The 144179-nt window shown below is 42.5% G+C and overlaps 1 protein-coding gene and 1 pseudogene across 1 annotated transcript; both read left to right on the top strand.

Moving 5' to 3' along the window:
* Positions 1 to 42786: 42786 nt before the first annotated feature.
* Positions 42787 to 141837, top strand: LOC148026753 (signal recognition particle 19 kDa protein, putative / SRP19). Its single transcript, XM_087691248.1, has 3 exons — positions 42787 to 43135; positions 59927 to 60029; positions 141565 to 141837. Exons 1-3 carry the CDS (start codon positions 42959 to 42961, stop codon positions 141699 to 141701), a joined length of 417 nt encoding a protein of 138 aa, XP_087547374.1. The 5' UTR covers positions 42787 to 42958; the 3' UTR covers positions 141702 to 141837.
* LOC148026754 (small ribosomal subunit protein uS10z/uS10x pseudogene) lies at positions 126347 to 126849 on the top strand (annotated as a pseudogene).
* Positions 141838 to 144179: the final 2342 nt, after the last annotated feature.

Genomic DNA, 144179 nt, shown 5'->3' with positions numbered 1-144179 from the left:
CTTTCTTCAACCTGCAAACAAACTCAGGATGAACAGCATGCACATAACCTGGTGGCTGCTCCATATAGACCTCTTCTTGCAAATCACCATGCAAGAATGCATTCTTTACATCGATCTGATGTAAAGACCATCCCTTTGATGCAGCCATAGCAATGACTGCTCTTACGGTTGCCATCCTTGCAACCGGACTGAATGTTTCTTCATAGTCAATGCCATATGTTTGTGCATACCCCTTGACTACTAATCTTGCCTTGTATCTATTCACAGAACCATCTGCATTGTGCTTCACCTTATAAACCCACTTACAGCCAATTGTATTTTTACCTTTAGGCAAAGGTACCAATTCCCATGTAGCATTTGCTTCCAAGGCATCCATTTCTTCATCCATGGCTTTCTCCCATTTTTCTTTTCCCATGGCTTCCTCAAAAGAAGTGGTTTCTGGTTCCTGTATCACTTTAACCATATATGCATAGTGAATGGCTGTAAATCCATCATATTTCAGCCTATCCATAGGATACCTGCGCAAAGTAGGTTCACTCCCAGGTGCTCTCAAAACATCCCTGGTCTTCCTTACTCCAGGTGTAACAATAGAAGGAATACCCAACTCATCATCAATGCTCTGTTCTGAGCCACTGGATTCACCATCCACATAAGAGTAACATGCATTCACATCAAACATGGGCTGATCAACCTTCTCTTTTCCTTTTCGTGATACCTGCATACCACTATCTGCATTACTTTGAGAAGATTCTCCTGATCTCAATCTGCCTGTCCATGGCGAAGAATGTGAACCACTACTAGAGGATGCTCCAGGTCCACTATTTTGTGACTGCTGCTGTGAATTTTGTGCAGCATTACCATTTTGTGTATCTACATCATCAATCACATTTACTAGTTTATACCAGCTACTCATCTCATCAAAAACAACATCTCTGCTCATTGTAAACTTACGAGTAAAAGGGTTATAGCATCTATACCCTTTTTGCTGCAGAGAGTAACCAATAAAGATACACTTCTCAGCTTTTGGATCCAACTTGGATCTCAACTCATCTGGCACATGTACATAGGCAATGCAACCAAAAATTTTCAAATGAGAAATATCTGGTTTCCTACCAGTATACCTCTCCTCTGAAGTCATTCCATGTATTGTTGCAGTGGGAGTCCTGTTCATTATGTAGACTGCTGTAGTAACTGCTTCAGCCCAATAAAGATCTGGCAAGTCTTTTTCATTGAGCATGGCACGAGATACCTCTCCAATATGCTTGTTTTTTCTTTCTGCAATTCCATTTTGTTGTGGGGTATGACTGCATGAATATTGCTGCTTTATGCCATGCTCCTGCAGGAACCTTGCAAACTCATTTGAGAGGTACTCTCCCCCTCCATCTGACCTTAGGCATTTTATCTGCAAGCATGTTTCTTTTTCAACCATAGCTTTAAGAGTTTTGAAATGCCCAAAAACTTCACTTTTCTTTTTCATAAAATACACCCAAACTTTTCTGCTATAGTCATCAATAAAACTGACAAAATAATGACAGCCTCCAAGAGATGCAGTTTTAGTTGTCCACACATCAGAGTGGATTAATTCCAATGGCTTCTTACTCTCTTGAACATGTCTAGGAAATGGTTTCCTTGCCTGTTTTCCAAACTGACAGGCTTCACATACCTTATGCATTTCTGCAACCTTGAATTTCGGCAAACCTGCAACAATATTTTGGGCTTGAATTGATTTAAGTCGCTGTACATTAACATGACCAATGCGTTTATGCCAGATATCAATATCTGCAACTACACCGGTCCCATGTGCAAACATTGCTGCACTCAATTCAGACATGTCTGCATCCAAGGTAAACATTCTGCCCTTCTTCTTTCCTTTTGCTATCAAGCGACCTTTATTTTTCATATCCTCAACAAAGCATCCATGAGGATTAAATCTGACCTGCAAGCCCTGCTCAACCATTTGACCAATAGAAACCAGATTCTTGGTGATATTCGGGACATGAAATACATCGGACAGGTATTTCTTTTTCCCATCCTGCATAGACAAAGGAATTTTTCCAATCTGCACAATAGGATGTGCAGTATCATCACCAGTCTCCACAAATCCTGGTTTTTCCATTTTCCTTGCATCCTCCATCCATTCTGCATGACCTGTCATATGGTTTGATGCACCTGAGTCAGCATACCATACATCATTGCTTTCTTCTGCACTTGTCACAGAATTGTTCATGTGCTGCACCATAAACAGATGCTCATTTCTGTCATCACTCTGTCTACTAGAGGATGCATAATTTCCTTGTTGCAGTTTTCCATTCATGATGTCATTCTACTTTTTATAGCAGTCTTTAGCCATATGACCCATTTTACCACAATAGTAGCATTCAACATTACTGTTTGCATTTTGGCCTCTTTGCCATCCACCACGACCTCTTTGGCTCCCCCTGCCTCTAGAGTTACCACGTCCTCCTCCATAGGACTGGTTTTCTTGAGTTTGCTGCATATTCTGATTTCTACCACGGCCTCCATATCGGCCTCCTCTACCCCTGCCTCTACCTCTTCCAGCATTTGAGTAGAAGACAGCTTCTTTTGAAGTTTCTCCTGAAGAAGATGCACCACCATTTCTTTGCTCCTCAGAAATTAGAAGAGCAATTAGCTCCTCAAAATCAGGAAATCTTTCACGAACTGAAATGGATGTCCGAAACTGTGCATAATCCTTTCCTAGACCATTCAAGGTCACAGAAACTAAATCATCATCTTCCACTGGTGACCCAATGGAAGCAAGTGCATCTACAATCTTCTTCACCTTCATGTGGTAGTCGTTGATGCTCATATTTTCTCTTTGCACATTGTGCAACTCTTGCTTGAGCTGCATTTTCTTGGCTTGCGTATTTGTGCTATACATTTTTGAAAAAGTATCCCATGCCTCCTTTGGCGTACTTGCATCCTGAATATGCACAATCATAGAGTCTGAAATGCTGATAGACAGCCAATACATAACTTTCCTGGCTCTCTCATGCCATGCTTTAAATGCCTGCATTTGCTGTTGATTAGGAACATCAGGAAGAACTGGTTCTTCTTCATTTCCTATAACAAATTCCCAATATCCTTTTCCCATAAGGAAATTTGTCATTCTAAACTTCCATGCTTGGAAGTTGTTCTTGTCAAGCTTTTCAGTGACAATCTGTGAAAGAGAATCAGATGCCATTACAGAAGACTGCCAAAAATTCTGTCACTGCAAAAACCACAGCTTCACCCTCACAAGGGAAAATCTGCAAAACTGGCGAAAGTGGTATTTGACCACACAATCACTTCCTAGTGACGATTTTGCATCAACAGGCAACAAGGATGATTCTGTAACTCCCAATGTCTCTGCGCACAAGCATACAATGCAATTTTTACAGTAACTATTCACCGACCTGTAGAACAGTGGCTGCACAGCATAAAACTGGGCCTTTTCTTGAGTATGTGCAGAAAACTTCCGCCTCCAAAACAGGCCCCGAAATGGCCTCAAAACAAAAAAACAAGGTCGCCCTCTTGCTTCACCGCGAAGGGCGTCTCAACCTGAGACAATGCACTCCTGCACTTTCCGGCTGTGCTACCTGCAGAGATCTGCTCCCAAAACAGAAAATGAAAGCAACACTGCTCCTCTTACCAGAACACCGCGAGCTTGGCTTGCTTTCTTGAGCTCCTTACCACGAACAAGGCTCTGATACCATGTCAAGATTGTGGGAGAGAAGGAAGGAGTCTCGCTTGAAGCTTTCTTGCTTGCACAATGGGGAAAGACACACAAGGGTGGAGGCTGAAAACAGTTTTCCTCTTCTTAGTTGTGTAAGTCAAAAAGAACTCTAGTACAAAGAAATAGAAGAACCCTATATATGGGTCTCAAACCAAACTCAACTAACTAAGGTGGCATACTAACTGAGCCATGAACTAGAGTAGATAAGGATAGCTATCATGTAGCTATTATTCATGGGCGGTGTACCAACCGCGTCTGCAACTGACAAGTTGGTGACATAAATACACAACGGTCACCTTGGCGTATCACGAGTGGAGCTCGATATCTCAACAGAGACAGGGCCAAGGACGGGCTTTGAACTTATAAATATCGTAGAAGACCCCAAAGAGGCCCAAGCCTTATAGACACAGGCATCAATGGAGGGTCAGCACAACGCCGTGATGGATATCCAAAGCGTTGCTATGGGCTCAAGGGTATTACGCAGGTAACCGATGGATTTAGGTACCAAAATCCCCTGCTAAACCACCTCTATCAGCTGAAGGACAAGTTGCATTAGAAGCAACGAAGCACAGGAGGAAATCTAAGATAAACTCTAGGTCTCGAGGCAAGAAACCAGACATGAGTGTTCGAAAGAAAGAGCCTCAGCCTAGCATGCTTAATAAGCAGATGTCATATGTAGCCATTGAGCGTGCACAAAAGCCATTAGTGCCCAAAGAGCCGTTGATTTTCCAAGAGGATAACAAGCATCATAGGCACAACATTGCTCATGGAAAGGCTGATTGCTCAACAAAGCAAATGGCGCAATTGTCTAATAGCCTCGAGCAAATCATTCAGCCAGTGCCAAGTCCACCTAAGAGTCCTAGATCTCCTACACCCTCTTTTTCCAAACGGACACAGGAAGCACAGCAGCGGTCATCAAGAGTGGCTGCTTCCAAATGTCCAAGAGGTGGGACATGACACTAGCCGTAGCTCTCGGCCCAAGGATATGCCTGTCCAACCTAATGTAACTAGATCATGCTTGATCTTGATCTACACAAGTGAATGCTCAAAGGGCAACAAAAGACACGACCACTTCTGATCGCCCTAGAGACTTGACATTGCAATCTACTAGCAGTAGCCAGTCCATTGAAATAGCTGCTACTACTTCCAATCACGGATCACAGCAGTCGCAGCCCTTGGCCGTGACAATGCCCCTTGCGGAATGTGTCCTTTTTAGCAGTTTACCTGTGGAGGAGGTGCCGCAACCAGCATCCTTGACAAGTCCAACACTTGCAAAGTGCTTAAAGCCTAAACTGGAGGAGTTAAACAAAAGGGAATTGGCTGAAGAGCTAGACTCTCCAAAAAGAGAGGCAGTTGTACCCTCATAATCTAGCGAGGCTATTTAGCAGACCACGGCTATGTCCCATAAGGACACACTAGAGAAAGAGAATGCTGAGGCCCAACCAAGCACATCAACGGTTGACCTAGTCCAGGGTCCTGATTCGCTGAGAGATGCACCTTCACTGACCAAGAAAAAGAGGAGAAAACAGCGAAAATAACAGTAGTTATAGGTGGTTGTGGACCCCAAGAACATTGATACCAAGAGCGCTGGAGAGCTAAGAAATAAAACATCGAGTCCATCCACCAATGACCCCATTGATGCCTCTCCTAATGGCTGTGAAACCTCAGACACATCCATGTGCTCTGAAAAATCAAAGCAGTTGTTACCATCAACAGTTGCTTACAACACTCAATCCACTGATAAGAACTTGCATTGACCAATCAAGAGTGGATACAACACTGTCACAACAGGGTGACAAATCTATACTAGTCATGTCCAAGGAGAACCATGACGCAATAACGAAGCCTCAGGAGAAACATGGAAACCCCGAGAGCATAAGAAATCCTAGCGTTGGCCAAACCTGCTCGTCTAGGCCTGAGCCCCCAGCTATGCTAAAGCCCAAGCAAACTCTTAGAACCTTGCATGAGATAGCAACCGAGCAAGCCCTCGTTAAACATAGAAGTGTCACAAAATTCTTAATCGAGTTGGATGTTAAGCTCAAAGTGTTCGCACGTGTCTATGTCTTGGCAGACATGGGCGCATTCCCTAAAGAGCAGCTTGAAGAATACTTGCCATTTCCCTTATCCTAGGAAGAGCAAGAACATCTTGACGAGCACTATAACAGGCTCCTGTATGAATGCATGCGACTCATCTTAGACGAGGAAGCCGACAAACTATGCTTAACTGTCACATTCAATGATGTGCTCTGCCAACCAAACCTCTTAGAGATAGAGCAACTAAAGCGACTATCAGAGGATCGAAGTCAATTTGATGTTGGTGTGAAAACCGTGTTGCAATGGCCGAACTAGGAGCCCAAATCATGACAGTCTCAGAGGAGCGATTGGTCAAATGGCGGTCTCAATGAGACCCAACCTATGTGGCACCAACTTCCTTTCGAGTGCTGACTACCATTCGGGGTACGGACTTCGCTGAACCTAGCCAAGAGAACTCTCTGTTTGATAAGGTTCTCACTGAGGAGGAGTTACATGTTGCCAGTAGACTCAGACAAGGTTCCATGCTACTCAATGTGGCAAAATATCTATCGGTATTGAGTAAGCTGCCACGAGTGCTAGATGCGTGTGCAACACTCCAGTACAATCCGGAGTTCTATAATTGGCTTTTATCCTCGTGATGTGACAAGGATTCGTAAATATGTACAAAAATAGACAATGAATTTTGTGACCCTATATAGACAATATCAACACACACAAGCAATGATAGTCAAGCGCAGGGAGAAGAGTTGGGTTCAACAAGCTAAGCTCCTCAGGTCCTCCTCTCACCACACATTTAGAAGTTGTGTGACCGTTCCCACCTCCAGGTGGAGGGCATGCAACCCTCATTACCACCATAGGAAGCCTTGACCAACATCTCTGAGGGTGTAGACAGGGTCTTGTCCCTTTCTATACACCTTTCCCCCTTTCCGGTCTATCCTTCCGAGGATAAGCCCTGCCCCACTCCATGACAACCAATCCACACAACTTAGCATAAGCCAAGATCTGCTAATGGCTGGAGGCAAAATGAACATCATCATGGGGGGCCATCCCTCTACAACAAACACTGCATGCCTCATCTCTCCCCTCCTCGTCATATGCACTTCATAACCCACACTATAATCCCCTCCATGCGAATGGTTTTATCATGTATCAAGGCCTAATCCTTGGATCGCATTTTGCAGGTCTCCCTACGTGGAAGACATGGAGCACCCAAGGCAGCTGGCTTGCAAAGACACTCTCTACTGTCAAAGGGAACATGCAGCACAAGCTCCTCTGCCGGTGCGCTATGTGCCTAGCCTCAAAAGGTATGCAAAAAAACGAGGTCCCAAGTGACACCGCCCCGGACGTAGGCCGAAAAATCCCCAGGCCAGGGGAATAGAAGCTCAAAGAAGCACACAAGGCATGGCAACACCGGTTGCACGAGCCCCCAACAGACACTCGAGCACCAGGTGCTCAAAGGTAGAAAGGGCAGCTCGAGACAAGGAAGAATTCGATGCATTGTTCAAAAGCATTTTGGAAACGGTGTCAGCCAGAGACTACACCATTTAGGTCCCAGCCGACATCTTCCCTGCCTAACCTCACAGGAGCCCCTCACCAGCAGAGCCTCAATCATCGGACCACCGGGACTCACCCCGCCTCATGCAAATCAAGTAGCCCCTATAATATATAAGCAACTTAACAAAGGCCATGCTGCCATAAATTTTTGACTTTAAATGATTAAAGAGGCAATGGTTAAAGGGGCAGGCTCCCCACTTGTACACACTTTCCTCACCTACTACTAATATGTGCCAAGTCTTTAATAAGCACCGGAATAGGCATCGCAATCAACATCATAGGATTTTGAAAAAGTAATATCTTGACATGATTGCATTTGTTCATTGTACTTGACGCATGCAACTTGCATATACTCTCATGAAGTGACAAGTGGATGTAGAATGACACAGGTCTTCGTGTGAACGTGTTCAATGCCCAAGTCATCGCAAGACCACCAACCTCACAAAGAACCGTGACAAAACCACGCTATCGAATGCGAAGAATCACCCTTATGAGTGCCCACATCGCATTACCCAAAGCATAGTCATGGGCTACGCTCTCTTTCTGGGTCAAGCTCTACAGTTGGCTCACGACAGTTGTTACCTCAATTATACCGACATCGCGTGTCACAAAGAGGTTTGCAATATCTCAAGTGTATCTCCCCATCTCAACAATTGCTTCTCTAACAACGAGGCTAGGACACAATCATCACTGTAATATCCATTTCATGAGCCTTCGAAGCTTGACATTTCCCAACCCATTGAAAGTCTGATAGCGTCAACATATTGTAATGGTTGTACTCAAGCAAGTCAAAAAAAAAAAAGAAAAAAGCATAAGAAAAAGAAACAAAAAAAAGAAAACATAAAAGGAAAAAAGAAAAGGAAAAAAAACAAAACAAAAAAAGAGAGAAAAAAAAAGAAGAGAGAACGAAAAGATAACAAGCACCTACAATCACAGCACAGCACCTAGGGGTCCTCAAATTAGGTGCGTCCAGTGACCTTGGTCGGCTGGCTCCGTCCCTAGTCCCCTAGCCCCTTAGCATCACCCACACTTGTTTAGGGCACACCAAGGGTAGGACATACCTAGGAAGCTTGTCTCGCCTATGATTAGACCTATCACCCTAACCCATTCACACGATTCCCTCTTGCACTCTGCCTTAATACCATTGCAATCAATTGTGGTAAGCACCGCACGAATGGCCATTTGAAGTACACTATCCTTATCACACAGGTCCAATAGCTACCAGCTACCGATTGTGCAGTATCCCTATGTTCAATTATGTTACGTCGTGCAGTCACATTGCTAAGGATATCGCAGACACCTTCACGTGTACTTCTCAACATGGACAACTTTGCTTCATCCACACATCGTTATGAGAAACCAGCCCACGGTCTTCTACCTACGTAATATCTAAGTATGCACGAGCACTCACATAATATATGCACGGAAGTATATACATAGTTTGGGTCCTCAGGTGCTAGACAATACTCTCAGCTTACTTAGACTTCGACCTGTCTCCCAAACTAATTAAACTATGTCTTGTGCACGATAGAGAAGACTAGCACTACCCCTAGGGAGAGACCACCTATGAGAGGTTTTCAATTGCAGGTATTGAAGACTCCAACGAAGGTGTCGTTTGCTCTTCATCAACACTCAACTCTGAATTCCTATCCTTTACCATCTTGCAAGCCCGCCAAGAATCATCGTGTGCAGAATCCCCAACAAACCGCCACTTGTACTCCATCAGTGCAATCCCCGCAAAGAACAGCCCTACCACCAACTCCAATAGCCCTACCACCAACCACCTAAACCACCAACGTGCCTCCAACGACCTTCCTCCCCACCGCTACCAACACTCCTCCATGGCAACTACAGACGTCCTTGCCACCCACGTCTTCGATGCATGCTAAAGCCTGCTATCTACACCGGTGAGTGCCATGGGATGGCACTCGTCTAGGAGGGGGTTAATGTTAACTCTCAAATGAACGAAGGTGGAAAATCCGGAAAAGCTAAAGCAAAAGACAAAGGCCAAGGCAAAGTGAAACGAAAGACAAAGACGCACAAGGAGAAAAGTCCTAAATAAGGGAGAAAGGCGTGCAAAAAAAAGCGCAAGTCAATACTTTTGTAAAAGAGCACAAGTGCATCATGGTTTAATTCAAGGAGCGTCGGGCTCTCACCCATGCAATTTGTAAATGTAGACGGGTGGTGGAAAGGAAGCTAGGAAGATAGAAGGACAATGGGAAAAAGAGCCAAGGCCACGGCTGGCCATGTAAAAAAGGGGATAAGGGGATGACCACCCAAAAGGAATTTAGGGTTTTGTGTATAAAGTTGAAAAGTGAATGAGAAGCTCATTCTTGTGTGTAGCCAAAAGTGGCTCTCCTCTTCTTCTTCTTCTTCTTCTTCTTCTTCTTCTTCTTCTTCTTGCTTGCTTGAGCTTGTGCTTGAGAGAGGGAGTGCGTGTGTGAGGGTGAGGGACCGGGGAGGAAAAGCTCTCAATCTTCTCCTCTCTTCTTTTCTTCTCTTCTCTTCTCTTATCTTGCTCGTGGTGATGGAGCTTGGAGCGTGGAGCTTGAGGATGGAGCTTGCTTGAAGCTTGCACTTGAATCGTGGAGCTACCGAAGTGCGCGGGAGAGGAGGTAACTTGATCGGCATGGAGGTAAGCTCACTACACCTGTAGATATGGATGGCCCATCGGCTATGTGAGAGGTAGCCATTAGTGCTCAGCTTGGAACGCTTGAAACAATAAGCGGTCCATGGGTCTTGGCGGTTGAGCGAAAGCTCCCACACATAGATACTCTAGATTGGCATTAGCCTCTTCCAAAAAGTTAGCACATGAAGGGGAAAAAGATTGTTGGTACTCACAAATGACAACATGGATGAACTTACATGGGCTAGATATCAATTGACTCCCCCTATTTGATTATAGTTTGGATTGCCTTAAACTCCCTCTTACCCAACTTGAGCTAAATTCAATCGTTAGAGCTGACATTTTGAGAGTGGAAACAAGGAGGACTTGGATCCAACCACCTCCCCCTCTAGGATCCAAGATGGAGCATTGTCAGGATCATTTTCTACATCTCTTAGAGGATGGATTCATTGTTCGACCACAAAACATGGACACACACCTCTCCCATGGTATATGAGATGCTATTGGACAAATACGCACATCCTCCCACTAGCTGCAATTAAAGACATGCATATGGATGGATATGTATGGTTCTTGGATTCTACTTGGATCCTAAATATGAGCTATCTATCCATTTTCCTATTTGGGTTATCTTTTTATTTTGTAAGGTTTCTTAAAAGTTATCTCTTACACAAGTTTCTATCATGTATTTGACCTTTAGGCCCTTCTTGATCATTCTATTGTTAAAAGTATTAGTTTTCAACCAAAATTCATCAATTCCAACTATAGAAACAAAGATAGCATTTTTTCAAACCATAGATAGGATTTGGATCATATTTCCCAATGAGTTAAGCTTAATCTAGTAAGAGACTTGATGATTGTTAAGTATAAAGAATTTAAGGGCTTGCCTCCCTTTGAGCTATCTTCAATTGGATGGACCCTTTTAGGAACTCTAGCTCTTATTTGATATTTAGAACCTTGTTAACTAAATGCTAGATAACTTGTTTAAACCCTTCAATATATACCACAACTTTGCTACAAAACATAGGAAAGTAATAAGGCGAGTTTAGGACATTAGAAGTATACATCATTTAACAAATGAAATTTCAACCCTTCTATACTCTTTTAAAAATGAAGTTTCCTACCACAGGACTTGTTGCTTTTGAAGAGGCATATAGCAAGCTAGACCTTGTGATCAATTTTGGGGAAGATCACCATGGTTGTTGAAATAATGTGGTTTTCTATGCTAAGACTAGTTTTGCTCTAAACTAATGAGCTCTTCAAGTCTAAAAACATCCACCACTTTTTCAAGAGTGCAATCAATTTGATTCTTATTATTCTTGGTTAATAAGCCAAGTTGTAACATCAATTGCCCAATCCAAATATAGAAACAGAGAAAGAAGGGCACAACAAACTAAGTAGAAATGGCTTTATTCCTATCAAACTAGAGTACTAGTTATTAGTGTGTTTGAAAAAAGAAAGGTGAATACATCCAATTTTCTGTCTAAAAGGCATGATTTATATCAACATCATTGCCAAATAGTCTAAAATTTATCAAATACACAAGGTCGAGGGACAACTTTACAATTCCACATCTCAATCAATAAAATATTTTCCAAATGATATATGGTACATTATATTTGCATTCATATTAGAATCCTCATGTCTTATGAATCAACAAGTTAGCTTATCAATTGATAAATAATACAAACAATACACGTGGAAAAAATTGGAAACAAAACATCTAGTATACTAGATGCTTCGTGGCAACTTCTTGCTAGCTGCATTGCTTCCCTACTTATTCAACTTTGGGATCTTAGGATTCTCCCTCTTCTTCTATTCTCTCTCTCTCTCTCTCTCTCTCTCTCTCTCTCTCTCTCTCTCTCTCTCTCTCTCTCTCTCTCTCTCTCTCTCTCTCTCTCTCTCTCTCTCTCTCTCTCTCTCTCTCTCTCTCTCTCTCTCTCTCTCTCTCTCTCTCTCTCTCTCCTTTTTTCTCCCCTCCCCCTCTCTCTAACTTTCTTAATCTTATTTTTTCTATTCCCTCTCTTCTTTTTTCTTTTTCTTTCTCATCTCTCTTCTTTTTTCTCTACCCTCTCTCCATCTCTCTCTTCTGTTTTGTCTTTGATCATTCCTCTCTCTCTCTCTCTCTCTCTCTCTCTCTCTCTCTCTCTCTCTCTCTCTCTCTCTCTCTCTCTCTCTCTCTCTCTCTCTCTCTCTCTCTCTCTCTCCTTTTTTCTCCCCTCCCCCTCTCTCTAACTTTCTTAATCTTATTTTTTCTATTCCCTCTCTTCTTTTTTCTTTTTCTTTCTCATCTCTCTTCTTTTTTCTCTACCCTCTCTCCATCTCTCTCTTCTGTTTTGTCTTTGATCATTCCTCTCTCTCTCTCTCTCTCTCTCTCTCTTTAACCTTCTTAAGAAGATGCTCATTTTACTCCAAGCAGTTATTATTCACAAATGCATTGGGCTTGTGCTACAACAGAGACAATTGTTAAAGTTTCTCTCTCTTTTTTCTCTATCCTCTCTCTTTGTTCTCCTTCTCCTTCTCTCTCTTCTTTTTCTCTTTGATCTCTCTCTCTCTTCCCCCCGACTTTCTCTAGTGTCTCTTCCCTTTTTCTCATACTTCTCTCTCTTCTTATCCCCCTTCTCTCTCTTTCATCACTCCCTCTCTCTCTCTCCTATTTTATTTTTGATCACTCTCCTTTTTTTTGCTATCCTCTCTCCTCCTCCTCCTCCTCCTCCTCGCTTGCTCTCCTCCCCCCTCTCTCTGGTCTCTGACCATATTTGTCCGCTACCTTGTCGCCTACTGTCTTATGCTGAGAGAGGTGTTGTGTGTGTGTGTGTGTGTGTGTGTGTGTGTGTGTGTGTGTGTGTGTGTGTGTGTGTGTGTGTGTGTGTGTGTGTGTGTGTGTGTGTGTGTGTGTGTGTGTGTGTGTGTGTGTGTGTGTGTGTGTGTGTGTGTGTGTGTGTGTGTGTGTGTGTGTGATTTCTTGTGCAAATACATGCTTTGGTAGTGGTGGGACAACTTAAGGGCTTAACATTATTTAAGTTACAAACCTTTGCATTTTTTTGTTGACATTTCTTGGTTGCTCCTATGTTGCTAATAGAGGTTGAGAGCCAATGATGTGCTTGGCATATCTAATATGAGCAAAATCTAAGGAACTAAGTCTTGTGTTATGTCAACAATTACTACATTCCAAGTGCACTGAATTTGGCATGCACATCTATACTTAGTTATAATATGATGGATTCCAATATACAACATGGAAGCTTCAAAGGGCATCCAACTGTTGTTTTTCAAGGAAACCTTCTAACTTTCACCATGAAAACCTTCTAGCTTTTATTTCTACTTCCTCATGTGGATACTTAGCATGCTAATCTTGGATGCTTAGCATGCCAATCTAGTTCCTATGTTGGATATTTAGCATGCTAATCTAATTCCCAATGGTGGATGCTTAGCATCCCAATCTTCCTTGCACCTTGCTAGTTATCCTCATCTTCAAAAAGGAATACATCATGAAAAAGGGCATTGAAAGTTGCCTTGTTTGCCTCAACCTCCACATTTGTTGTGGCTTCAAAATTGCAACATTAAGGGTTCTTGCCTCCACATCTTTCCCTCCTTCATCAATGTCCTCAACTTCCACATCTTAATCACCTTTGCCACCATAACACCTTTTTTCCCTATATAGATTACCTCTATTTTGTTTGTGGGTTTTGTAGCTATCATTGATATATTCTACCAAAACATGTATGATTATCCAAAGGTTGGTGAGGGTTTTGGGGTTGTGGATGGCCCCTTTGCCAATGTTATGGCTTTTGAGGACTTTGGTACATGCCTATGAGGTGTAGGAGAATGAGGTGCTTGGCCATGTGCCACATAGGGGAAAAGGATAGTCTTTCCCAACTTGAGGACCTCCCTATCTCGCTAATCTAACAAGTGTTTCCATGATTTATTTCCTCAAACACAAAACCAACATCACTGAGTCACAAGATGATCATGTCTTTCTTTGCCAATAGTGATCCCTCCCTTCTCTCTCTCTCTCTCTCTCTCTCTCTCTCTCTCTCTCTCTCTCTCTCTCTCTCTCTCTCTCTCTATGATCATGTCTTTCTTTGCCAATAGTGATCCCTCCCTTCTCTCTCTCTCTCTCTCTCTCTCTCTCTCTCTCTCTCTCTCTCTCTCTCTCTCTCCCTCCCTCCCTCCCTCCCTCCCTCCCTCCCTCCCTCCCTCCCTCCCTCCCTCCCTCTCTCTCTCTCTCTCTCTCTCTCTCTCTCCACACACACACGTGTGTGCATGTACGAATGTTCATTCTAATTCCAATAGTTTATTGCTAACAAAAATATTGGGTCTTGAACCATGGGTCTTGAACCATGGGTCTTGAACCACAATTCTCTACCTACAACATTTGCTCCTCTCTCCTTAATCAAGACTATGAATCTTTAATATTTATTATTTGGAGGTCTGTTGAGGGTCTACTTATGTGACTCCTCTCGGAGCAAGGAGAAAGTCCTCAAGCCTATGTGGCATAAGGAAGAGAGGTTTAGGAATTTGGTGAGTTGTAATACATACATGCATGCATGCATATATGTATGTATGTATGTATGTATATACACATATATATATACACACATATATACATACATACATACATACATACATACATACATACATACATGCATATATATATATATATATATATATATATATATATATATATATATATATATATATATATATTATGTATATATCTTTGTGAACATTATTTCTAATTCCTATAGTTTCTTCCTAATGAAATCTTGGGCCTTGAACCACTTTTCTCTACCTACAACATCTGCTCCTCTCTCCTAGATCAAGTCTATGAAAGATTTGATATGTCTCACATCTTGCATGCCTCATCTCCTATAGTTTGTGTGTGTGTGTGTGTGTGTGTGTGTGTGTGTGTGTGTGTGTGTGTGTGTGTGTGTGTGTGTGTGTGTGTGTGTGTGTGTGTGTGTGTGTGTGTGTGTGTGTGTGTGTGTGTGTGTGTGTGTGTGTGTGTGTGTGTGTGTGTGTGTGTGTGTGTGTGTGTGTGTGTGTGTGTGTGTGTGTGTGTGTGTGTGTGTGTGTGTGTGTGTGTGTGTGTGTGTGTGTGTAGCCTGAATTCTCATTACAATCAAGGCTCTTATAAGCTTTCACACTTTCCTAAATTCTTTGTTCATATCTACTTTAGGAACTAAGAAATTTTCCAACTTACAACATTGTGTGAACCAAGTTTCTTTATCATTTTTCTATCAATTTATTCTAGAGTAACTTTATCTCCCTACAACCGTTTAGCATGTAGAATATCATCCTCCTCTCTTTGCAAAGACACAAAAAAGAGAGAGAGATCTAAAATTGATCAACAAAACTTTTGTGATCAATTTGCAACCACCCTCCAAAGTAGGACATTAAGTTTAAATGACTAGGTATCTTGAATTGTTCCTTGAGACACAAAGTGTTATAATTGTTACTAAAACTAGTACAAAGCACCTGTAGAATCTAGGTGTGGAGTGCCTTGTATATATATAAAAAAGATGCATCTTTTGTCTAAAATCATCACTAAGTTGGTGTGGCTATGTTTTGCTTTTGGAGTATCATTTTATTGGCCCTTGTATCTTAGGCAACCAAAAACCTATATGTTAGAGTAAGGTCCTATAGATGTCTATAGACTTCTACTATGAACTATCATAATTTGAAGAATTCATGACTTGTGTAGGTAGATGTACTTGTGGATCCCACAATGTGTGTGTGTAGAAGCAATGTGGAGAGAGAAAGATACTAGAGAAAAAAGAGTCCAACATTGATAAACCACACATGGACACCTATTATGAACCTCATCTGGTAAATAAAGTACCCTACTCTATCTATTCCACCCAATCCCATGATTCTTGTGGCACAAGTTAATGAACAACAGGCATGTCAACTAATAGAATTAGGATGAATGGCATTAGTAAAATGTATTTATGTGTGTTGTCACCCTCGAAAACATGCTCCCACAATAAGAATCAACTCTACAATAACCCCATTAATTGGAGAGACCATGTTTTGGATGAAGCTACTTAGAGTAAGACATCTTACCTTTTACACGTGCAGCTAATGAGGATTTTTTTCTCTCTTTTTTGCATTTTTTGGATTATTGAAATTTGAGGACATTATTTATCTTTTTTGTTTGGATTATTTTCTTTTTGGTAGACACCTAGAGCTTTTGAGAGCAGTGTAGCATCATATTGTGCACATATCATGAGAGCAGAAGCAATCAAGCTAGTGGACTAGTAGGGCATCATAGAGCATTGTGCACACACTTGGTCCAATCATCAGACATATATGTCCCCATCACCTTCAATTATTTGTCTTTTGCTGCATTGATTTTTGCCTTGAAGCATCGTATTGGAGCTTACTCTCATAACAACATCTCATCATCATAGTAATAACTAGACTCAATTAGGGTTTTAGGGTTTCTTGGATACCCCATGCACATAGTTTTGTACAATTCACATGCATAGCAGAGTGGTGGCATTGCAATTATCATGGACTATGATCATTAGGCCACACGAGTCATACTTGTTGACAGCAATTCATAACAAGCACTCATAATAACTTCTTGAGTGGAAGCAAACACAATCAAGTTGATTGCTATCAATGCAAAATTAGGATCATAATAGGCAATTGGCATTGCAAAGGGGTTGATTGGCATCAAAAGTAGGCAACCATAACCACCAAAAAGTCAATCCGTATCATGGTATACTTATCACCATTGTAAAATACACTATTTCCATCATAGCAAGTTGAATGGCATCATAGCTAGCACATGTTCTCATGATGAGCTAATTGCCATCATAAAAAACAATCACCATCATGAAGAACTAGTCGTTATCATACACATCATCGAAAAACCAATCACCATCATAAAAATTTAATTAAAAGCATAAAAGCTACATGCTATCTTAATCATCATTATATGTGAGCCAATTGCAATTGATATAGTACCTTAGATCATGTACACCTTGCAATCTAAAGATTCCATTGACTTGCAAATGAGTAGGTCTTCCTAATTGCAATGATTACTACACTCATCATCATTGTGAGCATTCATAATCATTGTCCTTTTCACAACTCGAAAACATCCCATCTCTTAGCTCAATAAGAGATGAGATAGACAAGAGAGAGAGGACAAGAGACAAGAAGAGATAGAGAGGGACAAGAAGTTGTCATGTCTAGCACTACAAGATATAGGCCTTATACCGATGTTTAAAGCGACGAAAATACAAACAACAAAATTTGCCCCCATCATTGCAAAAAGCGTCATTATTAACGACGCCATAGAAACGTAAGTATTTGCATCGCTATTAGCGTCGATATTGGCGTTGCTATCAGCGTCGCATTTGCGATGCCAATAGCGATGTTTTGCGACATGCATAGCGACGTGCATAGCGACATGAGCAGTAAAAATTTGCGACACTAATAGCAACGGTAACAAGGATAAAAAAAAATTTGTGGCAGGGCAGTATATAGCACTATGTGCTGTATGAGAGCCATACAAAATAGTTTCTGCACTACTGTGTACAAAGCGCTTGCAAACAAAAAGAATGTATACTAAAATCATAAAACTAATACATGAAATAAATACATGATCGCATAAAAAGCGATTGGTACAATCATGACATGATATCACTAATACATAGAAAATGTCTACATAGATCAAGCGACTCAAATATAAAGGTGTGTGAGCTCCAGGGATCCAAGGGCAAGCTACAAATCCTCGTCCCCCGAAAGCTCGTCCCGCCGCAAAGGAGCATCGAACGGACTCTGCAGAAAAAGAAACAACACATCAATCCACCATACAATAATGCATTTAAATATCTCATGGTAACTACGGACAAGAAAGATGAGTGACTTACAGGGCAACCGCATCTATACAATCGGTCGATCAATGCATTGAGACTGTGCCTCTCTGTATATCGAGCCTCAAGGCCGATCGGATTGCAATTTGTAATGGAGTGCTACAAAGAAAACAAAATGCTAACTGTGAGAAAGATGATTGTCAGTACAAAGAATATTTCAAAAAAACAAACAAGCAAAACAAAAGAAAAACTTACAAAGTCCTCCAAATATGTCCTGTGGCCGCCACTCCCAAGATGATGGACTACTCCGACCTCGAGTCGTGCCCTCGCCGCCTCACGCGGCTGACTCCAACGTCTTGGAGAATCTGTAGCCTCCTCCCTCAGTCGGCGCTAGTCGTCTGCATCTAACCACTCGGGCTTTGCAGTCCCACTCTTGATTGCCTTGCGTGCGTCGGATCGTCTATGTGACATGTATGCATGTATGAAATCCATCATCCAGCCCGTAGAGAATCTATCTACTGCAGCTGGCACCGGAAACTCCTCGTGCAAGGATGCTACTATGTAGTCCTTGCTCCACTCCGGTATGTTCTTCCAATTATCCAAGACATTGTGCCGAAAAACTTATTGGCACAACTCTCTCATGCGAGCCATCACCCTCCTCCCCTCATCATTTATGATGATGGCTCCTGACCTACTATCGACCAGATATCCATAACCCCTAGAAGTCTGCCTAAGATGAGTCCTCTCCCATCTGCATCCACGCTTCTGGGCATATCCAGGAGACCCCTCTACATTCGGTGTACCAATGAGGGTAATCTCTCTCGGAGTGGCACCCAAAGGGGTGCCACGACTACACAAAAGCCGAAGTAACTGGAGTAGACATCCCCACGTGTGACAAATCCTGGAGGTAGCGCAGCTCCAACTGAACGACGAGATGGAGACACCACATCCGTGTCTCCACAGCAGCATCCCCCTGATCTCGATGCACTACCTCCCTCTAGCCCAAGTCGTGAGCATCGAGATCATCTGCTCGAAGCCGAAGCATCCGATCGCACTGAAGCAGATCTAGCAGAGTGCCCTAACAAAGAATGAGACAGCTCCTGGTCTACCATCTCTCTGAATCTTGTGAGCTAGTTTGGAGACATGTGTGCGAAGATGTCCTGCAACTCCTCATCGCTCATCCCTCGACTCATCCTGAAAATGTCACCTGCACAGATAAAAAATGATGTTAGAATAATCAATTTAAATTATACAAAGCACAGTAATATAAATCATTTTTTAAAAATCCCTCTTAAAATGCATATCTTATGTATCTTTATAAGAGATTGGTCAACGAAATGAGTAAGTGGATGCTCCAAGTATGAAGTATCCTATGGTCTCATGTTAATCTCCTGACACAACTCCGCATACACTGGAAGGTCGATAGACATGTCACCACAAAAGAATGAGTCTGCCTCGTTCTCAAAAAATTCTTGGACTCCTATATTTCCATCATTGTTAGCCGATGCTGGCTCCAAGCTTTCAACGGCCTCCACCCCTTGCAATATCGACCCCTCTATTTGCATATTATCTTCATCTATGTTCGGAACATCGCTTTGATCATATACTCTCGCACTTCGGGGAGTTGCAAGTAATACATACAACCATCGAGGTTCTCGGGGGTTTGGATAAAAGATTACCTGTTCACAAACACGTACAAGAGAGTTCAAACCATTGTGACATAAACCATGTCATAATACAATTAGCAAGCAAATGACTCCATGCACCTGTTCACAATGGGATGGCAACACAAAGTTGTCGCACAAATCCGTCCATTTTTTTTTGGAATCTATTTCGAGAAATGCAGATGGACCTCATCGAACTGTTGCTCCAACTCCTCCAAGTACCACTTTGAACCAGTGCACATCGAATAGTATCATGGAGAAGCTACGGTAATCCACCTTAATAATACTTTGCAAGTTTCCAAAATACTCCATCTCATCCACAACCGTGTTTGGATCCATTGCTTGTTGCCGGCTCTCTTGCTCAAACCTTGCCATGATACCACAGTCCATTGTGGAGCGCATTTTGTCAATACGCTACACGCAAAAATGCCGTTCGCATGACCACGCTGCACTATATATTTTGTACTGTACATTTAAACACTCAAATTAGATGTCGCATATAAAATTTAGATACGACAGATTCTAAAACCCTCATCACCTTTGGACTACATCCACTCGAGAATTCCCACTCCTCCATTGAGACCTCTGTCCCTTCGCGAGATGTTGCAGTCAAGGCTCCATGCAACCATCGCATTGACATAAACCGCGGCATCTCCTCCATGCCTTCGAGATATCAAATCGATCGATGACGCGTACTGCATCAGAATTCAGCTCGCGCTTCCTCTCGATCTTGCCTTGCAATCTGGTACTCGACGAGCCACGTCTCCATGGAGGCATAGTGCAACATACAAAAGCGGTTCACCTTCTCTTCCATTGAGGCATCCATTCTTTTCTCTAACCCATTTCCAACCACCACATCTCCAGTCAGTCTATCATCGTCCTTCAGCGACCATAACATTTCATTGCCTGGTTCCACCGTTGGTAGCCATTGTGAAATATGCACTAATGCCTCTGACACCAACCAACCTTCGGTCATGCTACCTTCTGGCCGAGCTCGTTGTCACACAAAGCCTTTCAGGGTTTTCATGAAGCGCTCCAGGAAGAACATCCATTGTGTATGGACAGGTCCAGCAATCTCCACTTCGTCCACAAGATGCACAAGAAGGTGGATTTGTATCGTGAGTATGCTAGTGGGCAGGTATTTCTCAAAGAGACAGACCGTCTCCACTGCTCCCCGCCTCGCAGATTCAATAGAGGATGTCTTAATCTCTTTCTATGAGATCCACTGTACCAAAGTCGACAACTTGTACATGGCCCCGCGAATTTCTGGAGTAAGCATCCTACGATCGCTATCAGTAGTACAAACTTCCACAAATGAGAAAGCATTATGAATAATAGCCACATTCCAAATAGCAAAATGCCCACACTAATTACAATCCATTCGTAGCACAAACCTGACATATCTTATGCCAATCATGGGATTTTAGCCCCGACAATTGGTCGTCTTTAGAAAATGTGGACGTAAGACAATGCATCATACCCGTCGGAGTGCGGATAGACTTGATTACTTGCTTCACAATGCGCTCTTCTTTAGTGGACAAAACCCAAGGAGCGCGAGGAAGCTGCACGTGACCATCAGCACTCGACTGCGGCCAAAGCGCCTCCATCTTACCTACCTCCTTCAAATCCACTCGTGCCCCTATAGTGTCTCTCTTTCCTATGATGTGGTCCCATAGCAAGCTGCCCACATTCTTGAAAATATGCATGGGATCCAACAAGTGATTGACCTGTAAGTGGGTCCAATATGGCAACTCGTAGAAAACTGAGAACCATCGCATTCCATTTGGATGTGATTCCACGTGGACCATTTTCAGCTCGTACCAGCTTGTGGCGTTCATATGTGTTGGAGGTCATCCAAGGAAACCTTCCCTGAGTTCATGATCCTCCGGCAAGAAAGCAGCGCGTCCTTGATATACCATCTTCTTCATGGTTCGTGACCTGTGGCCTACACAATGGACATGCATGATAACTTGAGGTAACCAGACCTGTTCCAACACCATGACCTAGTGAATACTTGATTGAATGAGATAAAATATAGATATTACCAGCGAGAACGAAGGCCAGTGCACTTGAGCACTCTCCCAATCCCGGAAAGTCATGCATCATCCACATGAGAATGGCTCGAATATTGGCTGACCAACAACCATTGCGCCTGCTCATATCTTGCACAGTGACCCCCTCCTTCCACAAAATCTTAAGCTCATCGACTAATGGACGAAGATACACGTCTATATTTTTTACTTTCTAGCGGTCTGGAACGAGCAAGCTAAGGATGAGATGTCCTTTCTTCGTAGAAAGCCATGGAGGAATGTTGTAGTTGACAAGGACTATAGGCTACACACTGTAAGAAGTTGAGCGCAGACCGAATGGGTTCACGCCATCCATTGCGAGACTCAGCCGAAGATTCCTTGGCTCTCGCGCAAAGCCTGGGAAGGTAGAGTCAATGTGGCTCCAGGCGCACGAATCCACTGATATTCATTGAACTCCATCCGTGGACCTATTCTGCACATGCCACGTTGTCAAGCTTGCCATGCCGGACGTACGAAACATGTGATTTATGCGGGGGATGAGCGGAAAGTGTCTGAGAACTTTTTGAGCGATGGTTTGCCCTTGCAAGTCCTGTCGACTCCTGTGAGCACCACACTTTGGACATGTCTCCATAGTCTCGTATTCTTCTTGAAACAGTATGCAATCATTGATACATGCATGGATGTTATTGTAGTCCATGCCAAGCTTCCGTAAAACATGTCGTACATCATCACAAGACTCAGGCATGGTATTTGCAGGTGATAATATATGATATTTCAATAACCTGAAAAAAATCATAAAACACCTTGAAAAAGCATAAATGTTTATAATAATAGTGTTTTTTAAAAAAAATCAATGAAGCCTATGCGCAAGGTACCTGAATAGCTCGGTCACACTCGTATCGCTCCACCTGTATTTTGCCTGCACACTTAAGAGTGCAAGCAGTGTCTTCAACCGAGATACTCAGCACCCATCATATAATGGTATGGATGATTCCTCTCTAAGCAGATCAGAAGTCTCGACATCCATGGGAATCAATGCATCGATCATTGCCTCCATCCCGGGCTCCAAGATTGTAGGTAAGTCTGGAAGGTTTCTGTCTCCTCTGGCATTTACGGTATAAATTGACCTTGCGATGGTGGATTGGCTCCTGCACTCCATCCATCGCACGCCCACGAACTCTTCTAATTGGCCGCAAAGGTTCCACTCTCCCTTGGGATGAGACATCACCTCCCTGGATAGAAAATTTGCCAACGAGACCCAATCTTATTGTATATGGTGTTCAATTAGCTTGCGAGTACAATGCATGATTGATATTAACTTCAATTTGCTGTTTGTTGAAAATCCGCAATCGCCTGATCAATGATCTCAGATTGAAACTCGCCAAATCGTCGTATGTGTTCTATAGACAATCGGCGTTTTCGTCAGATTGCCAACTTGCATTAAGAGCAAGGACATGGGACACGCTGATTAAGATACGCCTTGCGATCTTGAACAACAAGACCTTCTTCGTTTTCCATCTTATCTACATTACAACAAACAATTTAATGACTTGTAATACAATTTGGAAAAACGAGGCTCAAATGGATAGCTTTATGGAGATGTATGTCAAGTTGCAAGTTGTCCATAAGCTCTTACTTGAGAGGTTTTAGCCTCTGCAAGAGCTTGAGAAGCAAATTTTGAAAAACATTGAGGTTGATATTGATGCATCCATAGTGTTGAAATCTAAACTTCAAGATATAAGAAATGCTTTACTGATTGATGTAAAAAATGCATGGGACATAGTAGATGAGAGATTTATTGATGTTATATCTCGGCCATATACCATGCTCAAGGATTTGTTTGTCCCGGTAGATAATTATTCATTATTGTAAGAAAAAAAATCATTGGTTCATAAGGTTCATGTGTCGAAGACTAAATGTTTGGACTTAACTAAAAGATTGGATAATGCCTTAGATGCTAAAAGAAAAAGTGATAAATATGTTACTTCATCATTGCAACAAAAAGATTAGTAACAAGGATGCTATGATTAATGAAGTTCTTCACGAGATGAATATAAAGTTGAAGGGGATGGAGCATGATTCTTCTTTGGGATTTAATGGTGATCAGTCAATTATTGAGGTGTCTTCTTGTACAACCATTATACCTTATATACCTAGCTATGGTCTCTAGGTTATGTACTTTGAGTATCTTAGAGGGGCTCTACTAGGATTACTTATACAACTGCACTAGAGGGCTTTGAGTATAAGTAATCCATTTATGAGCATCATTGAGGATCTCTTAGTCTAATAATAAATCAGTCTCAACAAAAAGCATCTTAGTAATGTGGTTTTTTTGTCCTAGGTCCATGTATAAAAATTAATGCCATCTATGAAATTTATCAACTATAGTTATAAAATTTGTTTCAATCAATTATACTCATAGTCATAACATTTGAAGAAAATATCCTATGCTCAATTTAAGGGATTCTTCTTCTATGGCAATACTTTTGGGTTCATTTTGATGAAGTACCATAATGACCATTAGCTAGGGTATCATTTTCTTTTAGTCCTTCCATTGACTAGTTGGCATGATTACTAATTTGTTATGCCTATAAAGTTAATACAAAAACAAGGAATTATGCATATCACAATTAGATCCCCTACTTGGACATTATGAAGGATATGACCAATTTTAAGCCATCTTAAAGAGTCACCAATGTACGTGGCCCATGATAAAGCACATTGCATACCATTATCGATAAGTCTATTATCGTGCATCTTAAATCTCCTAATTAGACTTTATAAAGTGTATGACCAATTTTTAGCCCTCTTAAGGAGTCGATGTAATGGTACCCATAAAAAAAGCAAAGTGCATACCATTACCATAATCATGGATATGTTATCGTTCCAATATATACATACACAGGTGGACTACATCTTAAGTAGACAAAAGCTATCCATTTGAGTAGACATACATCTCCATAAAGCTATCCATTTGAGTATACATCTCTTTCTCTTTCTCTCCCTCTCCCGTTTCCTCCCCCTCTCTCTCCCTCTCCCTCTCTTTCTCTCTCATTTCCTCTCCCTCTCACAATATATCCTAACACTCTCCAAAAGCAAAAGGGAGAGGGAGAGAGAGAATGCACTCTCCCTCCCTCTCCCTCTCCCTCTCCCTCTCTTTCTCTTTCTCTTTCTCTCCCTCTCTCATTTCCTCCCCCTCCCTCTCCCTCTCTTTCTCTTTCTCTTTCTCCCTCTCTCTCTCTCTTTCTCTCCCTCCCTCTCCCTCTCCCTCTCCCTCTCTTTCTCTCTCATTTCCTCTCCCTCTCACAATATATCCTAACACTCTCCAAAAGCAAAAGGGAGAGGGAGAGAGAGAATGCACTCTCCATCCCTCTCCCTATCTTTCTCTTTCTCTCCCTCTCTCATTTCCTCGCCCTCCCTCTCCCTCTCCCTCTCTTTCTCTTTCTCTTTCTCTTTCTCTTTCTCTTTCTCTTTCTCTTTCTCTTTCTCTTTTTCTCCCTCTCTCTCCCTCTCCCTCTCTTTCTCTCTCATTTCCTCTCCTAAACAAGCAAAAGAGAAAGTGATTTAAACCTTAAACAAGCAAAATAAGGAGAGAGGGAGACTCACCGATGAGATATGGCGACTATGGGGCGGCTCCTCTTCGCGATGAAGGCTCCTCCTCTCCTTCGCGAACAACAGCGGCGGCGGCGGCGGCGGTGGCAAGTCTTCTTCCTCTCCTTCTCTCACAACTGTCGCTCTCTCCCTCGTTCTCGCTCTTAAAACACAAAACACAAAAACGTGAAATAAAGCCGCGCTCGATTTCGGCCCTTTTTTTTCCCTGTGGAGCGTTGCTATTTGCATAGCGACGCCACTACCCGCCATCGCTACTCACCGTCGCTATAAGCTTAAATCCTTGTAGTGTAGGTTAGGTCGATTGATTTGTCCATGATCAATTGATTAATTATATTATTTTAGTTGTATGTGTCAATCTTAGTGAAGTAGATTAGTTGATTGATGAGATTTGATAAAGTTGATCAATTGATGCATTTACAATAGATTGATTGATTACTTAGATTTTAGTTATATTTGTCAATTTATTAGTGAAGTCGATTGATGAGATTTGATGAAGTCGATCATTGGATAAATTGGTTGTGTTGATTGTTTTTGTTTTGTTCATTATTGCAATGTCACATTTAGTCATCATGTTTAATTTGTTGTGTTTAGTTTGTTATTAGCAATTTGATTAGTCATCATGTTTAGTTTCTTGTTATAGATTTGTTAGTGATTTTGAGTAGTTTAGTTTGTTAGTCGTTAGTGATTTATTAGTGGTTAGATATTATAGTTTTAATATTAGTCATTAGTTGGTGGTTAGTGACTAGATTAATGTTAAACATTAGTGATTAGTATAGCTTTAATGTTAGCCTTTAGTGATTAGTTTAGTTAGTTTGTTAGCAATTAGCCTAATTTTTGGTGGGTAGAGAGAGAAAGGGGGGGGGGGAGGGAATGCAAGGAGCGAGTAGTTTATTAATTAGTGTAGGAAGGAGTCGTGATAATTAGTTGATTAATTAGTATAGTTGATTAAGAAGTCTGAAAGCATGCAAGATTAAATTTGGTAAGTCCTTCTAAATGAAAATTGAAAAATAATTTGGACATGAAATTAACAATTTGATTAGTGTGGAATGTATAGCATAAAAAACTAATTACTTAGAGAGTGTGTATATAGTTAGTGATACTTAGAGAGAGTGTGTATAGTTAGTGTACAATGTAGTGCATAGTGTGGTTTTTGTGTTTCATAATTAGTGACAACTATTGTTATAGTTAAAAAGTGTGTGTAGTTTGTGTATTGGGTGTTCTTAGTGTATAGTATAGTTAATGATTAGTGTTGTTAATTAGTTAATTTCTTAATTATTTGGTTTTTTATTAATAACTAAATTAGTTAGTTTAATTCGTTATTAATTGTTAATTAATTAGTTAATGTTGCTCTAATTAGTTATTCATTAGTTAGCTAGTTATATTAATTCATTTTAGTTAGTTAGGTTAGTTTCTTAACTAGTAAGTAGTTATCAATTAGCAGTTAGTTAGATAATTAGTAGTTAATTGATGTTGTTTATTTTGTTTTCAATTAGTTATTAGTTTTAATTAGTGATCAACATTAGCGATTAGTTATGCATGTAGATATTGATTGTTGTATATTAGTTAGCTTTAGAATTGTAGTTAATTTAGAATTAGAATAATTACACTACAAGATATAGACCTTATACTGACGTTTAAAGCGACGAAAATACAAACAACAACATTTACCCCCTATCGTTGCAAATAGCGTCGTTATTAACGACGCCATAGAAACGTCGCTATTGGCGTCACTATTAGTGTTGCAAATGCGACACTAATAGCGATGCCAATGGCATTGCGACGCTAATAGCGAGGCCAATAGCGACGCCAATAGCAATACAAGCAGTAAGTTTGCGATGTACATAGCAACGGCAATAGCAACGCGAGCAGTAAATTTGCGACGCTAATAGCGACCATAACAAGGATTAAAAAAAAATTTGTGGCATATAGTACTGTGTGCTGTATGAGAGCCATACAAAATAGTTTCTGCACTACTGTATACAAAGCGCTTGCAATAAAAAAGAATGTATACTAAAATCATAAAACTGATACATGAAATAAATACATGATCGCATAAAAAGCGATTGGTACAATCATGACAGGATATCACTAATACATAGAAAATGTCTACATAGATCAGGCGACTAAAAAATAAAGGTGTGTGAGCTCCAAGGATCCAAGGGCAAGCTACAAATCCTCGTCCCCCGAAAGCTTGTCCCACCGCAAAGGAGCATCGAACGGACTCTGCAGAAAAAGAAACAACACATCAATCCACCATACAATAATGCATTTAAATATCTCATGGTAACTACGGACAAGAAAGATGAGTGACTTACAGGGCAACCACATCTATATAATCGGTCGATCAATGCATTGAGACCGTGCCTCTCTGTATATCGAGTCTCAAGGCCGATAAGATGGCGATTTGTAATGGAGTGCTACAAAGAAAACAAAATGCTAACTGTGAGAAAGATGATTGTCAGTACAAAGAATATTTCAAAAAAACAAACAAGCAAAACAAAAGAAAAACTTACAAAGTCCTCCAAATATGTCCTGTGGCCGCCACTCCCAAGATGATGGACCACTCCGACCTTGAGTCGTGCCCTCACTGCCTCACGCGGCTGACTCCGACGTCCTGGAGAATCTGTAGCCTCCTCCCTCAGTCGGTGCTAGTCGTCTGCATCTAACCACTCGGGCTTTGCAGCCCCACTCTTGATTGCCTTGCGTGCGTCGGATCGTCTATGTGACATGTATGCATGCATGAAATCCATCATCCAGCCCGTAGAGAATCTATCTACTGCGGCTGGCACCGGAAACTCCTCGTGCAAGGATGCTACTATGTAGTCCTTGCTCCGCTCCGGTATGTTCTTCCAATGATCCAAGACGTTGTGCCGAAAAACTTGTTGGCACAACTCTCTCATGCGAGCCATCACCCTCCTCCCCTCATCATTCATGATGATGGCTCCTGACCTACTATCGACCAGATATCCATAACCCCTAGGAGTCTGCCTAAGATGGGTCCTCTCCCATCTGCGTCCATGCTCTTGGGCATATCCGGGAGACCCCTCTACATCCGATGTATCGACGGGGGTAACCTCTCTCGGAGTGGCACCCCTTTTCCTGACGGCTGCGCAAAAGCCGGAGTAAGTAAAGTAGACGTCCCCACAGGTAAGACAAATCCTGGAGGTGATGCATCTCTAGTTGAATGACGAGACGGAGACACCACATCCGTGTCTCCACAGCAGCATCCCCCTGATCTCAATGTAGTCCCTCCCTCTGGCCCAAGTCGTGAACGTCGAGATCGTCTACTCAAAGCCGAAGCATCCGATCGCGCTGAAGCAGATCTAGCAGAGTGCCCTAACGAAGAACGAGACAACTCGTGGTCTGCCATCTCTCTGAATCTCGCGAGCTGGTCTGGAGACATGCGTGCGAAGATGTCCTGCAACTCCTCATTGCTCATCCCTCGACTCATCCTGAAAATGTCACCTGCACAGATAAAAATGGTGTTAGAATAATCAATTTAAATTATACAAAGCACAGTAATATAAATCATTTTTTTAAAAATCCCTCTTAAAATGCATATCTTATGTACCTTTATAAGAGATTGGTCAACGAATTGAGTAAGTGGATGCTCCAAGTATGAAGTATCATATGGTTCCATGTTAATCTCCTGACACAACTCCGCATACACTGGAAGGTCAATAGACATGTCACCACAAAAAAATGAGTCTGCCTCGTTCTCAAAAAATTCTTGGACTCCTGTATTTCCATCATTGTTAGCCGATGCTAGCTCCAAGCTTTCAACGGCCTCCACGCCTTGTAATATCGACCCCTCTATTTGCATATTATCTTCATCTATGCTCGGAACATCACTTTGATCATATACTCTCGCACTTCGGGGAGTTGAAGGTATAACATACCACCATCGAGGTTGTCTGGGTTTTGGATAGAAGATTACTTGTTCACAAACACGTACAAAGCGAGTTCAAACCATTGTGACATAAACCATGTTGTATTACAATTAGCAAGCAAATGACTCCATGCACCTCTTCACAATGGGCCGGCAACACAAAGGTGTTGCACAAATCTGTCCATTTTTTTTCGGAATCTATTTCGAGAAATCCCGATGGACCTCGTCGAACTGTTGCTCCAGCTCCTCCAAGTACCACTTTGAACCACTGCACATCAAATAGTATCATGGAGAAGCTACGGTAATCCACCGTAATAATACTTTACAAGTTCCCAAAATACTCCATCTCATCCACAACTGTGTTTGGATCCGTTGCTTGTTGCTGGCTCTCTTGCTCGAACCTTGCCATGACACCACAGTCCATTGTGGAGCGCATTTTGTCAATATGCTCCACGCGAAAATGCCGTCCGCGTGACCACACTGCACTATATATTTTGTACTGTACATTTAAACACTCAAATTAGATGTCACATATAAAATTTAGGTACAACAGATTCTAAACCCCTCATCACCTTTGGACTACATCCCCTCGAGAATTCCCACTCCTCCATTGAGACCTCTGTCCCTTCCCTGGATGCTACAGTCAAGGCTCCATGCAACCATCGTGTTGACATAAACCACAGCATCTCCTCCATGCCTTTGGGATATCGAATCGGTCGATGACGCATACTACGTTGGAATTCAGCTCGCACTTCCTCTCGATCTTGCCTTGCAATCTGGTACTTGGCGAGCCACGTCTCCATGGAGGCATGGTGCAACATACAAAAGTGATTCACCTTCTCTTCCATTGAGGCATCCATTCTTTTTTCTACACCATTTCCAACCACCACATCTCCAGTCAGTCTATCATCGTCCTTCAGCGTCCATAACATTTCATTGTCTAATTCCACCATTGGTAGCCATTGTGAAATATGCACTAATGCCTCTGACACCAACCAACCTTCGGTCATGCTACCTTCTGGCCGAGCTCATTGTCGCACAAAGCCTTTTAGGGTTTTCATGAAGCACTCCAAGAAGAACATCCATCGTGTATGGACAGGTCCAGCAATCTCCACTTCGTCCACAAGATGCACAAGAAGGTGGATTTGTATCGTGAGCATGCTAGTGGGCAGGTATTTCTCAAAGAGACAGACCATCTCTATTGCTCCCCGCCTCGCGGATTCAATAGAGAACGTCTTAATCTCTTTCTGTGAGATCCATTCCACCAAAGTCGACAACTTGTAAATGGCCCCGCGAATTTCTGGAGTAAGGCATCCTGCGATCGCGATCGATAGGACAAACTACCACAAATGAGAAAGCATTATGAATAATGGCCACTTTCCAAATTGCAAAATGCCTACGCTAATTACAATCCATTCGTAACACAAACGTGACATATCTTATGCCAATCACGGGATTTTAGCCCCAACAATTGGTCGTCTTTAGAAAATGCGGACTTGAGAGAACGCATCATACCCGTCGGAGTGCGGATAGACTTGATTACTTGCTTCACAATGCGCCCTTCTTTAGTGGACAAAACCCAAGGAGCGCGAGGAAGCTGAACATGACCATCAGCACTCGACTGCGGCCAAAGCGCCTCCATCTTACCTACCTTCTTCAAATCCATTCGTGCCCCTATAGTGTCTCTCTTTCCTATGATGTGGTCCCATAGCAAGCTACCCACATTCTTGAAAATATGCATGGGATCCAACAAGTGGTTGACCTGTAAGTGGGTCCAATATGGCAACTCGTAGAAAACTGAGAACCGTCGCATTCCATTTGGATGTGATTCCGCGTTGACCATTTTCAGCTCGTATCAGCTTGCGGCGTTCATACGTGTTGGAGGTCGTCCAAGGAAACCTTCCCTGAGTTCATGATCCTCCGGCAAGAAAGCGGGGTGTCCTTGATATACCATCTTCTTCATGGTTCGTGACCTTTGGGCGTCTAACTGTGGCCCACAGAATGGACATGCATGATAACCTGAGGTAACCAGACTTGTTCCGACACCACGACCTAGTGAATACTTGATTGAATGAGATAAAATATAGATATTACCAGCGAGAACGGAGGCCTGCTCACCTGAGCACTCTCCCAATCCTGGAAAGTCATGCATCATCCACATGAGAATGGCTCAAATGTTGGCTGACCGCCGCCGACCATCGTGCCTACTCATATCTTGCACAGTAACCCCCTCCTCCCCACAAAATCTTAAGCTCATCGACTAATGGATGAAGATACACGTCCATATTTTTTACTTTGTAGTAGCCTGGGACGAGCAAGCTAAGGATGAGATGTCCTTTCTTCGTAGAAAGCCATGGAGGGATGTTGTAGTTGACAAGGACTATAGGCCACACAATGTAAGAAGTTGAGCGCAGACCGAATGGGTTCACACCATTCATTGTGAGACCGAGCCGAAGGTTCCTTGGCTCTCGTACAAAGCCTGGGAAGGTAGAGTCAATGTGGCTCCAGGCGCACGAATCCGCTGATATTCGTTGAACTCCATCCGTGGACCTATTCTGCACATGCCACGTTGTCAAGCTTGCCATGCCAGACGTACGCAACATGTGGTTTATGCGGGGATGAGCGAAAAGTGTCTGAGAACTTTTTGAGGGATGGTTTGCCCTTGCAAGTCCTGTCAATACCTATGAGCACCACACTTTGGACATGTCTCCATAGTCTCTATTCTTCTCGAAACAGTATGCAATCGTTGATACATGCATGGATGTTATTGTAGTCCATGCCAAGCTTCTGTAAAACATGTCACGCATCATCACGAGACTCAGGCATGGTATTTGCAGGTGGTAATATATGATATTTTAATAACCTGAAAAAAATCATAAAACACCTTGAAAAAGCACAAATGTTTGTAATAATAGTGTCAAAAAAAAAACAATGAAGCCTATGTGCAAGGTACCTGAATAACTCGGTCACACTTGTATCGCTCCACTCGTATTTTGCTTGCACACTTAAGAGTGCAAGCAATGTCTTCAACCGAGATACTCGGCACCCATCATATAATGGTATGGATGCTTCCTCTCTAAGTGGATTAGAAGTCTCGATATCCATGGGAATCAATGCATCGATCATTGCCTCCATCTCAGGCTCCAAGATTGTAGATAGGTCTGGAAGGTTTCTGTCTCCTCTGGCATTGACGGTATAGATTGGCCTTGCGAGTGGTGGATTGGCTTCTGCACTCCATCCATTGCACGCCCACGAACTCTTCTAATTGGCCGCAAAGGTTGCACTTCCCCTTGGGACGAGACATCACCTCCCTGGATAGAAAATTTGCCAACAAGACCCAATCTTATTGTGTATGGTTTTCAATTAACTTGCGAGTACAATGCATAATTAATATTAACTTCAAATTACCGTTTGCTGAAAATCTGCAATCGTCTGATCAATGATCTCAAATTGAAACTCGCCAAATCGTCGTACATGTTCTATAGACAATCGGCGTTTTCGTCTAATTGCCAACTTGCATTGAGAGCAAAGACATGGGACACGCTGATTAAGATACTCCTCGCAATCTTAAACAATAAGACCTTCTTCGTTTTCCATCTTATCTACATTACAACAAACGAGGCTCAAATGGATAGCTTTATGGAGATGTATGTCAAGTTGCAAGTTGACCATAAGCTCTTGCTTGAGAGGTTTTAGCCTCTGCAAGAGCTTGAGAAGCAAATTTTGTAAAACATTGAGGTTTATATTGATGCATCCATGGTGTTGAAATCTAAACTTCAAGATATAAGAAATGCTTTACTGATTGATGTAAAGAATGCATTGGACATAGTAGTTGAGAGATTTATTGATGTTATATCTTGGCCATATACCATGCTCAAGGATTTGTTTGTCCCGGTAGATAATTATTCATTATTGTAAAAAAAAAAAGCATTGGTTCATAAGGTTCATGTGTCGAAGACTAAATGTTTGGACTTGACTAAAAGATTGGATAATGCCTTAGATGCTAAAAGAAAAAGTGATAAATATGTTACTTCATCATTGCAACAAAAAGATTAGTAACAAGGATTTTATGATTAATGAAGTTCTTCACGAGGTGAATATAAAGTTGAAGGGGATGGAGCATGATTCTTCTTTGGGATTTAATGGTGATCAGTCAATTATTGAGGTGTCTTCTTGTACAACCATTATACCTTATATACCTAGCTATGGTCTCTAGGTTATGTACTTTGAGTATCTTAGAGGGGCTCTACTAGGATTACTTATACAACTGCACTAGAGGGCTTTGAGTATAAGTAATCCATTTATGAGCATCATTGAGGATCTCTTAGTCTAATAATAAATCAGTCTCAACAAAAAGCATCTTAGAAATGTGGTTTTTTTGTCCTAGGTACATGTATAAAAATTAATGCCATCTATGAAATTTATCAACTATAGTAATAAAATTTGTTTCAATCAATTCTACTCATAGTCATAACATTTGAAGAAAATATCCTATGCTCAATTTAAGGGATTCTTCTTCTATAGCAATACTTTTGGGTTCATTTTGATGAAGTACCATAATGACCATTAGCTAGGGTATCATTTTCTTTTAGTCCTTCCATTGACTAGTTGGCATGATTTCTAATTTGTTATGCCTATAAAGTTAATACAAAAACAATGAATTATGCATATCACAATTAGATCCCCTACTTGGACATTATGAAGGATATGACCAATTTTAAGCCATCTTAAAGAGTCACCAATGTACGTGGCCCATGGCAAAGCACATTGCATACCATTATCGATAAGTCTATTATCGTGCATCTTAAATCTCCTAATTAGACTTTATAAAGTGTATGACTAATTTTTAGCCCTCTTAAGGAGTCGATGTAATGGTACCCATAAAAAAAGCAAAGTGCATACCATTACCATAATCATGGATATGTTATCGTTCCAATATATACACATACACGTGGACTACATCTTGAGTAGACAAAAGCTATCCATTTGAGTAGACATACATCTCCATAAAGCTATCCATTTGAGTATACATCTCTTTCTCTTTCTCTCCCTCTCTCTCCCTCTCCCTCTGTTTCTCTCGCATTTCCTCTCCCTCTCACAATATATCCTAACACTCTCCAAAAGCAAAAGGGAGAGGAAGAGAGAGAATGCACTCTCCCTCCCTCTCCCTCTCTTTCTCTCCCTCTCTCATTTCCTCCCCCTCCCTCTCCCTCTCCCTCTCTTTCTCTCCCTCTCTCATTTCCTCCCCCTCCCTCTCCCTCTCCCTCTCTTTCTCTTTCTCTTTCTCTCCCTCTCCCTCTCCCTCTCTTTCTCTTTTTCTCTCTCATTTCCTCTCCTAAACAAGTAAAAAAGAAAGTGATTTAAACCTTAAACAAGCAAAAGGGAGAGGGAGAGAGAGAATGCACTCTCCCTCCCTCTCCCTCTCTCTCCCTCTCCCTCTCTCTCTCTCTCTCTTATTTCCTCTCCTAAACAAGTAAAAGAGAAAGTGATTTAAACCTTAAACAAGCAAAAGGGAGAGGGAGAGAGAGAATGCACTCTCCCTCTCTTTCTCTTTCTCTCCCTCTCTCATTTCCTCCCCCTTCCTCTCCCTCTCCCTCTCTTTCTCTTTCTCTCCCTCTCTCTCACTCTCCCTCTCTTTCTCTCTCATTTCCTCTCCTAAACAAGCAAAAGAGAAAGTGATTTAAACCTTAAACAAGCAAAAGAAGGAGAGAGAGAGACTCACCGATGAGATATGGTGAGTGTGGGGCGGCTCCTCTTTGCAATGAAGGCTCTTCCTCTCCTTCGCGAACAATGGCAACGGCTGCAGCAGCAAGTCTTCTTCCTCTCCTTCTCTCACGAAGGTCGCTCTCTCCCTCGCTCTCGCTCTCAAAACACAAAACGTGAAAACGCGAAATAAAGCCGCGCTCGGTTCCGGCCCGCTTTTTTCCTTGTGGACCGTCGCTATTTGCGTCACAAATAGCGATGCCGATACCTGCCGTCGCTACTAGCTCAAATCCTTGCAGTGATTAATTAGTGACACATGTTTGTGTTGTATGAAGTTCCTTGCAATAAAGCACTTGAATTGGGGCTAGGAAAACCTAATACCTCCCCCATGGTTAGATATTGATTGTTCTATATTAGTTAGCTTTAGAATTGTAGTTAATTTAGAATTAGAATAATTAATTAGTGACACATGTTTGTGTTGTATGAAGTTCCTTGCAATAAAGCACTTGAATTGGGGGTAGGAAAACCTAATACCTCCCCCATGGTTGCTAAGTTCAGGGTTTAGAAACCATGGGGCAAGATTGCCAAAGTCTACATAGTTTAGGTATGGTTAGTTGTGGTTTATAGTAATCAATACAAATCCAACAATTCATTAATTAGTTTTAAAGCTTAGCTATTATAAGCTTAAAAAATAGGTTTGTATTTCATTAATTATTTTGTAACTAAATCTAGAGACTAATTTCAATATGAAGCTAATAAAATTTGAACTTATAATACTTATAGAGTTATAAATATGATTATTAATTGTACTAAATAATTATTTCTCTCTATTTGTACAATATATAGATATGTAAATACTTAACTATTTATATGTTTATCATTACATAATTCATTATTAATTCTTATTATATTTGAGCATGGAACTAATAATTGTTGTACTTATACTAAATATAATTTTCTCATTTGATTCTATCATATCATTGATGCACGCTTCAATTCAGTAAAGTAAATTGCAATCTTCATTTGTATAATATTTTATAATGACATTTTCTCACACATAGTTAGAGTACTTATCATCATTGCCTTCATCAAAAGCAAGACATTATGTAGTGTTTCAAGTACGTAATTTGATTTAGTTACATAATTAATTTTATGTACATAGCTACTTATACACACATAGTCACATTTAATTAGTTAATTTAAAGTCAAACTACTAGTTTAGTTATTTATTATGTAATAATTCATAATTTATGGTTATTTTTAAATATGAAACTACTAAGAGTTAAACTTAGAATTAATGCAGTTTGCTCATTCGATTTTGTCTCATCATTGCAAGCTTCAACTTAGTAAGGGCAACCACAATCTCCACATATATAATCTTCTAGAATATTAGAATCTGCTTTTTTTCATTTCTCTCATGCTAAATAATAAAAGAAAGTAAAGAAAAACAAAGAATAATACATATATTTTTGAAAAATGAGGGAATGGCACCTTCCCCCATAATTATAAAATAATGAAGAGCCTCATGCCAACTCTTCGACATGTTGCTTGTATAGCATGTTTATCTTTTTCTTTTGTTACTACTATGCTTTTAAATACTTATATGACTTCACCAAAAGAATTAGTGAAATATGAATACCATCACATCTCAAACTTTGACTAATCAACTTTTTTCTTTTGGGTTTTATGTTTTGCAAGGTACTCTTCATCAACATGACATCTCAAGCTATATGACAAGTTTGTAGCAAAATTTGATTAGCTTCAAATATGAAGAACTAAACTTGAACAAGACATTCTAAAAAATCATGTAGCTCTTTTGAACATACTAATTAATATATAAGAGCATATTTATTCATAGAATAGTACTATGCATATTTAATCATAAAATGATACTATTGTCATGAATTAACATATGCTCATTTTATGATAATAAATTTTGCAATAGCAATGTACTCCATGAAAATGCCAAATTGCACCACGGTCTCATTAAGGCCTTATAGGAAAAGGAAAAAGTTTTTAGACATCCAAAAATTGAATATGTTGCCTTCATTTGGCTTTAACTATTTAATCAACCACTCACAATTTCACATGTTTAATCTTGAACTTCAAACAAGATAGAACAAGGACTAAGAAAATAAAAACACAATAACACTACTTGAACTTGGTTGCACATCTAGTTTTAAAAACTTTATTTAACAAAAAATGTCAATATATTTTTAAAAACTTTATGTAACACAAAATTTTAGGCTTGTTCAACAAGGATGAGAGGAAAAACCTTAATTGTGTCTTCCCCTCCGCTCATTCCCACCTCCCTCGTGCCCCAATCAATGCTCATGAAAAACATTCTTGGTAACAAATACAAAAACTCTTGACTCAAAGTTTTCGAAGGATTTGTAAATCAATTCATGTGTATTAATATTTTTATAACCCTCCCAATTAACCCCTCTATTTCCCCCCTTAAATCCACTAGATGAATAAGAATGTGATTGTTCAACCTCCATCCATGTCCATCAGACATCACCACGACCTCCATCAATCCCTTGCCCATATGTAAGGGAAAATGCCACCAGACCCTACACTTGGTTCTCCAAGAGCTCGAGAAGGTTTGAATGGCAAGTGATGATATTGCGATGACCATATTCTACATCCTATGCAAAACAAGTAAAGAAACCTACGTTTAATGCTAATGTAGTCCTTCAACCTATGGCTCACCACCTTAGGAATATATGTGAGGAGTGCAGAATCAAGATTGGGGAAGGTAAAAGAGTTCGCAAATCTATTGTGGCTCTTTCTATTGACCCCTTTGTTACAGGTACTATGATAATGCTATTGATGACATTTACATGTATTTTATGGGGACAATTCCAACAAAGGATGAATTCCCCAAGTGCTTCATGGGGACCTTTCAAGGGAGATGCAATATCATGCAATACCAATTTATTGGTAAAGGGTTTTTTCATGTGTTGCTTGGCTCTGCAAAAGAGAGGGAATGGGTGTTATCCTGTTCAGTTGGCTATGGGGGAGATCTTGTGCATTGTCTTCAATGGTCAAGTGGGTTCTCCTCGAAATGTATTTTACTTTCTGAATGCCCGGTCTGAGTATCGGTCTGAGTATCGTTCCTGATCTGCACTCATTGTTGGATAATGAGATAAAAAATATGCCATCAATTGTGGGCAAGGTTTTATATGTCCCTTCGCTTACCATTAATCCAAAAGGGGACAAGAAGGCATGCATTCTTTGGGATAAGGAGGGTGGAACTTCCTGAGGTTTTGCAATTGGTGGATGTTTTAGGCATTGAAATCATTTGCTAAATCAAATTCTCGCCCTTTCCAGATGCATGCTACATTTGCAAAGAGAATGGACATTTATGCAAGGAATTGCTTGAAGAAAACAAGTAAGCATTCGAGAAAGAAAGAGACTGACAATTAAAATCACAAAGCCTCTGAGAGTCTTAGTCCTTAGGTCACTTAGAGGTGGTAGTTCCTTTAGTTGGTGGGATCTCTAAGCAATCTGAGCCACTACCTCAAAACAAACCTTAGGGTAGGCAAAGTATTACAAGTGGAGAGGCTAATATGGGCAAATAACAGGAAAGTTGAGAGAATAAGGAGAATTATCCCCCCATTTCTTAAGAAGTTTCAAAGTCTAATTCTCCCAAATTTGCAGCTACTACTCATGTGGTCAAATCTTCTACTAGTGGCGGTGGCTCTCTTAAGAGACTTGCTTGGAAGGGACAATCCTTCACCAATGTCTATGCCCCCTTGGGCGATCTCGACCCTAACACATGAAGTTCTCGTGAATTGTCTTAACATTATATCTTGGAATTGGGTGCCCCCAGTAAGAAGCAGGCTATTTTAGACATGATCAAAGACAAAAAAGTGGATGTATTGGCACTTCATTAAGTCAAATGTGGGAGAATTTTTCCTATTGTGTTGAAGGAAATTTACACATTTCTAGATGCCCCTACATAGAGAAACATGAGGTATTGCTCTTTTCTACTGGAAATCACTCAATCCTTGGCTACTTTACTAGAATGGCAAAGGAAATATTGCGATTTGGATTTTAGTAGAGGGTCGAACAATAGACCTAGTTTCAATTTATGCCCCTAATAAATCCAATGATAGGGTGCAACTGTGGGAGAAACTTGCTCACTTGGAATTGGCCCTTGTGTCTTCTTGATGGGAGATTGGAATATGGTCCTTCTTCATCAAATAGATTGCATGCATTAGAAACGAGATTGTGGGAGGAGATTGACACATGCGATATGCTTAGTGGTAAATATGGGCTAGTGGATCTAGCTGTGAAGAACTTAAATCCTTTACCTGAAGGAACAAACATGCTGATCAATCTTGGAGAGTAACTAGGCTTGATAGGTTTTATGCCTCAAGTGGTGCATGGTGGTTACATTTGGCTTCCTCTTTTGGCATTTTTAAGGAATCATCTCTATCATATCACTTCCTAATTTGGTGTGCCTTGCGCTTGCTAAATACCCCCAATTGGAAGGCATGCCCTCCTCTTTCAAGCTAAATGCAATGTTTCTCAAGAGTCAGAATTTCAAGGAACAGATTAGCAAGGTTTGGAAGAAATCCTTTATTGGCCTTTGAACATTAGAGGTTTGGGACAAAAAGATTGAGCTATTTGTGGATGTTGCAAAAAAATATGGTAGAAAAAGGGCTTGTGATCTCAAAAATGTGGATGCTTTGGCTATGATTGCAAGGAGTAATCTTTTGGTAGTTGTTGGGGAATGCCCTAATAATGAGGCTATTAGAGCTTTTCTTAATTCAACTGAGAACTATTTGTAAAGTTGGGAGAGGGCAAAATTGAAAGGCGTTTGAGTGCAATATAGAATTCAATGGCTCCAATTTGGAGATTGTCCCTCCTCCTTCTTCTTTAAGTCATTAAGGCAAAAGAAATTGCAGGAACAAATAGCACAGGTGATTGATAGTGATGGGATGAAGCGCATCACTAATAAAGGTATCACTGAAACCTTTTGTAGTAAGTCCCTTTCTAGCATCATTGGAGAGCCACCTATTGTTGATGATTCTTATCATGAAAAGGCCATGAAGTTTTTAGAACCTATATCTCCTATTGTTTCAAGGGACAAAGATTAGGTGCTGGATTGTCCTTTCTCAATGGAAAAAATAGAAGAGATAGTGTTCAAGATGAAAAAAGAGAAGTCTCCATGGCTTGCCAATAGAAATTTTCCAAATGTTTTAGAATGAATGCAAGGCTTATTTATACAATTTACTAAATGAGGTTAGGAATAGAGTTGAACTCTTGCTAACTTGAATGAGGGGATTATTAAGTTGATCCCCCAAAATCCCAAGAGGTGCTCATGTAGGGATTGGAGACTAATCACACTCCTTAATGCCTCGTACAAGATATAGGTCAAAACCTTAGTCCAAAGAATAAATTTGTCCTAGTAGAAGGAATCCATGCCAGCCAATTCAGATTTGTACACAAGCATTATATTCATGAAGCCATTCTCAACTTGATCTTCTCTTTGGATTATGCATTGACGTGCAACAAGGACTTTGTAATGATAAATTTAGACTTGAACAAAGCATATGACAAGGTCAGGTGGGATTTTATTTTACTCACATTGGGGAAGATGTGTTTTGGTGGAATCTTCTGTAGGATGATTAGCTCTTTGTTCAAAAATGCCTCAGCCAAAATTAGTATCAATGGTTATCTCAAGGAGTCATTCTCATTGGTGAGGTCTGTTCATCAAGGATGCCCCTTGGCTCCACTTCTATTCATTGTGGTTTTTGACCTCCTTCTCCGCAATCTAGACTTACAATTGCTACTAAACATATCAAAGGACTTCCCTTGCCAAATGGAACCTTTGTTGTAGGTCAAATGTTTGTAGATAATAATGTGAATATTATAGAAGAAGATGGAGCAAGTATTAGAGGATTATTTAAGCTTTATGACTCATTTCCTGAAGTATCTGATTTGAGAGTTAGCAAGGAGAAGATGGAAGTGCCAAGGATGTCCTATAATGATGACCTTGGGATTTTGAAATCTTTAGGTTTGAAAGATATCAATTGGGGCAACATTACAGATATCTAAGTTGCCCCATTAGATTAGGAGTTTCATTGAGGCAACACTTTCTTTGGTTGCTACAAAAGATAGCTTAGAAGTTGACTTACTAGGAAATTTTGTTGCTTGCATTTTTTGGCAAGCTTGCGGTATTGAAGCATATTCTTTAGTCTTACACTATTTTTATAGCTATGGTTTTTCCATTTGTTCAATCAATTTGGGTTCAGTTGGAAAAAATATTCAAAACGTTTTTGTGGCAAACAATGGATCATCAAAGTTGGCACATTATCTCTTGGCAATAGCTTTCATCCAAAAAAGAAGATAGAGGTCTTGGGATTATGTCCCTTCATGAGAGAGTAGTAAAATTCAGTCTAAAATGGTTGCAGAAAATTCAAGCTTCATCTCAACCACGGGCAATGATTCTCCGTCATTGGATTGGATTAGCCCCAATTAGAAACAAGGCTTGGCTAGGTTTGCACTGTGGATACATAGACTATTGTTTGTGGAAAAGAAAATTAAAATCAGATACTCTGATATAGTGCGGTTGATCATGGAAGGTTGGAGAAAACCACTATCTCTTTTGAAGTAGTCCCCAAATGATTGTGGAGACTCCTCTCTTGGGATGTTAGTATGGTTTTTTCCTATTGCCACATCTGAGGGGAGATCCCTATTTTTCTTAAGTCCTCAAAAAGCTTTCTCCCTATATTGCAAAGGAATTGTCTCATGGGCTGATTTATGGAATAGCAGAACCATGGATTGGACCTCCCTTGATGAAGTGGCTTGCTGATTTTAGCTTTCTAAAAAAGAAACTAATTGGTTGGTCATTATATTTTCAAAAATAATTGGCCTTCGTCCCCTAGGAGAAAGGTCAAGTTCTGCTATGGTCTCACTTTAGCATCAATGAGGCCTCTATGTCCAAGATAAAATCATCTCCAGGTATAGCATTTGAAGATTGGACTTCCAAAGCTCACAATTATTGGTTGAAGCATCATTGGTCCCTTCCTTTGGGCAAATTTAAAGCACTGGTGAAAGCATCTTTGAAAGCCACACCATTCCAAAGGACTAATGTAGTTCTATGGAGGCTGTTAATGAATAAGTTTTCCACATGGGAGAAGATTGGCAGATGGAAAACACTGAATATACATTGCCCCTTTTGTAAGGGCTTTGAAGAGAATATCCTGCACATATTTTGGGCTTGCAAGTGCACTCATAAAATTTAGAAAAAGCTACAAGATTGGTTTTCCAAGGCCAAATACGATGTGGTGAACTTGAAGATGGCTCTACTTGGTCAAAAGGGTAAAATGCCACCTTTGGTTTTTGAAGCTTGGTAGTTAGTTAGGGGAGCTACTATTAGTAAAATTTGGGAGGGTAGGAATGCCTTGCTTTTTAGAAACAAGCCATGGATCCGGATTATTTCCTTGTTGAAGGTCAAAATCAAAGAACTCAGGTGGAAGATTGTCATTACTAAGCTCCAAAGCTCTATAAGAGCTTTGATCTTCCTAATGTAACAGTGCATTTATTATCATTAATAGAACCGTCCCAAAAAACCCCCCTCTATTTCCCCTCCCAAACTTCTTTAAAGGCAAAACATACTTACACCAGTGTTCATTTTTGAAGGGCTAGTCCGTATTTTCTCCTGAAGGTCTCTCTATGATCTTGCCCTTTCACTTGAAGGTCACTTTTTAAAATATGGCCTTCGAATTATGTGTGCAATAAATATTACCTTTCAAGATCCAAACCTTGTGCAAATAAGCTTTTTAATTAAAATCACTTAACAACGATAAAATTCTAATTCATATGTAAGATAACTTTTTCATTTAATTTATACTATATATATTTGATTTAATCAACTCTATTATGAATCATTGATATAGCCTTAATAACTAGGCATTGGGCAATTAGATTAATAAATTTATTTATAATACAATATACTAATTTTAAAAGAAAAAAGTGCCCTTCGAATGCAATGCTAGAAAATTTGGAGAAGGGCAAATTTTTTTATTTTGCCTTTCAAATGCATTGCTTGCAATATTTTGGGATTCTCCATCAAGTCAATAATGGCCCAGAAGGGGTGTGCAACCTTCAAAAATGAACCTTGACTTACACACTCAACCTGCCCCTCCGTGCTTCCTCCCCCATCTCTCTCTCTCTCTCTCTCTCTCTCTCTCTCTCTCAGTAGCGTCTACATATGCGCGATCGTTGAAGTGCGTTTTCTTAGCGCTGCTCGTGATTCGTGAGAATTATGGATGGCAGGCTGCCGGACATCTCGAGGTGGATCGTACTATACCCCATCTACATCAACTCCAAGAAGACTCTGGCAGAAGGTCGCCGGATCAGTGTCTCCCAGGCCTGCGAGAATCCCACCTGTGAGGTGATCGGAGAGTGCTGCAGATATCTCAACCTCCCCTGTGCCATCGAGGTGCGCCCGCCTCGGTCTCTCTCTCTCACAAAAGATTATGCCTCATTCAGCATCGTCTATCGGTTGTTTGCGTATCCTGTGTTGCAACGCTCACAGGAAACTCTCCTTGTTGGCATCCTTAAATATGGATTAGAATGTTTGATACCTCAGAAATAATGCCGCTATTTTGGAACACCTCAGTTTAAATCGGCATTTCCAACTTCTTTTGAACAGAGAAACGATTTTAGCAAGCAACCACTGCTGCGCTTGTGTGTGTTCACAAGAATATGGAAGAGAATTCATGGCCTGTGGTCGCTATGCAAAATTCATTATGGTTTTTAAAGAGAAGAGAACAGTTTATATAACATGCATCTCTGGCTTCGAATTGCTATGCAAAAAGTCCACCAATGTATAAAAGGAATATAGTGAAGAAGGTCTGTGTAACGCAAACACATGTTGTTCATGCTCGCATGGTCCAAAGCACTCCAATGAAGTAATGCCATCCCAAAGCTAGTCAACTAATCGAGGACTGGTTTGTCTAAATTCTTAGGTTGGGCAATTTGAGTTCGACTGTTATTGCCTAGTATGCTTAGCCTCCTAATTGACCACTATTAAAGCCATTGATAGATCCTTTGTAAGAAGTGATGAGTATCCTAGTTCTAGTGCGGCTTAGTTACAACCATTATCTAAGTTGACCATGACAACAAGTAGTACACTAAACAGTGAAAATCTACACTTTATCTCTTTGTCTAGTTTGGTGCTGATAAGATCAAAGGGAAATTGTACAATCCTATACAGCTTCCATCTATTTACTCACCACTATTATGCGTTAGGATTAGGGTTTATACACACAAATAATGCACAATTTGAAGCTTGTGGAAGCAATGGTGGAGCTATACTTACTCTATGCCAAGATAAGTGTCCTTTACAAAGATGGTGATGATCTTGCAATGAAAAGGGTAAGTACACGAGGAGGGATGCTGATGTTGAGGACAACGGTGCAATGTTGAAACCTATAGGTACCAAATGAAGGCTATAAATCCCCTCTCAATCATAGATGTTGATATCAAAGGAGGAAGAGGAACTTAACATCAATCTTTGTGTGGGGTTGAGAACCATGACGAAAGATGAAGATGTGTGATGAATCCACCATAGGTCCCTCTTGGGGTAGGGGTGACTTGCCCTGTGGAACATGCTTCATGAGGTATCACCCAGGTCCCACAAGCATGCGGAAGCATAACACAACATGACACAAGAAAACACCAAGTGATATGGGGGACTAAAACAAAGGGCTCCTCTTGAGGACCGAGATGTATTATAGTAGGCAAGAGAGCATTTACAAGAGAGCTGGAGGGCTAGAGGGACTTCGTTCACGGGTGAGGGTGATGGTATCAATATGTGACGCACTCGGCTCAACACCGTGGGGGTCAGGGATTGGCACTAGAGGTTCATATCCCTCATACACACCTCCCCTTGAAGAACTTGACGTCCTCGTCGAGCCCAAAGCCCATAACTCAAAGCCCAAGGGGTGCTTGTATGAGAGTGACTTCACAATTCGGAGGTCTTAACACGACTCACTATCAAGTCGGTCAGTGTGTACCTTCTAGACTCTTAAGTACAAAATTTCGGGGGTCTTTGCCGACTCGCTATCAAGTTGGCTAGGGTTTGTGGAGCATTTGGGGTCTAAAGTCTACCACGCGGGTAAGAGACAATAGCATGAAGGGAGATTTAGGGAGAACAATGGATGAAAGAGAAGAGGTGTGAAGAAATAGAAGATGTCGAAGAAAACAAATAGAGGTGAAATCTGTCAATTTATTTCAGCATCCTGTCATACTTGGAAGAGATCAGCTCATAATCATAGCTCATAACCGAATACATCCAAATAAGGGTGGGTCAAGGCCCAACATACACTGAGACAATAGCTCATCTCATACACAAATACTTAACATAATCCTTGATCATAATCCATGATCCATGCTGCTGCCATCCATTGATTGCTATAGGTATTCACCGCAAAATTACATGCCAACTCCAAACTAGTAGTGGTAGAAGCCACTACAACCAAGACACAAATCAAATGCTTATGTCAAATCCCTGTCAAAACTAAAGAAGCACTTCAACCCTGACAATAATTGTGTATTCCAGCCTTCAAATAAGGCTCCAAAATGCATACAAATCCAATCATAAGCTTCTCTAATGAATGCCCAAGGTTGCCCTGCTGTTTAGGGACCATATCCGATACATATATTCACTTAGATCACTTGCAAGCTCTCCCAAATTGAGTGGATTGTGGGCTGCCCTGTTTATGACAGTTTTGAACAGTCCAAAACAGCCCTTAGACCAAGAAAAATCACACCTTTGGCTGTTCCTAGTGGTACACTAGATCCTAGGAACAAGAATCAAGCTCTTTGCATCAAGAAAAGCCCCTAAGAATGAAGATGAAGCAAGAAGAGACGTTGCTGGTCATGGATTCCCTGCTCTTTCTTGTTCAGGACAGCACCATAGCTCTCTTCCTCTCTCACAAAAAATGCATGGCCAAGACACACTTTACCTTTCTCTCCTTAATCTTGACCATTCCCCTTGAGTTGAGCTTTAGTTGTATGCCTTGGAAGCTCCTCCTATGGTCCAGTTGTGCCAGCACTCTCCTTGCAGCCCACGCCCGTGATTTGTGGCGCATTTCACGCTGAAGGCCCTGCTCTTCACCTACATAACTCCTAAGTTTCATAAGGCGTACTTAAGTTACCTAAGTCATTAACAAAGGCATATACATTGTCTCGTGCTCAAACCAAGTGGACTTGTCAAATTGAGTGACATCCAGGCAAAATGAAATTAAAGAGTCATTGCTTTATATCTTGTAACTTGTCCTGAAGCTCCTGTAGACCAAGTATGCAAATCTACATGATCCACAACATCTTCATTTTTCACACTGTAAACATAAAATCCCTTGACACCGCTAGGTGCCATGCCCATTGACTCAATTACAAGTGTGGAACATGGTCTTTTCAGGCTACAATTAAGGTACCACCCACTAACTCAATTTACAACTGTGGAGTGGCCCAGGCATACTTGACTACATGACTTTATTGTGCACTTCAATCGTCCATCTACTGACCATATTTACAAGCATAGAGTGGAGGGTAACCTTGCTAAGACAAGTCATGTGTACTTGCCCTAACACATGGCCTAGCAGTATGAGTGTGTAGAAGTTGCCAGTGGACTTGGAGTCAAGGCAGGAAGTTCAACAGGGAGCATGCCATGCCGAGAAGGCAAGGGCCAAGAAGATGGTGCCTTGCGAGTGATGGCCTTGTTTGGCTAGATTTGTCAATTTGTGATCAAGGTAGGAGAGACCATTTGACCAGGCTGGAGTTGCCGTATCCCTCCACTTGCATGAGGCAGCATTTGACCACCGCGGGGTAGCCGCATGTCTCATTAGCCAAGAGGTGCGCCTTGAGTATGCACCTCCCCTCGAGAAGAGTTGGGCCTTAGTTGCCTAGATCTTTGCTTTGGCACGAGCTTGCTGTCCTCTGAAGAAGAGGCCATACTGCCGTCTTGCAAAGGTGGCATGTCTCCTTGCGTGGAAGGTGCGATCCCAACACTTTGAACCATTTGTCTTCTTTCTCTTGGACCTTTGAGGGATGGGAGCACCTAGAATAGGAATGCGTCAAGGAACACATGGTGTTGTTGCATGTCTCCGCGCGCGCCGGGTGAGATCCATTTCTCCCGCATGGAGCACCCTTCCTTGCATTGAAGCATACCTAGAAGTAGAAGATTGAGGGAGCCCATCCTATGTGGATTAGATAGGCAGAGCACGTGGACAAAGCATTGTTAGAGTGAAGTAGTGCGGAAGCGAATGTCCAAGACAGAGTGAAGAGAGAGAGAAGAGAGAGAGAGAGAGAGAGAGAAAGAGACATGAAACACAGAAAATGTGTAGTGAAGAATGCTGTATAAGGATGCAGATATACATATGGGTGCAGAGAGAATGTTTGCGTATGTCTCAACCTTGAAGATGTCACTCTTCATGAATCTCGAGGGCAGTGTCCATGGTCTACAGCCTGAAAATTGAGAGCACAATTGACAGAGAATGTGAAGATTGAGGCCAATAATAAAAGGCAAAAAATAATAGGTCGGTTGCATTAAATGTAGCCAATTGGACAGAAAAATTGTCCAACTATACAGTTTGCTGTCCGCTTGACACGTGTCGGTTGCCACATGGCGGCCTATTGTACCTGTTGCCGCATGCTGTACTTGCTTGTCGAGGGAATGTCCAGCTCTAACACCCCCTCTCAGATCTTGGACACGGCAGAAGGCTAAGGGAGTTGGAGTGTTGTCGAACTAAAGTCTAAGGAAGTGCCTTTGTAAACAAGTTTACAAGATTGTCCTTTGTCTTGCAATAGACCAGGAAAATAGTCTCATCCAGAATCTTCTCCCGAATGAAATGGTAGTGGATCTCAATTTGCTTTGTTTGAGCATGAAACACATGGTTCTTGGCCAAGGCAATGCAACTCTCATTGTTGCACTAAAGAATAGTAGGACCTCTCTACGGACAACCAAGCTCCTCTAAGAGCCTGCGAACCCACATTGTCTCACATGTAGTAGAAGACGCTGCCCGATACTTTGCTTTAGTTGAAGACATGGCAATTGTGGATTGCTTCTTGCTGCTCCATGAAACCGCATCAGTATCCAAGGTGTTGTGGACCTTTGGTGATCCATATCGCCAGCCCAATCTAAATCACTCCATCTTTGAAGGACCAAGTTTGTAGAACTTGTACCTCCTAGATAATAGATCCCAAGATTAGGAGTCCCACATAGGAATTGCAAAATCTGTTGAGCAGCTTGCCAATGCACCATCTTGGGTTCACCCATGAACTCGGCTAGCACACCTATATCATAACATAAGTGAACACAAGTATTAGGAAGCCAAATCAAGGAGCCAACCAACTGTCTGTAATAGGTAGCATCCGTCAAAGGAGAATTGGAATGAGCTATAGCCTTCCAATTCGGGTCCATAGGAGTTGTAAGTGACTTGCGGCCCTCCATCTCATATGTAGTCAAGAGCTCATGTACATACTTTTGTTGGGAAACAAGGATCCCCCTTGGAGTCTGATAGATCTCATGACCTAGAAAGAAGTGAAGAAGTCCCATATCCGTCATCTCAAACTTCACATGAAGTGTTGCCTTCGTTTGCTCCACCATTTGAGTATGGTCACCTGTCACAATCAAGTCGTCCACGTAACGGACAAATAACACATGACCTCCACTTGAGTTGTGAAGATAAAGTTGTGGGTCGGCTTTGGAATGCTGATGTTGGGTGTAAAGGCCCTTTACGCGCTCTCTCGTGTATATATTACTTCACACATGTGAACTCACCCTAGCGGGTCTCACACTCTCATTGTTCAGCATCCTCTAGATTGATGTGTATGCTCTCTTTGCTTCTACTTGTGCTCATCAAACTGGTATCAGAGCTCAACGGTCCAAGTTGGTAGATGTGACAGGCAACACTTGTAGTTGATAGGCATAGGCAACACTCAACAGTCGACAGATGCAGGAAACAGCAAGCACTCATAGTTGACAGGTGTGGACAATAGCCACAGTTACAGTCGTAGGAAGGAGTCGTCGCAGGTGAGGGGAAGTAGTCGCAGGTGACAGGCGATAGCTTCGCGATAGGTGCAGGCACAGCCGACAGGTGGCAAAGGCATATGACAGGTGAGTAGACAGTCGACAGGCGATTGCAACGCGAATGGAGACTGCTGCATGACGGGCGACTGCGGCATGCTGGGTGACTAGAGGAGGTGTGCATTAGACATGCACGTAGATGGGTGACAGGGTGTTGGGCTGCATGGACGATGGACTAGGTCACGCGGCCGCATGGAGGATGGGTAGGTCAACGGCCCTGTATTCTTTTCTCTTAAAATTAGAAATCTTTAGTTTGATTTATTTCTCCTTATCCGGGTGTTCATGTGAGCAAGCACAGAGCAGCACGAATTTGTGTCAATTTGCTCCATAAAAATTGGGGCTTTTCCGAGATTCGGTGCTAGACACGTGTCAGTGGCTCCTGATCCAAAAATTGTAGACATTGAGTGGACAGGTCTCAGAAAATTTGGGAATTTTTAGATGCAAGTGAATTTTTTGCTTGTTTGATCCAAATTCTTGGAAATTGTGCACTCTTGGACCCCGAAATTTGGGGTTTTTGCAGAAATCGTGAAATTTCTGCAACATTAGCCCGTACTTGATACTTGGAAAGATGTATTGATGCAATTGGAGCAGATTCACTGCAGAAATTTTGGGGCTTTTCACATTAGTGATGTATTTTGAGTTGTTTTGAGACTGGATAGTAAAATTTGCAGCAGATTCACTACTGAGTGGGAGTCTTTTGAGTTTTGGATGCTTCAAATGTTGAAAAAGGGCAGCTTCTCTTGGTACATGTATTGCTGAATACACACTATGCAGTGAAACAATGGTAAATACAACATTTGGGAATTTTGGTGATGTATTACTAAAGTGGGAGCTGTCTTTAATGCAAATGTATCAGCTTTGACTCATGTATATGATGTAATCAGTACTTGAGACTGAAATTGCAGCTAAACATCTACTTCTTGGACACCTTGGAAGTACAAGAGTGTGCACTTGCTATTACAATTTTGCAACCTTGCTATTGGCTGAAAGCATTTAGCCCTTTATTGCAGTTGTGTATTGCTGAAGATGGTTGGCAGTGCATCTACATTTGACACAAAGAATCTCTTTGAGATTCGTAAATTCGATGGCAATGGTTTTGATCTTTGGAAAGATCATATGCAGGGTATACTCTTTCTAAAGGATTGTGATGATGCTTTAGCAAAACATAAGCCAGTTGCTTTGTTAGATGAGGATTGGGCTAAAATGAATAAAAAGGCCATTACTTACATTAAAATGGCCGTCACAGATAATAACTTGGTTGATATAAAGGGGCTTGATATTGCCTATGTAGTTTGGGAGAAACTCAAGGCTACTTGCGAGAGTACAACTCCTGTCAAGTAGGTAGATTTCATGCGGAGGTTGGTCAACTTGAAGTTTGATGAGTCCAAGCTTGCCTCAGAGCATTTGAATGCTTTTACTGGTATTTTGAGTCAGTTTTACAGGATGCAGGTTTGCCAGCTTTTGATCCTAAATTGAGGGCTATCTTCTTGCTCATGACCTTGCCCGATTCATGGGAAGCATTGGTTGTGTCATTGAGCAATAACCCCAACTTGACATTTGATGATGTGCGTAGTTTTATTCTCAATGAAGAGATTAGACGCAAGGCAAGTGAGGAAAACAATGGATCAGCTTACAATGTAAGAGGAAGAATTGAAAAAAGATATAATGCTACAAATAAAAACAAAAATCGTAGCAAAAACAAGATAAAACAGCAAGATGTAACTTGTTATCAATGTGAGTGCAAAGGGTATAAAAATCACGATTGTAGGAACTTTAAAAAAGAACAAGAACACAAGAAGCAAGCTAATGCAAAAGGCAAAAAGAATGACAAGGATGGCAGCTCTACCCCTAAAAGGATAGAAAAAGCAAATGTGGTTTCTAGTATTATTATTGAGGAAATAGAAGATGATAAAGATGTTGATTTGCTGGTTGCATTTTCAGATTTGCTTGCTATGACAGTGGAGGATATGTATATCACTAAAACAGATGTGATAGATGCTTTGTTGTCAGCTCATGATGGTTTGTCACAATTGTGGATTGTTGACAACGGTGCTTCTTTTCATGTAACTCCATCTCTAGAGTGTTTTTTTACTTATGCAGAAGGTAATCTTGGAAAAGTCTACCTTGGCAAGAATCATGCATGTGATATTGAAGGAATGGGTATCATACACCTGGCTCTAGAAAATGGTCAAGAATTGATTCTTCATGATGTTAGGTATGTACTTGGCATCAAGAAGAGCTTGCTTTCTGACAACAAAGGTTACTTCACTACTTTTGGTGGTGGTATGTGGAAAATACAGAAAGGATCTATGCTAGTCACTAGAGGTGGTAAAAAGAGGACCTGTATTATCTCTATTGCAAGGCACTTCGTGGAAAGTTTGTTGTAGTTGCTGAAGTACAGTCACACATGGAGTTATGGCACAAGCGTCTTGGACACATGAGCCAAAAGGGTTTGCAGACACTCTCTTCACTTGGAAGAGTTGATGTGAAAAACTCAAAGCTTGGCTTTTGTGATGATTGTGTTCTTGGTAAATATGTAAAGATCCCATACTATCATGGAGCCTCTAGGAAGGCATGTATCTTGGATTTTGTCCATTCAGATATTTGCACCATGCTAATAAAAGCTCATAGTGGTTTCCGTTACTTTGTGTCTTTTATTGATGACCATTCTAGGAAGCTATGGGTCTACTTGCTTAAGCAGAAAAGTGAGGTATTGGATGCTTTTAAAATGTTTTATGCATTGGTTAATACTCAAAAGGGCTTAAAGTTAAAATGCATAAGAACAGATAATGGGGGAGAGTATGTATCTAAAGAATTCAATAAGTTTTGTGATGACAATGGGGTTAAATAAGAGCTTACATCTCCTTACAATCTATCATCTAATGGTGTGGCTGAGCGAATGAATTGTACGTTATGTGAGAAGATTCGGTGCATGTTGTCCACAACTAATCTCTCGCAATCGTTTTGGGGAGAGGTGCTTAAAACCGCAATGCATATTTGCAACCGATGTCCACCCTGTGCACTGGAAAGTGGCATCCCTGAAGAGGTTTGGTTTGGCAAAACTGCTTTATATGCCCACTTAAGGGTCTTTGGTTGCGAATGCTATGTACATGTACTTGTTGATAGCAGAACCAAACTTGACATGAAATCTCATAGGGGCATCTTCATGGGTTATAGAGATGAAGGTGAAATGGGCTATAGAGTTTGGGTTCCAAGCATGAAAAAGGTGCTACGTAGCCGGGATGTGGTATTTAATGAGTCAAAGCTGCTGAAAAATGTCACATCTAATGACTTAGACAAAAAGAAAGTTAAATTTCAGCATGATCAGTTACTTGAGCAGCCATCAACCACTGAAAATTCAGCTCCTTTTGATACTGATTATGACAATCAACGTATCATTATTGAGCCAGATGAAAATGGGCATCAAGGGGATGTTGAACATCAGCTTGAGCACCAAAATCAGCATGCTGAAAATGAATTACAGCAGCCTGAAATTGTATTACAGCAACCCGAATATGCAGTTCAGCAGCCAAACAATGAGGTCATTGACATTCCCTTGGATGTGGATCCATTATTTGATAACACAGATCATTGGGTAAGAAGGTCTACACGTGTCAGAAGACCTATATAAAGATTTGATGCTTCTTTGGATTGCATTTTGCTCATAGACGTATAAAGAGACCTTATCATGTGAATTAAAGAAAAAGTGAGAGCTAGCTATGTAGGAAGAAATGAAGTCATTGTATCAGAATGATACTTGGGATTTGGTTACATTGTCCAAGGATAGGAAAGCCATTCCTAACAAACGGGTCTATAAAATCAAATGTGTGGATGGCAAGCCCAAATACAAAGCTAGACTTGTGGCTAAGGGCTATACACAAAAGGAGGGCATCGATTTCAGGAAGTATTTTCTCCTGTTGTCAAAATGACCACTCTTCGAGTGTTATTTGCCATTGTAGCATCTATGGATCTTGAACTTGATTAGATGGATGTTAAATCTGCATTTCTACATGGCGATCTGGAAGAAGAGTTGTACATGAAACACCCCGATTGTTTTGTTATACAAGGAAAGGAGCATTTGGTATGTAAGCTTAAGAGAAGCTTGTATGGTTTGAAACAGGCTCCTATACAATGGTATAAAAAGTTTGATGCCTTCATGCTCTCACATGGATTTAAAAGGAGTAGTGCAGATCACTGCTTATATATTAAGAAGGCTAATGATGGAAGCCGTATTATACTTGTGCTTTATGTGGATGATATGCTTATTATTGGTAAGCATAAAAGCTAGATTAATGCATCAAAAAGACAGCTGAATTCAACCTTTTCCATGAAGGATTTGGGTACAGCTGAACATATTTTGGGCATGCATGTAACACGAGATAGAGAGCAACAGCTCTTATTTCTCTCACAAGAAAAGTACATCGAAAGTACTTGATTGTTTTTCTATGGCTAATGCTAAGCCTCCTGGTGTACCTTTTCCACCTTATCTTAAGCTTAGCAAAGCAGATTGTCCAAAAGATGATAAGGCAGCTAGTACTATGAAGGGTAGTCCTTATGCTTCAACTTGTGGTTCACTCATGTATGCTATGGTTGCTACTAGACCTGACATTGCTTATGCAGTGGGAGTTGTAAGGAGGTTCATGTCAAATCCTGGCAAAGCACATTGGAAAGCAGTGAAATGTATCTTACGGTACCTTAAGTGCACACAAAGAAAATGTATTTGCTATGGCAAGGGTACGTTAGATTTGCAGGGGTATTGTGATGCAGACATGGCAGGTGACTTGGATACTCGCAAGTCTCCTAGTGGGTACATCTTTACCTTGACTGGTGGGGCGGTTTCTTGGTGCTCTAGATTGCAAAAAATAGTAGCACTCTCTACCACTGAGGCTGAATATATTTCAGCCATTGAAGCTTCAAAAGAAGCAGTCTGGCTTGGTCGTTTGGTTAAGGATTTTGGGCTGCCCACCAAAACACTTGTACTTAGATGTGATAGCTAGAGCGTTGTATGCTTGGCTAAGAATGCCATGTTTCATGCACGTACCAAACAAATTGATGTTTGGTATCATTTTATCAAACAGGTTTTGGATGATGGTCTAGTCACGTTGACTAAGATCAAATCACAGGAGAACCGTATAGATATTCTCACTAAAAGTCTTGCAAAGGCTCTACATGAGCATTGCATCAGACTTGTGGGAGTTGGTTAAAGGTTCGCTTCAGACCTATAAGTGGGAGGTTGTTGGGTGTAAAGGTCCTTTACGCACTCTCCCGTGTATATATTACTTCACACATGTGAACTCACCCTAGCGGGTGTAAGTGTACCGTACCCTAAAGTATAAATACATTCTTTTATTCTTTGTGTGTACCACGTTGGTACACACCTATTGGTCGACTCTCACTCTCATACTCTTAATTCTTCAAAAAAGGCACACAAACACAGAATGGTATAGCACTCGATCATGTGTGGCAACTCTCCATTCAAGCATACTTAAATGCATTCAAGCACATGGTGCTATTGGCATCCGATCATGCACAATTAGCTCAAGGGAACTAGGGAACATTGACACATAGAATCAATTAAATTACTATAGCTAGGCGAATTGGATATGGATCCAGGCTCGATAAGTAGCTTTCAGACTTGATAAGCATGCACTTAGGGGTAAAAACCACCAAATCACTTGACATGTAAAAGCACTAGTGTATATTAATGCCTTAGGGCACATGTCTACATTTAGCACATTAGTGGTCATTGTAATCCTCACATGGCATTAACTCATCGTATGTTGTATTTGATTAGTTATACCTCCCTATAGCTAGCATAGTTATTATACCATTCGACTAGCATAGTCAATTATATACTATTTGACTTAGTAGCTCACCTTCCTTTACTTTTTAACTTATCAACACTTTGTGTTTATATTGTATAATGTAAGAAGTAACAACCAAAAACCATAAAGAAAACATTTTGTCCTTCATCTCTCTTCTTTGTTCTTGAGTGAGCCTCTCCTTGCATCTTTTGTTTCTATTTGGTGAAACAACCCAAGCAAGGCCTCTTCTTGTGTTCTTGAGTGAACCTCTCCTTGCATGTGTTGTTTGTGTTTGGTGTAACAACTCAAGCAAGGTCTCCCATCACACAATTTATGACACATTCAATTGTTACACTCCAACTCGACCAATCCAACTATACGAATATATTTCTCTACCCACTAACTGGTCCAAAATCTGATCAGTAAAGGGCAACAGACAGTAGTTCGTAACTGTCTGCTTATTCAACTCTCTAAAGGTCTACGAAAAGCCGGATTTGATTATTTTTCTTCTTCCTGATAACAACAAGTTAACACCATTTAGTATGCTAAATAGGGAAGATCAAATGGGCCTTGTGCTTGTCCAATGTGCCATAAGTGCGGTACTTGGTCTTGAAGATCCATTTGATTGGCTTCGGCACCCGATACCAAGTGCCATTTCTCTCAATCGACTCCAGCACCTGCTCCATCGCTTTTCGCAAATGATCATGTTGTAAAGCCTCCTTCACAGAGGTGGCCTCTCGATTCTACATGACAGGAGTCATCAAACAATAATTAGTGTAAACAAGTTCAGTTTGGTGTGCTTGGTTCCGCTGAGAAGGCCGTGGCGATCCCTCGGCTGCCACTCCTCAGGGACCCCCTTAATCCTTGCATCATGAAGTGTGTCACGAATCCAAGGAGGAGGAGGCCGCATCTTTCCTCGTCGCTTTCCATTTGCTAAAGTTTTTGGAAGGTACACCGATGGTGGCTGGGGTGCAATTGGTGGCTGAGAACTAAGCTCCTGATCTGAAAGAAGAGTCCTCAATAGGCACAGGCTCTAGAGGAATAGTTGTTGGTACCCAGCTATCACCAGGATCTCCAAGAACAGGGTGTTCCTCAACCCCCTCTGAGGTTGGAACTTCCACGAACTTAACATCACCGCTCCTATAGAAATCTTGCTTAACGGGATTATACAAATGGTAGCCTTGAGACTGCAAGCTATGACCCACAAACACTTGTCTTTTGGAAGCTACTTCAAATTTGTCAGAGTGTGTCTTCGAGATGTGAACATAGGCACCACACCCAAAAACCTTGAAATAAAAAACATCTGGCTTAGACCCAAAGTATGCCTCACAAGGGGACATATCAACAACAATGGAAGTAGGGGAACAATTAAGGATGTCAATGGTAGTAGCCACAACCTCAGCCCATAGAGATTGAGGTGTGTGTCAATGCTCCACCATGGTATGGACCATCTCTATCACACAGCCTCAGCCTATAGACACTGAGGTGTCTGTTGATGCTCCATCATGGTACGGGCCATCTCAATCACACTATGATTCTTCTGCTCCAATATGCTATTCTTTTGAGCGGTGTTTGTATTGGCAAACTCTTGATGAATACCGTGATTTGCACAAAAGCAAGCAAACTCATCAGAAACAAATTCTTTGCCCTTATCTGATCATAAGGTCTTCAGCTTTTGGCCCGATCGGTTCTCCTCAAAGAGCAACCAATCTTTAAAGTTGGAGAAAGGCTCTGACTTTAGCTTCAAGAAATAAGCCCATGTCATCCTGCTGTAATAATCCACAATTAGCATGAAATACAAGCTTCTGCGAAGGGACACCGTCCTCATTGGTCCACAGAGATTGGTAGAAACAAGCTCCAAGGGTGTTGAAGACCACCTCGAAGCCTTGCTGGGAACAACATCATGAGTGTGCTTCCCACGGATGTAGGATACACAAGGCTACTGGCTCACCACAATATCTGACAAACCTCGAACAAGCTGTTCCTTTGATGCCTTTTGAAGGTAATCATAGTTGAGGTGGCCAAATCGAGCATGCCAAGACTGAGTTTGAGAGGTAAGAAGAAGAGAAGTCAAGGTAGAAGAAGTTTGGGATTTATAGACTCCATTCTCCTCATAACATGAAGAAAGGACCTATCTCAATTCACGGTCAAGAATCCGAAAAGAATCCACATCAAATTCGACCAAAAGGTCAATGACCCATATCTTGTACACCGAAAGTAGATGATATCCCAAGGTTGGCACATAGAGCACCTCAGATGTATGGGCACCACCTCTCGCATCTGGAATAAGATGCATGTCACCCCGTCCCTGAATAGGAATAGACAAACTATCACCAATGAGAATCTAGCCATGCGAAGGCCTCAAATGAACAACACTTGTGCTGAAGGAGTCATGTGCCATGAAGCACCACTGTCAACAATCCACTCCTGAGTGTATGGGACTGTCAATGCAACATCAGAAGCTGTTAGGGTCGAATCTTCAACCACCTCCAGGTGGAGGAAAGTAGTTGATGAGGGAGTAGCTACTTCTTCAGAATCCTTTGAAGATTTCTCCTTCTTCTCCTTGTCGGAGCAATCCTTCTTCCAGTGACGTGTCTTGCCACATATGTGACAAGTGGATTCCTTTTCTTTGTTCTTCTTCCTTTGGTCCTTCACCTTCTTCTAAGAGGACTGGCCAACCAAGACCTCAAATTTAGAAGCGTTGGTTCCTTTCAACTGCTCCTCTTAGTCTAAGACCATAGGAACTAACTCTTCCCATTGAAGAGTCTCAGACCGCCCTGAAGCAATCAAGGCGGAATAAAAGCCATTGAAACGGGGCGGTAACTGTGAAAGAAGAGTTATTGCCATGTCTTCAGAAGTGATCACCTTCCCTGCGTTTTGTACCTGCATCTGAAGCTGCCTTAGCTTGTTAATGTGCTCCCGCATAGAAGATGACTTGTACTCATGGTCCTCATTTGCACTTCCAAAGAAACTCGTTTCATGACGGTCATACGATTGTATATTTGATCAAGCTCCGGCCATATCTCCTAGGCTGCCGTCAAATGCTCAATATGAGAGATAACAGTTGTGGTGCATGAGAGAAATAAAAACGAGCGGATACAAGCATTGAGTTTATCCCAATATCTCTTGGGCTACCATCAAATGCTCAATATGAGAGAGAACAGTTGTGGTACATGAGAAAAATAAATACGATTGTATATTTGATCAAGCTCCGGCCATATCTCTTGGGCTACCGTCAAATGCTCAATATGAGAGAGAACAGTTGTGGTGCATGAGAGAAATAAAAACGAGCGGATACGAGCATTGAGTTTATCCCAATGTGCTTGAACCTTTGCCAACTCCACCTTATCATTGGAAGAGAGTCTGGACTCGTCTCGTGAAGGAGGACGATGAATAGCCTCTGTAATAAGCTAATGTTGTAAGTTTGGCAGACTAATCACCCAAACTTTTAAGAGTCCTAAAAGGTGGGGGCAGAGGGGGTGGTCCATATGCCACAAGTCCAACGGTGCGCCACTGGGGTGAGTACCATAAGGAGCAGTAGTAGGTGGAGCAACTAGAGGAGGAGCCCCTCTTGACTATATAGGGGAAGTATCCTCCATAGATTCAATTGTAGCTTGTTGTGAAGTGTTAGGTTGGAGACCCTTGGACTTAGTACGACACTTCTCATTTATATGGCCCAAGTGCAGATAGTGTGTGTAAAACCTATTCGTTTTAAGGAGTTGCTGCTAAATGGGTTTAGTTTCTTCAGTTCCGTCTGTGGATGCAATTGCGGCTTGTTGTGAAGCTATAGGTTGGAGACCCTTGGTTTTGGTATGAGACTCCTCGTCTACATGGCCCTAGTGCTGGCAGTGAGTACTAAACCTATTCTTTTTAGGGAGTTGCTGCCAGATGGATTTAGTTTCTTTAGTTCCTCCATGGGACTCATACAAGTTCAGCATACGTGGCTCTCCTTGAAGCAACCAACCCATGACATGATCAAAAGTGACCTTGTCTTCTAATGATCCTTGTACAAACATTGTCAAAACTGTCACAAAGGGGCATACTTTGGAGCAATGTTGTCAAGTAGAGTATTTATGAGCGTCCTTGTGCCAACATCTTCAATAAGAGAAGCTAGTTGATCAATCAAGTCTCTAATCTTTGTAACATAATTGTTCATGGAGTCCTCATCAGCCATTTTGGTCCTTTTCATCAATTTATTCTTGAAATACAAAATCCGTATCTCATTTTTTACATAAAACATGCGGACCAACACATTCCATGCATCCTTGGCTATCTTACGTGACTTGAAATGTGTGATAACAGTCTTCTTACAACAAAGGGTAATGATGACCATTGCTTGACCATCTCTCTTATCCCACTTTCTCTGCTCCTTGCTAGCACTTGTAGGTCTTGAAACAGTGGCTGTAGTGGGTCTACAAGTGTACTTGAAGTGACTTTGGATTCGCTTGTACTTGGTCTTGGTTCATCTCCACAAACCCTTGCCAATAAGAATATGTTTCACCATATCAGAAATATGGTCATCTTATGCTTGAAAGTTGAGAGTGCATCCTTCATTAATGGAGGATCCATATTGGAATACACCAGGTGTCCGTGATGGCTCTTCAAGTCTTTGTCATTTGCACTCCTAGGTATTCAACCACACCCCAAGATGAGGGTACTAGATCTATGGTAATCTTGTGCTTGTGAGTGCATTCATTGTATCCTTAGTATGCCTTCGCATTCATGGTCACTTGTATCTATTCAGCTTGTTGACTGCTATGGTATTCATGCTCACTCATCTCATGCTTGTGACTGCATTCGTTTGTCAATGGTGGGTATTAGGTGTTTGTCTGTGTGCTCATGTCTTTTAGGTGTTTTGAATTTGACATCTATGCATTGATTCTATCTTTGCTGTGCCTTCACATTCACCATCACTTGTATCTATTCAGCTTGTTGAATGCCATTGCATTCATGCTCTTATGTCCTCTGCTTATTTTACAAACAGAACCAGATTGGTAGCAAGTATTCCTGTTGCTATGAGATACATGTAGAAAAGAGTAAAGAGGCAAGGTGCTGTTTGTGCTGGGAACCAAGCTTACATAGTGTAATACGTTCTGATGTCCGAAAATGTTCAAAGTCCTTTTGTAACTCAGTTTTGTTTTGGAAACGAGGGTGCTGTTTTTTAGGAAGACTTTTCTTTTCCTCTTTCTTTGCAACCTACTTCAAGTTGAGTATTTCACACATTTAAAAGGATGAACATTTTGTTTATAATTGTATAAATATGGAATGGTGGAGTCTTTAGAAAAACTCAAAGCTGTATTGTCCTCCCAATGTATTTGTGGTGTTTTGGTTACAGGCTGACAAGGCTTATTCAAGGGATCCCTTTACTCAAAGGGGACGAGTGAGAGTGCAACTAAAGCAGGAAGATGGGACTTATATCAACCCAGACATACCTTCTAGTATCTCTCTATGCTTTTCCCATATATTTGGAAATTCAGATGCTGCATAATTCCTTGTTTTCCATCTTGGTTCACGTGCAACAATGAGTATTAAAGTACATTTGATTTAGGAAGCATAGACAAGGTTATGCATTAGATAGTAGAGAAAAATACTTACTGTTTCTGTGCTTTTTATGTGTTACTGCTGATCTTCTTCTTCATGGAATTTGCTGAACTTGTCCATTACAAAAATAAGACATCTTCGTTGAAAATAATGCGTATGTCAGCTTTGACTGTACAACAAGAATCTTTGGGAGCACAATATGTTTATGATGCTCTTTTTGATGGTGTTCAATAGAGTTGTCATGGCGACTGGATTCTCCAGTATCACCTCAATTCAAAATTGCTCCTCCTAACATCTTGGCGCCACTCATGAGGTTTTCTGACACCGATGTCATTGTCTTTTACCCTGACAAAGTGCCTGCTGTTCAAGAAGTGGTGCAGTGCATTTAAAACTTTTGGGAGGTCCTTATATATAGAAGGCTAATCTTGCTTAGTATGGTTTTTTTGATGTGCTCATTTCATATGTGCATCATGAATTGTTTATGCTTGAGATTTTGCCTTTGATGTCTGGACATCAGTTAGTGCACATGCTTCAATTGCCACCTACTAGCTTACATGTTACAGATGTCTTGTTTGGCTGAACGTTCAAGACTTGCTTGACTATCTTCAAGGACATTGCCTGCTATTGCAGCTTTGCTTGGCGAGGTAATATCATTTGCTTTGGGATATAACAAGGAGACTATTCTATTATTGCTATAAAGATTCTGGATGACAGAGCATTGGTGAAAAGTATGTAAGCTTAAATGGGGATTTTGCACAGGCATGTTATGCTTGTCATAAATGTGGATATACATCCCAATAAATGCCCTATTGCACAGGGGTGAAACATGGAAAAAGTTTTATGGTTCAAAAGTTCCAGTTCGCACATGAAATGCCTAGCCATTTCACTCAAGAAATATGTATCACATGTGCACGCGCGCGTGCACACACACACACACACACACACACACACACACACACACATGTAGAGCATGTTGTCAGCCTAATCATTCAGCTGTCTCGCTTTGGACCTACCGAGGTGTGAAATGCCTTATGCTGAAATGAAATGTTTCACGGTCATCATTGAGTATAGTTGAAACCGGACTTCAGAAGTCTAATGAGCAGTAGAGCACATTTTAGCAAACACTTAATTCGGCAAGAAAAATCCACACACCACTAGAGCTAGAGTGCTCTTGCACCAGCCATGATCGTTATCAGCCCCAAAGCTTGGTTCCCCTTTCGGTATTTCTCTAGATTGTTGATATATGCTCAAAATTGGATACAAATAGCTATATATCAATGATTTCTCGTGACACCATTGATCCATGGGTGCACAATTACTTTGTCACCTTCAATGTTGGCTTCCGACCAATTGTAGAGTGTTTAAAAATTGCAAATGAACACTTCAGCTTGCTTAACCCTAAAAATTACAACCAACATTTGAACCCACTTTGTGGAGCATTCGCCTAGATAATTATCCTACATACTCCCCATGCAATCCCATGCTAATCCTCTCACAAATAGAGGGATTTCTTGCAACGGCATAGTGAGGATGTTGCTTTCTTTGCAAAAAGTTTCCCAGACAATGCAATAGACTTGAGATCTTAGAGGGGAAGAAAGTGTCTGAGTCTTTAGGGCTGTAATAACCTTTTTTTTTGGGATATTTGGTTCAAAGTAACACATGCATTGCTGTAAATGGAGTTACAAAGTTGCCAACAAAGGGGCTAGGAGGAGAAGATTGGTTGTTGCCCACACTCCATCCATGTTGTTAGCTCATATTCCATTGCTGAAACCTACAATTTTTGCAGCAAAGAAGATAAGAATGATTGTTCTAAACTTGGGCTGCTGAAAATGAGAGAGAAGGAGCTCCAAATAGTCAAGATAAGGTTTCCAAATGAGTAAGTAGATGCTTCTTAATTAGATCTTGTTTTTGATTAATGGTTGATTAATAACTTAGTCATCAATCATAAGTGAGCTGTTCAGTGGACCAAACTTTAGCTCAAGACTTGCTTTATAACTTAAGTGCCTTAAGTGGGCCATAGTTAGGGGTATTATAATTAAAGTTTCCTAAAAGCATTGTGAAGTTTAATTAAATCATTAAGTTCTTTTCTCATTTTGGTGACATATATTGCTCTTAAAATATTGCAAACGACCTCAATTGCATGCAATTAAGATCCAAGATGGAATACAAAATGGCCAATATATGTTTTTCATCAACCAAGCATATTGCCATTATTGTATTTATTATCAATGTACAATTATTATATATGTTTTCAAGTAACCAAGCAGGTTGTTGTTGTTACTCCATGTACTACCAATGTACAATTATCCATACACGTTTTCAAGTAACCAAGCATGTTGCTATTACTCCATGTTATAGCAATATACATTTTTCCAAGATGGTATACTAGGATACGACTAATCATAATTGTTCAACTCTGCAACTCTAAAAATGATTTCACTACACTAGTATAAAAAAAGTCACCATTAATCTCTTGAGCATCATGCAATGCTCCAAATGTATGCTTTGCTGAGCATGATTGAGCTCCAATTGAAAACATTGAAATAGCTCATGGATCTTTGGATGAAGGAAGGGACTAGTATGTTCGGGCATTTAAATGAATTTCATTCTATTTTCAGCTAGTTGACTTTGCAGGGCTTTGAGTTTAAGGATAATCTTTCTCCCTTGTTTTTGCTTGTGATACTACCTAAGTCATGGGGCACTTTCTATATTGCTATGTGTGCCAATATGCCTAAGGATAGTTTAAAACTCTAGGATATTGAGGGTGTCTTACTTGTAGAGGAGATAATTAGAAAGAATGTAGATGCAGCCTATACTTCTTATGCATTGATTGTTAGGGGTAGACATGATAATAGGAGCGGTAATGACCGTTGTGGTAGAGACTCGCAGATGTCTCAGTCTCGTGGGCAATTTCATAGTAAGTCCCGTGGTCATAAGGCCTCTCTTACATGTCATTATTGTGGAAAGAAGGGTCACATTTGGTCGCAATGCCATAAGATGCGCGATGATAATGCAAAGAAAAATGCAAGGGTAAAGTCCAAGAAAAGTTTGATGATCACATCATTGTTCCTATTAAGTCTAGTGTGAAAAATTGAGAAGATAAATGCCTTGGAGCTTGAGTCGAATGATGATTACGTCTTGGTAGCTTCTTTTCTTGATGCTAGTTAGTTGAGTGATGCCTCATTCACTGTTTCTTAGTATTGGCTGCTCGATTTGGGGGCTTCTTTCCATATTACCCTGCATAAGGATTGATTTTATTTGTATTGTAATATGACAAATTCTGTGAGACTTGAAAATGACTTGGCATTGGATATTATTTGCATTGGTGATATTAAACTACAATCAAATTCAGACAATACTTTTATTTTGCATGATGTACGCCATGTTTCGGCTTTGATTAAAAGTCTACTCTTTGCTAGACAGTTGGATAATGTAGGATATCATGTATTTTTTTGTGATTTCGTGTGGAAGATTACTTGTGAGAATCTAATCTTTGCTTGAGGTGCCAAGGTTGGTAGTATCTATCCCTTGCTTGAATTTGGGTCTATCAATCGTGTTTTGACTTTGGCATTGTCGCCTTGGGCACATGCCCTTAAAAGGAATGAAAATGCTTTTGCGTTTGTAGTATCTTCTGTCCCTTGACCACAAATGTTTTGATTCAAGTGATCATTGTCTTTATGGCTGATAGACACGTAGTTTTCATAAGAATTCTTGCATTATGTGCATGGATGAGCCTCTAGCTCTTGTTCATTCTGATATATGTGGTCCCATGCTTTGTCAATCACTAGGTGTCTTGAAGTACTTTGTGACTTTCATTGATGATTATTTGCATAATATTCCATAAAGCAAAATTCAGATGTATTGGTTAGCTTTCAGTGTTGGCTTTCTCTTGTTGAGAACTAGTCTGGGTATAGATTGAAATGCCTAGGGTCAAATAATGGGGGTAAACATGCCTCCAAAGCATTTGAGCAGCTTTGTGATGAGAGGGGTATTAAGTGTCAGTTGACTGCTCCTTATACTCCACCCCATAATGGTATTGCAAAGCGCATGAATAGGATGATTTAGGAAAGAGTTCGTAATGTGCTAAGCTAAGTAGACTTACCACAATATTTTTGGATTGAGGTAGTTACTATTGCTGTACACTTGATAAATAGATTTTCATGTATTGCTATTGATTGTCAGATTGTAGAAGAGATATGGTTTGGAAAACCTTCATCATATGCTCATTTGCATATCTTCGGATGTGAGGCCTTTTGCCATGCTCCCAAGGACAAGTGCAATAAGTTGGATCCTAAATTAGTGAAATGTATATTTCTTGGTTATTAGGATGTAGGTGAGATGGGCTATCATCTATGGGATCTGTAGGCTAGGAGGGTCATCTATAGCCATGATGTTGTTTTATGAGGAAAAGATGCATAAGTAACTTGAGAAGATAGTTGAGATACATTGGGTGATATTTTAGGAGCCTTCTATTACTGTACAACTAGTTAGACAGCTTGCAGTTGATGTTCCAGTGGCCAATGATCATGATGTTGAATAGGATGTATAGGCTCCGCAGTCTATTTTGAGATAATCTACTAGAGATAGACGTCACTCTGATTGGTTTGAGTCCTCCATGGACTATGTTATGGTGACAGATTTTGGTGAGCCCCTTACTTATGAGGAGGCTATACGTAGAGGTGATAGTCATGCTTGGGGGAGGGCCATGCAGTGAGAGTATGACTTATTGCAGAAAAACTGTATATGGAATTTGGTTCCTTTGCCCAATGGGAAACATGCATTACTGTGCAAGTGGGTATACAAGTTGAAGGGTATCCTTGGAAGCTCCAAGCTAGCATATAGGGCCAGATTAGTTGCTAAGGGTTTTATGTAGGAGCATGGTGTTGACTTTGATGAGGCATTTTCTCTTGTAGTCAAGATGACTACCTCTACGCTTAGTATTGGCCTTGGTTACTTAGTTAGATCTAGATCTCTATCAGATGGATATTAAGACAACTTTCTTTCATGGGGACTTGGATGATGAGATTTATATGCCGTAGCCTAAGGGATTTCAAGAAAAGGGTAGGGAACACCTAGTGTGCAAGTTGAGAAAGAGCATTTATAGTCTTAAGCAGGTACCTAGGAAATTGTATTCTAAGTTTGATGCATTTATGTGGTTACAATTTTACTTCCATAGTGATATGGATCCGTGTCCTTACTTGAAGAAGGCTCATGATGGCAGCCTTATTATCTGGTACTTTATGTGGATGACATGTTGATTGTTGGGAGAGCTCACGATGAGTTGGATACTTTGAAAACTCAGCTCAAGAAGAGCTTTGAGATGAAGGACATGGGACAAATCTCATATATTCTTGGGATATTCATCATATGTGATTACTCTCAAGGGTTCCTTTACTTGTCATCGAAGGAGTACATACAAAAGGTCCTTGAGTGTTTCCATATGCAAGATGTTAAGCCTATTGGTTGTTCTTTATCTTCTCATGTTAAGGTTAGTCAGACAGATTGTTCCTAATTAGATGAGCAGAAGGTCGAGATAATCAAGATCCCTTATGCATTTGTAGTGAGCAGTTTGATGTATGCCATGAGAGCCACTTGCCTTGACATAGCATTTGCAGTGGGACTTGTAGCATGCTATATGGCTACACTTGGCCGATGACATTGGGACATCATGAGGTACTTGAAAGGCACTATAAACATGAGCATTTGCTATGGTGGTCAGGATACTATAGTTGTGGGTTACATTGACTCCGACTATGCAGGACATGCAGATAGTAGGAAATCCACCTCCGGGTATATCTTCACTTTTGTTGGAGTTACTTATTCTTAGATGTCTAGGGTGCAAAAATGTAGGGCCTTATCTACTACTTAGGCAAAGTATATTGTAGCCATAGAGGCTTGTAAGGAGGCTTTATGGTTAGGCTGTCTAGTACCAGGCCTTGGTATTACTGTTACTCTTACACTGCATTCAAATTCTATGAGTATTATTGTAATAGAGGCGTGAAATTTTAAGATGCATTAATCTTGCCAATAATATTTGATTAAGTTATTAATCAAATGTGCAAGGTTGTTTAGCACATGTGATGCACATGGTAGTTATTTCATGGTAACAGGCCAAGGATCCCGAGGATGCAATGGGTGCCAAAGATAAAAGTTGTGATAAGTCATACTAGTTGGGTTTTGGAGTTAGTTGATATTGGTTTTGACCCTAGCATAGTTATTTGGCCAACAAATGTCAATGGTGACACTAGAGACTAGCATTAAGCAATTACTTAATGCCAGTCTAAGGGTCAATAGAGGTTGGGGATCACTTTTCAGAGTGAAGTAGTATAGAAGCATATGACCAAGAGTGAGAGTGAACATTGAGAGAAGAGAGATATTCAAACTTCTCCAAAATTAGTCGACTGCTGTCAAGGTCTCTAAATGGCTGATCTGCTCCAAATGGTGGTACAATTGTAATAAATGTAGTCCAATTGCATAGAAAAAATGGAAAAATGATGACAATCTCTCTTAGGCAGTCGTGGACCAAAAAGATAGTGGTAGGAGGTGTCAACCAACTGACAGACCATGGAAATGCACAATAAATGTGCCTAAAATAGAAGAAATGTACTCTAGAATGGTAGAGCTCCCATGTCTCTGTTAGACTCTGATAGGAGTTCACAACTAGGAGATGACAGACTGACATGAATAAAATAGACATCTAACAATTTCATGGTAATAGGCCAAGCATAGTTGTCAAGTACGAAAGGTACAATATGGTACGGTATAATAAAATACTGTACTAAATAGTATCTTATGATTTTATAAGGTATGGTATGATATTAGTACAAAAAAAAAATTTAAGATGATTTTTTAAATAACAAAAAACCATAAATCATTAAATGATAGATCATAGAATACATGTTTAAAGTGGAAATAGCCATTTCATTACAGTAGAAGATGAACATGAGGGTGACCATCGCGGTCGCACAGGCTGCGTAAAACTTACGATACAACTACAGTCTAGTATATTTAATACAAAAAAGAGAGAGACCTATGAATCTATGATGAGGTATCACTATCATCATCATCATCATCATCATCATTAGAACTATCTAAGTGTTCATCAAGAGAGTTTGAAGATGAATCGGCATCGGATGATGAGACACACTCATACTTATCCTCACTAATGAGATTACCATCATCATCAAATTATGGCCGCCCTAGGTGGCAACTGTGTAGGCAAATGGGGGATATTATCATGAGGTACATGATGTGAGCTATTAGAGCCCGTCTTACATATGTTTGCAAGCCACTCGAACCACCTCTCCTCGATGATGGAGAGCGTCGAATGACCATGCCCCTGCTACCACCTACTCGAACTCCTTGCCCACGGGCATGTTGGCTGCGAGTGTCACGAGTATTTGCTACTATAAGCTCTCTATAGAGCTCTGCAAAAATCATCTTCTTCTCCTCGTCCACCTCCTTATGTATACTCGGAAGAGTGTCACCCGTCAACTTGAATGTATCAACATTCACCTATATAATGCAGTGATGCATGTAAGATTGTAAATGCTAAAGTCTAAATTGTAAACTATACAACTCAAAGTTTAAAGTTTAAAACAACAAATTTTAAAATTTTATGGTTAAGTGTTTAAACCTTACCTTCTTCAACTACCCATGCTCATCATAGCTCTCATCATGTGTAAGTTAGTACAACAATAGACTAGCCGCTCTAACTGTCGTGTGTTGTCACTAAATTGATTGCTTATTACGCATTTTCTATTTAATAAATTCATGTCAATAAATTAATGACTCACTTTTCTTTCAGTGTTGATGATGATCTAGCATGGCCATGAGACCATTTAGAGACCAGTATTCCTAGTGCATCACTTAATGGGGTGATCAAAGCACTGTGACGGGGATATTTGGTACAAGGAGTACAAGTTATAAAGGGGGAAAGAAGTGTCTGCTAAGTGTAAGAGTGTATACAAGAACCAAGGAGTTACACATAAATGAAGATGAATTGAGTTCTAAGAAGAGGAAGTGGATTAGCATTGTATATATGTATTTATGTGTGCATCCAGGGACGCTTGGGAATGTTTTACTTGTGTGTAATGAGCATTACACTCATTTGGGGTCATCCTCTTCCCTACAAGTCAAGGTTTAAGGTCTTTTCTTTCATTAAGAAAGACAAGAGAGGGAATTCTCTCACTAAGAAAGATGAGAGACGTGATCCTCTGGAAGTGAGGAGAGAAGTGATTTTCTCTTTCTAAGGTCTAAAATGACACAAGCTTTTGTGTGGAATTCAATTTAAGGTTGAGGCCCAAGGCAATCTAATGAACTCTCCTTATCTATGACTCAAGGTGGTTGCATGGACCACAAGTTAAGAGTACAGTTTAAAAAGCTGTTTTTTGGAAAATCCATTTTTAAAATATATCGCAATAGAAAACGATCTCTAAAAACGGGCCGCGTGGGTTATCGAAAACAACGAGATCTACAACTTTCGTGTTGGACATTTTCTCATCCAATTGACGCACAAAGAGATATCTCGAAATTAGTGCTGCAGAGTGGAATAACCACATCTTGCATGAAGATCAACTCAACTCTCTCCAAGAAGAAAAGCTCTTGAAAGCCTAAAGAGGAGGCTCTCCTTGGGTGTAAGAGAGAGGTGAAGGAAGCATCACTTTGTATGTATCCAACAGGAGAAGAGAAGGTGCAAGTGCTGCGGAAGCCCTGCTGAAATCAAGTGCTGCGGAAGCTCTACTGAAATCAAGTTCCAAGAGGAGAAGAGAAGGTGCAAGTGTTGCGGAAGCTCTGCTGAAATCAAGCGCCAAGAGGAGAGCCCTACACAATATGTGTAGGAGAGAAGGAGACTTAAGAAGGATCAAAAGGTGCCAACTTCCAAGTTGTGCAAGTGTTGATTTTGTTTCCAAGATCTACAAGTAAGAACTGGCTTATGTGTAACGGAGGAGCTTGCTCCTTGTCAATAATATAAGGGGGGGGACTGGCCCATCTTCCAGTCCCGAGTGTGTTGCCAATTTCTCTACCTCTTTCTCGACATCTTTCTTTTCTCTCATCTATTCTCTCTCTGTGCCAACATAATATTCGCCATATATATTTTAAGTATATAAGAAAGTCGAGCATGTATCTCGGATTCTATAACAGTGGTATCAGAGCAGGTCTCTTTGCTTTTCTCAAAGTAAAGGTGATCCTTGCAAGAAGAAGATAAAGATGCAACTGATGAAGCCCCTACAAGTGAGGAATTATAGGCTAAATTGACAGAGTATTGTAGCTTGTTGGAGATTCCCGAAGTACGTCAATTGATTGATAGCTTAAGGGCAAGGAAAGAAGTTACTTATGAAGGACCGAATCCTCCAAAAGATGGTGATACTGGAGGAAACACCATTGCACCAATTGATGGTGAAGATGCAAAGTATCCAATTGTTGAGAAGTTTCCTAGAAGGAAAAAGGATTCTTGGGTCAAGAAGAGTAAAAAGACCTCACCTCGAGTGAGGCGGATAAGGAGGGAGTCATCTCCCTTAGCAACCAGCTACTCCCCTGATTACTCAAGTTCCTCCTCCTCCTCCTCTTCTAGTTTCTACTCTTTTGATTCTAAGTCTCATGCAATCCGCAAACGGACAAAGAGGGACCATAAGAGGAGCAAGCTTAAGAAGACTAAGACTTTCAAGTTTGGGGATAAGGACATAAAGTTTGACTCTTACATGTAAGAGAGATCCTACTAAGGCGTTAGCCTTTGTCAGGCAATTTGAAGTTGCTTTTTCTGATGGTAATTTCTCAGAAAAGTCCAAGCTAAGGCATGTAGGCATGCACTTGAAAGACACCGCTAGCAATTGGCGGTTGACTCTCATTTTGGAGGGAAGGAAACCTACAACTTGGGAAAAGTTTAAGAAGAAGTTTTATGCTCAGTTCTTGCCTCCTGATTTTGAGAAAGATGTCAAGGAGTGGGATTGGCTAGGCCAGAAAGAGCATGAAAAGGTCACTAGTTATGTGGAGGTCTACTCTTCTCAAGGTTACTCCTTTCATGGAGATCAGCGATGAAGAGAAGAAAAGGAAGTTTCAAGCTGGCCTACTCCCTCATTTACATAGAATCATGAATGTGTATCCATATGAAACCTTATCTCACATGATGGAGCTTTAATTTGGTCAAGCCCTAAATATCTTATGTGATGAAGTGGTCAAAAAACTAGTAAAGAAAATCAACGCTAAGCTCTGCTCAAGAGTTCTATCGAATCCTAGTAACTTCACTAAAAAAAGCTATCATACGATTTAACATTGCCATCATAGCTGAAAGTTTGCATATACCTGGTACATCTCGAAAGTTGGAGATGAGTTCTTATAGAGCTAGACAAGAGCAGCTCTATGATCAACCAAGAGACAGGACTAATCGAAGAAGACCTACCTTTACCCATGACCAATATTCAAAGCCAGAGGGTAATAAGAAGAAGCGCAAGTATCTTTCACCCTCTGAGATACAAAAGTACAAAGAGGAAGGAATGTGCTTTCTTTGTGGTGAGTTAGGGCATATGAAGCCTGATTGTCCTCACAAAAGGAAGGAAGCAAATGTGGTTAAAGATCCTCGTCCGCCATCCTCAAATTCTGTTTCGGATATGCAAGCTAATAGTCGTTCAAATGAGAAGAAAATACAACTCTTAAAGGGTTGGGGGACACTCAACAATCAACGAGTTTTAATACTCTTTGATCTAGGGTCCATAGATAATTTTGTGTCAGCAGATATTGTTGAAAGGCTACAAATTCCACGGGACCGATTGCGAACACCGATTGGATCAGGTTCGGCATTTGAAGGACTTACAACCAATTCTACTCCTATTCAAGGGAAGTTGAATCTTAGAATTGGGGATTACCGCGACTAAGAATATTTTCTACTTGCACCCATAGGTAACTGTGATGTTATCTTAGGCATGCCTTGGTATTACAAGATTAGACCTCTTCCCGATTTTGTTAAGAAGACCCTTGCATTTCAATTCAAGGGTCGGAACATAGTATGCATTGCTGATGCTGGAGATTGGCCTGTGCCAATGGTTAGTTATGTTAGCATTTCTAAAGAAATGAAGAAAGCTATTTCTACGTACATGATTTTTGTGAGAGAGTCAAAAGAAACTAATGATTCAAGGGCACTTAGTGCCTCTAATGAACACACAATACCAACTAATGCTTCTAAGTCTCAGACTTTAAAAAAACCCCTCTCTTTAATTGATCAAGCTAGACATGATTTTGTTAAACAATATGAAGATTGTTTTAGTGATTCACTCCCAGGAGAGTTACCTCCTAAGTGCCCGAAAGATCACACAATTGATCTTATCCTAGGTAGTTCACCACCTAACCAACTGCCTTATCGAGTAAGTGCAAGTCAGCAAGAGGAGATCCTAACACAAGTAAACGAATTGTTGGAAAAAGGGTTAGTTCAACCTAGCTCTTCTCCATAGTGCTCTCCAGTCTTACTCGTTAAAAAGAAAGACGGTCCTTTCCGTATGTGCATAGACTACAGATCTTTGAACAAGATCACAATCAAGAATCGTTTTCCGATCCCAAGGATAGATGATATTTTGGATAAGTTGCAAGGGGCTAGTATCTTTAGTCACATTGATCTCAAGAGTGGCTATCACTAGATACGAATAGCACGTGAAGATGTTCATAAGACAGCTTTTTGTACGACATTTGGACTATACAAGTTTTTAGTCATGTTTGGTTTGACTAATGCACCCGCTACATTCACCTACACAATCATCAATGCAGTGATGCACGTAAGATTGATCATGATTCATTGTAAATACTAAATGCTAAAGTCTAAATTGTAAAGTATAAAGTTTAAACTTCAAAGTTCAAAGTTTAAAAGTTAAAACAACAAATTTTAAATGTTATGGTTAAGTGTTTAAACTTTATTTGCTTCGGACTACCCATGCTCATCATAGCCCTCATCATGCGTAAGTTAGTGCGGCAATAGACTAACCGCTCTAACTGTCGTGTGCTAAGCCAATTGCGAATCTTTGTGTGAATGAGAGAATAGGCACTCCAGTTTCTCTCACATGCACTTGAAGAGCAATCTTGGGCAAGGACCCTCATGGTTAAGGGCTGAAGGGTCTCCAGTGCGTATCCAAAATTTTGCCACCAAAATAAAGGCTTCACAAGTGACTCTCTTCTCCAACAAGTGGGAGAAGCAAAAGCCACATGCCCTCTCTGATCTGCATAGCATCCTAGCTCCTCTAGCACTGCATTGTGGTCATCAACAGGGACCACACGAGTCAAATAAGCAAGCTGGTCTGAATGGAACTCTCTATCATCCATGACCGCCGGTGACTTGTAGGCTGGATGTACCAATGCAGCAAAACCATGGATGGGCTTATGCATCCATGCCCATCTCCTCTCTGCTATCTCTAAAACATGTGCACGCTATGTCTCTGTGATCAATGTATAAGCACGTGCCTCCGCCAATGCTGCTCCAAAGAAGTGAACGAGAAGGCCCATGGTGGACCCCTCGCAATCACTCATACGTAACACCCTGTAAAAGGGAGTCACAACAATGACAACGGCATGGACTTTTTGCCAAAACTGCTCATTAAGACACAAGCGGTGCATGGCTTTGGCCTCCTCTGTCTCATGCTCATCCCACTCATTCCATAGAGTAGATACCACTGTCTAACGCAAGGCGGACCGCACCTCATAAAGGAGCTCTAGCAATAACCACATGTAAGCAAAGCGAGTTGAAGAAGGCTTCTTCAACTCAAGTGTGCTATGCTTACGATACATTGCAAGCACCTTTACCTTTACCGTGAAGAATGTGACAATTGATGTAGCTTTGTGGACCACCCTCTTCATCCACTTGAGCTTCCCAATGTCCTCCATAAGCAAGTCTAAACAATGACTTGCACATGGAGTCCACACAATGGTAGGGAACTCGACCTCAAGTAAACGGCCCATGCGCTGACAATTCGATGCATTGTCGATAACAACTTGACTACATTTGAGGGGCCCACCTACAACCACAATTTACAAATTACAAGTTATGTATAAATCAAATTTCAATTATGAATCATGAATGATGATATTATGATTTATCATTATGAAAGAAAGTGAAACAAATTTAAAAGGCAAATTGCAATGTATATCTCAATGATAGCTTGTCGAATGTGGCAGTAGATGAATGCGCCCGTCGTTTTTCTCCCCCTCTTGCCGGTATCTACGGCCCGCAAAAAGTAAGTGCCGAGTAGACATGAGACAAGTATGTTGATGATGCCCCGTTTCTTATGATCACTCCATCTGTCAGTGAGAATGGAGCAACCATATTTTATCTATGCGGCCCGAATAGGATCTCTCCTTCTCTTCATCAATCTTTCTCGTCCTCATGTCGTTGTATGTGACACTGGTCTATCCTTCACATGGACCCACATTGGCAATGGCTTTTACCATCTTCTTCCATTGCTCTTGCTTTAGGACATTGAATGCAAGATTGCACTCAATCACCGTGCGTGCAATTTCAATGTCTGCAAGTCGTTGCCTTTCTCTAAGAAAGGCAACCGATCCACGCACATGACAGGGTGCTTGAGAGAGTGACGATTGTCTCTCCGGCACCGCATGAGTCTCCACTCTTTGTCTTTTACCAGAGCCGGATGCAGATGTGGAGCCCCCACTACCAATGGTAGAGGCCTCTCCCGCATTAGTTGAAGATACGCCCACATTGGATGCTTCCTCATTAGTAGGCATACGAGTTGGTGCCGATAAGCCACTTCCTCCTCCTCTTGTGGATCCCCCTCTCATCTTGGCGAGAATCTCCTCCACAATGTTTGGAGGGATCTCCTTGCATGGAGCAACTTGCCCCCCGTCTTGGAAAGATGTTGGAGAAGTCGAGTTGCACCACTTGTATAGCGCTTTTCGCAATACTTGCATGTCCAATGGTGGGAGTTGGACTTCTTTATGTCCCTCTCCACATGGATCGTATGCAAATTGAAGGCCTCATGCTTCTCATGAGTCATGGTGCCGATGACGAATAAAGAGAGAGAGAGAGAGAGAGAGAGAGAGAGATGCTTGAGTCTCGACTCTCGACTCTTGAAAGTTGAAACTTGAGTCTTAAAAGTTGAAAGGGAGACTCGAAAGGCCCGAGGGTTGGGATAAAGTTGAAAGAGCAAGAGTGAGAGAGAGGGAATGGGAGATGAGAATGGCAAATGCTTTGATAGGGTATGGGATAGAGGGGATGGGATATGAGATTTGACTCTTTGAGAATGGCAAATGCTTCAATAGGGTGCGGGAAAGAGGAAGACGAGAATGGTAACTTGTAAGTGCTTGCTGAATTGGTGTGGAAGCATGGAGGAGAGGACCACCTTTGTAGATGGGAGAAGGGTCAAAGTTCAAAGTTTAAACATTCAAAGTCTAAAGAGAGAAGGAATCCAAAGTCTAGACTCTAAAGAGAGGGCTGCAAGCTGGAGCTTGGAAGGAATCCAAAGAGGAGCATTAAGTTTTGCTTGGATGATGGCTGGAATTTGGAAAAGGGGGGTGGGGTGAGGTATCCAAGGCTTCCCACCCCCACAAAAAGTGCAAAGTGCACACTGTAGCTTGTAGGAAAAGCGCAAGAAACACAGGACGCGGGAGCGTAGGAATTTACGCGAAAAGAGCACGCGCAGGCCAGGTGGCTGAAATAGGCCAGTTTTTTCGTACGAAATCGTACTGTACGGTACTGTACGGATTGTACCGTACGGATCGTTTCGTACCACGTACGGAGGCAACTATGATACTATAGGAGGTTTATACAAGATTTTGCATATGTTGCATCTCCTCTACATGACCTTTCTAAGAAGCGAATGCCTTTTTGTTGGGGATTAAGGCAACTACAAGCCTTTGAAAGAATTAAGTTTCTTGTGACTCAAGAACCTGTTGTCATAGTTCCGGATCTTCAAAAACCTTTTGAAGTTCACTGCGATGCGTCTGGGGATTGCATTGGAGCTGTGCTTAACCAAGAGCATCATGCAGTAGCATTTGAGAGTTGACGCCTCAAGGACCATGAGCTACATGCTCTAGTATATGAGAAAGAGCTTATGGCGGTGGTACATGCTCCTCAAGTATAGAAACACTATTTACTTGGTGCAGATTTTGTTATTAAAACAGATTATCAAAGTCTAAGATACTTTCTCACTCAGAAGAAGCTCTCAGAGAAACATATGCGTTGGGAAAATTTCTTATCTATTTTTCATTTTCAAATCCTTTACACATCTGGAACTAAGAATATAGTAGCAGATGCTCTATCAGGGCAACCTCGAGTGAATGCAATCACAATTGTTCACCATAATGAGTTCATGGATTTACCCAAAATGTATGCAATTGATTCCGACTTCTTAACCATATGGGATCAACTTAACTCAAGTCAGTCGATTACACCTTACTCGATTTGAGATGGTTATTTGTATCATCATCAAGCAATTTGTGTAGCATTACCATTGCGACACAAGGTAATGGATGAAGCACATGCATCTCCATATACTGGATATAGGGGTATTCTACCCACTACTCAAGCATTGGAAATATATTTCTTTTGGCCCACTCTTAGAGCTGACATTGAAAGATATGTCCGCGAGTGCAAGATATGTCAAAAAGTAAAGTATGACAGGCATAAATCACCTGGTCTACTAAAGCCATTACCTATTCCCAATGAGCCTTGGGAAAGTATAGCCATGAACTTTATCATGGAGCTTCCTCGCACACAAGCAGGCAATGATGCAATTTGGACTATCATTGATAGATTCAGTAAGCAAGCTCACTTTATACCTGTGCGAAAGACAATCAAAGCCGATCATATGGCTAAGCTATTCATTGCTCATATATTCAAGCATCATGGTATGCCTAAGTCCATTATAAGTGATCGAGATCCCCGCATGACCAGCCTCTTTTGGCAAGCTCTCTTCGAGAACCTTGGGACAAAGGTAAAGTTTTCATCCTCTTATCATCCTCAAACGGATGGGCAGAGAGAAAGTGCTAATTCTACTATTTTGGACCTTTTGAAATCCTATGTCTCTGATAATCAAAGAGAATGGGAAAAGTATTTACCTTTAGTAGAGTTTGCATACAATAATACGGTGCACTCTAGTACCGGTAAGGCACCCTTTGAGGTTATCTATGGTAAGCCTCATTTACCACCCATTCTTCTTACGAAGGATAAGATCTTTGCAATAGATGAGTTTGTTAGAGACATTGATACAACTTTCACTCAAGTAAAAGCTGCTATCCAAAGGACACAAGAGAAGCATAAACGCGAAGCAAATAAGCATCGTCGTAAGTTAGATCTCAAGTTGGGACAGTATGTTCTTCTTAAGTTTGAGAAGGCTCGCTTGAAGAAGCAGAAAGGTCAAAAGGGTAAAATGGTTAAGCTTTCTAATCGCTATTATGGCCCTTTCAAGATCACAAATAAGATAAACGATGTGACTTTTTGTTTGGATCTACCAAGTCATAGGAACATTCATAATGCTTTCCATATAAGTTTGCTACGTCCCTATATTGGAGAACCTCCAATGGAACCAATCAAGGAAGATTTACCTGACATAGAAGAAACAGAAGAGTTCCTTGTGCCTGAAAGAATTTTATACCATCAGGACAATACTCTAAGGTCAGGCAAGGTATTACGGAAGTATCTGGTTAAGTTTAAGAATTATCCCTCATTGGACGCTCAGTTTATGACTGAGAGAGAACTACAAGACTTTCCAAATCTTCTTAAGGACTATGTATCCTCTCTATAGTTGAGGTCAAATGTTTAGAAGCCGGAGGGATGTCACTAAATTGATTGCTTATTATGCATTCTCTATTTAATAAATTCATGTCAATAAATTAATGACTCACTTTTCTTTAAGTGTTGATGATGATCTAGCATGGCCATGAGACCATTTAGAGACCAGTATTCCTAGTGCATCACTTAATGGGGTGATCAGAGCACTGTGACGGGGAAATTTGATATAGGTAGTACAAGTTATGAAGGGGAAAAGAAGTGTCTGCCAAGTGTAAGAGTGTACACAAGAACCAAGGAGTTACACATAAATGAAGATGGATTGAGTTCTAAGAAGAGGAAGTGCATTAGTATTGTGTATATGTATTTATGTGTGCATCCAGGGACGCCTGGGAATGTTTTACTTGTGTGTAATGAGCATTGCATTCATTTGGGGTCATCCTCTCCCCTACAAGTCAAGGTTTAAGGTCATTTCTTTCATTAAGAAAGACGAGAGAGGGAATTCTCTCACTAAGAAAGACGAGAGACATGATCCTATGGAAGTGAGGAGAGAAGTGATTTTCTCTTTCTAAGGTCTAAAATGACACAAGCTTTTGTGTGAAATTCAATCTTAAGGTTGAGGCCCAAGGCAATCTAATGAACTCTCCTTATCTATGACTCAAGGTGGTTGCATGGACCACAAGTTAAAAGTACAGTTTAAAAAGCTATTTTTTGGAAAATCCATTTTTAAAATATATTGCAATAGAAAAACGATATCTGAAAATGGGCCGTATGGGTTATCGGAAACAGTGAGATCTACAACTTTCGTGTTGGACGTTTTTTCATCCAAACAACACACAAAGAGATATCTCGAAATTAGTGCTGCAAAGTGGAACAACCACATCTTGCATAAAGATCAACTCAACTCTCTCTCCAAGAAGAGAAGCTCTTGAAAGCCTATAAAAGAGGAGGCTCTCTGTTACATTTATGGTGTAATACTTGGGGAATAAGTGCGAAAGAAGACCGTCCGGGGGCCTTGAGTACCCGAACGGGGTCAAGGGGAGCCTAGGAAGTGAGTGAGTTTTAAAATAGTATAACTTACCTGAAGGAGATGGCTGGCGAGAGAGAGACACGACTTGGGGTTCTAGCTAGTAACTTCCTAGACGTGGCTGAGGGGAGAATCGAAGACAACTCTCTCGTGCTTCTTTCGAGATATAGCTGAGTGGGGGGGCATCGATTGAAAGGACTCCCGCATTTCATATTGGTATCAGAGCCGCTTTGATCACGTCCGTGATGGCGATCATGACGGGGACTGCAGCCGGGTCATGTTAGTCGTCGCTTTCTGTGTTGGCGATGGCGATCGCGACGAAAACTGTAGTCACGCTACGTTAATCGTTACCCTTTGTGTTGGCGACCACGACGGATGGTTTCAAGCCAGGCCACGCTAATCGTCAATGTCCGTGCTGGCGATCACGGTGGGACTAATTCTCGCTTTTAATACTTCTGGTCATAGCTTGTGTTTTCACCCGACCTGGCGGAGATGATTAATCACACCCTTACCTAGCGCTCTTGCTGACAGGCCGTGTTCCCAGCTGCTCCGTTCTTCGCACCATCTCTACCTTACAGTGATCATCGACATCTGCCCTATCTTTGTAATCAGGGAAGTACCTCATCTTTGTATGCAAATTTCTTATATTTGCTTTTCATTTCGAGTGTATAGATGGAGGGGAAAGAGAGAGAGGGGGTAACCGAAGGCTCTAGTTCCGGGGACCACCCTATGGTGGATCCCCATGAAACGGAAATACAAGGAGAACAATGGGAAGAATTTTTTGCTATACGAGAACAATTTGATAATCTAACTGCTCGTGTGCAAGCACAGGGGGTTCAAATGGAGTTGCTAACTCAATCAGTCATAGAAATAAAATCTCAATTAGCCTTATTACTAGAAAGGAATAAAGGCAAGGTAGAGATCTCAGATATTTCATCTTCATCGAAAGATCTAGATGTGACTATGCGAGACCCTAGGGAACCCCACCAAAAGCTGAGGGATAACCCTGTGTTAAAAGATATGAAATCCCCTCAGTTTCATGGGGAGGAAAAAGACATAAATAAAGACACTATTTTTAATTTCCTCCAAAAATGGGAAGATATGCATAAATTAAAGAATACTCCACCACATCTTCAAGCGCTGGAGGCTAGTTTAACCTTGGGGCCAAAGGCATATAAATAGTGGAGAACTTTAAAGGAGGCAAATAAAATACCTGAAACTTGGGCTCAATTTGAATTGGTCTTTTTGAAAGAATTCCTTCCTGAAAATGAAATGGAAAGAAATTGGGAAGATTGGGATTTTGTCAGACAAAAGGGAAGACCTTGTTGACATATCTCGAGGAGTATTGTGAGATAATCCTCAAATTGGAGGGAATAGATGAATTTCAAAAGACAAGAGGATTCATAAGGGAACTAGACAAGGCCTGTAAAAAGGAAGTGAAAAGGAGTTCACCTAAGATGTTTGAAGAGGCAATGAAATTTGCATTAATCAATGAAGATAATACGCGTCCAGGTGCACTCACTAGTCTCACTGATACGGAGCCCAAGACTAGGGAATTTGAAGCCTCAAAATTTGTAGGCAAATCTAAAAGAAAAATGCCATTCCTTAAGGGTAAGAAACAACCCTTTGAAAAGAAACAATATGTAAGGCCAAAGTTAATTCAAGATGACTTTGATAAGGCCAAAAAAGAAAGGCTGTGTTTCAACTGCCTATCTCCTAACCATGCTGCCTGAAATTGCCCTCAAAGGAAAAAGGGGGAAGATAAAGGAAAGGATAAGGACAAGGGCAAGGGAAAAGAGAAACAAATCCATGTAGTGCAGACCCTGAAATTAAAGGGGCATGAAAAGTATAAATCTTTAGAGGTCTTGCACAAGGATGTGCAACACAGGTGTTGTATGTCAACTTCTATGTGGTAGCCTACCTTTGGGCCACATGATTTAGTTAGAGTGCATGGATTGATAGCGGGAAAGAGGGTTAGAGTCATGATTGATGACTCTACCACCCACAATTTCATAAATTATGCACTTGTCAAAAAGTTGAAAGTTCCCCAACAAAAGAGTGAGCATCAATATGTTGTTCGTATGATGCAAGGTCAGGATAATAAAAATATGGGATACAATGGTATCCAATTTGGAAATCGAGATCCAAGGATATAAAGATAAGCTTGATTTCCAAATTATGAATATGGAAAGAGCTGATATTGCTTTAGGGAGGGAGTGGCTATGGGGATTGGAACTATCCTTAAATTGTAGTTATTATCATAATACACTAGAATTTGAAAGGGATGGTAAGACTTTTGTGATTCAAGGTGAACATGAAGTATTTAATAACCCTTTGATGTGTTCCCTTGAAGTTCAGAAGCTGATAAAGAAGAAAGCTTGTGAGGTATGTATGTTATGGTCCCTCCCTGTACACGACACTTTTACTTTTTGTAATATAAAGCAACAATTTTCTTATGTTTGTGAGTTAAATGTAAAAAATGAATTAAGTGGTTTGTTAGATGAATTTAAAGATGTGTTTCCTTTTGATTTACCAAGTGGCCTTCCACTAGATATGGGTGATGTATATCACCCAATTGATATAGATAGGGATACACACCCTATTTCTAAGCCACCTTATAAGCTAAGTGAAACACAGCACCAAGAAGTTGAAAGACAAATTAAGGATTACCTTGATAAAGGGTTTATACAACCCAGCAATTCACCTTGGGCTTCGCCAATTTTATTGGTAAAGAAAAAAGATGGTTCTATGCGACTTTGTGTTGATTATAGAGCACTTAATAAGATAACTGTGAAGAATAAGTTTTCTATGCTCAGAATGGAAGATCTTTTTGATCAATTACAAGGGGAAAAATTCTTCATAAAGATTGACTTAAGATCAGGCTGTCACCAAGTAAGAATTAAGGCCCAAGATGTTCCTAAGACGGCATTTCGTACTAGATATGGGCATTATGATTTTTTGGTGATGCCTTTTGGCCTCACTAATGCGCCAGCTACTTTTATGAAGCTGATGAATAGTGTGTTACGGCTCTATCTAGGACACTTTGTAGTAGTTTTCTTGGATGATATCTTGATCTTTAGTAACAAGAGGTCAAATATTTGGGGCATATTATCTCGAAAGAGGGAATCAAGATGGATCTAGAAAAAGCAAGGGCAATTATTGAATGGCCATCTCCAAGGAACTTGGAAGAGCTGCAGATCTTCCTAGGTTTATCTGGATTTTATCGTAGATTCATTCGAGATTATGCCAAGATAGCTGTTCCAATGACGGACCAACTTAAAGGGAAAGGCAAGAGCTTTAATTGGGGAACAGAACAAAATGAAAGTTTTCAAAAACTTAAGGTAGCTATTGCTACAACTCTAGTTTTATTAATTGTGGATCCCAATAAACCATTCGTGGTTGAAGCTGATGCCAGTGATAGGGCAGTAGGCGCGGTCTTATTACAAGAAGGTCGACCAGTTGCTTTTGAAAGCAATAAATTAGACTGTGCAAAACGGAATTATTTTGTTTATAAGAGGGAGCTGTATGCAATAGTACATGCAATGAAGAAATGGAGGCACTATCTGTATGGTGCCAAACTTTTCATCTTGTCGGATCATGAGAGCATTAAGTGGCTTAATGACCAACCGGATCTACAAGGGCATAAAGCCAGATGGGCCGAACTCCTCCAAGAGTTCGGCTATAAAATAAGGTATAGAAAAGGAAAGTATAATATAGTGGTTGATGCACTCAGCAGAATGCCCATCATAAATGAATTGAGTTTTACTCAGTTTACTTCCGATTTGCTCGAATTCTTAAAAGGGAAATGCCAGGTTGATCCGGCATATTCCAACATATGGAAAGCAATAGAAAAAGGGGATCCAAATGGAAGGGCCTCCACTGAGAAAGGAACATCTGAGGATGTTCGACAAGGAAATGGAGCATCAGGGGTTGCTTAAATGGGATTCAAGTGGAATAATTTTACCATTGATAATGGTTATTTACTCTACAAGGGTAGGGTATGTGTCCCGAAAGATGAAGAAATAAGGCGCCAGATACTCTTTGAGTGTCATGATACCCCTAGTGCGGGACATCCAGGAGTTAATAAGATTTATAGTCTTATTAAAAGGTAGTTTTATTGGCCTGGAATGAATAAGGACGTCCTTGACTATGTGGTCAAATGTAATGAATGCCAGGTTAATAAAGCTGAAAGATTGAAAATGGGAGGAATTTTTTACCCATTAGAGATTCCTTCGGGAAAATGAGAGTATCTCCAAGGACTTTATTGTCGCATTACCTAGAACACAGAGGGGGCACGACTTTGTGTGGGTGATTGTGGATAGGTTAATCAAAATGGCTAGGTTTATTCCAATTTCAACTGATGTTAAAACACCAGAGCTGGCTAGATTGTTCATAGAGAATATATACCGATTGTATAGCCTTCTGGCAAATATAATTTCTGATCGGGATAGAAAATTTGATAGTTAATTTTGGCGTGTTGTATTTAGGAAATTGGATACGAAACTTAGCATGAGCACGGCGGAGCACCCGCAAACAGATGGGCAAACAGAAAGGATTAACCAAATCCTTGAAGATATGTTGAGAGCTTATGTAAGTAAAAGGCAAACTAATTGGAAAGAGTATTTACCGATAGCAGAGTTTGCATACAATAGTGCCAAACACTCTTCCATTGGATATAGTCCATTTATGCTAATGTATGGGTTTCAGCCCAAAGCTCCTCATGCAGTAGGATTGGACAAGGAAAAGGTTCAGGCAGTAAAGGATTTTTTGGAGGATATGAATAGTATGTTAAAATTTGCTCAAGAAAATATTAAGAAAGCTCAAAATTGAGCTAGAGCTTATGTAGATCCTCACCGAAGAGACATCTCCTTTGAAGAAGGGGAATTGGTCTATCTTAAGGTGCCTGAACAAACTAAAACCATGAAAACGGGACGATGTCCAAAGTTTTCACCCAGGTATTGTGGTCCATTCACAATACTTAAGAGAGTGGGAAAACATGCTTATAAGCTCCAACTACCTACTGGTAGTAAAACACATCCAGTTTTCCATGTAAGTAAGTTAAGAAAAAAGCTGGGCGATATGGATAATTTAATCTTAAATGATAACATTGAGGAGCTAATAGGTGACTAATCTATTCCACATGAACTAGAAAGAATTTTAAGTATTCGTAACAGACGAACGAGGAATACTATTTATCAAGAATATTTGGTGAAATGGAAAGATTGTTCAGAAGAAAGCTCAACATGGGAGCGAGTAAGTACCTTAGGAAAAAGGTTTCCCAATTTACAGTTGGACCTTCCAAATATCGTTTTCGAGGACGAAACCGATTCTTAAGGGGGAGGAAATGTTACATTTATGGTGTAATACTTGGGGAACAAGTGCGAGAGATGACTGTTTGAGGGCCTTGGGCACCCAAACGGGATCAAGGGGAGCCTAGGAAGTGAGTGAGTTTTAAAATAGTATAACTCACCTGAAGGAGACGGCTGGTGAGAGAGAGAAATGACTTGGGGTTCTAGCCAGCAACTTCCTAGACGTGGCTGGGGGGAGAATCGAAGACAACTCTCTCATGCTTCTTTTGGGATATAGCTGAGTGGGGGGGTACCGATTGAAAGGACTCTTGCATTTAATACTCTCCTTGGGTGTAAGGGAGAGGTGAAGGAAGCATCACTTTGTATGTATCCAAGAGGAGAAGAGAAGGTGCAAGTGCTGCGGAAGCTCTGCTGAAATCAAGTGCCAAGAGAAGAGCCCTACACATATTGTATAGGAGAGAAGGAGACTCAAGAAGGATCAAAAGGTGCCAACTTGCAAGTTGTGCAAGTGTTAGTCGGTTGTATACCGTGCAAGGAACCGTGATCTTGTTTCCAAGATCTACAAGTAAGAACTGGCTTATGTGTAATGGAGGAGCTTGCTCCTTGTCAATAATATAACTCCACAAAGGGGGGGGATTGGCCCATCTTCCAGTCCCTAGTGTGTTGCTAAATTCTCTACCTCTCTCTCTACATCTTTCTTTTCTCTCATCTATTCTCCCTCTGTGCCAACATAATATTTGCCATATATATTTTAAGTATATAAGAAAGTCGAGCGTGTATCTCGGATTCTATAACATGTGCTAAGCTGATTGTGAATCTTTGTGTGAATGAGAGAATAGGCACTCGAGTTTCTCTCACATGCACCCGAAGAGCAATCCTGGGCAAGGACCCTCATGTCTAAGGGTTTAAGGGTCTCCAAAGCGTATTCAAAGTTTTGCCACCAAAATAAAGACTTCACAAGTGACTCTCTTCTCCAACAAGTGGAAGAAGCAAAAGCCACATGCCCTCTCTGACCTGCATAGCGTCCTAAGCTCCTTCAATACTGCATTGTGGTCATCCACAGGGACCACATGAGTCAAATAAGAAAGCTGGTTTGAATGGAACTCTCTATCATCCATGACCGCCAGCGACTTATTGGCCGGATTCCTAAAAGGCTTAATTAAGGAAGCTGATTTTAGATGTCACACATAAATGTGATAGGATCTAATTAGATAACTAAAAGGGAGTCACGACAATGACAATGGCACGAACTATTTGCTAAAATTGCTCATTAAGGCACAAGCGCTGCATGGCTTTGGTCTCCTCTGTCTCATGCTCATCCCACTCATTCCATAGAGTGGACATCACTGTCTGGCGCAAGGCGTGGACCGCACCTCATAAATGTGCTCCAGCAATAACCACATGTAAGCAAAGCGAGTTGAAGAAAGCTTCTTCAACTCGAGTATGCTATGCTCACGATACATCGCAAGCACCTTTACCTTTACTGTGAAGAAGATGACAATGGATGTAGCTTTGCAGACCACCCTCTTCACCCACTTGAGCTTCCCAATGTTCTCTATGAGCAAGTCCAAACAATGACTTGCACATGGAGTCCACACAATTGTGGGAAACTCAATTTGCACATGGAGTCCAAACAATGACTTGCACATGGAGTCCAAACAACTTGCACCACATTTGAGGGGCCCACCTACAACCACAATTTACAAATTACAAGTAAGTATACTAACAATACTTGGAGGTTAGAGAGAGAAAGAGAGAGTTCAGCCTTTCAAATTTCAACTTTCAAGATTCAATAATGAAGAGAGATGGGGATTGGGGGCCTTGAGGCCCAGGGGGAAAGAGAGAATCAAGATAGATATTAGAAAAAAATTAGAATAGGGAGACAGATAGTTATGCATAAATCAAGTATCATAATAAAAGAAAGTGAAACAAATTTAAAAGGCAATGTATATCTCAATGATAGCTTGTCAGATGTGGCGGTAGATGAATGTGCCCGTTGTTTTCCTCCCTCTCTTACCAGTATCTATGGCGTGCAAAAAGTAATGGCCAAGTGGACATGAGATGAGTATGTTGATGATGCCCCGTTTCTTACGGTTACTCCATCCTTCGGTGAGAATGGAGCAACCATATTTTATCAATGTGGCCTGAATAGGATCAAGGGCTCTATCAATCCTCTCCTTCTCTTCATCGATCTTTTTCATCCTCATATTGTTGTATGTGTCACCAGTCCATCCTTCACATGGACCCACATTGGCAATGGCTTTTACCATCTTCTTCTGTAGGGATCGATTGAGCACAACGATTGAGACAGACTGCCCTACGCACAGTGAGAGACAGAGAGAGTGCGAGAGCGAGCAGAGTAGAGAGTGAGCACGTTTTTAGGTACAATGTCGAGTGTGTATCTTTAGGTTTTCATATAGATATATATGTGTAAGTACAAGTGCTAAGGGTACGTTCACACCCGAGCACATTTAAAGGCACGAGGCCTTTATTCCCAACAACCTCCCACCTAAAGGCAATGTGCCTTAAGAGGAGAAAAAAGAATTAGCTAAGTCTAGGTATGTACAAAGCTGAAATACATATATCTATCCAACTCCCATCATCTGTCGTCAATGAGCAAACCGCTCTACTGGAAGACCCTTCGTGAGAAGGTCTGCAGGTTTATCATTTGTATGCACTTTGAGAAGCTCAATGCTTTTGCTGTCAAGTACATCTCTAATGAAGTGGTACTTTACCTGTATGTGCTTTGTTTTTGCATGAAAGATAGTATTCCGTGCTAGCATGATAGCACTTTGACTATCATAATGGAGAATAGGTAACTCTGTGATGCCAAGCTCTCCCATCAGACGTGAAAGCCATAAAGCCTCCTTGCATGCCTCAGTGGCAGCCATATACTTTGCCTCTGTAGTAGACAATGCAACACACTTTTGTAGCTTGGAGATCCAAGAGACTGCTCCTCCTATGAAAGTAAACACATACCCAGAAGTGGACTTCCTGCAGTCCGCATGACCAGCATAGTCTGCATCCGTAAAGCCAACAACAGACGCCTTTTGCTTTCCAAAGCAGATGCACAACTCCTTTGTGCCTTTGAGGTATCTCATAATACCTTTCACTGCATCCTAATGCTTCTTGCTAGGGGTTGCCATGTATCTGCTAACCACTCCCATTGCAAAGGCAATGTCAGGACGTGTAGCAACCATAGCATACATCAAACTGCCAACAACTGAAGTATGGTATCTTGGCCATTTCAGCCTTCTCATCGTCAGATGTAGGGCTGTCCTCTGCACTAAGTTTCACATATGGAGGCAATGGAACCCCAATTGTTTTCCCCCCTCCATATTGAAACGCTGTAAAACTTTGGAGATATACTCCTGCTGAGATAGATAGAGTAAGCCTTTCGATCTATCTTTGAGTATTCGCATGTCAAGAATGTGATTTTTATCACCAAGATCCTTCATGTCAAAGCTGGCATGAAGACTTTGCTTCAATGAATCCAAGGCATGAATATCCCTGCCAGCAATCAGCATGTCATCAACATACAAAACCAAGATAATCAAGCTGCCATCTGCTACCTTCTTGGTGTACAAGCAGTGATCCACTTGACTTCTTTGAAAGCCTTGGGACTGCATGAATGTATCAAACTTATGATACCACTCTCTTGGTGCTTGTTTCAGCCCATACAAACTCCTTTTGAGTTTACATACCATTTTTTCTTTCCCTTGTTCAACAAACCCTTCAGGTTGCTGCATATATATGTCTTTATGAAGATCACCATGTAAAAACGCAGTCTTTACATCCATCTGTATGAGCTCCATATCCTCAACTGCAACCAAGCCCAAAATGGTTCTCAATGCAGTCATCTTGACTACAGGAGAGAAAATCTCATCAAAGTCAATTCCATGCTCCTGCTTGTATCCTTTTGCAACCAATCTTGCTTTGTACTTTGGTGAGGAACAAGAAGTGACCTTCATCTTGTAAACCCATTTTCATGGAAGGGTTTTCTCTCCTTTAGGCAATTGCACCAAGTCCCAAGTGCCATTTTTTTCAAGAGATTCCATCTTTGATAGTATGGCTTTATACCATTTCTTGCTGTCCTGTCTGTCCATTGCTTCCTTGAAGCAAGACGGTTCACCACAGTCTGTCAACATGACATAATCAGCCACATTAATTGCACCGGGAACAAACCTGTCAGGTTGTCTAGTAGCCCTAGACGATCTCCTAACCCAATGGCCATTGTTTGTTGGCTCTTCTTGCAAATTCCATTTTCAGCATGCTGTCCTGGCATTTCAGCTTGCAAATCAGCATTAACAGCTTGTTATCTTGGCTGTTCCTGCACATGTAATGGCTCATTTTCATGGGCAATTGCTGGCTGATCATTTCCAGCATTTACAGATTCATTTACAGCAGGTATTTGCTACTGTACAATGGACACATTTTGCTGTCCAAAAGGTATTTCTTCCCGGAATACAACCCTACGGACCGCCTCAGTCTTTTCGGGTTGTTTGTGCATGCGATCTTCCCGGAAGATAACGTCATTGCTGCGTACTACTTTCCTTTTCTCGAGATCCCACAATTTATACCCCATTTCACCCTCGTCACCATATCCTAGGAAAATGCATTTACAGGACTTTGGCTCAAGTTTGCTGTATTTTTCTTTACGAATGTGCACAAAAGCCTCGCAGCCAAACACTTTCAGATGAGCATATGAAGGTGGCTTTCCGGACCATGCTTCTTGGGAAACTCCCCCCCCCCAAGACCTGTTTGGTGACCGATTAATCAAGCGAACGGCTGTCATAACAGCCTCTACCCAAAAACCATGGGGTAATGTAGCATGAGACAGCATCGTACGGACCTTGTCTTGTATGGTCCGATTCATACGCTCTGCAACTCCATTTTGGGGTGGATTATGAGGGGCAGTGAGCTCCCTTTTTATCCCTTTGTTGTCACAAAATGCCTGAAAGGCCTTGGACACATATTTTCCACCATTGTCAGAGTGAAGACACTTAAGTGTCTTATCTGTTTGATTTTCAACCAATGCCAAGAATTTTTTAAACTTATCAAGGACTTCATCCTTGCCACAAATAGGGTAAACCCATACTTTCCGTGTAGCATTATCGACAAAAGGTGACAAAATATTTATTTTCCCCTAAAGATAATCTTGGCATTTGACAAACATTCGAATGTACTAACTCTAGGGGAGAAGATTTCAAAGAAAGAGACTTTTTATGTGACGTCTGTGCATGTTTGCCATAAATGCAATGATCACAATGCTCAAAATCAGCATAATGAAGACAAGGCAAGTAACCCAAACGAGAAAGCACTTTCATTCCTGTTTGACTCACGTGTCCCAACCGGCCATGCCACAAAGAAACACTTGGCTACTCGGTCACGGCAACAATATAGTCACGCACACTAGATACATGAAGTGGATACAAAGTAGCACTCTTGCAACCTCTGGCAATAATTCTAGATCGCTTACAGATCTTCCATTGTCCATCACCAAAGGTGGTATGGAAACCATCATCATCTAGTTGCCTTGTGCTAATCAAGCTCTTATTGAGCTGAGGTACATGCCATACATGATGAAGTGTAAAGACAGAGCCATGCTGAAATTGTAACTGCACATTGCTAATACCTGCAATCTCACATGCATAGTTGTCCCCAAGATGGACAACACCACGATGACCCCCTGTATAGGCGGAAAACCACTCAGGATGAGGGGTGACATGAAAGGAAGCACCTGAATCAAGAATCTAGGTATGCATGCCATCATCTGTATTTGTAAGTAAAGCATGTGTACGAAAGTATGAAGAGACAAAGAGTACGCCACTCCCACTGTCATTGTCATGAGTGACTACATTTACCTCTTCAATTTTTACACTGCTCTTCTTAGGCTGATTGTCTTTCTTCTCTTCCTTGCTATCATCTGTCTTCTTGCCTTTTCCTTTCTCTTTCTTCCATTTGTAGTAGTCACGTCTAAAGTGACCCTTCTTGCCACAATGATGGCATTTAACATCTTTGCCACGTGATTTACTGCCTCCCTTGCCATCATATTTTCCCTTTTGTTGTGATCTGCCCCTAGTATGCAAAGCACTGGAAGACTTACTGGATGCATTGTTCTGCCGATTCATCTCTTCCATAAGTAGAGCACTCTCTACATCAGCATACAAAAGGATCACATTAGAATTGCTCATAGCAGTCCTGAATGTATCCCAACTCTCTGGTAGAGTGCAAAGCAAGAAAGTAGCCTTAAATTCCTCATCAATCATGAACTTCAAGGCAAGCAGCTGGCTAAAAATGGAGTTAAACTCACTCAAGTGAGTAGACATTGCTGTACCTTCTTTCATACGCAAATCCATAAGCTTTTTCAGCCAATACACTTTGCTTGCAGCACTCTTCTATGCATACAGTTCTTCCAGTCTAGTCCATATAGCATATGAAGAATCCAAGCCTTCAATGTTGAAGAGCAAGGCATCAGAAATCGATAGCTCTATGGTTGAGCGTGCAAGCTCATTCAACTCATCCCAATTGTCCTAATCCATGTCCGCAGGCTTTGCCCCTTTGGTTTTGATCGGCTTTGCCTGCTTCCTTTGTAACAGGATATTGTAGCACTGTTTTTGCCACACTGCAAAATTATGTGCGCCTTTAAGCTTCTTTATGTGCATCAGATTACTGCTGTCATTGCTGCCAGCCATGATTTTCAGCCCAAATGTGACAAAAAAATCAGCAAATGCAGGCCCAAATTGTCACCCAAGTGACCAAGGTACAAACAAGTACCAATCAGCAATAAATGACCATGCAGAAGTACAGATTTCAGATCTGTAATTAAATTTTCAGAAGCACCAAACCATGTGCTACAGCATTATCCAACTGATTACAGCTGTTCCAAGGGCATGTGCATCACATTACATGAGAAATCCCAAAATTTCAGCTGCAATTTCTTTTGTACATATACCCTCGGGCATAAAATTTGACACGAATGGTCAAAAGCCCAAAATTTTGTGCTCAAAGCGTCAAACACACATCTGCATTTCCTTTGTCATGCATAGGACAGTCCAATTTTGCCAAAATAAAGCAATTCAGCAAAACCCCCAAATTTTACCAAGTGTTGATGTCCAAATTGCGTGGAATTCAACTTGCATGTACATAAAATGACCAAATGCTGCACAAATTTTGCCCAAACTGCAAAAGCCCTAAATTGCAGGGGTTTCAATGTGCCTCAATGTTGAGAAATTGGGTTAATTTCAGCCCAATTTGCGCATGTACATTCAAAGCCCCGAATGTCGGGGACAAAATGTCACAAATTCCTGCAATTTCTGAGACAGATATCACTGTTGTATCTTGTTTGCACAAATCTGGACAAATCCCCAAATTTTCCAAGTCTTGCGTGCATTAATTTCAGTGAAATTGAGAGAATTTCACTAAAATGTGAAAAGCCCCAAAATTCCAGGGCAAATGTGCACCGACTTTGCAATTTCTGAGTTAGATTGTCCAATTTTGTGTTGAGATCCCCAAATTCAAGAAAAGCTCCAAATTTTTGGGCCAATTTTGCACAGATTTTAGACTTTGTGCTTGTGTGTGTGAAACCCCGTCAAGAAAGGGTTAGAATCTGAATTTTTCTTAAAAAGAAGAAAGAAAAAATTAGGAACGTGACGAGGGGTCTGTTGACCTTCTGTCCTGTTCGTGTGACATGATGACCTGTCGTCCATTGCGTTACGCCTGCTGTCGCTGTGCAACTGTTACCCATCGCGTTACACTTGCAGTCGCCGTGGTCCACGCTGGACCCTTGACCAGTTGCAGCCCGTCACGCTTGCTACTGCCCATTGTGTTTGACTGGCGACTGTCGCCCGTCACCTGTTACACAACTCGACTATCTGTTCGTCTCCTCGCCACGTGTCGCCTGCTCCTCAACAGTCCACAAGACTGTTACACGAGACTTTGGGTGTCGCCTGCACCTCTCAACAGTCCACAAGACTGCTACACCTGTTGATCTGCCTCTGAACAGCTTGAGTGAGTCATTGGCTCTGATACCAGTTTGTAGGTATCGATTGAGCACGATGATCGAGATAGACTATCCTATGCGTAGTGAGAGACAGAGAGATTGCGAGAGCGAGCAGAGTAGAGGGTGAGTATGCTTTTAGGTACAATGACGAGTGTGTACCTTTAGGTTTTTAGATAGATATATATGTGTAAGTACAAGTGCTAAGGGTGCGTTCACACCCGAGCACATTTAAAGGCACTAGGCCTTTATTCCCAACATCTTCCATTGCTCTTGATTTAGGACATCAAATGCAAGATTGCAATCAAATCACCGTGCGTGCCATTTCCATGTCCACAAGTCGTTGCCTTTCTCTAAGAAAGGCAACTGATCCATGCACATGACCGGAAGCTTGAGAGAGAGAGGATTGTCTCTCTTGCACGGCATGAGCCTCCACTTTTTGTCTTTTATCAGACCCAGATGCGGATATGGAGCCCCCATCACCAATGGTAGAGGCCTCTCCCACATTGGTTGAAGATACGCCCACATTCAATGCTTCCTCGTTAGTAGGCATAGAAGTTGGTGCCAATAAGCCACTTCCTTCTCCTCTTGTGGATCCCCCTCTCATCTTGGCAAGAATCTCCTCCGTGATGTTTTGAGGGATCTTCTTGTATGGAGCAACTTGCTTCCCCGTCTTGGAAAGATGGAGGAGAATCCGAGTTGCACCACTTGTATAGCGCTTCCTGCAATACTTGCATGTCCAATGGTGGGAGTTGGACTTTTTTGTATCCCTCTCCACATGGATTGCATGCAAATTGAAGGCCTTGTGCTTCTCACAAGTCATGGTGCCGATGACAGATAAAGAGGCCCGAGGGAGAGTGAGACAGAGAGAGGAAGAGTGAGATGCTTGAGTCTCGACTCTTGAAACTTGAGTCTTGAAAGTTGAAAGGGAGGGAGACTCAAGAGGCTTGAGGGTTGGTGTGACATTAATGTGACATTAAAAGTGATATTTAATGTCACTTTAAAAGTGATATTTAATGTCACATTAAGGTCATAAATATGGAATGTGACATTAAAAGTGACATTTAATGTGACATTAAGGTAAATCTAGGGGAACATGCACGAGAATGACCGTCCGGGCTCTTGGGCACCCGAACGAGGTTAAGGGGAGCCTAGAGAGTAAGAGAGTCCAGGAATAGTAGGACTCCAGGAAGTTGATGGCTGGTAAAAGGAATCCGAGTAAAAGGGCCAGCGCTGATCTAGGCGTGGTTGGGAGGAGAAGAATCACTCGTGCTTAGTGGTTTCAAGGGTTTTCTCTGTCTTTACGAAGCCATCTTACATTGGTATCAGAGCCTATGGTTCAACGATCAGATCCGTCGTCTATGAGAGATCGTCAGTTGTTCGTCAGATTGTCAATAATACGCCAGATCGTCAGTCGCCCGCCAGGTCGTCAACTCTTCGCAAGGTCGCGTGAGTATCAGGCGCCGTGAAAACGCGACGGGCCGTGAAGACAAAGAAAAGTAAGACGTGCCACGTCACATTAATGTGACGCGTTACGGGTAGGGAAAAGATTAGACGTGGGGTCGCGAGGACCAGACCAGGCGTGGGGTCGCGAGGATCAGACGTGGGGTCATGAGAAAACGTGACTTTGTCATGACTGCTGTTGACGGGTAACTGTGACTGCTCCTGAGATGGACATGACTGCGACTGCTGTGAGAGGGACAGAAGGATGTCACCTACGACTGAATTCAAGAAATTGAATTTCCAGCATGACTGTTTTACTGTTCTAGTCTGGGAAGATAAAATTTGTTCATTACTCTTCGGGCTTCTTTCCAAACCAGCAACTACAGTCTGTCATTAAAAATCAGGGAAGTACTTTACTTTGTATGGAAATTTCTTATTTTTGCTTTCTAATTCCAGTGTATTAATGGTAGAAAAAGGGAAAGAAAGGGTAATGGAAAGCTCTAGTTCTGGGGATCAACCTATGGTAGATCCCCATGAACCAGACATACAAGAAGAACAATGGGAAGAATTTTTTGCTACGCGAGAGCAATTTGATGATCTTACTGCTCGTGTGCAAACTCAAGGGGTTCAAATGGAATTTTTAACTCAAACACTTAGTGAAATAAAATCTCAATTAACTTTATGTTGGAAAGATATAAAAATAAGATAGAAATCTCAGATGTCCCATCTTCATCGAAAGATTTAGATGTGACTATGCGAGATCCTAAGGAACCCCAAACTTACCATAAATTGAGGGATAATCCAGTTCTAAAGGATATGAAATCACCTCAATTTTATGGGGAGGAAAAAGATAGGAATAAAGACACAATCTTTAATTTTCTCCAAAAATGGGAAGATTTACATAAATTAAAAAATACCCCACCACATCTCCAAGCACTGGAGGCTAGTTTAACTTTGGGGCCCAAAGCATATAAGTGGTGGCGAACTTTAAAGGAGGCGAATAAAATACCTGAAACTTGGGCTCAATTTGAATCCGTCTTTTTGAAAGAATTTCTTCCTGAGAATGAAATGGAAAGAAATTGGGAAGATTGGGATTATGTCAGACAAAAGGGAAGACCCCTGCTGACATATCTGGAGGAATATCGCGAGATAATCCTCAAACTGGAAGGAATAGATGAATTCCAAAAAACAAGAGGATTCATTAGGGGACTAGATAAAGCCTGTAAAAAGGAAGTAAAACGGAGTTTTCCTAAGACGCTGGAAGAGGCAATTAAATTTGCATTAATTTATGAAGATAGTATGCGTCCAGGTACACTCACTAGTCTCACTGATACGGAGCCCAAGTCTAAGGAATTGGAAACCTCAAAATTTGTGGGCAAATTTAAAAGGAAAATGCCATTTTTTAAGGGTAAAAAACAACCTTTTGAAAAGAAACCATATATGAGGCCAAAGTTAAGTCCTAATGACTTTGATAAGGCCAAAAAAGAAAAGTTGTGTTTTAATTGCCTATCCCCTAACCATGCTGCTTGGAATTGCCCTCAAAAGAAAAAGGGGAAAGACAAAGGAAAGGATAAGGACAAGGGCAAGGAAAAAGAAAAACAAATCCATATAGTGCAGACCTTAGAATTAAAGGGCCATGAAAAGTACAAATCTTTAGAGGTCTTGCACATGGATGTACAACGTAAGTGTTGTATGTCAACTTCTATGTGGCAGCCTACTTTTGGGCCACATGATTTACTTAGAGTACATGGATTGATAGCTGGAAAAAGGGTTAGAGTCATGATTGATGACTCTGCCACACATAATTTTATAAATTATGCACTTGTCAAAAAATTGAAACTTCCCCAACAAAACAGTGAGCATCAATATGTTGTTCGTATGATGCAAGGCCAAGACAATAAAATATGGGATACAATGGTATCCAATTTGGAAATTGAGATTCAAGGATATAAAGATAAGCTTGATTTCCAAATCATGAACATGGAAAGAGCTGATATTGCTCTAGGGAGGGAGTGGCTATGGGGATTGGAACCATCCTTAAAACGTAGCTATCATCATAATACACTGGAATTTGAAAGGGATGGTAAGACTTTTGTCATTCAAGGTGAACATGAAGTATCTGATAATCCTTTGCTGTGTTCTACTGAAGTTCAGAAGCTGATAAAGAAGGAAGTTTGTGAGGTATATATGCTATGGTCTCTTCCTGTACAGAATACTTGTACTTTCTGTAATATAAAGCAACAATTTTTTTATGTTTGTGAGTTGAATGTTAATAATGAATCGAATAGTTTGTTGGATGATTTTAAAGATGTGTTTCCTTCTGATTTACCAAGCGGCCTTCCACCAGATAGGGGTGATATAAATCACCCCATTAATATAAATAAGGATACACACCCAATTTCAAAACCACCGTATAGGTTAAGTGAAACACAGCATCAAGAAGTTGAAAGACAAATTAAGGATTACCTGGATAAAGGGTTTATTCAACCCAGTAATTCACCTTGGGCTTCACCAATTTTATTGGTAAAGAAAAAAGATGGCTCTATGCGACTTTGTGTTGACTATAGAGCACTTAATAAAATAACGGTGAAGAATAAATTTCCTATGCCCAGAATGGAAGATCTTTTTGATCAATTGCAAGGGGCAAAATTCTTCACAAAGATAGATTTAAGATCAGGCTATCACCAAATAAGAATTAAGGCACAAGATGTTTCCAAGACGGCATTTCGTACTAGATACGGGCATTATGATTTTTTGGTGATGCCTTTTGGCCTCACTAATGCACCAGCTACCTTTATGAAGTTGATGAATAGTGTTTTACGGCCCTATCTAGGACATTTTGTAGTAGTCTTCTTGGATGATATCTTGATCTTTAGTAAATCAAGAGACGAACATTTGGAACACTTACAATTAGTATTCCAACTGTTAAGAATACATTCCCTTTATGCGAAGAAAACTAAATGTGAATTCTTTGCACAAGAGGTCAAATATTTGGGGCATATTATCTCGAAAGAGGGAATTAACATGGATCCAGAAAAAGTAAGGGCAATTATTGAATGGCCACCTCTAAGGAACCTGGAAGAGCTGCAGATCTTCCTAGGTTTATTTGGATTTTATCGTAGATTCATTTGAGATTATGCCAAAATAGCTGTTCCAATGACAGACCAACTTAAAGGGAAAGGGAAAAGTTTTAATTGGGGAACAAACCAAAATGAAAGTTTTCAAAAACTTAAGGTACCTATTGCTACAGCTCCGGTATTATTAATAGTGGATCCCAATAAACCATTTGTGGTTGAAGCTGATGCCACTGATAAGACAATAGGCGCGGTCTTATTACAAGAAGGTCGACCAGTTGCTTTTGAAAGCAAGAAATTAGATCGTGCAAAACATAATTATTCTGTTTATGAGAGGGAGCTGTATGCAATAGTACATGCAATGAAGAAATGGAGGCACTATTTGTATGGTGCCAAACTTTTGATTTTATCGGATCATGAAAGCATTAAGTGGCTTAATGATCAACCGGATTTACACGGGCGTAAAGCCAGATGGGCCGAACTTCTCCAAGAGTTCGACTATGAGATAAGATATAGAAAAGGAAAGTATAATATAGTAGCTGATGCACTCAGCAGAATGCCCATCATTAATGAATTGAGTTTTACTCAGTTCACTTCCAACTTGCTTGAATCTTTAAAAGGGAAATGCCAGGTTGATCCGGCATATTCCAACATATGGGAAGCAATAAAAAATGGGGATCCAAATGAAAGTGCTTCTAATGAGGAAGGAATATCTGAGGATGTTCAACAAGAAAATGGAGCATCAGGGGTTGCTCAAACTGGATTCAAGTGGAAGAATTTTACCATTGATAATGGTTATTTACTCTACAAGGGTAGGGTATGTGTCCCGAAAGATACAGAAATAAGGCGCCAGATACTCTTTGAGTGTCATGATACCCCTAGTGCGGGACATCCAGGAGTTAATAAGACTTATAGTCTTATTAAAAGGCAGTTCTATTGGCCTGGAATGAATAAGGACGTCCTTGACTATGTGGTCAAATGTAATAAATGCCAGGTTAATAAAGCTGAAAGATTAAAAATGGGAGGACTTCTCCATCCATTAGAAATTCCTTTGGGAAAATGGGAGAGTATCTCCATGGACTTTATTGTTGCTTTACCTAGAACACAGAGGGGGCACGACTCGGTGTGGGTGATTGTGGATAGGTTAACCAAAATGGCTAGGTTCATTCCAACTTCAACTGATGTTAAAACACCAGAATTGGCTAGATTGTTCGTAGAGAACATATACCGATTGTATGGCCTTCCGGCAAATATAGTTTCTGATCGGGATAGAAAATTTGATAGCCATTTTTGGCGTGCGGTATTTAGGAAATTGGATACTAAACTTAGCATGAGTACGGCGGATTATCCGCAAACAGATGGGCAAACTGAAAGGGTTAACCAAATTCTTGAAGATATGCTTAGGGCATATGTAAGTAAAAGGCAAACTAATTGGGAAGAGTATTTACCGATAGCAGAGTTTGCATATAACAGTGCCAAGCACTCTTCCACTGGATATAGTCCATTTATGTTAATGTATGGGTTTCAGCCCAGAGCTCCTTTTGCAGTAGGTCTGCATAAGAAAAAGGTTCAGGCAGCTAAAGACTTTTTGGAGGATATGAATAGTATGTTAAAATTTGCTCAAGAAAATATTAAAAAAGCTCAAAGTCGAGCTAGAGCATATGCAGATCCTCACCGAAGAGACATCTCCTTTGAAGAAGGAGAATTGGTCTATCTTAAGGTGCCTGAACAAACTAAAACTATGAAAAAGGGACAATGTCCAAAGCTTTCACCAAGGTATTGTGGTCCTTTCAGAATACTTAAAAGGGTGGGAGAATTGGCTTACAAGCTCCAACTACCTGCTGGTAGTAAAATACATCCAGTTTTTCATGTAAGTAAATTAAGGAAGAAGCTGGGTGATTTGGATAATTTAATCTTAAATGATGATATTGAGGAGCTATTCAATGACCAATCTAATCCACATGAACCAGAAAAAATATTAAATGTTCGTAATAGACGAACAAGAAATACTCTTTATCAGGAATGTTTGGTCAAGTGGAAAGATTGTTCAGAAGAAATATCAACATCGGAGTGAGTAAATACTTTAAAGAAAAGGTTTCCCGATTTACAATTAGACCTTCCAAGTATCGTTTTCGAGGACGAAACCGATTCTTAAGGGGAAGGAAATGTGACATTAAAAGTGATATTTAATGTCACATTAAAAGTGATATTTAATGTCACGTTAAGGTCATAAATATGGAATGTGACATTAAAAGTGACATTTAATGTGACATTAAGGTAAATCTAGGGGAACATGCACGAGAATGACCGTCCGGGCTCTTGGGCGCCCGAACGGGGTTAAGGGGAGCCTAGAGAGTAAGAGAGTCCAGGAATAGTAGGACTCCAGGAAGTTGACGGCTGGCAAAAGGAATCCGAGTAAAAGGGCCAACACTGATCTAGGTGTGGTTGGGACGAGAAGAATCACTCGTGTTCAGTGGTTTCAAGGGTTTTCTCTCTGTCTTTACGAAGCCATCTTACAGTTGGGGTAAAGTTGAAAGAGCAAGAGTGAGAGAGAGGGGATGGGAGATGAAAATGGCAAATGCTTTGATAGGGTGCGGGATAGAGGGGGTGGGAGATGAGATTTGAGAATGGCAAATGCTTTGATAGGGAATAGTACCGTACGTCGTACGAAGACAACCGTGAGGCCAAGGACCCTAAGGATACAGTGGGTGTCAAAGACAAAAGTTGTGATAAAAGTTATGCTAGCTGGGCTTTGGTGGTCAGTTGGTGTTAGTTTTGATCCTAGGACAGTTGTTTGGCCAATAAATGTCAGTGGTGACATTAGGGACTAGCATTCATTAATTAATTAATGCGAGTCTAAGGGTCAATAGAGGTTGGCGACCATTCCAGGTTGCAAATGGCCTAGCTAATTTAATTATGGATGGGCACATCTAATTTTGGGTAGGATTAGAAGGGTTGAAATCAATTTTTCAAATGATTTAAATTTGAAAATTTATTTAATGATTCGATAATGCTGAAAATTAGGTTTAGAAGGCTGCCACTTGGCAAATATACATATGCAAGCTGGGCCTGGTTTCAACCATTTAGAGAGTTTTCGAGCGAGACACACACACACACACACACACACATATATATATATATATATATATATATATATATATATATATAGAGAGAGAGAGAGAGAGAGAGAGAGAGAGAGAGAGAGAGAGAGAGAGAGAGAGAGAGAGAGAGAGAGAGAGAGAGAACTCATGTCTTCCTAGCCGTGTATTCTGTGAGAGAGAGAGAGAGAGAGAGAGAGAGAGACCGGGACGAAAAAGAACGCGATGTCGGGGAGCGCGTCGCCTGTCGCGCCGCCATAGCCAGGTTCGCCACCGTCGTCTGTGCCCGTCGTCGCCTGCAGCTGCCTGCCGCCCGTCGCCTGCAGCTGCCCGTCCCCTGCTGCGGCCCGTCGCCTGTTGCCTGCAGCTGCCCGTCGCCTGCAGGCCTGTCACCCGTTGCCCGCCCCTGACGCCCCGTTGGCGGCGGCTGCCCTTGGCGTCCTGTTCCGTCGGGCGCAGCTGGGTCCTTCGCCCCGCTGCTGGTCGGCCCATCGCTAGCGGCCCCCGCCCTGTTGTCGCCCGCCTGAGTGGTGGGCTCTGCACCAGTTTTTGTTCGTTTGACCTCTGAGTTTTAGGGTTTCTGCTGGCGAGGCCCCTGCCCTGCGCCCTCGACTATCCCGTGCTGCCGTCGACTGCCAGACCTGTGCCCCACCCTCACGCCCGTGCACCGTTAGGGTTGCGCCCTGCCACACACGCTCGTGGGACAGGCCATGACTCAGGCTGACAGGACGCGTGTGAAGACAGCAGTATGGCTGGCCTGGATTTGGACTTTCTTGACCGGACGGTGGCAGCCCTTGGCCCTGATTCCGATGCAGAGGAGCCGGAAGATATGGTGCCATACACGGAGGAGTTACCGCCGACTTCTGAACAGCCGCCTACCGGCAAACGCTCCAAGCATACGCCTGATGAGCCAATGAGCCCTCCGGAACGCTCCTATGCGTAAGTGGCCTCTGATCCTGTGGATTCGCAGGAAATTGACTGGGAGCATTTGCCTGACTTCGCCAATACTCTGCTTGGTGATTATGTCCAGCATAATACCGAATCTTTTTCTGTTGCGGGAACGGATGATGTGCTGGAAGCCACGGTCGACCCCAAATAAGTCTTGCGATCCTTCTCGGTGTTCTATGACCGTGCCGTTATACTTTTCTTCACTGGCAGGATCCCAGTGCTTCCGCACATTCGCCAGTGGTTGCACCATCTATTGCAAGGGGAGTCGGTTGAGGAGATCTTCCTTGGACCTCGCGGGTTTTATGAGGTCCTGCTGAAATCAGAAACGCATCGCACTGAGCTCCTGTCCAAGTTGCCGCTATTCTTTGATTGCCGCTTGGTTCATGTTGTGCCATGGCGCCCCATGGCCGACTTCCAGCGTCTGCTTCAACGCGAATGCCCGGTGTGGGTGGAGGTGGAAAACTGTCCGGTGGTCTATTGGCCCATGTTGAAGGATGCGATGGCAGTTGTGGGAACAGTGCTGGTTCCCCCAAGCCTCAGGGCGATGAACCGCAACCGTTTATGCATGCTCTGGGACACGGCCAGGAAAAGGCCCGCGTGGCTTCGCCTCAATTGTTCGGGCATGCATCCTTTGTATTTTCGCTTAAAATGGGGCAACTTTGCGGGCCACTGCTTTTCATGTGGAAAACTGGGGCATTTCATGGCCGAATGCCCTGAAAAGCAGACGTCTTCGGAGGATGCGCAGGTTGCGCTGCCCAAGGACGACATGGTGCTTGATGCCACGCCCTAGGAAGCCCTTCAGTCTCCTCATGTCATGGATAAAGGCAAACAACAGGTCCTGAGTGTGGATTCCGGTCGCACTGACTGGACTGAGGCACGTCCTAAAAAAGGTAAAAAGTTGGATGCAGGCTTGGCAGATCCTGGGCCTCCCGCTTCCCAGGATTCCGTGCGCACGTATACGCGCCGGAAAGACATGGCCACTTCACAGTAGGCTGCGCGTCCTACGGCCCCATCGGGCCCCCGCAATCAGTCTCCAAGGAGAGCCTATACCGACGGCCCCAGAGGCCCACCTGCCAAGCTGGCGTTCGATGCCAAAGGAAATGTTATTACACCCTGGGATCGGCGTTATCCCCGCCCCTCTCCCAAGGTAGTGGATTTCCCTTCTACCTCCAAAGCAGGTCGCCAGAATTCTTTCACAGTATTGGCTGATTTTCTGGATGAGGGTGTCCTGGATGCTCTCGCGGAAAAGGTAAAATCGAGGCAGCAGGCGCCTCGTTCCTGACTTCCTTCTTTGAGCATACATGAAGATAGCCACGTGGAATGTGCGAGGCATTTGCTCTCGCCATAAGCAACATGCCATGTGGACCGTCTTGCACGAGAACTAGTGGGATGTATTGTGTGCAGTTGAGCACAAAAGTCACGGTGAAGCAGGAAAAGTGATAGATTGTCATGGATTTCGTCTGTTTTATGCAGGGACTCATGCTTCGCACTATTCGGGTGTGCTGATGATTGTCCATGAGAAATATCAGCCTGTCCTTGTTAAAAATGATGTGCAGGGCCGGTTTCTGGTGATCGAAGTCTTATTTGAAGGAGAGATTTTATGGCTGTTGGGCCTCTATGCTCCGAATGATCCCGCATCCCGACGGGATCTTTGGTCCACTTTGCAAGGCTCCATGTCACTCGGCCGAAGGGGGTTCTTGATGGGCGATTTCAATATGTGTGTTGACTCTTCACAGCCCACTTCAGGGCATTCGGTAATGGATACGCCGGAAAGCCGGGTGTGGAATTCCTTTGCTTTGCACGTGCTCAAGCAAGATCTTTGGTCGTGGCTTCACCCTTCTTTTTCAGGGTTTACTTTTCATTCCGCACAATATGCAACTACCTGGTCGTGACTGGACAGAATATATATCATGCAGGGCGATGATTTTCTTCCCGAGATGCTGGAGATGAAGGTCTTGCGGCAATATGCGTTGTCGGACCATTTCCCCCTCCAGCTTGAGATGCGAGCACACTCTATTGCACCTTTTGTGCAATTCCTGGATAGGCTCCCTTTACGTTTCAACTCCTCTTATTTGAAGCATTCAATTTTCCAGGGCTATATGCAGCAGCTGATTGAGAGGTTCTTATTGGACTTCGCCTCGGAGGGCTTGCCTTCATTTGCACGACTGCTCTCCAATGTGCAGCGAGTTGCTCGCCAGTATGGGATCCATCATGCCTCGCTTTGTCGCCGGCGTCGACATGCAGCAGAAGACCTACTGGTGTTGGTCCGTTCCTTGCTCCTGGATTCCCCTGATGATGATTTTCTGCTGTCTCTGGAGAGGTGGTTGGCCCATCTTATTCAAGTGTTTCAGTTGAAATCTTATCAACAGGCCAAGCTGCACAACTTGACGGACACAATGCAAGACAGCGCATGCCAGTCTCATAAGTTCTTTCGCGCCTTGCATGCGTCTCCAGCTCGCGAAAATATGACCAGACTCCAGGATTCGGAAGGTCGCATGGTCACGGATCCGCAGACCATTTTCACTATGTGCAGAAACTATTTTATGGAACTCCTTGGTTCCTCTTCCTCGCCTTCTAGCCAGGTTACGCTTGCCCGTTCGGTCTTCTATCAACTGGTCCGCCAGCAGGTTCCACTTGATATGCAAGCCGCTTTGGAGACGAATATTTGCGAGGAAGAGGTTATGGACGTTTTGTTGCACTTATCGAATGATAAAAGTCCTGGCTGGGATGGTCTCACTAATGAATTCTTTCAGACCTCGGCCACGCAGTTGGTGAAGCCATTGGTGGCCATGTTTCAGCAAGTGTGGGAAACGGGGGTCATGCCCTCCTCATGGAAAGAAGGCCTTATCAAACTAATTCCAAAGGTCCCTTCGCCATCAAAGTTGCAACACTGGAGACCAATCTCTTTGATGGGCTCCATGTATAAAATCTACTCCAAAGTGCTGGCGAATCGGCTTCACAAGCACCTTCCAGCTATTGTGCATCCTCTCCAACATGGCTTCATTAAGGGCCGCAACATTCTGCATAATATCTTAAATGTGCAAATGGCGATTGACTATGCGCGGCACTCCGGTCAGCAAGTGGTATTGATCCAATTGGACTTGGAAAAGGCGTTTGATTATGTGGACTGGTCGTTCATTGCAGACCTCATGTCGACTATGGGCTTTGGTACCCGCATGTCCCGACTGATCTACACCATTAGTGCTGAGGCTTCCTCCAGAGTTATGCTTAATGGTGGAGTTACAGAGCCATTTGGCCTTGCGCGCTCGGTCAGACAGGGTTGTCCTTTGAGCCCGCTCTTTTTTGCCCTGGCGACTCACCCGGTCCTTTCAATGTTATCCTCCATGGCAGCATCTGCTCAGCTGGCCGGGCTGTCTCTTCCGTTGGGTCAGCACTTCGTTAGCCAATCTTTGGCTGACGATACCTTTATGATCTTGCAGGCGGACAGGGACAACATTCGCAGGGCATTAGATGTTTGGACACTCTTTGGTCAGGCCTCTGGGCTTTGCATCAATGCCCTTAAGTCAGCCATTCTCAGTTGTACGGAGCCTGATCTGCAGTCCTTAGGCTGGCAAGGCCAGGTAGTTTCCCGTGGCTCCATTGTCAGGCATCTTGGATACCCATTGGGGGTGGATGTACGGCCAAAAGACCTGCTGGACTGGATTTCACAAAAACTGGCGGCGAAGTTTATGTATTGGAAGTCGCAAGCATGGCCATTCCATGTCCGCCTCAAAGTGGCCCAGACAATCATGCTTCCGATGCTTACATATTTCCTGCCTTTGTTGCCATGGACGCCTACTACTTTGAAGGCCCTCACTCATCCCATCCGTTTCATGTTGTGGAAGAAGGATTCACTGCAGGCCGGCATTTCCTGGATTTCATGGTCACACGCATGTACCCCTAAGCGCATGGGTGGAGGAGCTATTTTGGATGCACACACTCATATGTGAGCTCTCCGGTGGTCTCTTTTTCGTGCCATGTGTGTGGACCATCACCCATGGACCATCATAGCCCGCTATTTTCTTGAGGACAGCGGGCTCCGCCATGGTAACACACGGCTTCGGGCCTCCTGGTGGCATGTCCTTAATGCGGACTCTCGTGTTTCCAGTCCCTCTTCCTCTTTGTTACTGCACTTGGTCGGCTCTTGGAAAGTGGTGCTCCAAAAGGTCCGTTGGCACCCAGTAGGGGACTGCTTGCAGACTAACTCCTTTCAGCTGGAATTGTTGGCAGTATCGAGACTCCTTTCATGGGAAGATAAACATCAACTCAGACCGAGATTTAATCGCATGGTCCGTTTAGGTGTGACGTCGGTGGCGGATGCTACCCTTGCCACTCGCAATGTCCTCGTATCTTTTCGGACTGCTCGGCGACTCTTCAAGATCCCGCGTGGATACCGTGATTTATGGGAGCAGCTTTCGTCGGAACTTCAGGGTCGGCAACCCTTTCCTGCCTTGACTGTGGACCGCCCTTGGCAGGACTGGGACCTTGCAGGCCGCCTGAGTCTGGAAAAGGCCTCTACTAATCAGGTGTATCATCTTCTTGTTCAAGATCACCAATGGCTGGGAGAGAAAGCTAATACTGTTTGGGGACTGCGGAAATCGCTGTCATGGTGGCAGAAAACGCTGATGGAGGGCTGGCTTAATAAGACGCCTTTCAAATGCAAGGTTTTTCTTTGGCGGGTGATGATTGGTGGTCTTCCTCTGGCCTCGGCCCTTGCCAAGCGTTGCATCTCGAATGGCAATTGTTTCTTCTGTACCACACCGGCGGAATCGGCCCGACATCGGTTTCTCTCTTGCCCGCTCGCCAAGAATATCTGGTCGCTCTTGTCGCACATTTGGCGCGCGGTGGTCGGGTCCTTGCTAACTCCTTTCGACTGGGTTTTTGTGCGCCCGAAGTATCCTGCACCGCCACAGTTGCATGAGAAGATCTTATTTCACTTTTTCAGATATTGGGGATGTTGGCACATTTGGACCACACGCAATGCTTTTCTCTTTGATTCGGCCTCTAATGTACCCCGACATATTGCCAGGCTTAAAGGGCTCTTGCATTGGCAGCTAGATATCATCCGACACTCCGACCTGCTCCCTCGGGAGGATTTGCATCCGTGGCATATGGCAATTGCCTCGGGGTCGTTGCCATGATTGGTGTAACCTTTTCAGTGCATTACTACGGGGTTTCCCCACATGTTGGCCTAGGGCCCTCGTGTATCCTGTAATCAGGAAATCCTCTGCATCCTTGCCATGACGTTGTAACTTGTAGTACTTAGAATCTCTTCACATGATGACTTAGATTGTCGTCATGTATCTTGTAATCAAGTAATCATGTACTTTTTTTCGTAATTAATACAATTACCTTTTACGAAAAGAGAGAGAGAGAGAGAGAGAGAGAGAGAGAGAGAGAGAGAGAGAGAGAGAGAGAGAGAGAGTAAGGTGAGAGAGAGATAGAGAGAGAGAGAGAGAGAGAGAGTAAGGTGAGAGAGAGAGAGAGAGAGAGAGAGTAAGGTGAGAGAGAGAGAGAGAGAGAGAGAGAGAGAGAGAGAGAGAGAGAGAGAGAGAGAGAGAGAGAGAGAGAGAGCGTGGGAGAATGGCAGCAGCGAGGATGGCGACCTGTCGCGACTGTCCTGCATCGACCTGCTCAAACCCTTGCCTGTACCATTGCGCACAGTTTGCTGCCTAAGGGTCGCGTGCCCTTGTCTGGGCTTGCGCCGCAGGGCCCGCTGCCTGTTGCGTGCACACGTTCCGTCACCCTGGTCCTTCCCCCCTGCGCTCATTGACTGTGTGGAGCATCGTGAAGGTCGTCTGACCTGTCCGCCCTCCGCTTCCGCCTGCGCCCGCCTGACCCTGCGAGTCCCTGCGCCCGTCAGGGCCTTGCGTGCCCGTCCGCCCTTGCGTCCGTCGGGCCCTCCTGCGCTGGCCCTGCGTGCCCCGCCCCGTCGCCGCCCCTCTGACCTGCGGGCTTGGCGCCGCCCTGCGCGCTGCCCTGACCCGTCGCCTGTCGCTACCCCCTGCGCCCCCTTCGTCGCCCCCCTGTGCGCCTTTCGTCTTTGACCCGCCTGCGTGCTGTGCCGCCCTGCCCTGTGCTTTCTTCGCCGCCCTGCCCTGTGCGCCGCCTGGCCCCCTTTCCCCAGGGCAGCGTGGGCTTGACTGGATCCTGCGTGAAGCTGGGGACCAGCAATCCGTCCCTGCGCAGGATCGACCTCACCTAACCTAGGTCGCCCTCTGCCAGGACGAGTGTGAAGTCAGCAGTATGGCTGGCCTGGATATGGATTTTCTTGACCGGACGGTGGCAGCCCTTGGCCCTGATTCCGATGCAGAGGACCCGGAAGATATGGTGCCGTGCACGGAGGAGTTGCCGCCGAGTTCTGAACTGCCGCCTGCCGGCAAACGCTCCAAGCATACGCCTGATGAGCCAATGAGTCCTCTGGAACACTCCTATGCGCAAGTGGCCTCTGATCCTGTGGATTCGCAGGAAATTGACTGGGAGCATTTGCTGGACTTCGCCAATACTCTGCTCGGTGATTATGTCCAGCATAATACCGAATCTTTTTCTGTTGCGGGAACGGATGATGTGCTGGATGTCACGGTGGACCCCAAATCAGTCTTGCGATCCTTCTCGGTGTTTTATGATCGTGCAGTCATACTTTTCTTCACTGGCAAGATCCCAGTGCTTTCGCATATTCGCCAGTGGTTGCACCATCTATTGCAAGGGGAGTCTGTTGAGGAGATCTTCCTTGGACCTCGCGGCTTTTATGAGGTCCTGCTGAAATCGGAAACGCATCGCGCTGAGCTCCTGTCCAAGTTGCCGCTATTCTTTGATCGCCGCCTGGTCCATGTTGTGCCATGGCGCCCCATGGCCGACTTCCAGCGTCTGCTTCAACGCGAATGCCCGGTGTGGGTAGAGGTGGAAAATTGTCCGGCGGTCTATTGGCCCATGTTGAAGGATGCGATGGCAGTTGTGGGAACAGTGATGGTTCCCCCAAGCCTCAGGGCGATGAACCGCAACCGTTTATGCATGCTATGGGACACGGCCAGGAAAAAGGCCCGCATGGCTTCGCCTCAATTGTTCGGGCATGCATCCTTTGTATTTTCGCTTAAAATGGGGCAACTTTGCGGGCCACTGCTTTTCATGTGGTAAATTGGGGCATTTCATGGCCGAATGCCCTGAAAAGCAATCGTCTTCGGAGGATGCGCAGGTTGTGCACCCAAGGACGCCATGGTGCTTGATGCCACGCCCCAGGAAGCCCTTCAGTCTCCTCATGTCATGGATAAAGGCAAACAACAGGTCCTGAGTGTGGATTCCCGTCGCACTGATTGGATTGAGGCACGTCCCAAAAAAGGGAAAAAGCTAGATGCAGGCCTGGCGGATCCTGGGGCTACCGCGCCCCAGGATTCCGTGCGCACGTATACGCGCCGGAAAGAAATGGCCACTTCACAGCAGGCTGCGCGTCCTACGACCCCGTCTGCCCCCCGTAATCAGTCTCCAAGGAGAGCCTATACCGATGGCCCCAAAGGCCCACCTGCCAAGCTGGCATTTGATGCCAAAGGAAATGTTATTACACCCTGGGATCGGCGTTATCCCCGCCCCTCTCCCAAGGCAGTGGATTTCCCTTCTACCTCCAAAGCAGGTCGCCAGAATTCTTTTGCAGTATTGGCTGATTTTCTGGATGAGGGTGTCCTGGATGCTCTCGCGGAAAAGATAAAATCGAGGCAGCAGGCGCCTCGTTCCTGACTTCCTTCTTTGAGGATACATGAAGATAGCCACGTGGAATGTGCGAGGCATTTGCTCTCGCCATAAGCAACATGCCATGTGGACCGTCTTGCATGAGAACTAGTGGGATGTACTGTGTGCAGTTGAGCACAAAAGTCACGGTGAAGTAGGAAAAGTGATGGATTGTCATGGATTCCGTCTGTTTTATGCAGGGACCCATTCTACGCACTATTCGGGCGTGCTGATGATTGTCCATGAGAAATATCAGCCTGTCCTTGTTAAAAATGATGTGCAGGGCCGGTTTCTGGTGATTGAAGTCTTATTTGAAGGAGAGATTTTATGGCTGTTGGGCCTCTATGCTCCGAATGATCCCGCATCCCGCCGGGATCTTTGGTCCACTTTATTAGCATTCATAGAGAAAGAGATATGGACAAAAGGCACAGACTGGAAGGGTAGCAGACATGCTCCCGTTAGTTCATTCCATTCCATCAACACCATCTAAAAAGTCAACTGTATGTACCACACACATTCAAAGATCAACTAACCTAGATCTAATCATGGTTAAGTCAGTGTGACTTAACCTTATTCACTAAGGTAAACAAAATGAGCTTGAGTCTCAACACTCCCCCTCAAGCTCAAGTAGGATACTTGACTCCAAGTAACTCTCTGAAATGCAAAAACTTATCTTTATCTAATGACTTGGTAAAGATATCTGCAACTTGGTCTTCTGTCCTCACATGGACCAAATCAATGTCACCTGCAATCACTTTTTCCCTGATGAAGTGATAGTGTACCTCAATGTGCTTAGTCCTAGCATGATAGACAGGATTACTGGCTAGGAGTACACTACTCATGTTGTCACAATAGAGTGTGACAAGCCTGACTTCCTGCATGCCCAAATCATCAATAAGCTTCATGAGCCATGCTGCCTCACATGCAGCTAGTGCAGCACCTCTATACTCTGCCTCAGTACTAGAGAGTGCAACTGTAGGTTGCTTCTTACTGCTCCAGCTGACCATACTACTACCAAGGGAAAATGCATACCCACTAGTAGATCTCCTGTCATAGATACTTCCTGCCCAGTCAGCATCTGTATATCCTGTAAGCTCCAAAGGCTTATCGTGCTCATAGAATAGACCATAATCTGATGTAGCCTTTACATATCTCAAGATCCTCCTCACTGCATCCAAGTGTGGCTTCATAGGCTTCTGCATGAACTGACTAATCAGTCCAACTGAATAGCTAAGATCCGGTCTAGTAATGGTAAGGTAAATTAGGCTACCCACCATTTGTCTATACATAGTGACATTCTCAATCTCATGTCCAACATTTGCAAGTAGCTTAACATTTTGTTCCAATGGAGTGCTCAATGCTTTGCAATCCAACATACCATACTTGGTTAACATATCCTGTGCATACTGCTTCTGCAACAACCAAGTACCATGAGATGTAGAGATAACCTCAATCCCAAGGAAATACTTTAGATCTCCCAAATCTTTGACCTGAAATTCAGCATGTAACATTTCCTTGATCTCTCCAATTCCTGTGACATCATCACCTGTAATGATTAAGTCATCCACATAGATGACTAATACTACATAACCAGCTCTTGTCTTCTTTGTGAATAGGCTATGATCAGCCTTGCCCATAGTAAAGCCAAGTTTTTGTAAGCATGCACTTATCTTAGCATTCCAAGCTCTAGGTGCTTGCTTCAGCCCATATAATGCTTTCTTCAATCTACACACATATGTAGGAAAATCTGGATGTGTATAGCCCTCGGGCTGATCCATGTATACTTCCTCAACCAAATCACCATTGAGAAAAGCATTCTTCACATCCATTTGATACATACTCCATCCTTTAGATGCTGCCAAAGCAATCACTGTCCTCACGGTTGCCATTTTAGCAACAGGACTGAATGTTTCCTCATAATCAAGACCATATTGTTGTGCATACCCTTTTGCCACAAGTCTTGCCTTGTACCTTTCCAATGTGCCATCTGATTTGCATTTCACTTTGTATACCTATTTGCAACCAATAGCCATTTTTCCTTCAGGCAATTCAACCAAATCCCAAGTGTCATTTTCAGCCAATGCTGAATATTCCTCATCCATTGCCTTACACCAATGATCATCCAAAGTAGCTTCAGAAAACTTTGTGGGTTCCTTGAAGCTAGTGACTTTTGCCATATATGCATAGTGTCTCACTGTGTAACCACTGTATGTAAGCCTATCCATAGGCTTCCTGACTCTTTTTGATCTCCTCAACTGAGGTGCAGTATGAGACTCTCCTCTCTCATGAGGTGGTATATATCTATGTCTCACACCAGGAGTCACAACTGATGGAATACCAAACTCACTATCCAAGCTGTCAGTACCAGGTGAATCATAACCACAGGTGAGTGGCCCAGTAACATCATCAAGTTTTCCTTTGCCTTTATCCACATCTCTCCCCCTCACTGACATACCCGTGTCAGTGGACAAAGATGCTGAAGTCCTCAATCTACCTGTCCAAGGACTAACTGACGTAGTAGCATCTTTAGAAGGCCCAGAAATTGCTGCACTTTCATTTGTACCTGCATGTACATAAGGCTCGTGATAGCCATTTTCATCATTCATCACAGTGATCTTCTTCTCATGCCATGATTTTAGCTCATCAAATACCACATCTCTTGAGATCAATGTCTCATGAGTAGAAGGATTGTAGCATTTGTACGCTTTTCTATCTTGTGCATACCCAATAAAAATGGCCTTTTCTGCCTTTGGATCAAGCTTGCTCCTCTTTTCATCTGGAACATGTACATATGCCAAGCATCCAAAAACCTTAAGATGGCTGATGTCTGGCTTTATCCCATAAAGCCTCTCATAAGGAGTCACCTCATGTATACCTGCTGTTGGTGTATGATTCATGACATACACTGTAGTCATTACAGCCTCTGCCCAATATGCATTTGGTAGGCTTTTCTCATTCAACATGGCTCTAGCCGATTCCATGATCACCCTGTTTTTCCTTTCTGCCACACCATTTTGTTGTGGTGTGTACCTGCATGTCAATTGCCTTTTAATTCCATGAGCTGCCAAGAAGTAATCAAAGTCCTTAAAAACATATTCTCCACCACTATCAGATCTCAAGCATGAGATATAGCAAGCCAATTCTTTCTCCACATGTCTCTTAAAATCCTGAAAAACATCCATGACATCACTCTTGTGCTTTAGCACATACAACCATGTGTACCTACTATAGTCATCTATGAATGACACATAGTAACGTGATCCCCCAAGAGATCCATTCTGTGAGGGTCCCCATACATTAGAATGTACAAGCTGTAATGGTCTAGTAGTAGTGCTTACATGCCTCATAAATGGAAGCCTTGATTGCTTTCCAAATTGACAAGACTGACATACATGTCCCAATTCCGCATGCTTGAACTTAGGAAGTCCAAGTACAACTTGTTTATGCTGCATATTCTTCAACTTTTGAACATTTACATGTCCAATCCTTTTATGCCATATCTCAATGTCCCTTATTGCAGCATTTTCATGTGAGTACATAGCAGCATTCAATGCTGGAATTTTCGTATCCAATGTAAACATCCTGCCATTTCTTTTGCCTTTAGCAATGAGTTTGCATCCTTGACCATACTCTTCAATGTAGCATCCATCTCTATTGAATCTAACTTGTAGATTTTGTTCAGCCATTTGTCCCACAGAAAGCAAGTTTTTGGTTATGGAGGGTACATGCAATACATCATAAAGACTCTTTCTCCTGTCACCATGCATCATCAAGGGAACAGTACCTGTATGCATAATGTCATGTTGCGTATCATCCCCTGTGCAAACATATCCATGAGCACCTTCTACCAATGTGTCAAACCACTCTCCATGAGGAGTCATGTGGTTAGATGCCCCTGAGTCTATATACCATACATCATCGGCTTTGTCGTGTACAGGCAACCCTTTCTTCACATGTTGCATTGCAAACAACCTGTCATCCTCCTGTATACCACTAGAAGAAGCATAATTACCATGTTGCTTCCCTCTTCCTCTCTGATCATTCTGCTTTTTGTAGCAATCTTTAGCTACATGCCCGTATTTGCCACAATAATGGCAATCCTTATTTGCATTTGATTGCTGTCCATAACTCATTTGAGGCTGCTGCCAAGTGCCTCTTCCTCTAGGTGAATAACCTCCTCTTCCACGAGCATTTGAGGCACCTCTATTTGCTTGAGGCTGCCTATTTTGCCATCCAGTAGCTTGCTGTCCACGGGCTGCATATGCATTTCCAGCACCTCTTCCTCGAAAATTTGATCTTCCTCTTCCACCTCTACCCCTTTGATTTGAGTAGAAGACATTGTCCCTACTGTTTTTAGATCCACTGGAACTTGTATTAAGTCCAAGTTTCACTTCTTCATGCAAAAGAAGTGCTACAAGTTCATCAAAGTCAGGCTGCTCCTGACGCACTGAAATGGAAGTATCAAACTGCTTATATTCCTGTCCAAGTCCATGGAGGGTAGTAGCTACCAAATCATCATCCTCAACTTCAGCTCCAATTGATCCTAGTTGTTCTGCAATGGATCTGATCTCACTGACATAGTCCTCAATAGACCTTCCATTTCTGGATATGTGGCTGAACTTTTGCTTCAGTTGTGTCTTTCTTGCATGAGTGACATGCCCATAATTCTTCATCAATAAGTCCCAAGCAGCTTTTGGGGAAGTACAATTTGCAATTTGCATAGCCTTTGTGTCTGATACACATAGAGACAACCAATGCAAGACCTTGCTGGCCTTTTCCAACCAAGTCCTGTGTGCCTTCAACTGATCCTGTGTTGGAGGTCTATCTTCCGGTAGCTTAGGCTCATCTTCAAGACCTGTGACTAGGTCCCAATAGCCTCTTCCAATTAAAAAATTAGACATCCTGAATTTCCATAGAACGAAATTGTTATAGTCCAGCTTCTCACCAACTATCTGAGTGATAGTATCCTTCTCTCCTGTGTTTGCCATTTTAAAGCCTTAAGTTTTGCAAAACCAGTTAATTTTCCAAAAATGCCAGCAGGCAATACGCTTCCATGATCTGTAGTACAACCAGTCTTTTACTGCAATCAGTAGTCTGTCAAATCAGCCTCATAGAAGTCAAGCTTGAGCATTCAATGCTCTTGAGTATGCACACGTCTATCACTGACCATTTAGTGCCACACTACCGACATCTGTGATGAGCACCCTTGAACTTCACAAGTACATTCAATTCCAAAAAAAACTGCACAGATTTCAGCCTATATGACTGCATAAGATCCAATACATGTAGGAAGTAAATACTCAGTATTCCTTCAACTGACTGCAGCTGCAAACATGATCCAAACACAAGCTTCAAATATTGATACCAATTGTATTCTTGAATTTACTGCTCAGGACTTGTTGCAGAAGGTAAACATAACTTGCTGAATTGTTTTCATAGTCCACAGAAAAAAACTGAAGCATTTCTTTCTTGCTGTCCATATTGAATACTGATGGTTATTCTCCAAAGTACACACCCATACATGCTTAAATAGCTATAAAGCATACGACTCTTGCTGATTAGCAGACATTTGCACCAAGGCTCCATGTCCATCTTTGTAGATGCACCTCACCAAACCCAAGAGTCAGTCCCCAAACAATGTCCAACTTTGCATGCTCAACTTAGCTTTTCTCAGTTGGCTGCTTCAGTGCAGGGAAACTGATATTCCAATCATAGGCCACAAGTTTGTATTCTGGCCAGTGGCTGCAGGAACCTTTTCGATGGTATAGGTCTCTGCACTGATACTTTCCTTTCTTCTCATCAAGAGAGCATAGTTTACGTTTTGGTGACTTCAGAATTACATTGATTCACAAATCTTGCTATGAATGGATCTGCTATACGCAATACATCCCAATCAACCACTGACATTCCATGACTCAATCTTCCAATAGCAACGAATGCAAGTAAAAGATAATATCACCTCCTGTTGGGAATGTAATGCGACCCCAAGCAGGACTATTGTCAGAGGCCTTCCGATCAACCTTTGCAACTCCTTCAACGAAGACCTTCTGGTCTTCAACACAGGGCCAGAAACTACATTCAAACGTTGTTGCTTATGCACTGGATACCAATCTGTGTATGACAAGGTATGAAATACAATGGATAAGTAAGGCATCAATAGCACAACGGGCTGGCACGATAGGTCGTCCAGGACTCTGCTATCATCTCTACTCATCAGCAGTATACGATGACGCTTTTATTGATTTCAGTCTGTCGTGCTCCACTTGAGGGTATCGTGCTGCTCCTGCACCATGAAATGAATGGCCTTTTGACTTTTCAGCATCATGAAGACAGTGAACTCTGATCCCACGCCATCTTTAACAGCATTGGAAACCTGCTATGGTGGCATTTCACACATCAATGGAGGGAGCTCCAATTTTTGCTATTTTGTCTAATTCTAACATCCGTCTCTACTGCCTGGATATAACTCCATCACTGACATTCTATAATCTTCACGTGCTCTCTGGAGAATCACTGGCCAAAAGGGCACTGATTTTGGCATATCAGAATAAACGCTTTCTTGAAGGTGCTCTCCTCTGAAGGTCATAGCCATGACCACCAACTTGGCTCTGCATTCCTACTACCTGGCGAGCTCTGATACCATATTAGCATTCATAGAGAAAGAGATATGGACAAAAGGCACAGACTGAAAGGGTAGCAGACATGCTCCCGTTAGTTCATTCCATTCCATCAACACCATCTAAAAAGTCAACTGTATGTACCACACACATTCAAAGATCAACTGACCTAGATCTAATCATGGTTAAGTCAGTGTGACTTAACCTTATTCACTAAGGTAAACAAAATGAGCTTGAGTCTCAACACACTTTGCAGGGCTCCATGTCACTCGGCCGAAGGGGGTTTTTGATGGGAGATTTCAATATGTGTGTTGACTCTTCTCAGTCCACTTCAGGGCATTCGGTAATGGATACGCCGGAAAGCCGCGTGTGGAGTTCCTTTGCTTTGCACGTACTCAAGCAAGATCTTTGGTCGTGGCTTCACCCTTCTTTTTCAGGATTTACTTTTCATTCCGCACAATATGCAACTACCTGGTCGCGACTGGACAGAATGTATATCATGCAGGGGGATGATTTTCTTCCTGAGATGCTAGAAATGAAGGTCTTGCGGCAATATGCGTTGTCGGACCATTTCCCCCTCCAGCTTGAGATGCGGGCACACTCTATTGCACCTTTTGTGCAATTCCTGGATAGGCTCCCTTTACGTTTCAACTCCTCTTATTTGAAGCATTCAATTTTCCAGGGCTATATGCAGCAGCTGATTGAGAGGTTCTTATTGGACTTCGCCTCTGAGGGCTTGCCTTCATTTGCACGGCTGCTCTCTAATGTGCAGCGGGTTGCTCGCCAGTATGGGATCCATCATGCCTCGCTTTGCCGCCGACGTCGACATGCAGCAGAAGACTTACTGGCTTTGGTCCGTTCTTTGCTCCTGGATTTCCCTGATGATGATTTTCTGCTGTCTCTGGAGAGGCGATTGGCCCATCTTATTCAAGTATTTCAGTTGAAATCTTATCAACAGGCCAAGCTGCACAACTTGACGGACACATTGCAAGATAGCGCCTGCCAGTCTCATAAGTTCTTTCGCGCCTTGCATGCGTCTCCGGCTCGCGAGAATATGACCAGACTCCAGGATTCGGAAGGTCGCATGGTCACGGATCCGCAGACCATTGTCACTATGTGCAGGATCTATTTTATGGATCTTCTTGGTTCCTCTTCCTCGCCTTCTAGCCAGGTTACACATGCCCGCTCGGTCTTCTATCATCTGGTCCGCCAACAGGTTCCAGTTGATATGCAAGCCGCTTTGGAGATGGATATTTGCGAGGAAGCGGTTATGGACGTTTTGTTGCATCTGCCGAATGATAAAAGTCCTGGCTGGGATGGTCTCACTAATGAATTCTTTCAGACCTCGGCCATGCAGTTGGTGAAGCCATTGGTGGCCATGTTTCAGCAGGTGTGGGAAACGGGGGTCATGCCCTCCTCATGGAAAGAAGGCCTTATCAAACTAATTCCAAAGGTCCCTTCGCCGTCAAAGTTGCAACACTGGAGACCAATCTCTTTGATGGGCTCCATGTATAAAATCTACTCCAAAGTGCTGGCGAATCGGCTTCACAAGCACCTTCCAGCTATTGTGCATCCTCTCCAATATGGTTTCATTAAGGGCCGCAACATTCTGCATAATATCTTAAACGTGCAAATGGCTATTGACTACGCGCGGCACTCCGGTCAAGAAGTGGTATTGATCCAATTGGACTTGGAAAAGGCGTTTGATTATGTGGACTGGTCTTTCATTGCAGACCTCATGTCGGCTATGGGCTTTGGTACCCGAATGTCCCGATTGATCTACACCATTAGTGCTGAGGCTTCCTCCAGAGTTATGCTTAATGGTGGAGTTACAGAGCCATTTGTCCTTGCACGCTCGGTTAGACAGGGTTGTCCTTTGAGCCCTCTCTTCTTTGCCCTGGCAACTCACCCGGTCCTTTCAATGTTATCCTCCATGGCAGCCTCGGCTCAGCTGGCCGGGCTGTCTCTTCCGTTGGGTCAGCACTTCGTTAGCCAATCCTTGGCTGATGACACCTTTATGATTTTGCAGGCGGACAGGGACAACATTCGAAGGGCATTAGATGTTTGGACACTCTTTGGTCAGGCCTCTGGGCTTCGCATCAATGCCCTTAAGTCAGCCATTCTCAGTTGTACGGAGCCTGATTTACAGTCCTTAGGCTGGAGAGGCCAGGTGGTTTCCGGTGGCTCCATTGTCAGGCATCTTGGATACCCATTGGGGGTGGATGTACGGCCAAAAGACCTGCTGGAGTGGATTTCACAAAAACTGGCGGCGAAGTTTATGTATTGGAAGTCGCAAGCGTGGCCATTCCATGTCCGCCTCAAAGTGGCCCAGACAATCATGTTTCCAATGCTAACGTATTTCTTGCCTTTGTTGCCATGGACGCCTACTACTTTGAAGGCCCTCACTCATCCCATCCGTTTCATGCTGTGGAAGAAGGATTCACTACAGTTCGGCATTTCCTAGATTTCATGGTCGCACACATGTACCCCTAAGCGCATGGGTGGAGGAGCTATTTTGGATGCACACACTCATATGTGTGCTCTCCGGTGGTCCCTTTTTCGTGCCATGTGTGTGGATCATCACCCATGGACCATCATAGCCCGTTATTTTCTTGAGGACAGCGGGCTCCGCCATGGTAACACACGGCTTCGGACCTCCTGGTGGCATGTCCTTAATGCTGACTCTCGTGTTTCCAGTCCCTCTTCCTCTTTGTTACTGCACTTGGTCGGCTCTTGGAAAGTGGTGCTCCAAAAGGCCCGTTGGCACCCAGTAGGGGACCGCTTGCAGACTAACTCCTTTCAGCTGGAATTGTTGGCAGTATCCCGACTCCTTTCATGGGAAGATAAACATCAACTCAGACCAAGATTTAATCGCATGGCCCGTTAAGGTGTGACGTTGGTTGCGGATGCTACCCTTGCCACTCGCAATGTCCTCGTATCGTTTCGGACTGCTCGGCGACTCTTCAAGATCCCGCGTGGATACCGTGATTTATGGGAGCAGCTTTCGTCGGAGCTTCAGAGTCGGCAACCCTTTCCTGCCTTGATTGTGGATCGCCCTTGGCAGGATTGGGACCTTGCAGGCCGCCTGAGTCTGGAAAAGGCCTCTACTAATCAGGTGTATCATCTTCTTGTTCAAGATCACCAATGGCTGGGAGAGAAAGCTAATACTGTTTGGGGACTGCGGAAATCGTTGTCATGGTGGCAGAAAACGCTGATGGAGGGCTGACTAAATAAGACACCTTTCAAATGCAAGGTTTTTCTTTGGCGGGTGATGATTGGTGGTCTTCCTCTGGCCTCGGCCCTTGCCAAGCGTCGCATCTCGAATGGCAATTGTTTCTTCTGTACCACACCGGCGGAATCGGCCCGACATCGTTTTCTCTCTTGCCCGCTCGCCAAGAATATCTGGTCACTCTTGTCACACATTTGGCGCGCGGTGGTGGGGTCCTCGCTAACTCCTTTCGACTGGGTTTTTGTGCGCCCGAAGTATCCCGCACCGCCACAGTTGCATGAGAAGCTCTTATTTCACTTTTTCAGATATTGGGGATGCTGGCACATTTGGACCACGCGCAATGCTTTTCTCTTTGACTCGGCCTCTAATGTACCCCGACATATTGCCAGGCTTAAAGGGCTCTTGCATTGGCAGCTAGATATCATCCGACACTCCGACTTGCTCCCTCGGGAGGATTTGCATCCGTGGCATATGGCAATTGCCTTTGGGTCGTTGCCATGATGGTGTAACCTTTTCAGTGCATTACTACGGGGCTTCCCCACACGGCCCTCGTGTATCTTGTAATCAGAAAACAGAGAGAGAGAGAGAAAGAGAAAACCTCTTCACATGATGGCTTTGTGTCATCATGTATCTTGTAATCCAGTAATCTTGTATTTTTTTCGTAATTAATACAATTACCTTTTACGAAAAAAGAGAGAGAGAGAGAGAGAGAGAGAGAGAGAGAGAGAGAGAGAGAGAGAGAGAGAGAGAGAGAGAGAGAGAGAGAGAGAGAGATGCGCAGGAGATGATGGCGCATCGTGGTCGCGACTTGCCGCTTGCCCTACTTCGTCATCCGTTGGCTGCTCCCACAGGCGTGCAGGCGGAGTAAGCGTCGCCCGTCAGTCGTCTGTCCTGGGCGCGGGGACCCCTGCCGTCGCCCTTCAGTCACGTAGCCCCACGTCTCTTACGTCTCAGCCTTGCGCGTCGCCCTGTTTTGTTCCGCCTTGTCTACTGCCTGTCCCGCTGAAACGTCTGCAGCCGCCCCGTCAACCTCGCCTGTGCTGCTGTTCGAGGCTCCGCCTGCGTGTGCTCCTCCTTTCGTGTAGAGGCGCCCAGCTCCTGTAAAACCCTAAACCGGACCATCGTCAGAGAGGCAGCGTCCGGGATAGCGTGCCCCCTGCTCTGTACACAGAGAGAGAGAGAGAGAGAGGGAGAGAGAGAGAGCGGTCCTGATCTGCACTGTTGGTCAGTCCTTCTTCGAGATCAGCTCGTCATACACGATGGCTGGTTTGGATCTGGATTTCATAGACCAAACGGTGGCAGCACTTGGCCCGGACTCTGATGCTGAGGAACCGGAGGATATGGTTCCATGCACTGAAGAATTGCCCCCGGGTCCTGACATCCAGCCTGCGGGTAAACGTACCAAGCATACCCCGGAAGAGATAGGTGTTACTCCGGATCGTTTCTATGCGCAGGTTGCTTCGGATTTTGTGGACTCTCAGGAGGTGGATTGGGAGCATCTGTTGGAATTTGCCAACACTCTGCTTGGTGAATATGTTCAACATAATCAGGAAGCCTTCTCTGACTCTGCTCCAGACGATGTTCTGGAAGCTACCGTCGACCCAAAAACTGTCCTACGCTCCTTCTCGGTATTTTATGATCGCACGGTGATACTCTTCTTCACTGGTCGAATCCCGTTGCTTTCCCGTATTCGCCAATGGCTGCAGAGTCTGCTACAAGGGGAATGTGTTGAAGAGATTTTTGTTGGATCCCGAGGTTTTTTTGAGGTCCTCTTGAAAACAGCGACGCACCGTGCTGCTCTCCTGTCTAAACTGCCTTTGTTTTTTGATCGTCGGTTGGTTCATGTGGTTCCATGGCGCCCGATGGCAGACTTCCAGCGCCTCCTGCAACGTGAATGCCCTGTGTGGGTAGAAGTGGAAAATTGTCCGGCTGTTTATTGGCCGCTATTGAAGGATGCTATGGCCGCTGTGGGCACGGTTCTGGTCCCTCCCAGTCTCAGGGCTGTGAATCGCAACCGCTTGTGCATGTTATGGGATACTGCAAGGAAACGGCCTGCTTGGTTACGCCTCAATTGCTCTGGCATGCATCCGTTACACTTTCGTTTGAAATGGGGCAATTTTGCAGGCCATTGCTTTTCCTGTGGACAGTTGGGGCACTTTATGGCTGAATGCCCCGAGCAACAACACGTTTCAGATGCGGGTCATGTTGCTCCGCCCATGGAAGATATGGTGTGTGATGCTCCGTCGCTGGATACTATCCACCTGCCCCAAGTTTTGGTCAAAGGTAAACAACAGGTTTCGGGTCTGGATTCTCGTGCCACTGATTGGGTTGAAGTACGTGCCAAAAAAGGCAATAGGATTGGTGCTGGCATGGAGAGTACTGTGCCTACTACCTCACAAGATTCCATGCGAATATATATGCGCAGGAAGGAAATGATGTCTTCCGAGCGCTCTGCTCCTGCTATGGTTTCTTCAGCTCCCCGTCATCAGCCCTCCAGGAAAATGTATTCGGATCGTCTAAAGGGTCTACCTGCACAGCTGGCTTTTGATACCAGAGGCAACGTCATTACTCCGTGGGACCGTCGTTACCCACGTTCCAACCCCAAGCAAGCAGATATGCCGTCTACTTCCAAATCTGGTCCTCAGAACTCTTTTGCGGTGTTGGCGGATTTCTTGGATGAGGGAGTCCTGGACATTCTCGCCGACAAAGTCAAATCGAGGCAAGTTGTGCCTCGTACCTGATTGTGTTTTGTATACACATGAAAATAGCCACGTGGAATGTGCGAGGAATTTGTTCTCGCCACAAGCAACATGCCATGTGGACTGCATTGTATGAGAATCGGTGGGATGTCCTGTGCGCTGTTGAGCACAAGAGTCACGGTGACGCCGGTAAAGTTGTGGATTGCCATGGCTTTCGTTTGTTCTATGCAGGAACACAGGCCATGCATTATTCGGGTGTGCTCATGATTGTACATGCCAAATATTAGCCTGTTCTTATTAAAAATGATGTTCATGGCCGCTTTTTGGTGGTTGAAATCTTATTCGAAGGGGAAATCCTATGGTTACTTGGCCTCTATGCTCCGAATGATTCGTTATCTCACCGGGAGCTTTGGCAGACTTTGCAAACTTCCTTGTCACTTGGCAGACGGGGCTTCTTCATGGGGGATTTCAATATGTGTGTTGATTCTTCCCAGTCTACATCGGAGCACTCGGTCATGGATGCGCCGGAAAGTCGTATGTGGCAAGAGTTGGCTCTTGCTGTTCCTAAGCAAGATCTTTGGTCCTGGCTACACCCGTCTTCTCCAGGCTTTACTTTCCATTCGGCCCAGTATGCCACAACATGGTCGCGGTTGGACCGTATATATATCATGTAGAATGATGATTTTCTGCCTGAGATGCCTGAAATAAAAGTGTTGCAGCAATATGTCTTGTTGGACCATTTCCCTCTGCAGTTCGAGTTGCTTGCACAACCTATTGCCCCTTTCAAGCAATTTCTGGAGAGACTCCCTTTGCGTTTCAACTCGTCCTACTTAAAGCATACAATTTTTTAGGGCTATATGCAGCAATTGCTTGACAGATTCTTCCTAGACTTTTCCTCTCAGGGCACTGCGTCATTTGAAAGATTGCTGTCTAATGTGCAGCGGGTTGCTCGGCAATATGGGATCTATCATGGCTCTCTTTGTCGGCGCCGTTGACAGGCAGCGGAGGACCTACTGGTTTTGGTTCGCTCCCTGCTGGTGGACACTCCGGATGATGCATTTCTGCTTGCATTGGCCATGCGGGTGGCCGATCTTATTAAAGAATTCCAGTTAAAATCGTATCAACAGGCCAAATTGCAACATCTAATTACTCAGGCCCGTTCGGTTTTTTATGACCTGGTCCGCAATCAGCTTCCGCAGGACATGCAAGCTACTCTGGAGTCAGATATTGGTGAAGCAGAGGTTATGGATGTCTTGTTACACTTGCCGAAAGATAAAAGTCCGGGTTGGGATGGTCTCACCAATGAGTTCTTTGAAGCTTTCGCTACCCAACTGGCAAAACCATTGCAGGCTTTGTTTCAGCAGGTGTGGGAAATGGGGATCATGCCTCCCTCATGGAAACAAGGACTTATTAAACTGCTTCCAAAAGTTCCTTCGCCATCTAAGTTGACACAGTGGCGCCCCATTTCTTTGATGGGTTCAATGTACAAAATCTTTTCCAAAGTAATGGCGAATCGGCTCCATAAGCATCTCCCTGCCCTTGTGCACCCTCTCCAGTATGGTTTCATTAAGGGCCGAAATATTCTACACAATGTTTTGAATGCCCAATTGGCCATTGATTATGCCCGGCATTCTAATCAGGAGGTGGTACTGATTCAACTGGACCTGGAAAAGGCTTTTGACTATCTGGACTGGTCTTTCGTTGCTGACCTTATGTCTGCTATGGGCTTTGGTGCTCGGATGTCTCGTCTGATCTACACCATTAGTGCTGCGGCGTCTTCGCGAGTCATGCTGAACGGAGGTGTTATTGAGCCATTTGTCCTTGCCCGTTCTGTCAGACAGGGGTGCCCTTTGAGCCCTTTATTCTTTGCCCTTGCGACAGATCCAGTTCTTTCCATGTTATCACATATGGCCGCTTCTTCCCAGTTGGCTGGATTGTTGCTTCCTACAAGACAACACTTCATTAGCCAATCCCTGGCGGATGATACTTTTATGATTTTGCGTGCGGACAAGGATAACCTTCGAAAAGCATTGGATGTTTGGGGTCTCTTTGGTCAGGTGTCAGGCCTTCGTATCAATGCGCTCAAATCAGCCATTCTAAGCTGCATGGAGTCGGATTTGCAGTCCTTGGACTGGCAGGGTCTGGTTGTTCCTCGAGGTTCCATTGTCAAGCATCTTGGATACCCTTTGGGTGTCGATGTTCCCCCAAAGCAGCTTCTGCAGTGGATTTCTCAGAAAATGGTGGCCAAGTTTATGTATTGGAAGTCTCAGGCCTGGCCTTTTCATGTTTGCCTCAAAGTAGCCCAGATAATTATGTTGCCAATGCTCACATATTTCTTGCCATTGTTGCCCTGGACTCCTACGACTCTGAATGCTCTCACTCAGTCTATTCGCTTCATGCTATGGAAGGACTCATTGCATGCAGGTATTTCCTGGATCTCGTGGTCGCATGCGTGCACCCCCAAACGCATGGGTGGCGGAGCTATTTTAGATGCCCAAACTCACATGCAGGCACTTTGTTGGTCCCTTTTCCGCGCCATGTGCTCGGATGATCATCATCCGTGGGTCGCTATCGCCCGTTATTTCCTCGAGGGCCATGGGCTTCGGCATGGCAATACCCAACTCCGGAGTTCTTGGTGGCACGTTCTTAATGCTGATTCGCGGTTTTCGAGTTCTTCTTCATCGCTGCTTACTCATTTGGTGTGTTCCTGGAAACACGTCCTTCAAAAGGCTTAGTGGCACCCAACGGCGGATCGCTTGGCTACTAACTCTTTTCAATTGGAATTACTGGCAGTCTCGCGTTTACTTTCGTGGGAAGGTAAACATGAGCTTAGACCACAATTCAACCGGATGGCACGTTTGGGCTTGTCTTCAGTTGCGGATGCCACCCTTGCCAGTCGCAATGTGCTTATATCGTTTCGTACTGTTAGGAGGCTTTTCCGGATCCCTTGTGGATATAGGCCTTTATGGGAATAGCTTTTGACGGTGCTCCAGAGCAGACAACCCTTTCCTGCTCTTGCTTTGGATCATCCCTGGCAGGATTGGGACCTACAAGGCCGGCTGCATTTGAGCAAAGCTTCTGCTAACCAAGTGTATCATCTTCTGATTAAAGATACTGAATGGCTAGTTACTAAAGCGAATGCTTTATGGGGATTGCGTAAATCTCGGTCATGGTGGAGGGCAATTGTGATGGAGGGCTGGGTCAACAAGACACCCTTTAAATACAAAGTCTTTCTTTGGAGAGTGATGATTGGGGGTCTTCCGCTTGCTTCGGCTCTTTCCAAGCGACGAATCTCCAATGGCACCTGTTTCTTTTGCACCACTACTATGGAATCCGCCCGCCACCGATTTATTTCTTGCCCCGTCGCTAAGAAAGTCTGGTTATTTTTGTCGGCCGTTTGGCGAGGGGTGGTTGGTATCACACTGCGTCCCTTTGATTGGGTTTTGGGCCAGCCCAAATACCCTACTCCCGCACAGCCACATATGAAGCTCATGTATCACTTTCTTCGATACTGGGGCTGTTGGCATAACTGGACCATTCGGAATGCTTTTCTGTTTGACTCCGCCCATAATGTTCAGCGGCATATTGTGAGGCTTAAGGGCCTCTTGTATTGGCAGTTAGCTCTTCTCCATCGTTCTGATTTGCTCTCTACGGAGGACTTCCGTCCTTGGCATATGGCAATTTCCTCCGCATCCTTGCCATGAAATTGTAACTTGTAGTACTTAGCACCTCTTCACATGATGGCTTGGATTGTCGTCATGTATCTTGTAATCAAGTAATCTTGTATTTTTTTCGTAATTAATACAATTACCTTTTACGAAAAAAAAAGAGAGAGAGAGAGAGATTAATGTCTACATAAGGCCAATGTGGCCTTTGAGACAAAATCCAGAGTACATCCATGTCTAATGTCATCTCATCAGTAAGGTAAAGATAACATTACAAATAAGTGGGTGGCCTGTGAAACAATACTGAAAATAACTATACGATGGGACTATACTAGGGTTGAACCATGTGTAGTGATGTTCCATCGATAGAAAAGAAAAGGAAAGGAAAGGAGAACCGGATGTGATAGAACCATGTACAAAAGTGTGGTGGAGACTATGGGCTGTAGCTGATCTCAAGGTCTGCACATGATCTTAGCTATGATGCGGTCCCTAGTTGCTTCTTGATATGCCTGGTGGTGAGTCTTCGGTGTCTCATGATAATGGCTCTAATCCGATTGTGGTGTGCCGTGGTCCTAGTAGACGGGGTCGTTGTGCTCGACGAAGGGAAATGGCTCTATCCAATGTGACTCCACGGTGTGGCCTGTAAGGTGCCTGGCGGGGTGGCTCTATCTCAGCTAGGCTGGTAGTGTTAGTAGGGTTGGCTCTGTAGAAGAAGTTTGTCATTGTTCTCTATGTTTGTCCCTCTGGGTGAGTTGGCCTCTTGTCTCACAGTAGTGCAGTTCGGCGCCTCTCAAGCTCCAGGAGGAAAAGATCTAGGCATCTTTGGTCCTCGTACTCCATGACACGATGAAGGGATCCAAATCCATCACGAAAGAGGCAGTGGTACCGTCCTCGTATGTCATAGTATATTGTGCATTTGCATATGTAGTGCTCCTCTATCTCAGGCTCTCGACCACAAAGCTGGCAAGTCCTATCCTCTGCTAGGGTATTTGTCCGTCTGCCTGTCTCCATTTGAAGCCTATGTGAGGAGGTGCGAATCTGTCCGATAGCAACTCTACGTTATGAGAGAGATGGGTGTCCATATATGCTGGCCAAATAGTGAAACCATCATCAGAGAGAGACAAGAAATGATTCCTGTAGAACTCCGTTCTCGATTCTAGAGGAAGTGGTGGATGGATCCATGTCCTTGCTGTCTCAATCCTCAAGATATTAGCTCTAATCACGTGGTTCAACTTTGATCGGCTGAGAGAAAGTGTAGGGCAGTCAAGGGTATAATCCAAAGGTGGAAGACGGTCAATATCCAAACCATGTAGGCTCATCCAAATAGCCATCTGTGAAAACCAACAGTTCTTCTTGCCTCCTGATGCTAGTTGTCTAGATGAGGTTAGTGCCAATCTAGACTATCTATGGCGTGGAAGTTCCCATAGTCTGTGCCAAAAGGTCACTGCCATGAAGAGTGCCTGCGTAATTATAGGTGTTGCCTCTAGCTTTGCTTTGACAATGGGATATAGGGTGGAGGGCTTACTCCTAATCATGTGCTATCATCATGATCAATGGCTTTTCCATGCTATCCCAACCATCATAATAATCCCTCTCTACTCCAATTTGATCAGTGAGTGGGCTAAGACGCTTGTGGTACAAGTTGCAACGCCATATCTTTGCTCCATATAGTAATGTAGGTGTGACTAGGGTGTCAAACAACCAGAGTTTGGTGCGAGGCTCTTGGAATTCTATGTGAGCACATTGACGCTCGAGTGCCCTTAATGCTACGTATCCATGTGCTAGACGTGCCTCTGATGCCCCTCTCAATGAAAAACGTGGGCTAGAGAAGGTGACTCCCAAATAGACATATTCCCTCACATGCTCCAGTATGTCTCCCCCAAATGTGACCTGGTACATAGATCTAGTCACCCATGTTGCTGAAGTATTGAAAACCATGGTTTTGGTCTTCCCAAGGTTCATTGTGAGGTCTTTATCTCTACAGAAGATGTGCAAAGCATCTAGATGACACTGCAATCCCTCCCGTGAATGTGAAATGAGAACAATATCATCTGCATACAGTAATATCGGTATCAGCACCCTTGCCAGGCTGGCTTCTGCTGCTCCTCCTCGGTCTATGTAATCAGACACTTCATCTATGTATAGACCAAACAATGTGGGTGAAAGTGGATATCCTTGTTTCACTCCTATGGTACTGTCAATCCTCATCGATAGCCCCCCAGGTGCTCATACATGATGTGCCACTGCCTCATATAATGCATAGACACCCCATCATATAGCCTCTGGTACTCCAATGTCTTGCAATCTTGCATGATGCGTGTATGGGGCATTGTATCAAAAGCTTCGTGAAAGTCTACAAAGCAATGATAGATCCTCTTGTCTCGGGCTCCGACCCTCCTCAATAATGGCTCTAAGTGTGAGAATATGGTCCAGCGTGGTATATCCTCATCTAAAACTTGCTTGTCCTTGTGCTCTCTTGCCTTGCATTTCAGCCCACTCACTAAGTTCATGCTCCAATATAGATCCATATATCTTGGCCAAAGTATGACCGATCATGAGAGAGAGAGAGAGAGAGAGAGAGAGAGAGAGAGAGAGAGGGTGCTCTCTTGCTGCTGCGTCTAAGCTTCCATAGCCGTCTGCCTTCAAATTCCCCTCAGCAAGTGGCCGGTTTTTGGAGCCGCTGTCTGTCTCGGGGGAACGCAAGACCACACACAGAGAAACCATGGCAATGACTATACCCACTATGAAGCCTGGAAAAGCTGGCATTGAGGAAGTGCAGGAAACCATTCACCGAATCCAAATCACTCTCTCTTCCAAGAATGTTAAGAACCTAGAAAAAGTGTGTGCTGACTTGGTGCTAGGAGCAAAGGATAAGAGGCTGAAAGTCAAAGGTCTTGTAAGGATGCCAACTAAGGTCTTGCACATTACTACCTGCAAGTCTCCATGTGGTGAAGGTACAAACACATGGGACAGGTTTGAACTGCGTGTCCATAAGCGAGTGATTGATCTGCATAGTTCTTCTGAGGTTGTGAAGCAAATCACTTCTATCACAATAGAGCCAGGTGTTGAAGTGGAGGTTACCATTGTAGATGTTTAGTATTTTGTTTGCATGGGTATTGAGGCTTTTTCTTTGAACTGGATGTTGGGACTGGCACCAACAGTTGAGATGCAATGAAAGTTTTGTTGAACTCAAAAAAAAAAAAAGAGAGAGGGTGCTGCAGATTAGAATTCAGACGAGTTTTCAGCCATCTCCTGCAGGAGACAGCAATCAGAGGCCCTAGGGGATTAGGCGATATCATCTTGAGGCTGCAGCTATAGGGGCAGATTTGACATGTTGCAGGCAGAATTCAGCCATTTCCTGCAAGGAATCATTGAATTTTCTCTCTTTGGTATCATCTCTCATAGTCCCAGCCCATTCTCAAAAGATCTCAGCTTATCTCATCCATTTGGAGTAGATCTCAGTCAGATTTGGTGGACAACAGAGGGAATTTTGTTAAAAACCCTAAAATTTTGCAGAAATTAGGGTTTAGCAGCCACCTTGGGACCTTGCCAATAGTGCAAGGCATCGTACATTGAATTCAGCACATGTAATTTGTGGAATTGTCAAGGTATTCAGATGCCAGCCCATCCATTGTGAATTTTGGGTAGCATTTGGCCATTGGGGTCCAATTAGAGCAAGTCCTAGGTAAAAAAATCAAGGGGCAATTGGCCCAATTTGTGTACAGATCGCATCTACAGCAAGGGGCTTTTGGATCAGCCAAGGAGATTGTGGAATCCTAGCTTGTATCCAATCCATTAATTGGTAAAGTTAAAGAAATACTGAAAGGGGCATCAGTTTTGGGGCCAACAAGGTGTCTATTGTCCAAGAATATTAAGTGTGCATCTCAACTAATGTTTATTTTTTGATTGCTGTAGTTAAGTGCTTCATGTTGTGTCAGAGTGCAATGGAGTGTGAGACAAGAATGGAGCAAGAGCAGAGTTGAGAGTAAGAGTGAGGGAATCCCAAGATGAGTGTACCAGTAAGTGTTACGGTACACAAAGAGTAAAAATGTATTTATATGTTAGGGTACAAATAAGGGTGTGTTCACACTCATAAGTGCATACAGACATAGATTAATGGGACTTCACACCCAACAACCTCCCACTTAAAGACTTAAGCTAGCCAAGTTCCACTAATCGAATGCAATGCTCATGCTGAGCCTTTGTAAGCCTTTTAGTGAGAATATCTATAGGATTATCTTGGGTTTTGACCTTAGTGTGACAAGACCATCATCCAAGACCTGTCGAATGAAGTGATATCGAACATCTATGTGTTTGGTATGTGCATGGAACATGGCATTCTTAGCCAGACATATTGCACTCTGGCTGTTACAACCAAGCACTAGAGTACGTGAAGAAACACCAAAATCCTTGACCAAACGGCCAAGCTAAATAGCTTCATTAGACGCTTTTGTGGCTGAAATATATTCGGCCTCTATAGTACTTAATGCTATAATTTTTTGCAACCTTGAACACCAAGAAATAGCCCCACTAGCCGAAGTAAAGATATACCCATTGGTAGATTTTCTAGTGTCAAGATCTTCTGCCATGTCCGAATCATAGAATCCTTGTAACTCTAGTGTACCCTTTCCATAGCATATATATTTGTCTTGTGTACCTTTTAAGTATCTAAAGATACATTTCACTGCTTCCTAATATGGTTTGCCAGGGTTAGACATGAATCTACTAACAACTCCCATATGAGCAATGTCAGACGAGTTGTAACCATGGTGTACATCAAAGAACCACAAGCTGATGCATAAGGTATGCCCTTCATAGTAGTAGCAGTTGCATCATCTTTTGGGCAATTAGCTTTGCTAAGCTTTGTATATGGGGGTGAAGGCATACCAAGAGGCTTAGTATCAGCCATATTAAATTTGTCAAGTACTTTGCTGATGTACTTGTCCTGTGAGAGAAACAAGTGCTTCCCTCTATCTTTTTTAATGCGCATGCTCAAAATGTGTTTAGGTGCTCCTAAATCTTTCATTGAGAAGGATGAACTCAGCTGCCTTTTAAGAGCATGTAGAGTACTCTTATGCTTTCTTGCAATTAGCATGTCATCCACATATAAGACCAACACAATAAGACTTCCATCGTCAGCCTTTTTAGTGTATAAGTAGTGATTTGCATGACTGCGTTTGAATCCATGGCTGAGCATAAAAGTATTAAACTTTTTATACCACTATCTAGGGGCTTGTTTCAGCCCATATAAGCTGTGTTTTAGTTTACAAACTAAATGCTCTTTCCCTAGAATAGCAAAACCTTCGGGCAATTTCATGTACAACTCTTCATCTAGGTCACCATGAAGAAAAGTAATCTTCACATCCATATGATCCAACTCTAAATCCAAGGATGCAATGAGAGCAAACAAAACACGGAGCGTAGTCATCTTCACCACCAGTGAAAAAATCTCTTGGAAGTCTATTATGCCTTTCTTTTGTGTATAGCCCTTAGCAACCAAACGTGCCTTGTATTGGGGCTCCCCATCAATACATTTCACCTTATAAACCCATTTATTAGGGATAGCTTTCCTATCCTTGGGCAAAGGTACAAGCTCCCATGTGTTATTCACATACAGAGACTCCATCTCTTCTTGTATAACAAGCTTCCACTTTCTCTTGTTTTCACATGATAGTGCCTCTAAATGTCAGAGGCTTACCTTCGTCAGTCAATAAAATGCAATCCAAAGATGGCTGAAACCTCTGTGGCTTCCTTTTGACATGTGGCGACCTTCTTACCCAATGATCTGTATTAATAGGCAATGGGCCTACATCCTCAGGTATGTGCACACCATCACTTGGTGGCTGATTTTCAGCATTTTCTTGTTGCTCTAACCTGTTTTCAATATGTTCTTCTTGCTGTCCTATTTCATCATGTGCATCTTTTTACCGTCCAGTATCTTCTTAATGACACCAGAGTAATAATGAGACTTTACATATTTTCCATATATGCAATCATTACAAAAGTCAAGACCAAAGCCTTTTACATCAAATCTCCCTAAAGAGGAGAGAACTTGAAGGCCTTTCTAGCTCATATGGTGAAGTCTTTTATGCCAAAGTTCCATCTGTGAATGAACTTCAGCCAAAGCCAAAAACTTGCCAGGTAATGCTTTATAATGCAAATAATACAAAGTTCCCTTTCTGCTGCCTTTAACAATCAGCATAGAGTCCTTGTGGACCTTCCAAGATCCACCACCAAAGGTAGTTAAATATCCTCTTGCATCAAGCTGACCAAATAACAGTAGACTTTTCTTTATGCCAGGTACATATCTGACATCTTGCAAAATCAGCTCTTGGCTATTTTTAAGAGCCAAGTGAATGGTACCTACATCCTCTATTTCACATGTATAATTGTTGCCCAAGTAAACCTTGCCTAGGCAACCTATAGTGTATTCAGAAAATGACTCCAAAAAGGGAGTAACATGAAAAGAGGCATCGTTGTCTACTATCCATGATTGGGATAGCCCATCATGAGTTGAAAGTAAGGTATCAATTACCTCCTTTTTAGTGATGTGCATATCACTTGTTACTACCATAACATCTACATTTTTACATGAGGTTGCAACAAGTATCTCTCAAGTGTCAGAGAGCTCTTCAATGACCACACTAGATGCAACATTTGCCTTTGCAACTTCTTTTGAGGGAGAGCTGCCATCATCTTTCTTATCATCCTTCTTTTTCTTTTCTTGGTGTTTCTTTCTTTCTTGCTCTTTCTTGTAGTACTGACAATTGGGCTTTTTATGCCCTTTACGTCCACATTGATAGCAATTAACATCTTGCTGTTTGTCCTTGTTTTTACTCTTGCTTTTGCCTTTATTTCTTACATTACCCCTCTTTTTTGACCTGCCTCTAAGATGATAGGCTGAACCATTGCTTTCTCCATTGCACTTTGTTCTAATCTCTTCATTGAGAATAGAGCCCCTAACACCATCAAAAGTTAAAGCAGGGTTGTTGCTTAGTGAAACAACTAAAGACTCTCAGCTATTGGGCAAAGTCATCAACAAGAAAATAGCCTTAAATTTATCATGAAAGGACTGCAAACCAGAGTTCTGCAAACTGATTCAAAATCCTTGTGAAAGTGCTTAAATGCTCTAATGCTGGCTTAGACTAATCCAACTCCCATGTTTACAAGCTTGCGCGTGAGATGCACTTGATTTATTGGAGTTGTATTTTCATAGGTGTCCATAAACTTTTTCCATATGGCATAAGCTGTATCAAGTCACTTAGTTTTTGTAAGTACATCATCCGATACAACCATTTTAATGTATGTAATGGCCTTCTTGTTGAGTCTAGCCCAATCCTCATCCTGTAGGCTTGACTTCCAAAAGAGCATCATCACAATCCTCGAGAAACAAAATGCTTTGCATCTTGTCCTTCCACAAGTCAAAGCCAGTGTCATCAAACCTCTTGATTTCAAGAAGGGTTTGTGTCAATGTTGCTGGAAGCATTTGCCACCATTTTTCAGCAATGCACCCAAAAAGCAATGCTGCAATTTATGATAGTAAACAATGAGCTGAATATTCAGCTAATTTCAGCCCAAATTTTCAGACAATAAGAACAAGATTCAGTCCAAGTACATATACAGCAGTAGAATGGATAACTTTCAATAGTAAAATTGAAATTTCAGCATATAATACATGCATTCACTACTGCAAGGTGACCCCCACTCCAGCAATATCACCAAAAATACATTTGCAAAAATCCGAGATCTGCAAATGATCACTAATATTGCTGCAACATGACTATTCAGCAATACATAAACTCAATGGGAGTTGCCCAACATGTACACTACATACATAATGTGACCAAGTCAACTTCTGATACACAAAAACACCAAAATTCTTTGCAATTTCTCCAAAATCTCAAAAGTGGGAGATAAATCTCATTGTTTACAGCCAAGATTGCCTCAACAATGTTCTCAATGTACATTTCAGATATCAATTTTGCCAAAATTCTCAAATTTCAACAAAAGCCCCAAAATTTTACTGACTAATCATCCTCAATTTCATTAATACATGATCCGGAGAGCATAAAACGGGCAAAATTAGCAAAATTTGACAAAATTTTGCAAAAGCCCTAAAATTTTGAAGTCCAAATGTGCACTAATGTTAGTAAATTTGGATCAGCTGAGCAAAATTTCACTGATACATGAAAAGCCCCAGAATCTTCAAAGCCAATGTGCACAATTTTTGCAATTTGTGTGTCAAATTGTCTTGTTCTGGACCTTGCCAATAGTGGAAGGCATTGTACATTGAATTCAGCACATGAAATTTGTGGAATTGTCAGGGAATTCAGATGCCAACCTATCCATTGTGAATTTGGGGTAGCATTTGGCCATTTGGGGTCCAATTAGAGCAAGTCCTAGGTAAAAAATTCAAGGGGCAATTGGCCCAATTTAGTAGTTGGCTGTGCCATTTGTTCATGGGCAGACTTGCCATGTGGCAGGTAGCTCCTCTAACCAGCTTTCCTTCTTGGAGAGGGTGGTAATTTCCTAATTAAGTACTTAATTACAACAATCGGCAAATAAACATAAATTGAAATGCACAATTTACCTTAATAATCTTGGATATTGGACACCTTGTTGGCTCCAAAACTGGAGCTCCTTTCGGTATTTCTTTACTTTGATTGCTAATTTAATGAGTATAAGTTAAGATTTCACAATCTCCTTTGCTATTCCAAAAGCCTCTTGCTATAATAACAATTAACAATCAATTTGGGGGAGATGGGTTGGCATTTGAATTTCTTGACAATTATACAAACTTCAGGTGCTGAATTCAATGTATGATGCCTTCTCCTATTGGCACAGGTCTCGAGGTGGTTGTTAAACCCTAAGTTTTGCAGAAATTTAGGGTTTATAGTAGAGATCTCTCTGTTGTCCACCAAATTTGGCTGAGATTTGATCCAAATGGTTGAGAAAAGCATCCATAACTTTGAAATACAGTCCAAAGGATGATTGCACGAATTTCAAGGGGGAGGTCTATCATAGGGATGTGAAACTTTGAAATACAGTCCAAAGTTGTTACTAGAAGCATCCAAATGGTTGAAAATTTGCAGCAAGTTTGGGGCATATGGAATGGTTGCACAAATTCCAGTGCAATATGCTTTTCCAAAGTTTGGGGCATATGGAATGGTTGCACAAATTCCGGTGCAATATGCTTTGAAATACAATCCAAAGTTGGACTGTATTTCAGATTTATATCATGTTTATGCTAGTTGAAAATTTGCAGCAAGTTTGGGGCATATGGAATGGTTGCACAAATCTGAAATACAGTCCAAAGTTGTTGCTAGAAGCCCATTGGATGCATCCATAACTCATGTTTTTGAATTGTTTTGACTTTAAAACCACATTAAAGCATATTTTCAGCATAAAACATGGCTGAAACTCTCAATGGCATTTACTCACATGCTGCTTTCCATGGAGGCAACTATAAACCATTGAAAACTGTGCATAATCTGATCATGAATAGATCACTTCTGGATTTGAGAATTGATCGCAAAATGCTGCAAATGTGATCCCAAACTGATCACAAACTGGTAGCAAAACTGATCCCAAAAACAACCATAAACGGTTCTTAAACTGATCAAAAATTGATTAGAAATATTGTCTCAAAATTGAGGCAAAAACTCATGCCAAACTAATCATAAACTGATCCCAATTGATGCAAAAGTACAATCTCAGAGCCATGGTAATAACCATACTCATCTATATATATCTCACAGTGACTAGTACACTGAGCAGTGATCCCATTGTAGACATACTGTTAGCACAGTACCTTGGATATATATTGAATACATATGAGATCCACTACATATGAGAGTTGTCCATAACTGGAGGAGTGGAAGTGCTACCTTCCCCTTGAGCATCAGGCAATACTCCGTACCCTTGCTTTGCTAAACTTGACTGAGTGCGAACCGAAGTCGGCTCTAACTGAAAGGCATCTCGATAAAGTTGCAACAATTGAGGATGGTTTGCCAAGTCATCCTCTTCCATCCACTTTGCATGTTTTAGTGAAACAATGTTAAAGTTTTGCTAAGAAGCATATGGAAACTTTACCTCTAACTTGCCTTAAACCTCCACTAGGTTGTAGGCCTTTCTTCCCTTGAAGCATTGCAATGCTTTATACTTTCACATTGCTGCAATTCCAACTTAACTAATATGCAACATTGCATCTAGTTGACTAGCCCCTCGTGTGTATTTGACATGCTAGGAGCACCAGATGCATTAGGAAAATTCTTGTTTGCATACTTTGGACCATTGCAATGCGACTATGCTTGGGAATTTGCATACTATTAGCCATACCAAGATACATTTTCCCATACATTGCATACATTACTAGTACTATTTTTCCTCATGGCCAACATTATATAGAGCATTTGCATGACTAGCATTAATACCATGAGTTCCAAACACAGTGGATTGCATATATGCATTGCCAAATTTGTACTTTGTGCCCCAACATCATGTCGACATTGTTATACATGGGGTAATGCTTATGACCAGCCGTACTCGAATGGATATAGTGGGCCTTGCACACCATGCATTGGTCACTGCATATGATAAGGAGTTGTGTCATACATCCTTGTATGCGGTCCCTGACCCACCATAGCATGGAAACTAGTGCCACCACCAAAGTAACGTGGCTGTCCCATAATTGCGTGCATACCTTGACAGGTGCTGAATTAAGTGTACGATGCCTTCTCCTATTGGCACGAGTCCCAAGATGGTTGTCAAATCCTAATTTTTGTAAAAATTTAGGGTTTACATTAGATATCTCTTTGTTGTCTACCAAATTTGGCTGAGCTCTGATCCAAATGGTTGAGAAAAGCTAAGAAAGGTTGAACATAAGCTGTATTGAATTTAGTGTACGATGCCTTCTCTTGTTGGCACGGGTCCTGAGGTGGTTGTCAAATCTTAATTTTTGTAGAAATTTAGGGATCATAGCAAAGATCTCTCTGTTGTCCACCAAATTTAATTGAGATCTGATCCAAATGGTTGAGAAAAACTGAGAATGACTGAATACAAGTTGGAGAAGGTGAGGGAATGCCAGAAGAGAGAAATTTGTGACTTTCACACAAGAAAAGCTTGGAATCTGAATGTTGCCTGTACCAGACATCATTTAATGCTGTTCCCAGCTGCTTAGTGTGAAGAAAACTGCCAGGGTTTGCATTGAGGACACACAGAGTGTACGACCACAACAGAAACACAAAGAAACAGACACAGACACAGACAGAGGGCAAAAGTCGAACCCTAAACGCAAAACTCAAAACTCAAACCCTAAACATAAAACTCAAAAACTCAAACACAGAAACTTAAACACAAACAGAAGAAGGGAGAGAGAGAATACAACTGTGAAGTGAATAAATGCTGTAAATGAATGTAAGAGTGTACAGTGTGCTCAAGGGCAGAGCAATGTCGGAGTGTGACATCCACCGGAGACGGATCCCAAGTCTGTGACCATTAGTCGGAGTGTAGGAGTGCTGAATAGTGAATGGCAACAGCTTGGTCACCAAAATGCAGCAGTTTGGAGGTTGGAAACTGGTAAACGCAGCAGTGTACCACTGATCAAGGGGTGGAAACTGTGCACAGTTTGCTGTAAACAACAAGCTGAAACAGTGTTTGATGTGGTTGGCGATGACTGGATGATCAGATTGTAGCTGATGATGATGTCATCATAGTAGCTGACGTCAGCATGGATGAAGGCGCTAGCAGCAGGAGAAAACACGCATGGAGTGGCAACAATCTCGAGGGTTGGACAGCCATGTGGGAGGAGGCTGATGGTTGAAACCTGCACGTGGAATGAGAAACCTGCACAAACGGAATGAGGCTGAATGGGGGCAGCTTGTCTATTTATAGATGTGGAAGGGCGCCCCAAAAATTAGGGTTTTCTAAACTCTCTCGAACCGGTTCTCGTTTTAGGGTTTCCACTAAACTCTCTTGAACCGCTCCCCGTTTTAGGGTTTTACTCTAAAGAGCATTTTTAAGTATGTTTTGGGGCTGTTTAAGAGGCTAATCAGCAAGTAATGCATGTTTTAGCTCAACATCCTCTCTCAGGCTCAAAACTGAGCTAAAAGGTTAGGCTAACCACTGTGATGTTTATTTACTCCAAGGTGTGCCACCCCAAAGTAGCCAGGGCATCAAACAAAGGGTGCACGTCGGCTGACTAGTGGCCTACCAAGACTGCAGAGGCAATGGGTATTTTACTAAGGAAATCCAAGTAGTCACCCCAGAGAGGACAGGGTATCGGACAAAGGGTGCACGTCGGTTGCCCAATGGCCTACCAAGCCCTACAAAGGCGGATGGAACTTAAAAAAAAAAAAAAAAAAAAGTGAGGTAAATTTTATGGGATGTGGCCAATTGAGTAATAGTGACCCAGAAGACGGGAGAAGGGAGGGTACACCCAACACATCACAAAACAAAACAAGTGAATCCATCCACTCAAGGTGTTGATGATGAGGAAAAATAGATGATAAGGTATCCAGGTGATGAAGGAGGATGGTAGTATGGTGATATTTGCCGTCGGGGGAAATAGCTTAGGATTTGCTCAAGTGGTGCTATGCACAATGAGATGCAAAGTATGCTACATACTGAAGAATGCTTATGCAGGAAGTGTCACTTGGACAGTGTTCCTCATGGGGAAATTGTTCACTTGCCCAAGTGCCTTAATATAAAGATGAGGAAATTATGCAATGCAAAGGGTAAGGTATAACAGGGGGGGAGAAGCCGATGTCGAAGATAAGGTGCTGAAGCCTGTAGAATATCAAGAAGGTTAGGAACCCCCTCTCAACCTGGATGTAGATGCCAAAGAAGGAAGAGGAGCCTGATGTCGGACTTTGGATGGTGGCAAGAACCATAAGGAATGAAAGAAGAGGAAGTGGATGAAGCACCCCGCTAGAAGAGTAAGGTAGAAGTCACCACTATGATAGCATCGAGAGAGATGCTGCACGATCCGCCTCGGGAGGGGAAACCGCCATGCTGGAAGAAGAGCAAGCACTCCTAGGATGATGAAACCATGAAAGGAACGGTGTGCATCCCCACATCTCTAGCCCAGGTAGGGCCAAAGCAATCTGCAAGGTAGCCCTACACTGAAAGACAAAACCCTGCAAAAGAGATGAGAATTTGCAAACACAGAGGTTAGTGGTGAGATGCTCCAAAGAAAAACATAACAGAAAGAAAATCTAACTCAAAATAAATGAAATGAATATGTATGTGTGTGAGTAAATGCAACGGACGTCAAAAGAATGGAAAAGCTAAGGACAATGAATCCTATGGGCCCGACTCTAAGAGTGCAAAAAATGAATGCTAGACAGATCTAGGGTATCTGAAAGGACCTAGAGACATGCTAGTCTAAGGTGTCTACTATCGCGTACGTCCAATAGTAGGGCTCTACCAAGGGAACGCCTGACGAGGTGGGGAGGAAAGTGAGATAGATGCATGAAGTGCAACGAGATCAGAACTTGTAGACCAATCAACTAGTCTCTCAGGGGTAGTGAAAGAAATGGGTTGCTGAGGATGTACTCGAGCCATATGTCCAGTAGCAACGGCGGGTGCTGAAGGAGCAGATGAAGTAGGAGCAGAAGACATAGCCCCATTGGACTGTGCAGTCGCAGCGGTCTGTAGAGGCTTTTTAGGTGGAAGACCTTGGGCTTTGGAGTGACACTCCTCGTCCACATGGCTTGCTCTCTGGCAGTGTGTGTAAAACCAGTTTTTCTTAGGGATGTGCTGCCAAATAGGTCTAGATTCTTTGATTTCATCTAAGGAAGAGGAGTCACCCTTTGATTGGCTTGCCTTCGTATCTTGCGAGTTCTTGCCATTGGTGCTTTTACCTCCCGAAGAAGAGGCAACCAACCCCCTTTGCTCTGAATAAGGTTGTGATGAGGATTTCTTGTGGACTTGATCACGTAGCATGGTGTAACGCAAGAATTGACACTCAAACTCGCAGAAGGTTGGCAATCAAGGTTGGGAGATGATGTGTTGAATGAAATTAAAGTATTTTTCGGGCAACTTATTCAAGAAGAATGTAACCTGATTGTCATCTGACTTTGGAGAGCCAGTAGTGGTGAACTTGGCAAGTAACTGCCTATATTCAACCACTTGACTTTCAGATCATCCCCTTCCTTGATAGAGAACTCTTGAAGCTCAAAGTCGAGATTGATGCGCCAAGTACGATCACGAGCCGCATAGTGGTCGAGAAGGTGACTCCAATGCTCTGACGCAAGTGGGAAGTGCTACAACAGAGAGTGAAACTCAGGAAGCAATCCCTGCATCAGCTCAACATTGGCTGGGGCATTGCGAGCTCTCCATTGACGGATGTAATCAAGGTGAGCTAGTCGAGGGTCCGGCAAAGACCCTGAGACTCAAGCACTTGTTGCATGACATTAGACCAAGTGGTGAAATTTGACCTGTTAAAACGTGTCTTATATATTTGTGAAGGTATTCTTGGCCGTTGCAACAAGAGTGATAGTGCTCGAAGATGGATAGTGTGAAATAGTGTAGTGTGGGTAGGATGGGGGAGTGGAGTACACTTGGGAATGGGTCCCAGAGTGCCCACTAGGCATGCGGGTAGGGTGCAAGGTGGATCCATAGGGAGGGATGGGTTGACTAGGCATGGGCATGGTAGCCACATGAGAAACCCAAGGAGGTGGAATGGGAACATGGGAAACAGAAGATGGGAATCCTTGCGTAGGTGTAACCCAAGGAGAGTGGGAACATGCACCATAAGTTGAGGATGGAAACCCCTGCATATGAGTGGTCATGGGAGATGTGAAGCTGGGGATAGTGAGGGGGTTACCCATCACAGTCGACCCGGGAGTTATGTGTGCTCATTTGCTGAAAGGTGAGAGGCAGTGTTAAACAGTGGCATTTCGCCTAACGAAGTACCATGGTGCAAAGAGGTAGAGAATGGGGTGGAGAAGGAAAAGGTGCTAGGAGCGGAGATGGAAGATCCAATCCCTAGGGTGTGTGATGCAGATGTGGAGTGAAATCCAAGGTTTTGGAAAGATGATGAGAGGTGATCAAGGTGTGATATAAAAGAGGGTGGGATGGGAGGGAAGTGAGAAGTGTGTGTGATATGCTCAAATGAAACAGAAGCTGTAGATGTACCTGAATTTCATTGCTTTGTGAGTCCCCTTTATTGAAGGTCACATACACAAAGCCATCTAGATCCTGTACCTCAAAAGAAGAAACAGGTGAGGGTTTTGATTCATGCAACGAAAAAGAATTGTACAAACTTGACATTGGACCTGGTTGAGATGATGAAGATGGATTGCCAGACGTTCCGAATGCCGTATGTCCTCCATGATCGGAGAGGTGGCCAGCCTCACCAACCGGTCCGGATGTTGTAGCAAAACTGGTAGGAGGGGTGTAAACATCACTGTACTTGTTGCGATAGTACTCCTCAAAGTCCTCCTTTGTCATGCTAGTGAAATCTGGTGAAGGTGGAGTGTCGTCCTCCTCATCGAGTCCATAATGCCATCTCAGGGCCTCCAATGATGGAGAAGCCTGATAAGACATCATAGGAACTGGAGAAGAAGGTGTTTGGGACATTGTGATTCGGTTACGAGTCGTATTGTGTGCCTCGCACAAAGACTAGCTCTCCAGAATATCCGTAGGATACCCTTTACAAGAGCACCGGCTGTGATACCATGTGTAGAAAACTGCTAGGGTTTCATGTTCCTGTGATAGCTCCTGACAAGGCCATGTAGGGTGAAGGAAGGGCGCAAAAGACTGGAAGCATCTCAAAATTTCACGTTCCTGTGATAGCTCCTGACAGGGCCATGTAGGGTGAAGGAAGGGCGCAAAAGGCTGGAATTAGCTTGGTGAATGCTGCTGGGTACCTTTCTGCTGCAGGAAATCTGAAATTTCTCTCCTACTACTGCATCTTTGTCCTATACTTGATTGGAGATCACTTTTGTGCTAGAATTGTTGTTGCTAGCCATACTTGGACAAGAAATTGTTGTTGCTTGTCTTGTTTGTGAACCTGAAGCATAGCAGCTAAGAAACGAGTTTCTTTGAATTTGAAACTTACGAAACGTTTCTTAAAGTACGAAACGTTTTTGAGAGTAAAAAACGTGGGCTTTTTTAAAAAATTTAATAAATAATATATTATTTTAAAAAAATGAGTTGGAACCCAAAACATGGTTTTTTGGACAACAATTATTGGGCAATGTTAAACATGATGATGATGATGTGTATTGACTTGTGAAGGCTCAAGATTTTGGACGAGAGACTGATTAGATAGGCTATTTACATGTTAATTTCAATTTTCTTTGTATGATATGTATGAATTATAATGTGGAGTTCTAAACCATAGTATAGCTTGTCCAAAGACTAACTTTGATAGAAGTGACAAGTCAATAATGGATCATGGATATGTAACGTATTATTCTCAATTGACTCTATTATCACTCAAGCTCGATTGGCCATTCTTTGTTTAAGAGAGAGTCCCATAGAGGTTTAGAACCTCTTTCCCTAGTCAAAACTATTAAAAATCCCTATATAAAAAAACCCGCATTTCTTATTTTACCACCTCCTGAAAGAAACTTACGAAACACATTTCTGATGCTTCGTTACTAAACCTCTATAGGATGCACAAGATGGGGTACAATTGAGCCCTTGAGTCCTTTCTATAGGATGCCTTAACCACCCTGCCTTGGGGCATGTTCACACCTAGTTACTATGTTTAGTGGCAAATGTTGACCGAGTAGATGTTGAAGGATGTAAACATTCCCCTACTGCCAAGAGGTGCTCCAAGGGGCTCGAGGATATGGCCTCTGACCAACATGGTAGGTGCACATTGCATGAGGACTTGGAATGACCATGCAGAACTCACTCTTTGGCGCTGTGCATTGGATGAGGTTGACTGTGCAGAGCTCACTCTGACTCTGCACGACAGTTGCATCATGATGATTTTTGGGCAACTGACCGTGAACTACTCTGCTATGTCAGAGTTGAAAAAGTGGAGGCAATGACATTGGCAGCAGCAGGTGGCAATGGTGTGAGGAAGATGGCTCCAATGGTTGGCTCAATATTTTTTGCTTAGACAAGGGAGCATTGCTGTATATGTATATTGATACTACTGAAAATGTTTCTTACAAACCTATTTACCTTGCTGCAGCTTCTTGTTTTCAATGCCAGTGCTTGTCTTTTCTGGTTTAAAACTCAGTGCACTTACAAATGGTTCTCCTTTAAATCAATACTGGCCCTATGTGTGCAGCATGCTTCACGACATTAAAATGCCATAATCTCTTTGTACCAGTAGGCAATAAGTTGTGGATTACCTAAGGGACATTTGGACCATGCAAACCAGAGTAGCCACTTGTCTGAGTTTAATTGCCTCCATTTAGGTGGAGATTAATCATATGATTTGTAGCTGCAGTGTAAGCCCTCTGGTTCAGATTGCAAACCTCTCTTGGTCCAGCTTTACTTTGTCAGCATTCCTTCTCTGTTAGAGCATTGTGTCGGCATGGGGATGCACTAGAAAAACCTGAGTTTTGTTTGTTAACACCTTACCTCCTAGACTTCTGTGTGCAGACGCATTTCATGCATTTTACAGCACAGCCCCAGTGCTAGTTTTGAGAATTGTTATGAGCAATCAGAATTATGTGATCATTGTTCATGATGCGTCTTTGATCCTGTTAGTTTATATTTGTTTCTGCAGAATATATGATACATCTAGCTGGCATTGCAGTTAGAATGTTGTTTAAAAGCTGTTTGCTCAGTAAAGCAACATACCAGAGCATGTGCATTTGGAATCTTTGGTGCTTCTACAATATGAGTGTGATGGTTCTCAAAAAAGGTTACTGATGTGCTGCTTTTTTGTTCTAAGTGTTTGTATCATTTGTATTCAGGGAAAGCTTTAATGCTTAAGGTAGCAGAGCTGGTGCCCAAGTACATACCACGAGCAAGGAAGCAAGATCAAGCTGGACCTTCTAGTTCAAATGCCAGCAGTGGAAAGTCAGGGAAGGGTGGAAGGAAGAAAAAATGATCAGGCCCACTGGCCATCTCAATGTGCTTGCCCTATACTAACCTCATGTTGCTCTTGAACATATTTTAGTGCTAACATTTGCCAAAATATGTATGTTGGTCAGAATGTGAGCACGAGCCAAAGCTATTTTTGGTTATATTGGCCACTTAATTTTGTCATACCTGTTGTTCCAGAATGCCTTTCCATAGTACTGGAAGTACAAGGCTTTCCGTTTCTTGGAAAGGATTTTGTTTAGAGAACTTTTACTGGTAGCCTGCCAACAACACGTTGCAGAATTGTTCAAGGAAATTTTACTTTTTGTGTACACATATGGAGACCCATCTTTACATTTCATGCCTAGTGCATAGGAACTTACATTGTTTCATATTTAGGTCGGGACTTGACACTGCCATGACACTCTCTCTCCTTTCATCCATGTAACGGATTAGGCTGACACATGGGCAAAAAATGTATTGAGGTTTTAATACTCATGGTCATAGTGGCTGCATCAGAAGGTTTTTGTTGTGTTAGGAGGCTTCCATGCCACATGCAACTTGTAGATGTCAATTTGGACATGGTTGCTCCATGTCATGCAGGAAGAAGCACACTATTTGTGCATGACCTTATCAAGGCATCTTGTTTTCCATGGTTGTAGCTGACAGGACATCAGAGAGTTTGTTTCTTTTGTGATTGAGTGGCTTTTGTTGCTCGTTTTTGTTATTTTCTCCGGTTTACATGAGGTTTGCATGTTGGCCAGAAGGCCAATTTCACATCTCATTTTCTAATGAAGTGTAAGAGTGTGTGTGTGAATGTGAGTGGGTGTGCACCTGTGTATGTGTGTGTATGTCCATATATGAGTATGTATATAAATATATAGAGTGGCCTTGCAAAACTATTTGTCAAAGGTGGCACGACAAATTGCTTGGAGGTCTTAGATTTTGAGATTTTCAATTGGAGCCTTATCAATGGCCTTGTGATAGTTCAAAGTTGAAAGATTGCTCATGGAAAATTTTTTGTGGCCACATCTATAAAAACTCCTCATCTTTACACCATGTGTTGTTGGGTCAATTCCCTCAAGTCACATTCTCATGTGTTTCACTACACCACAATTGGGCTTTGTCACATTTGACAGCTAGTAATGCCTTTAACTTTGAATTGGCTATGCCTAATTGGGTGCATAAGAGGTTACGTTTTTGTGGATGGCTTCTATGCTACTTGTAGTTGTTGCTCCATGTGCGAATGTTGTGGGACATTGTTGCTTCATAACTTAGAATTGCATTGGCTATCATTGCATGATTTTACATTTCGTCATAATACTCTACTTGGTTTTAAGGATAGGACATTAGAGAGTTTGTTCTTTTGGTGATGGAGTGTTTGTGTGGCTTGCTTTCATCTTTTACATAATTCAAATGAGGCTTATGTCGACTAGAATGCCATTTATACATCTATTTGATGACTACAAGTGACTTAGTCATAGTCATTTTGGTTGCTTGAGAGGTTTTCTTGCTATGGGAGGCTTCCTTGCTCCTAGCAATGTGGGATCATTGGTAGACACATCCCTATTATTTCAAGGGGCTCGATACACAAAGCCTACAACTACGTTTCATCTGGTCTGCTCACAGAAGTGAACTAACCTATCAAATAATAGATCCCTTTGAGGCATCAAATGCACTTGTCAATATAACATTGCGGTTGCAATTCATTGACAAGCTTTGCTCCACATTCCACATGCATAGCCCTTTGCTCACAAAATTGCTTCTATTGTTGCTTATGTAAGAGAGGAGTTGCCAATGATGAGCTTTCGGAGATGAAGAGAGGGGAAAACTTCTTGTTGCCATGTCCCTCACTCCCTCACTCTCACTAACACATGCAACTCATCAAGATGGGATGGAGAGAGAAAATAATTCAAAGAGCTTCACAACACTATATCCGTCACTCCACTCTCACACTCTCCTTCACTCATACACATAGACAATAGAGTAGCATACGTTATGAAAAAGTTTGCACATACACATGAATAGCTCATTCTATTCTTTTTCATCCTTTAAGTTTTTAGTGTTAGAATTTTCACCTTTCCCTAGGGTATCCAATCCCCTTTTGTGGCCTCATGATTGGTCTTTCCTTATTTTCAAGCCTTCCCTGACGTCTATGAGTCTTTCTATGATGAAAATGAATTAGAGATTCTTCATTTGTTCTTGGAAATCTACCACTATTAATACAATCTGTACGGAAGCGGGCGTGGTTCTTGGATCTACATTACAAATTAATAGTGCAAGTGCTCCATGGGCATTGTAGATGATGGTTCATGAATTGTCCTAGTGAAATCCGAAAAATGTAATGCAGTTAAATTGATAATTGATATATTATGCTTTTGCATGATGAGTAGCCTAATGATTTCTTTTATCGATAACGTTATCTATTCTCCTAGATGAGTGCTAGTCCCATGGCACTCATAGTCATAGGTGGCATGCTCAAGTTTGCACCAAGACATGGATGATA

The sequence above is a fragment of the Lygodium microphyllum genome, chromosome 13 (assembly GCF_053477565.2).
Source record: "Lygodium microphyllum isolate KBCC chromosome 13, Lygodium_microphyllum_v1.1.10, whole genome shotgun sequence".
NCBI lineage: Eukaryota > Viridiplantae > Streptophyta > Polypodiopsida > Schizaeales > Lygodiaceae > Lygodium > Lygodium microphyllum.
This window is presented reverse-complemented; position numbering and strand designations above follow the sequence as displayed.

What these genes read in the sequence shown, in the direction of transcription:
- LOC148026753 (XM_087691248.1), top strand. Translation starts at nt 42,959, where the DNA reads ATGGATGGCAGGCTGCCGGACATCTCGAGGTGGATCGTACTATACCCC. An exon ending in ACCTCCCCTGTGCCATCGAG is followed by an intron (nt 43,136 to 59,926) that starts GTGCGCCCGCCT and finishes TTTTGGTTACAG; the next exon opens with GCTGACAAGGCTTATTCAAG. An exon ending in CAACCCAGACATACCTTCTA is followed by an intron (nt 60,030 to 141,564) that starts GTATCTCTCTAT and finishes ATTTGTATTCAG; the next exon opens with GGAAAGCTTTAATGCTTAAG.